The sequence below is a fragment of the Neoarius graeffei genome, chromosome 2 (assembly GCF_027579695.1).
Source record: "Neoarius graeffei isolate fNeoGra1 chromosome 2, fNeoGra1.pri, whole genome shotgun sequence".
Lineage (NCBI taxonomy): Eukaryota > Metazoa > Chordata > Actinopteri > Siluriformes > Ariidae > Neoarius > Neoarius graeffei.
The window spans coordinates 25,661,300-25,805,478 of NC_083570.1; the positions used below are offsets into that span (position 1 = coordinate 25,661,300).

At 41.6% G+C, this 144,179-nt stretch overlaps 4 protein-coding genes and 1 pseudogene across 14 annotated transcripts in view; 2 read left to right on the forward strand and 3 right to left on the reverse strand.

Annotated features, from left to right (window-relative positions):
- Positions 1-4,239: 4,239 nt before the first annotated feature.
- On the reverse strand, positions 4,240-22,583 carry LOC132881500 (carbohydrate sulfotransferase 12-like). The gene is made up of 2 exons (XM_060914016.1): positions 22,162-22,583; positions 4,240-5,817 (listed from the first exon to the last, which is right to left on the reverse strand). Exons 1-2 carry the CDS (start codon positions 22,170-22,172, stop codon positions 4,782-4,784), a joined length of 1,047 nt encoding a protein of 348 aa, XP_060769999.1. The 5' UTR covers positions 22,173-22,583; the 3' UTR covers positions 4,240-4,781.
- Positions 22,584-36,207: 13,624 nt separating this feature from the next.
- LOC132881499 (carbohydrate sulfotransferase 12-like) lies at positions 36,208-37,951 on the reverse strand. The gene has a single exon (XM_060914015.1). It carries the CDS (start codon positions 37,888-37,890, stop codon positions 36,784-36,786), a length of 1,107 nt encoding a protein of 368 aa, XP_060769998.1. The 5' UTR covers positions 37,891-37,951; the 3' UTR covers positions 36,208-36,783.
- An 18,063-nt stretch (positions 37,952-56,014) lies between these two features.
- LOC132869261 (carbohydrate sulfotransferase 12-like) lies at positions 56,015-56,957 on the reverse strand (annotated as a pseudogene).
- Positions 56,958-60,416: 3,459 nt separating this feature from the next.
- senp6a (SUMO specific peptidase 6a) lies at positions 60,417-118,534 on the forward strand. Of its 7 annotated transcripts, XM_060914019.1 has the most exons (24): positions 60,423-60,555; positions 64,749-64,842; positions 71,159-71,222; positions 86,304-86,410; positions 89,305-89,454; positions 89,685-89,705; positions 96,197-96,261; positions 98,954-99,030; positions 99,341-99,707; positions 99,865-100,103; positions 100,331-100,471; positions 101,807-101,840; positions 102,266-102,454; positions 102,747-102,937; positions 103,859-104,112; positions 104,319-104,435; positions 107,289-107,411; positions 107,648-107,740; positions 115,099-115,436; positions 115,562-115,638; positions 116,205-116,293; positions 116,776-116,844; positions 116,938-117,088; positions 117,698-118,534. In XM_060914019.1, the coding sequence occupies exons 1-24, from the start codon at positions 60,525-60,527 to the stop codon at positions 117,926-117,928; spliced, it is 3,312 nt and encodes a 1,103-aa protein (XP_060770002.1). In that variant the 5' UTR covers positions 60,423-60,524; the 3' UTR covers positions 117,929-118,534. The 7 variants fall into 7 exon arrangements, with proteins under 7 accessions (XP_060770008.1, XP_060770002.1, XP_060770007.1 ...); XM_060914025.1 differs by lacking the exon at positions 64,749-64,842 and having other exon boundaries at positions 60,417-60,555; XM_060914024.1 differs by lacking the exon at positions 102,747-102,937 and having other exon boundaries at positions 103,944-104,112.
- A 14,595-nt stretch (positions 118,535-133,129) lies between these two features.
- The window catches only part of myo6a (myosin VIa), a 249,236-nt gene continuing 238,186 nt past the window's right edge, over positions 133,130-144,179 (forward strand). For 3 of the 5 annotated variants that reach the window (XM_060914026.1, XM_060914029.1, XM_060914030.1), the window contains exon 1: positions 133,131-133,284. The gene's annotated coding sequence lies outside the window, so the exon portion shown is untranslated. Of the gene's footprint in view, positions 133,285-133,500; positions 133,568-144,179 lie in introns of all 5 variants that reach the window. The other 2 variants (XM_060914027.1, XM_060914031.1) reach the window with 2 other exon arrangements.

Consider the following 144,179-nt stretch of genomic DNA (forward strand, 5'->3'; position numbering starts at 1 on the left):
TGTTGTTGTTTAGTGTCTATTTGGAACATAGTAAAAAATGAATGGAAAATACAGGCTATGTAGGCCTATAAAAAAATAATAATAATAATTTAAAAAAAAACCTTTGAGCAAGTTCTGTTCTAAGTTCTGCCTGATTATATGCCAGAGGCCTTCTGTTTGTTTGCAATTTCGCCATGGCTAGGTCCAAAGGCTACGTTCTTAAAAACTGCTTTTTGTTAGATATAGCCTGAGTAGGCCTATATGCCGCAAGCCTTCTAATTTGTTTGTTTGCAATTTCACCATGTGGGGGCCCTGATTGGTGTTTTGCCCCGGGGCCTTGTGTGCAGTTGTTCCGCCACTGGGTAACGGCATTAGGTTTTGTAAGCGTTGTGGCAATAATACAACAACGCATTGACAGAAAATGTACTTCTAATACTTAAGTATTTTTAAAAGCAAGTACTTCAGTACTTTAACTTAAGTAAAAATTTGACTGGACAACTTTCACTTGTATCGGAGTAACATTTGACCAGCGGGATCTGTACTTTGGCTTAAGTAATGAAGTTGAGTACTCTGTCCACCTCTGCTCCAAGGTCAAGGTATATCAATGTGTTTGTACCATCCGTTACTTTTTGAGTGGCAATGGGCTCAATGGAAGAAAACCCAGGAGGACACCACTGTTGAAAGAAAAACTTTTTAAAAAATTGCCATGCTGGAATTTATTAAAAGGCATAATGATAAGCCACAATGATTCTGAGACCATTTCCTTTGGACAGATGAGACAAAACTCAAGCTTATTGGCAAGTCACATAAGCTTTGTGTCCACAGAAGAAAAAAATGAAGCTTTCAAAGAAAAGAACACCATACAGACTGTGAAACACAGAGGAGGCTTGGTAATGGTGCTTTGCTACATCTGGAACGGGATGCCTTGAATCTGTGCAGGGCACAATGAAGGCACTCTGGAGTGAAACCTACGACCCTGTATCAGAAAGCTCTGTCTCAATCACAGGTCATGGGTCCTCCAACAGGATAAAAACCCAAAATGCACAGATAAAAGCACCCAAGAAAGGCAAAGAACAAAACATTGGACTGTTCTGAAGTAGCCTTCTCTGAGTCCTGATCTGAATCCTATTGAACATCTCTGGAAACAGCTGAAACATGCAGTGTGGAGAAGACACCCTTCAAACCTGAGACAGCTAGAGCAGTTTGCTGAGGAAGTGTGGGCCAAACTACCCATGGCAGATGCAGAACTTACATCTGCACCTTCCATCTCTGAGAGTTACAGAGATCGCTTGTTAGCAGTCATTGCTGCTAAAGGTTGTGCAACAAAGTATTAAGTTCAGGGTACCATCATTTTTGTCCAAGACATTTTCCTTTCTTTTGTTAGGTAAAATATTCAGTTGAATCAAAAGCAAAGTCTGATTTGTGTTATACTTGGAATAAACAATGATGGATGCCATTAACTTTATTTTTTGTCAGTTTCAAATTATTTCAGAGATAGTTGTTGGTTCTTTTTTTTTCGTGGAAGGTTCCCAACAAATTTGTCCACATTTGTATATACTGAGTATATACTGTCACGCCCGGCTTTGCCTTGCTAAGAGTGCTCACTCCTTCCCCATATATTGAACTTGAACTTGTCCGGGTCTCCCTCCAGTCCAAAGGGGGAGCTGTCTGGTACCGCAACACCTGGTCTAGACAGCCGTGACAAGTTCAAATACATGGCTCTTCAGTGTTGGCTAGCTGGCTATCGGGGCTTTTGGTTTGGGTAACTCTTGCTTTGCGCCATGGAGGCCCTGCACAGGCCAACCAGAGCTTTATTATTTTCCTTTAAATGCTTATTATTTCTTATTTCTTAATTATGTTTAAATAAAATATTATTTAACCCGAACAATGGTGTGGACTCCCTTTATGTTGTGCTTATTTTGAGCCAAGTAGGCACAACAATACTCACCACTGGAATTACATCCTGACCCTCTTTTGATGGACTTTTTTTTTCTTTCCTTCCTTCCCTAATTGTAAATTGACCTTGGGTGTGAGAAATGTGCTATATCAGAAATAATAATAATATTATTATTATTATTATTTTACTGATGATGATGATGATTGATTCATTATCGACCCCTTCGTATCACAACCAAACAACTTAAGAGACTGTTTACTGCAGTTGCAAGGTGGGGCCTCCATAGATCAGACTGTTTTTTCCAGCACATCCCACAGATGTTCAATTGTATTGAGATCTGGGCTATTTGCAGGCCAAGTCCACACCTTGAACTCTCTATGTTCCTCAAACAATTCCTGAACAATTTATGCATTGTTGCATTGTATCCTGCTTAAAGGCCAGCTAAGATGACAATTACCCTACCCATTTTTCTTATTTTAAACAAACAAATAGTGATTTTCAACCACAAGAGCCCATTTTCTGACCATTAATGATAGTAAACGACTTTAGTTAGCCAATTACTTTCACATATTTTACACACTAACGCTGCTTGGTTGATGATCAGAAATGTTCGTAAGCTCCCAACAGGTGGCATCACTCACAGAACACACTGCCATAATTGAAAAAAGAGAGAACATTGAGGATCATTTGCATTCGTATTTTTGCAATTATTTGAGGTAATGGTTGGATCCAGGTGTTGTGTGGGAGAATGCAACAATGACAGAAGTGAAAAAACTAGCTTGCATCAGTTCCCAAAGGACAAAAATGTAAGAAGGCAATGGATAAATGCCATTTGCTGCACATCCTCTCTATTGAAGACTGTGATTTGTATAAAACCTAGACGTAGGTGACAGAATACCGGTATATAGTCTTCCGGTTACAAGTAAACGACTATGCTTATTTCAGTATGATATATATCTAATGTTTCCATTAATTTGTTGCTTTAAATACATCATAAATGTCTCATCATCTCATCATCTCTAGCCGCTTTATCCTTCTACAGGGTCGCAGGCAAGCTGGAGCCTATCCCAGCTGACTACGGGCGAAAGGCGGGGTACACCCTGGACAAGTCGCCAGGTCATCACAGGGCTGACACATAGACACAGACAACCATTCACAATAATAATAATAATAATAATAAGTTGAATTTGTATAGCGCCTTTCTCATACCCAAAGTTGCTTTACAATTAGAGAAGGAGAAAAAAGAGAGGAAAAAAAGTCCACCAAAAGAAGGTCAGGATGTAATTCCAATGGTGTAGCAACCACAGTCCAACCAAAAGGTGCACAAAAATAAGTCCCACACTGCCTGTGACACCGCTGGGCAACATTGCCCGGAACACCAGACCATGGATCCACAAAGCAAGCACAGAAGCACTGCCACACAGAGTGCTTGTATGTCCCAAACTACCTGCACAGCCGCCGCAACGCTACCGAGCAACATCGGTCGGAACACCATGCCAAGCACAAAAGCACCGTTGCACAGAGCGCTGGACAGCCCAGATCACAGCAGTTTTAGACATTTTGCCCATGATTCTAGTTGTGTATTCTTAAATTTTTGTGTTTTTCTATACCTTTTGCACTTTTCTGTGTGTGCTGGTTCTTATTAAGATTCTTATTCATGTTTGTAATCATTTAATCACCATTTGAAGTTATTTCTACTTGTGTATATACTGTAAATATTTAGTGTTGTGTTATTTGCACATTTTATATTACTTTGTCTTATTTTCATATTTGATATACGTGTGTGTGTGTGTGTGTGTGTGTATTTTGTCTATTCTTGTGTTTAATTGGGTTTGATAATTATTTATAATAATGTAAAGAGTTCATTTATTAAGTAAAAATCGTAAGAATGATTACAATATGTGTGATGTTTATTAAGTCTTCAGTGGGTAGGCGGCCATAAGGCCTTTCATCGAGGGGGGGTAATTATGGGCCCCAGATCCCCCTTTGCCTAGGGCCCCCAAATAGCTTGAAACGGGCCTGCCACCTTCAGTGCCTTGAGAGATGAAAGTCACTTACTTGTGCAGCCGAAAAACAATCCAACAGGCACTTATTATAAAATATAAAAAAGTAAGTTTGAATGAACATCAGGTGTGTCTTGGAAGCATATATTTGTGTGTGTGTGTGTGTGTGTGTCTGTGTCTGTGTGTGTGTGTGTTGTGAGACAGTCATGAGTAAATTGTGAAGACACTGATTTTTAATATATTGTGATATTTTAATATACTGTGTCTATCGATAAGGAGTAGTATTTACTTAGTGAGTATTTATCCATGAACAACTGAGTACACCATTAGAAAAGTGATGCATTTTATAAGTTTGGGGAAAAAAATCTGCAAATAACAAGATCTTTTCAGAAAGGAACATGAGAAAGAAAGAGGTCAGTGAATATTAAAGTTGTTCTCCTAATGAATATTCTGGTCAGGCATACTGTAAATATAGTCCACAAAAAAATTAGTCATACATCCCAGCTTGACAAAATAGTATCAGGTACAAAAGTTAAGGATAACAGGAAATTGTTTGTGGCAGCATTTCTGGACTTTACTGAACCAAACCCAGCAATAATAATTTTCTACCTGTTGGCTTATTATGAAGGTTAGATAATCCCTGTAATGAAGCAGCCAGTGTCATTTACAAATTAAAAATATCAAAATCTTCATTTGTATCCTGTAACTACGAGATCTTTAATTGTTACAACGTGCAAAAGTGGCACTGAACTCAAACAGGTCAATTGTCACGTAAGAACAAGGAATAATATTTTCTGTTACCAGAACACCCATGCCATTCAAATCAATCAAGGAGACTAAACTACCAATGTCAAGTCCTAATACGAGATTCCACTCCAATTTAACAGAACACAACAAACAATTCAGATGATGTTTTCAGGATCAAAATTGTCTAGATCATCATATTTATATCCAAAGAGTCTGAAGTCTGCCTCATAAACTTTGTAGAGTTTCCTCCTCCATTCCATGGGGATGTTGGCAAACCAGGTCTTTGTCCAGCTTTGCTCTGTTTTTGTGCTCTTCAGTGGTCGAAGGTCAACAATGTTATCAACATGGAATATTCGTAGCAGTTGAGCAGCATCTTCATCAATAGTTTCCATCTTCCCAATAAAGTCATAATCAATCAGGCAGGGATGACACAAGTGAATTACTTGTCGCCAGTGTTCGTCAAACTTTCTGTAACTGCTTTTTGCGAGGCTCAGTATATATTGGATGAAGTGGTAGAAAGAAGGAACAATGCCATCAGCGTGTGCTTTCTTGATTGATGCTGGTGGAATAGAGATATTTCCAAATTTCTTTACTATGTCCAGACTAATTCTTTTATAGAATATATTATCTGTTGTTTGCATCTTATCTCTGTAGGCTGAAATCAGCCTCACAAATGGATCTCTGACAAACATGAACTTTTTGTATGTCTCAAGTTTTTGTTTCATCACTGCCTTTGGGTATGCGTTAAGGTGCTGTACAGAGGATCCATGAACTTGTTCGATGGGGATGTCTGCAGGGTCCCTGTAAGGTACACCATGCACCTTCAGGCTCTCGCTCAGAACGATCATGATCCGTTTCCATGCAGTACAGCCAACTTTTGGAACATAGCAATAGATTATTCCATGCCGGTCATCGACAAGCAGGTTGTTCAACTCCGATTGGGGAATTTGGTCAAACGTCTGCCATTTGCGACCGATGTCCAAGGTATTGGCCACATCGTTATTGCTGCACATGTCATGAACAAGCTTCTTTCTTGCATCCTGTCTGATCTTCAGCTTCAGAGGCATTGGGCTTGTATGAATCTTTGCCTCACATCTACCGTGCTCCTCAGAATCCAGCTGTGGTCCAATTTCTGGCTTAGAAGAATGAATCTTGGGACTGACATATCCTTCATGTCCATCCTTTGTTTGTCTGCACATAAAAAACAGAAAAGACATTAAGCTCAGGGACAAAAGAAACACATAAATATACTTAGACTGGCTCATTTCATCAGATGGGTGAGAGAGAGTCTGAGTATTATGAGCAATTCTGAACTAAAGTAATTATGAGTGAGGGTGGAGTACATTTAACTGGTCAGGTGACTGCTTTTAAGTCATGTCAATTCAAGCCGAGTTTATTTTTACAGCGTTTTTAACAACAGACATTGTCTCAAAGCAGCTTTACAAAAGTTTAAATACTTTAAACATGAGCTCATTTTATCCTTAACCAATGAGCAAGCCTGTGGCAGCAGTGGCAAGGAAAAACTCCCTCAGACAACATGAGGAAGAAATCTCAGGAGGAACCAGACTCAAAAGGGACCCCCCTCCCCCTCATTTGGGTGATAACAGACAATGTGATTATAACTTGCTTCTATAACGGTGTTGTATATCGTCACAAAGTATAAATGTGAAGCCAGTAGATAGATAGAAAGAATGCCTTTACTGTCACTGCACAAATGTACAACAAAATTTAGTTTATCATAGGAGAGAAAAGCCACTGCACACATGCGCACCACTACTCTTGGGCACTTCAGCCCAAGGCTGTCCCATGTTAACCTAACTGCATATTTTTGAACTGCGGGGAAAACCAGAGCAAACCCACACAGTAAGAACATGCAAACTCCACACAGAAAGGCCCCCATTAGCCACTGGGCCCAAACCCAGAACCTTATTGTTATGAGATGACAGTGCTAACCACTGACACCACTGTGTTGCCCATGAGCATAAATAACTTGCTTCTATAACAGTGTCCTATATAGTCACAAAGTCTAAGTGTGAAACCAGGAAATTCATCATAGTTTTAACATGAAGTCTGTTTTTTTGACGTTATAAACTGTTCATTGATGGAAACTTGAGTGCAAAATTGTTCATGACAACTGCAATCCTAAAGTTAGCAAGTTAACTGTAGTCCTCAGCCATAAAAGCATTACTGTAAGTGTCCAGAGCCATCTTCCAAGTGCAACTTTTGACTGTCCCTATGGTGCCGTCCTCCACAGGAGCGACGTCATGAGACCCAGCCAGGCGCAGAAAAATTAGTTCATGCTTTTGTTACCTCAAGGTTGGATTATTGTAATACCTTACTGTCTGGATGTTCCAATAAGTGCATAAACAAACTCCAGTTAGTTCAAAATGCATCAGCAAGAGTCCTTACTAGAACTAGAAGATATGACCACATCACCCCTGTCTTATCCACACTGCATTGGCTCCCAATCAAATTTTGTTTTGATTATAAAATACTACTATTGAACTTTAAAGCACTGAATGGTCTCACGCCACAGTACCTAAGCAAACTTCTGGTCCTTTATGACCCACCACGCCTACTTAGATCAAAAGGTACAGGCTATCTACTGGTACTTCTTAGTGAAGGCTACATCAGGGGGCAGAGCCTTTTCTTACAAAGCCCCACAGTACAGCTTTCCATATAGTGTTTGGGACTTAGACACAGTCCCCGTGTTTAAGTCTAGGCTGAAAACATCTGTTTAGTCAAGCCTTTTGTTAATAGTTTTATTAGGTAAATGAGTAGACCTGGAGGGTCCTCAGGCATAGAGTGTTTGGTAAACTGGGATGTATCGATGCTGTCAGCCCCCCACTCACTTGCTTACTCACTTATTTACTCATTGCAGATTTTTTTTTTTGCTTATTTCAAGCATTTAGTTCTAGAAAGAAGCAAACATGACCTACCAATAGAATAAGAGTTTTAAGCTTTAATGTCTCGAAATAGGGGCGGCACGGTGGTGTAGTGGTTAGCGCTGTCGCCTCACAGCAAGAAGGTCCTGGGTTCGAGCCCCATGGCCGACGAGGGCCTTTCTGTGTGGAGTTTGCATGTTCTCCCCATGTCCGCGTGGGTTTCCTCCGGGTGCTCCGGTTTCCCCCACAGTCCAAAGACATGCAGATTAGGTTAACTGGTGACTCTAAATTGACCGTAGGTGTGAGTGTGAATGGTTGTCTGTGTCTATGTGTCAGCCCTGTGATGACCTGGCGACTTGTCCAGGGTGTACCCTGCCTTTCGCCCATAGTCAGCTGGGATAGGCTCCAGGTTGCCTGCGACCCTGTAGAACAGGATAAAGCGGCTAGAGATAATGAGATGAGATGTCTCGAAATAGGCTTAATGGGTTTATATTTATGATATAATGATTCATTCTGAAAAATATTAAATAGTGTTTTATTGGTTCAAGATATCTTCATTCACTCAGAAATCATTTTTGCAGTGCAATAAATAGTGATTGCTGCTTTACTTTTATGTCCACACATCACTCAGTGTCAATCTGGAGCGAGAATGCAGTCACAGAAAGCAAGCTTCTGGCATCCCCTTGTGGGGAAAATGGTTCTCTCTGCAGAGATCACACAGTATTTCCAGATTTTTAAATTCGAATCGTTGAGTTTGCCTGTGAGCTGCATGAGGGTGGAGAACATTTAGCTCGTCAGATGACTGCTTTTATTTTTCAGATAAACATTCCGTGAGTGTGAATGGTTGTTTCTCTCTGTGTCAGCCCTGCGATAACCTGGCGACTTGTCCAGGGTGTACCCCGCCTCTCACCCATAGTCAGCTGGGATAGGCTCCAGCTTGCCTACGACCCTGTAGAACAGGATAAGCGGCTACAGATAACTGATGGATGAATAGACATTCCATTTCGTCGCATCCCAGGCTTTGTTTTGTAACACAGGACACTTGACTAAGAAAAAAAGTACAGCCACTGATATGGTAAAATTTTCTGGGTTATACTTTAAATTCAGTTGTAGGGGAGCAGACTATTACTGTAGTCATAGTAACTGTTTTTGAACACACCAGTCTCTGTACTCGACGCCATGTTCTATCTCCTCCCCTTCCTCTGATTCCCTGTAACGGAGTAACTATGTATACAGAGGATACCAAGCATAGACATAAACATAGACGCCGCCTTCCGCGTAGAATCATACGTCATCCTCGCCGCCATATTGGATGTGGCAAAGTGGAGAATAAACATGCTTCATTCATGTGCTGCGTTTAACTGTACCAACAGGTTTACCGTCCAAACGAGATCACATGGCAACGGATTTATTTCACCTTTCACAGGTGAGACTGGAAAAATACTTTTCATTGTATTTAGTCATTATAACATAATTTTACGAACAGATTTTTCTGACTTTGTGGCTAATATGAAGTCTCGCGCATAATAGCCGCTCGGTGAAACCTGTCTCCAAACAATTTATAAATAAATTTATTTCATAGCCCACCCAACCAATTTCACCACCAGCTGTCAGATGGTGATGGCACACTCAAAAATAGAAGAGATTGGAAGCATGTCAGACTGTGAAGCAATCACATGGAGCAATCCCATTGTAATATGGTTTAATTGAATTTTTTTCCATATAGCACTGTATATTGCAAAAATTGTTTTTGGAGACATTTTATAGCCTATCTGCAATGAAAGTGATGCGGAGACGGCACGGCTTCAGCAGCGTAAGCACAGCACATTATTCTACACGATCCCCGCTGAGCTCCAAAACATGCCTTGATGTGTAGATATCGTTAGTAGCCTACGATAGTAGCAGCGGAATAAAAAAAAAAGTTTCCGATAGCTTGATTCCGGTATAGGCCTGCTGCCGGACCCGGCGCCGTGGGGGGGCAAAAGGGGGCGTCGCCCCCTCGTGGCTACAGCCCCGCCCCCTCAACGGAGACTCAGATCACTTAATTGTTTTCTTATGAAAATATAATGTATTATAGACGTATTAATAATTTGCATTTTCAAATACGAAATATTAAGTGGTTGCGCATTGCACAAAAATACATTTCACATAAATCACTACTAAAACTGGCACGGTAGAACAAATCTGATTGGTTGTCATGACACAAGTGCACTGTCTCTGCAATATCCTGTAATATGCAGTCAGTTTACGGGAGTAGTCTTTCCCCCACCGAATTAAACGAATTCAATCACAATATTGTGAATCCATTTTCTTTCTTTGTAGGCTAAGTTTATCTCCGTTTATGTTGGTGTATGTGTTCATATATGGTCCGCTTCGTGCTCAAATAGCATAAGAATATGTGTCGTTGACGTCACCCCCCATGCAGCGGGGGTGAAAATTCATCACTTCAAAGTGTTTTGTCCCCTACACGCCTAAACTGGGATCGCGGATTAAAGGATAAGGCAACTTTTGTACAAAATCACCACAAATAGATAGATAAATATATAAAGTAATCGATCATGGAATTTATAGAGAAAGAACAGGCCGCATAACAGTATCTTTTAACTTTTAATAATATGGGCTTGCGCTGAGCTCAGCGAAGATGTGTTCCGCCATATTGATCTACTGCGTGACGTCATGCGGCCCACCACTGAAAAGAACTCTTCAGTGCTTCATGGTAATAAGGTAAAAAAAACCAGTACAATCGCTTCTTCAAAGTTTCACCAAATGGTTTTATTTATGCAACTTAAAGCTCATAATAATGTATAACTTTGGTCGAGTAAAAACACGGAGCAAAAACATGGCTGAATCCTGAATGACTCCTATTTGGATTTGTCCTACCAAACCTACTGCGCATGCGCGAAGCGGCTCGACTCGGTTTTCCCTTTCGGGCGCTCTCGTTTTCTGTTAGAATTTGGTAAAGAAAAAAATAAATATTATTTACCAGCTTACCGGGTCCATGAACATAAATCTGACAGCTGACAAGGTCGGGATATAAACGAATCGAATACAAGCCACCCGCCGGGACTCCTTACTGTCATCACAGTGATCTGTCTGTAAACACTGTTTTCATGGGCCCAGTGACGTCACAGATCAGAGGGAGGCGCATTAACGAAAGATTCTGATTGGTTTATAGTTGCCCACAATCTCAAAATGGCTGAGTCCTCCAACTTCGGCTACTCTGTGTCAATTCATGATTTCAAAGTTAAAAATATTTTTTCATGTTCGATATATAATGGAAATAATTAACGGAATTGATTACGTATATGTTTTTCTCCTATTACACACACTGTACAAAAGTTGCCTTATCCTTTAAGTGGTTAGCGTTGACTCGGTGCGAGTCAGGAAGGCTATTACTGGTGCAGCCGCGGGGTCTGTTGATTTTTTTAAATTATGATTTTGGCCGCCGAGCCAAGTACCTTAGACTTGCATTGACGTTTTGTTTTCATGCCGCGGAGCTATTTGTATGTATTTTAAATGTAAAGCACTTGCCTGTAGGTTTGTGTGTGTTGTTTTATGTTTGGCATCTTTCCGGTTGTAACGCGTGTCTGTGAGAAAATTGGAGGGGAGGGGTAACAGGTGGGCACGGGTGCTGATAAAGCGCAACTGCCCTGGTAATATGTCACATGATTTTCCCGTACTAAAGCAACCTTCGGGGCCGTGGTTTTGTGGTTGGCGCAGTTAATTGTTTGAAACACGTTGTCAGACCACCATCACTACTACACATGAAAAATATTTGCCCCCTTGCGATTTCTAATTGCCCCCTTAAGCTCCATCTACACGATCATACATTTGTCCAAAACATTATCATACAAATGTATGATGATGTTCAAGTTTGTATGATCATGTTGTGGATTTCTGTCCACATGATCATACATTCTCTTCCTTGGGGGCTGCCATTTTGTATGTCACATGACAGGCAGTGTAGATCACATGACCCGAATTAACAATCTGATTGGTGGATGACCCGAAATGTTGTAAGATGTTGTGAACATTTGTTGGAAAGTAGAAACACGATTCTAAAAATTTGAACATCATACAACGTCATACAAGTATGACGTTGTTCAAGTTTGTTGGGAAAACCGTCCACACGATTATACATTTGTCCATGAACATCATCATACATTTGTATGACGATGTCCATGGACAAATGTATGATCGTGTAGACAGGGCTTTAGGTATTTCGCACACTATTTATAACCATCACATTAAAAGTTATACATGTTGTTTTGATGCCTGTTTGTTTCCCAAATATATACGTGTGTGTCTTAATGGGTGAATAAAAGGCATCGAGTTAAACATTATTATAGAAAGGGGCTTTATGAAGTTCAGTCCATTTACTTGCATTGGTTTACGGGGAAGATTTGCCACATCAAATATGGCGGACACTCTGACGTATCACAGCAACGGGCCACCAGCTCAATGCGGCGTCCATGTTTATATGTCTATGATACCAAGTACAGTGACGTCACGACTGCTTTAAATCAGCGGCGGAACCGAAATTCTGCCTCGGCGGAGATCAGTCGCTGGATGACGAGTTGAAGCAATGGAGGACTGAGGTGTGATTCGGGAGGTACAGGAAGTGAGGCGGAAGGAGGAAGTGAGATTGAGATGGACGAGTTGGACACCGATAAGGAGGGAAATACACACAACGAAGAATGGAGGACAGTAAAAATTATCTTTCTAAGATAATTAATGTGAGTAGCCGTATTATAGGTTCTAAGCAGAAAGGCCTAGAGAACCTTTATCAGAAGCAGATGCTAAAAAGGGTTGAATCTATTCTGTCAAATAATTATCATCCCTTACAGGTTGAATTCCAGATGTTGCCATCTGGATTACGCTTCAAACTTCCACAATTCAAAACCAACAGATATAAACAGTCTTTTGTGCCTATAGCCACTTTACTCTTAAATTCCACGAAGAACCATAGATAACACATGCCCCCCTCCCCACCACTCATGCTTTTGGATTCTTTTTGTTTTCATTATTACTGATTAGCCTGGCAAGCCAGACTAAATGTGAATATTTAGTCTGGTCTCTGTCATAGACATTTCTGAAGGGTGTGGGTAGGAACAACCCGTTGTCTTTCAAACTGTCTCTGTGCGTATGGAGCACTTGCATGTGACGTCAAATCCGCTCCAGACTGTAGACAAACGCCATCTTGGCGGTCAAGCGCCATATTTCCGACGCTGACTTTCTTTTTTTTTTTTGCCGAAATATTCAAAAATTACCGTGCCACAATGCCAGATACTTGCATGGCATATAAATGCCACAACAGGAGAGGTCAGAAAACAGGAAGAAAGTTTCATAGGCTGCCACGGGACCCTGACAGGCGCACAAAATGGATTGCTGCTATCGGCCGGGCTGATCCAAACAACAAGAACAAGGCATGGGTACCGACTGGAAGGAGCAATCACTGGCGCCTGTGCAGTGACCATTTCATCTCAGGTTCGTCATGTATTTATTTCAGTATATCCATGTGGTTATTTGCAGCATAAGTTTATGACTTGCTCTAATAAAAAAATTCCGGGAAGTGGGAGCCTGAGAAAAGAGGGTTGGGGCGGGGTGGATTGGGTCTTTAGCGGTGTGGTACGAAAAAAAACAGTAAAGAACTTATAAGAATTTACCACTGTCTTAGTAGTAAATCCTTATAAATATAAGGATCAATCCTTATAAGGACTTATAAATAAATATATATGCCATGTATGATTTACTCCTGAAAGTGGCGCTTTTTGCATTATCCTCATACAAATTTATGAAAATCTAGTATGTATGAAGTGAACATTGTGCATGGTTTTTACAGATAATGTGTATGATGAATTACACCGTCCTGAATTTCTGTAGAGATAACTCTCCAGAGATTTATAAGCACGCAGTGCTTCACCACTGAACAGCGAAGGAAAGTTGATTAGGTAATTATACACATCCGAGTATTCCACCTCCGGCAGTTCAAGATCCACTGACACGGTCGTGAAAACTCCGTCCGGAAAGCCATAAGGGTCACAAATCTGTAGACCGTTTATTTTAGACATATATCTAATTATCTGTGCATTAGAAAAATGAGCCGTGTAGTCCGTCGGTTGAAAGTGATCCATTCTGTACACGAGTGCAGCAGTATTCAGCTGTGTTGTTGCCCGACAAGATGGCGTCTGTGTACTTTTCGGTCACGTGACTGCAAGATCTCTATAGGCCAATGCTCTGACCAATCAGCGCAACAGTGACTGTGACGTAGTCAGAGCGACAGAAAGCAGTGGGGGAGGCCTTGAAATAAAAAATTTTTCAAAATGCGTATTAATTAATAAACAGGTTCTAGATATTAAGAAGTTTGGAGATAATGACCACAAGTTTGGAGTCTGTACCACATACTTAACATACACTCTTATTTTTTTTTTCAAGTGTTTTTCAAGGGTTTGCTTAAACTGTTTTTGAGAGTTTTTATTTAGTGGTGTTTGGTGAAATAATTTCCCTTAAATTTAAAATAATGGGAAAATAAGAAACAATCAAAAAGTAATGTTTCAAAGCTGTTTATTAATTCTTCATACTGCACAAACTAGCCCCATCCTTTTGGCTACCAGCGGAGCCAGCTGGTAGATCAGACTTTTGCCATAGCCGGTTGGCAAAACAGTGAAAACGTCCTTCTTGAAAAGGAATGAGCGGAGAGCCTCTTCCTGCTCATGTTTCAACGAAAACTCCAAGTCTAATTCTTCTAAAACTGATTCCAAAGCGGAGTCAAACTAGCGCTGTTCACTAGCCGTAGCCATCTTTCCTGTTGTGTTTTCTCCAGCGTCACGCAGCCTTGTCAGTCCTGCAAAAGCCCGCCCAAAGAATCCAAACAAAAGCCTTGCGTTGTGATTGGTGGGCACAATTTGATGCCCGGGGTGTTTTGTTGATATGGTGCGAGGCTAGACCCACTCGTAGGCAAAAATATTTTTGGCCGCTAGGCGGGTGGGTCTAGTTTACTAGGCTAATTACTGATTGTTTAGTGGGGTTTTTTTTGTGTGTGTGTGTGTGTGTGTGTGTGTGTGTGTGTGTGTGTGTGTGTGTGAGAGAGAGATTGTGTGTGAGCTGTATACTATCTACTGCACAACAAATTGCCCCATTAGGGGACAATAAAGTGATTTTGAACCTTTGAGTAAATTGGAAAAGCAAGAAAAGAAAGCAGAGAGAATCTGATGGAGAAAAGGCAGAGGAAGAACAAAGATATGAAATTAAAGTTATTTTGCGATTTCAATCTCCTTGTATATTAAATCCCTTGAAGGTTAGCGATGCTATTCACAAGCTGATAGGTGACGTACAGTTTGTTAAAACCTTACGAGATGGGAACCTACGGATTATATGTAGAGACAGGGACCAGCAGCATAGATTAATGAAATGTAAACCATTACTTGGGAAGGAGGTTAAGCCACAAATATGGGAAGAAAGACGGAAGGTTATGGGTGTAATATCTGGAGTCTCAACTGAGATAACCGAAGAGCAAATTAGGGTCAATGTCAGAGGAGTGCTAGTAACGAGAGTTAAACGTTTACTATTCACAAGAGAGGGTGTTAAGGGGCCTAGCCTGTCTGTATTGTTGACTCTAGAGGAGGACAAACTACCTGAAAGAATCAGATTTGGGTATGTCAGCTATATAGTAAGGCCATATATTCCTCCACCAATGAGATGCTTTAAGTGCCAGCGTTTTGGGCACATTGCAGTAGCCTGTAAGGGTAAACTTCGTTGTGCTAAATGTGGAGGAGAACATGAATACGGGAAATGTGAGAGAGGAGCTAAAATTAAATGCTGCAACTGCGGAGGAGAACATAGTGCTGCCTATTGAGGTATTTCACTCACGTGACCAAGTCATGTGACGCTGCCATTTTGGACGGCACGGCTCGAATCAGTTTGAATGCGAGGAAGGCGACAAATGAAAAACATAAAAGAAAAAGGAGCAAGATGCAGAAAACACCTTCACTATCCAGCGACATAGGGCATTTACAGGGTGAGCAGAGGGAGAGGTATTTGCAAAAATTGAGTTTAGCAGGCTTAGAGAACGACGTTTACCTGCTTCCACCAGGATTGTTCACTGACAGCTAAGATTTGTTCACATTTTCATTCGGTCCTCAGGATAAACAAAATGTTATTAAATGTCATTGAAATAACTTCTTAGTCTGTTGAGACATGGCCCATTATAAGTTTTTCCTTTACTGTATTTACTAGTTTACTGAGCGCGCTCCGGGGCTGGCTGGCTGGCGCTAGCTAGCTAGCTAGCGCTCCGGGGCTGGCTGGCTAGCTAGCGCTCCGGGGCTGGCTGGCTAGCTAGCGCTCCGGGGCTGGCTGGCTAGCGAACGCTCCGGGGCTGGCTGGCTAGCGAGCGCTCCGGGGCTGGCTGGCTAGCGAGCGCTCCGGGGCTGGCTGGCTGGCTAGCGAGCGCTCCGGGGCTGGCTGGCTGGCTAGCGAGCGCTCCGGGGCTGGCTGGCTGGCTAGCGAGCGCTCCGGGGCTGGCTGGCTGGCGCTAGCCAGCTAGCGCTCCGGGGCTGGCTGGCTAGCGAGTGCTCCGGGGCTGGCTGGCTGGCGCTAGCTGGCTAGCGCTCCGGGGCTGGCTGGCTGGCTAGCGCTCCGGGGCTGGCTGGCTGGTTGGCGCTAGCTGGCTAGCGCTCCAGGGCTGGCTGGCTGGCTAGCGCTCCGGGGCTGGCTGGCTGGCTAGCGCTCCGGGGCTGGCTGGCTGGCTAGCGCTCCGGGGCTGGCGCTAGCTAGCTAGCGCTCCGGCGCTGGCTGACTCAGTAAACTAGTAAATCCAGTAAAGGAAAAACTTGAGACTGAAAGGTTTTAACAGTCATCCAAATGACTGAACGTAAACATTGCTACAGTAACATACCAGCTACTGTTGTTGACATTAGCTAGCTTGCCGTCCAAAATGGCGGACACCGGGGCGTCACGTGACCCTGTGACGTCAGGTGAAATACCTCAATAAAGGCTGTGATGCACACAAAAGAGCGGTTCAAGCTCAGAACGTGAAAGAAAAGATAACTTACGCTGAGGCAATTAACAACAGTAGAACAGCACTTGTGACTCAACTCCCAGTTCAAAGTGTATGTAAATGCTGCAGTGTTACCAAGGATACACTTATAGTGGAAAAGAGAAAGTTTGGAGCATTTATGGTGGAAATTATTAACTGTTCTGCTCAAGCATGTAGCCGAACAGAGAGAACTAAGATAATTACAAAAGCGGCAGAAAAGTACCTGGAAATGGAAGAGCTGTCAGTAGAGCTCATTAATGCAACACTTATAACAGGGATAGGCCTAACAGATTCACAGTCTACATGTGGAGGTGGGATTTATTGATGCTAACCATTTTATAGTGGAATGCCAGGAGTCTAATTGCCAACGGACAAGAATTGAAACAGCACATTCAGGAGCAACCAGTCAAACCTAACATTATCTGCATTCAGGAATCTTGGCTAAAACCCTCACTTGACTTTAATATGTATGGCTGTACAGTAGTGCATAAGGATAGAACCCTTGCTATAGGGGGTGGAGTTGTCACCTTCATCCAATATGGTGTTATAGAGTTCTCAACAGTAATGAAGAGCTTGAAGTAGTTATAATTGAGGCAGAGGTCAACAAAACAAAAATTAGAATAATTAACTTTTATAATCCTTGTCAAAAAAAATAACTAGAGAAATGTTGGAGAGCATATGTGATGTGGAAAACTCCAAAGTTATAGTATGTGGAGATTTTAATGCACATAGTACCCTGTGGGGAAGTGCTAGAACAGATGGAAATGGGTATATTATTGAGGAGTTTATGGATGACAATCAGTTAGTGTGTCTAAATGATGGAAGAGGCACTAGGTATGATGCAGCTCGTGGTACAGAATCAGTATAGACCTTACTTTTGTTTCACAACAACTAGCAGGTACCTGCACATGGGATGTGAGCAGTGATAATGCATGGATTAAAGTTTTGCGTCGCTATGACGGATTTCCGTCAACTGGGAGCGCTAAAGGTCAATAATGAGATTGATGCAGATCTGAGGGAAAAAAAGGGGGGGAGGAGGCCCATAGGTCTGACACTGATGTGATTTAGAACTTCACCAAGCTGCTGTGATTGCCTGTTGTTGAACCCTTTCTTGTGCTATGTTTGAGTATATGTAAAGGAATAAGTTGTTGCGCTAGATAGGCCTAAATAAATAAATAAATACAGCCTATGCTACTGTCTAGTCCCGGGGAGGCTAGGTGTAGGCCACTGATGAAACAATTTGACTGTCCTACTACTAGGCAACTACTTGCCTACTACTAATACTAGGCCTATTGTTGTAGTAGTAGTAGTAGTAGTAATAATAATAATGATGATGATGATATTTGCCTATTGGAAGGTGATCAGGTGAAAAATCTAAACAGCCCTGTTGAAGCTGCAGCAAGACCTATGCTATTAAGCCTTTTGTAGGTTAAACAGGCTTCAGCAGACAACGTTCTGGAAAGGCTGTAGTTTTCTTTGGTTTGATTAGCCTACGATTTAATCTTTAAACATTATGGTTTCAGCAGTTCGCTTAAACATTGGAGGCTGCAGAGTCGGGCTGCAAGATTTCCCAACACATGTTTAAGATGCCAAACTTCATAGCAAGGAGAAAATAATTCCATGGTATTTAGTGCCTTGTCAGTCTCAAAAATTAATAGTGAAGGACCAACGCGAATTAAGTCCCAAAAAAACATCTCGTAGGCCTATATTTTACATTTTCAAAAAAGTCCGGAATTGGAAGTCGGTCAGTGGAGTGTAATGAAGTGTCTCATTCACTAAGCACAAAAGGTCGGAAAACAGTGGAGAAAACAGCTATTGCTTAAATAGGCTACTAATGTTTTACATTAGTAATTTAATGTATGTGACAAATAAATTCATTGATTAAATAGACAAAGAAGCCAATACTCCGAGGCTCAAAATTCAGGAAAGTGGCTCCGGTGTCGCAAGTGCACAAGAACAGTTATTTGAAAGTTAACCTAATGAATTTGCGCGTGCAATTTCATGAAGAACCAGGACATTCGGTGAAAATGAAGAACCGGGGCATTCGGTGAAAGATTCACACCTATGACTCATTATATTCACGCGCGCCCTCTCGCCCACTGTTGCTTCATTTTCCCTATTTACATGAGTGTCTGAAGATGGAGTTTTCAGAAATCTCCACTCTGCCCAGAGTTTGCGAAAGTAGCTGTTTTCAGTGAATGAAACCTCCATATAGGTGTGAATGAGAGGTGCAACCGAATAAATAAATATGCGTCTTTTTTTATCCGGCTATATGTAGGCTATCATTACGCAAAGCCTCTAATGTTGAAATGGTAGTAATATTTGTTAAAATAATAGTAGGCTAATTTCCACATTAATTGGTAAAACGGCACAAGGGATGTGATGGGGGGATGGCTCTTTTATAAGGGGGATGATTTGAGATTTTTATTTCAGAAGGGGGATGCCATCCCCCCACATCCCCCCCTCCATATTTCACCGGACATAGGCCCTTCGATTTCCATCACTAGAGCACGTCAAATTACTTTCGGTTTTGCCAGCATGGACACGCTTCTTTTAAATGAAGGCACAGATGTGTCAGACATCGACAAAACGGTAAAGAATAAGTGGAGATGGGCTTGGCTAAATGAAATGGGCGATAATGGCAAGCCATTTAGTTCATGGTGCAAAAAGATGAAAATGGCAGGTGTGTGCTTTTGTGTAGTTTGCCATAAAAAAATAGTCTATGGAAGCAATGGCAAAAAAGTGCTAGCACGCCACTTGCACTTTTCTCTTAACCACCGTTGTAAGTATTGTTGAAATAAATTTGCACTTTGCGCTGAAAACTTGGTTTCATCATTTATAGCCAGTAATGACAATGGTAAAGTTTTACCTTAGCTTTAGTCATTGTTAAAATTATGTAAATGTACTATAAGTAGGGGCCTAGGGGATAATGGACAACACGGCGTTTAAAATTTGACGTATCGCTGACATGGTAGGGGCCAACGACATGGAGCTTCTTTTTTTTTTTGCTTTAATCCATGGCTAATGCAATGGGCAGTGACCACTATCCTGTCTGGACAAAGATAAGGAATCAAAGTATAAGCTTTGAAGAAAACTGGATTCCAAGATGGAAAATGAGGGAGGCCAATTGGGGGTTGTACAATTTTAAAGCAAGCAACAAATTAATTGAAGTCATGCCAAATTTAAGTGATGACATTGAGGAATTGAATAATATGATCATAAGTATAATACATGAATCAGCAGAAGAAACAATAGGTAAAACATCTGGAGCAAAGAAAAAGAAAATGGTACCATGGTGGTCTGATGAGTGCAGAGAGGTTGTTAAAAATAGGAATAAAGCCCTTAAAATTGTTAAATATAATCATTCATTTGATAACTTAATGGAGTATAAAAGAGCACAGGTTAAGGCCAAAACAAATATAAGAGAAGCTAAAAGAAAATATTGGAGAGATTTCTGTAGTAACATTGGGACAGGAATAAAAGTTAAGGACATATGGGGAATGATCAGAAAGATGGGTGGCATAAGAAGGGACTTTTCCCTACCAATTTTAAGAGATAATGGCACAGAAGCAGTAACTAGTAGAGAAAAAGCTGAGATGCTTGCAAGATCTTTTGTAAGGATACATAGCTCACAAAATCTCTCCAGTGAGGAGTTATCTAAAAGAATGAGGACCATTGAAGAAAATAAAGATTTGCTAGGGATGAAAGTTGAGGGTGAGAGCTCACTAGATGCAAATTTTACACTGTTTGAACTAAAAAGAGCATTGATAGGCGTTAAAAATACCTCACCAGGGAGAGATGGGATATGCTATAAAATGATTGAAGAACTATCTGATGTGGCAAAAAATGTGATTCTGGTTTTATATAACAAAATTTGGGAACAAGGAAAGCTCCCCACTGGGTGGAAACATTCAGCAGTGGCGTAGCCAGGATTTTTTACATGGGGTGGCCAAAGGGGGGCCAAGGATATACAAGGGGTGGCCATGCTGTGACTAAATAAGGGGGGGGGGGGGTTCTGGGGGTCCTCCCCCAGGAAATTTTGAATTAGCTAGATTTGATTTCCTGTAGGCGGCACGGTGGTGTAGTGGTTAGCGCTGTCGCCTCACAGCAAGAAGGTCCGGGTTCGAGCCCCGGGGCCGGCGAGGGCCTTTCTGTGCGGAGTTTGCATGTTCTCCCCGTGTCCGCGTGGGTTTCCTCCGGGTGCTCCGGTTTCCCCCACAGTCCAAAGACATGCAGGTTAGGTTAACTGGTGACTCTAAATTGACCGTAGGTATGAATGTGAGTGTGAATGGTTGTCTGTGTCTATGTGTCAGCCCTGTGATGACCTGGCGACTTGTCCAGGGTGTACCCCGCTTTCGCCCGTAGTCAGCTGGGATAGGCTCCAGCTTGCCTGCGACCCTGTAGAAGGATAAAGCGGCAAGAGATAATGAGATGAGATGAGATGAGATGATTTCCTGTATTCTGATGTATCTGGTGGCATATCTGGTGCCTAACTCATGAACAAAACCCATGTGAGCCAAGAGGTCAGAAATTAATGTATTAATTTATTTATGTAACATAAAGCATCTGCAAAACAAAGAAACCATCCAACTTGTTTACTCTAGTTAAGCATCAGGATTTTAATGATCACTACTAAAATGCAAAAGTAAAAACTAAAAGATCACTTGTCCCAGGCACCTGGGAAGTAGTAAGGATATTAGTCAGGCTTGAATAAAGAGTGCTTTGCTCAGGAAAAGGAAAATACTTGTATACTTAACTCATACATACAACATATGTAAACACTTACATGTTGTGATATTGTCCATTGTAAGTACTGTACAAACTAAATGTGTTGAGTTACAAAATGTGTGTGTGTGTGTGTGTGTGTGTGTGTGTGTGTGTGTGTGTAAGTGTTACACTGATGTAACGCATGACCTAGATGAGGTGTAGTGCATGAGTGGTGTGTGTGTGAGAGAGAGGGGGAAAGTATGTGCACTGCATGTACCATAGATATAGATGAGCTGTAGTATACGAAGTGTGTGTGTGTGTGTGTGTGTAGATATGTTACCGGTACATGTAAATACAAAAATGAAGTGCATAAGTTGTGTGTGTGAGAGAGAGAGTGTATGTTCAGAGTGCATGAGTGTTGTGTGTTATATGTGAATATAGAAATGTAGTGCGTGGGTGGTGTGTGGGTGAGGTGTGTGTTCAGAGTGCATGAGTGTGTGTGTTGAGAGTGCACGAGTGTTGTGTATACCAGTGAGTGTGTTACATGTAAATATAGAAATGTAGTGCATCATGCATGAGAGTGGTGTGTGTGTGTAAGAGAGGGTGTGTGTTGAGAGTGCATGAGTTGTATCTTATAGTGCAGGAATCACCAAATGGCGGACCTCGGTCCGGATCCGGACCCAGTGATGGTTCTGTCCAGACCCGTGACCAATGGTAAATTCACGAGATTAAGTAATTTTCATGGAGCATTATTTTGGATGGTCGTGGCTATTGACAGCGGGCGCTGCTACTCCAGTTAATACGACAATAGCTTCACTCAGTTGAGCCAATAAAATCATTAGTTTACCCAGCGCGCCACAGCACAGCAACAAGCAGAGAGGAAGAGAGTTACGTTCAGAGACAACCGACCGAGACAACATGGCTTGCTCCAAAAGGCGGCGGAAAGTAGACAAGGAAAATCGTTGTTTTGAAGATGAATGGACGGATGTTCATTCTTCCGGCAAGCAGTTCAAAACCAGTGTGCCTCATATGCTCCGAAAACGTGGCATTAATTAAAAGCGGCAACGTGAAGCGCCACTACGAAACGAAGCACAGCTCTTTTGAGCAAAGTTATCCCCTGAAGTCCGAGCTGAGGGCACGCAAAATAACCCAACTGCAAGCACAGTACAGGGTAGACTCGCTACGCGTGAGGAGAGTTGATTACATACGGGCATTGCATAACTTGCATCCTGGTATTTTGCGCTTCCAAAATGGCGAATATCAACAACAACAGAACTGCGTGTCTTCCAGTGTTGCCAGATTTGGCAGTTTTAAGTGCATTTTGACGGATTTGAACATATTTTGGGATGGAAAACGTCAGCAATATCTGGCAACACTGGTGTCTTCATCCACGTTGTTTTCCCGGCGCTTGGTGATGCCATGACAACCGGGAAAAAGAAGTACATTTTCACGCATGCGCATATTTCATTTCCGCATTATTACTATCGGAAATGATAGTAATAATGATAGGAAATGATAGTAATAAAAGGAAATATCAAAACTTTATTACTATCAAAGGAAATGATAGTAATAAAGTTTTTGCTACTATAACACGGTCGCAGAAACTGCCGTGTGACCGCAAGTGGGGCTGCACCGGTGCTAACACGCTTCTCTCTAGTAAGCAGGGTTGTGACGTGTGAACGCTGCGCAAAATTTACACCGGTGTAAGATATATCGCAACAAAATACATCGGTGCAGCATCGATGCAAATATGTGCCGTGTGAACACCCTATATGACAGGTCTACCCGACTCATCACACATACATTTACAGCCCAGCAACGTGCAAACGAATGTTCCTTAAAAGTAGCGTGGATTTTGGGGCAACATAAAAAAACATTTAGTGATGGGACAGTTGTGAAGGAGTGCTTAAACGCCGTTGCTGAGACATTGATCTGCTCATTGATCTGCAAGGAAATGCTGCATTAAGAGATGTGCTTCGGCAGCGCATTGATACGAAGCTCAGATATCAATGCGCTGCCGAAGCGCGCAGAAGGTACGCCTGTCATTATAGTGCGGACTTTCCATAGCATAGAAAATCGCTACGTTTCAATTTGTGTAACTGAACTTGTTTCATATCACTGCTCATATAAACCTATGTAAACAGGAAAAACGCGGAAGAGTTTGGTCGCATCTAACTACAGCCCCAAAAAATACCGTTGGCCATACTGAGCCTAGCTACATTGCTAACAGGAATGACAGCGCGTCTGACTGTGTCTGACTGACTGGGAGGTCGCGCAAAGCTTGGATAGGTACGGAGCAGCTCGTCTCAATTCAGATAAGAGCATATTTCATTATGGAAGTACGGTGGACTGTTCCTTTAACAAATGAACTGTTGAGAAACATTATCAAAGGATCTCATAGAGAGATATGGTGAGGGGATTTTAATGCCCATAATAGCTTATGGGGAAGTAAACACACAGATCTAAATGGGGACACTGTTGAAGAAATGATAAATGAAAGAATGCTAGTATGTCTAAATAATGGCAGTGGTACACGGATGAATACACATAAGAATGAAACCTCATGTATTGACCTGACTTTAGTCGATAGGAAATTAGCCCGTAAATGTGAATGGGAGGTAGACCAGAAAACAAGCATTGGTAGTGATCATTTTCCTATCTTTTGTAAAATTGAAGTTGAAATGAAGACTGAAGAAAGTTACATTCATCATAAATGGCATTTTATGAAAGCAGACTGGGAGAAATTTTTAAAAAGTTGCAATGAAGAAATGAAAAATATTCCAAAAATTGATCAAACTATAGAGCAGATGAATGAAAATTTAAGCATCCTCATTCTTACTGCAGCTAGTCAGAGCATTCCTATTAGTAAGAGTCAGAAGAAGAGAGTGAATGTTCCATGGTGGAATGATAAATGTAAAGAAGTCATTAAGGACTGAAATAAAGCTTTTAAAAAACTGCGTAAAACATTAACTACAGATAACCTTGTGGAATACCAAAGGAAAACGGCTCTAGCGAGGAAAGTAATTAGAGGTAAAAAGGGAATCTTGGAGACAGTTTTGCTCTACAGTTGGAAGGGAAACAACCTTAGATAAGATGTGGATGATGGTCAAAAAGATGTCAGGTAGATATAAGCCTGCAAGTATTCCTGTACTAATTATGACAAGAATTTTAAAGCTGTATCAGATAAGGAAAAGGCTAATATGTTGGGTAAAATATTTGCAGATATTCATAAAGGTGATCATTTAGACCAGGGGTCACCAAACTTTTTTCTCTGGGGGCCACATTGTCGTTCCTGACTGTGATGGGGGCCGGGGTCGGGTCAGCTATATCACATAGAATTGTATAACCCAGACAAATATGACCACCAGCAGGCCTCATTGTGTAGTAGAGATTACTAGCCTGGCACGGCCATCCCCACTACTATATCCACACTACTATATCAACACTTGATTCCTGGCACATATTTGTTTATCTTTACTAGTGGTTTGCAAAAGTAGTAATCAAGTCTTCACACTTTGTTTTAATTTGAAATACCACTGATATTCCATTTATTTATTTTCTAATAAAAATAATATCAAAGCTGTCAAGGTAAGAAACATCTGCCTAGTTGAGGTGATTGACACTGGCAAAGGTGAGTGGAAAATTATAAATTGTAGGTAGGCCTGTTGATATTATTAATAATATTAATAATAATTGTATGCAGCACTTAATAAAGGTCAAATAAATAGGCCTATAAAATAAATACATTTAAAAAAACAGTGAAATTATAATAATATGAGCAATAGATCAATAGATCACAACAGTTGTGCTGTGTCCTGCACGTCATTGCTCTCATCCATGGCCAAAGCAAAAAACTCGAATTCTGACGCTCTCTCATTCAGCTGGTCATAGTAGGCGCGGAGAGACTCACCGCGTTGAGCGCATCCTTCTTGTCGGGACACACCTCCTCGGCCACAGCAAGCATGCATACTTTAACAAAGTCCCCATCAGTAAACGGCTTTCCATGGGTAGCTAGTAGGTGAGCTACCTTATAGCTAGCTCGGACAGCAGCCTGGTTGATCTGGGTTTGGCGAAGGAATACATTCTGTTGTGCAGCCAGTCCGCATTTCATCCTCCGAATCCTGTCTTCTCTTGTTTGCCCTCGCAAACTAGCATACTCTTTGTGGCATAGTTCGAATTACGTGGGAGCCAATGGGAGCTGAGCTCCCATTCCCTCAGGCTCCCATGAAAGAAGCAAACTTAATTTTCTGTGGAAGTCTCTCAAATACGTCATATATCACCATAATAAGCTTGAATAGCCTATATCACCATATAAATATAAATAAAACTCATTTCATTTCCGATCACCATGCAGCCATAACTTTGTATTGAACGTGTTATTAAACCGCAACATGTACAGCTGTACTTCACCACCACACCACTATGCGCGCAAACTGAAATTTGCAGCCTGCGAAATCGAATGTGAAGTTAAGTCCGAAGAAGACTTGTCCTCTATCTCACAACGATCTTCCTTTGTTTAACAATATATATATATATATATATATATATATATATATATATATAATTATATATACTATATATATATATAATTTGTTTAACTATATATATATATATATATATATATATATATATATATATATATGCAACACCGTGTGTGTGTGTGTGTGCGTGCGTGCGCCTGTGTGTGAAAGCTGTGCACTGCAGTGCGCAAAAGTGCGCTGGTCCAGGAGAGCGAGTATGCATTGCTTTTTAAAATAGAGACCCCCATAGGGTCAAATTTATAATTCGAACCCTGCTTTGTGGCGGGTTTCATAGTGACGACGCAGATTATATTCTTTGAAAACCGGCACACTTTCTTTACATACAAGACAAACTGCACGGTCCTTACACTGAACGAAAAAATAAATCGGTGGTCCACTGTTCTTTAAAAACTCTGCACTCTCTGCCAGCTTTTCGCTGACCGCTAGCCATTTTGCTGTCCTGAACACTGACAGTTCTCTGCGCGTGCGCTGCCTGTCACTGCTTGATCGCGAGCATATGACGAAAATTCGGAAAATATGAATAGTTCAGTTTATAACTAAATATCAATTTTAATTGATAAAATCAACAAAATACAAGATGCAGACATGTTATTATTTGCCAAAAAGCAATTTAAAAAAATAGGCCATGACCACTTTTGGGGATTGCCTCATAGGGCCGGTTCAAGTGATGGGGGGCAGAGGGGCTGGGGGGCCGGTCAAAGGGGGGTGGCGGGCCGGATCTGGCCCGCGGGCCGTAGTTTGGTGACCCCTGATTTAGACGATTGTTTTTAAAAAAAAAAAAAGGAAAGAGGATATATTAAAGGCGAATGAAGGTATCCTAAATGCTAAACCTGAAACAGGGTCTATACTTGATAATGAATTTAATATGTCAGAATTGAAAATGGCAGTAGCTAATACAGCAGACTCCTCACCCGGAAGTGATGATTTGTGTTATGCTACTGTTACGTGAGAGGTTATCCCAAAAAAGCCCAACACCGAATTCGGTTATAGAAAAGTTTTAACATTAATCAGAAGTGAAACATGTTCAAACAAAACCCCAACACGTTATACACAAAACCCTAGGCCTAGGTCACAAAACAAAAGGTTCCCTTTTCAAACCACATCAAAATACAGACATATTCGTAACATAAATTCTGTGTCCTTGATATTTTATCTCACGGTCCCTTTGTGCCTCGCGTTAGGCAAGCGCTGGTCAGCAGGTCCCATTGCCCCGACCGTCAAACTGTTCACAGTCTTTAAATGTCCTCCGAAGTAACAGTGGTGTTTCCAGAGGCATCCGTGAAGGGAAAAGTCCGAAAAGCATAATCCAACGCGAGGGGAAAAATATCCAAAAAAGAACAGAGTCTCTGAAGCGAGGGCACCGAGAGCTGTCCAGCTGTGTCGAGCGCATCCGAGAGTGTGTCGCCACAACGTCTCGGCCTGAAGTTGTTCACGTGAACTTTTAATTGACATCAGCCAGGCACCGCGTGGCACCTGCAGCTCGCTGGAATGTCTCCCTCATGAACTTTATCCAAGAGCCAAAATCGAGTGGGGTGTAACATAATGATTATCAGAAATGTCCATCTTGCACAAGTAATCATAGAATAACAGAAAATCACCCCAATAAAATATAGAAATGCTCTTAACATCCAAACACAGGATATTTACATATTGCAATGGAAATAAATAACTGAATAAATAATAAAAATGAAAAAAAAAAACCACTTGTACATCACACTACAGTGCCTTGCAAAAGTATTCATACTCCTTGAACTTTTTCACATTTTTCCACCTTACAACCACAAACTTAAAAGTTTTTTATTGAGATTTTATGTGATAGACCAACACAGAGTAGCACATAATTGTGACGTGAAACGAAAATGATAAATGGTCTTCAAAATTTTAAACAAATAAAAATCGGAAAAATGTGGTGTGCATTAATATTCAGCCCCCTGTACTCTGATACCTCTAAATACAATCCAGTGCAATCGACTGCCTTCAGAAGTCATCTAATTAGTTAATAGAGTCCTACTGTGTGTAATTTACTCTCAGCATAAATACACTTGTTCTGTGAAGGCCTCAGTGGTTTGTTAGAGAACACTGAAGAACAAACAGCATCATGAAGACCAAAGAACTCACCAGACAGGTCAGGGATAAAGTTCTGGAGAAGTTTAAAGCAGGGTTAGGTTATAAAAAAATATCCCAAGCTCTGAACATCTCAAGAAGCACTGTTCAATCCATCATTCAAAAATGGAAAAAGTATGGCACAACTGCAAACCTACCAAGACATGGCCGTCCACCTAAAGTGACAGAGCGAGCAAGGAGAGCACTGGTCAGAGAAGCAGCCAAGAGGCCCATGATCACTCTGGAGGAGCTGCAGAAATCCACAGCTCAGCTGGGAGAATCTGTGCACAGGGCAACTATAAGTCGTACACTTCACAAATCTGGCCTTTTTGGAAGAGTGGCAAGAAGAAAGCCATTGTTGAAAGACAGGCATAAGAAGTCCTGTTTGCCAGAAGCCATGTAGGGGACACAGCAAACATGTGGAAGAAGGTGCTTTGGTCAGATGAGACCAAAGTTGAACTTTTTGGCCTAAATGCAAAGCGCTATGTGTGGCGGAAAACTAACACTGCTCATCACCCTGCACACACCATCCCCACTGTGAAACATGGTGGTGGCATCATCATGCTATGGGGATGCTTTTCTTCAGCAGGGACAGGGAAGCTGGTCAGAGTTGATGGGAAGATGGATGGAGCTAAATACAGGGCAATCCTGGAAGAAAACCTGTTGGAGGCTGCAAAAGGCTTGAGACTGGGAAGGAGATTCACCTTCCAGCAAGACAATGACCCTAAACATACAGCCAGAGCTACAATGGAATGGTTTAGATCAAAGAATATTCATGTGTTAGAATGGCTCAGTCAAAATCCAGACCTAAATCCCATTGAGCATCTGTGGCAAGACTTGAAATTTGCTGTTCACAGATGCTCTCCATCCAATCCGGCTGAGCTTGAGCTATTTTGCAAAGAAGAATGGGCAAAAATTTCAGTGTCTAGATGTGCAAAGCTGGTAGAGACATACCACAAAAGACTTGCAGCTGTAATTGCAGCAAAAGGTGGCTCTACAAAGTATTGACACGGGGGCTGAATACTAATGCACATCACATTCTTCAGATTTTTATTTGTTTAAAATTTTGAAGACCATTTATCATTTTCGTTTCACTTCACAATTATGTGCTACTCTGTGTTGGTCTATCACATAAAATCTCAATTAAAAACTTTTAAGTTTGTGGTTGTAAGGTGGAAAAATGTGAAAAAGTTCAAGGGGTATGAATACCTTTTCAAAGCACTGTATGTTTAGAAAACTTCCTGTGGAAGTACTGGAAAAGATACTTGAGTTATTTAATCAAATTTGGAAAGAAGGAAAATTACCTAAAACATGGAAGAATTGTTGCCTTTTTCCATTTCCTAAGCCAGGGAAAGACCCTAGTAACCCAGGTAATTACAGGCCCATAGCTTTAACTTCACACCTAGGAAAGCTTATGGAAAAATTGGTAGTGGGTCGTCTGAATTATTTCTTAGAAAAGAAATGCTTGCTTAAAAGCTATCAAAAGGATTTAGGAGTAAATCATCCACTGATGCTCTTGTTAAACTTTGTAATGAGGTTGAAAAGTCTTTAGTTATGAAGGAGGTGATGGCAGCTGTTTTTCTGGATATTGAAAAAGCTTATGACACCATGTGGAGAGAGGGCCTATTAATTAAGTTGGAGAAAATTGGGATAAATGAGAGAATGTTCAGTTTCATTTTAGATTTTTGACACATCGTACAACCCCGATTCCAAAAAAGTTGGGACAAAGTACAAATTGTAAATAAAAACGGAATGCAATAATTTACAAATCTCAGAAACTGATATTATATTCACAGTAGAACATAGACAACATATCAAATGTTGAAAGTGAGATTTTGAAATTTCATGCCAAATATTGGCTCATTTGAAATTTCATGACAGCAACACATCTCAAAGTTGGGACAGGGGCAATAAGAGGCTGGAAAAGTTAAAGGTACAAAAAAGGAACAGCTGGAGGACCAAATTGCAACTCATTAGGTCAATTGGCAATAGGTCATTAACATGACTGGGTATAAAAAGAGCATCTTGGAGTGGCAGCGGCTCTCAGAAGTAAAGATGGGAAGAGGATCACCAATCCCCCTAATTCTGTGCCGACAAATAGTGGAGCAATATCAGAAAGGAGTTCGACAGTGTAAAATTGCAAAGAGTTTGAACATATCATCATCTACAGTGCATAATATCATCAAAAGATTCAGAGAATCTGGAAGAATCTCTGTGCGTAAGGGTCAAGGCCGGAAAACCATACTGGGTGCCTGTGATCTTCGGGCCTTTAGACGGCACTGCATCACATACAGGCATACTTCTGTATTGGAAATCACAAAATAGGCTCAGGAATATTTCCAAAGAACATTATCTGTGAACACAATTCACCGTGCCATCTGCCGTTGCCAGCTAAAACTCTATAGTTCAAAGAAGAAGCCATATCTAAACATGATCCAGAAGCGCAGACGTCTTCTCTGGGCCAAGGCTCATTTAAAATGGACTGTGGCAAAGTGGAAAACTGTTCTGTAGTCAGACGAATCAAAATTTGAAGTTCTTTATGGAAATCAGGGACGCCGTGTCATTCAGACTAAAGAGGAGAAGGACGACCCAAGTTGTTATCAGCGCTCAGTTCAGAAGCCTGCATCTCTGATGGTATGGGATTGCATTAGTGCGTATGGCATGGGCAACTTACACATCTGGAAAGACACCATCAATGCTGAAAGGTATATCCAGGTTCTAGAGCAACATATGCTCCCATCCAGACGACGTCTCTTTCAGGGAAGACCTTGCATTTTCCAACATGACAATGCCAAACCACCTACTGCATCAATTACAGCATCATGGCTGCGTAGAAGAAGGGTCCGGGTACTGAACTGGCCAGCTTGCAGTCCAGATCTTTCACCCGTAGAAAACATTTGGCGCATCACAAAACGGAAGATACGACAAAAAAGACCTAAGACATTTGAGCAACTAGAATCCTACATTAGACAAGAATGGGTTAACATTCCTATCCCTAAACTTGAGCAACTTGTTTTCTCAGTCCCCAGACGTTTACAGACTGTTGTAAAGAGAAAAGGGGATGTCTCACAGTGGTAAACATGGCCTTGTCCCAACTTTTTTGAGATGTGTTGTTGTCATGAAATTTAAAATCTCCTTTTTCTCTTTAAATGATACATTTTCTCAGTTTAAACATTTGATATGTCATCTATGTTCTATTCTGAATAAAATATGGAATTTTGAAACTTCCAGATCATTGCAATCCGTTTTTATTTACAATTTGTACTTTGTCCCAACTTTTTTGGAATCGGGGTTGTACTTTGAGGGTAAGAGTAGGCAATGGATTGTCAGAAGAATATATGGTAGAAAGTGGAATCCTCCAGGGAAGCGTTATAAGCCCTGTTCTATTTAATATAATGATTAATGACATATTTGAGAGAGGAGGTGAAGGACTATTGCATGCAGATGATGCTGTTGTATGGAAAAGGGGACGTAATGTCCCATATATAATAGATAGCATACAAAAAGAAATGCAAATATTAGAACAACGGGGAATAGATTGGGGATTTAAATTCTCTTTACCAAAACCTAAGGTAATGTTTTTTACCAGAAAGAAGATCCCAGAGAACTTCAAAATAACGTTGTACAACCAACCACTTGAAAGAGTAAATAATTTTAAACATCTTGGAATCTTTAAGGATAAAAGAATGACATGGAAACATCATATAGCACATGTAGAAACTAAGTGTAAAAAAGTATTGAATCTTATGAGGATGATTTCTGGGCAGTACTGGGGTGCAGACAAACAATCACTGATGAATACTTAAAGCATTAATCAGATCAACCATAGATTATGGTTGCATAGTGTATAGCTCTGCATGTGCAACATCTCTCAGGAAACTTGATAGAGTTCAGTTTAAAGGTTTAAGGATTGCTATAGGAGCTATCAAAACAACTCCTATCTGTGCACTGTTAGTAGAAGCTGAAGAAACCCCACTTAAACTAAGTTTTGATAAATTGTCCTTAACATACTGGGTGAGACTTAAAGGAACAGTCCACCGTACTTCCATAATGAAATATGCTCTTATCTGAATTGAGACGAGCTGCTCTGTACCTCTCCGAGCTTTGCGCGACCTCCCAGTCAGTCAGACGCAGTCAGACGCGCTGTCACTCCTGTTAGCAATGTAGCTAGGCTCAGTATGGCCAATGGTATTTTTTGGGGCTGTAGTTAGATGCGACCAAACTCTTCCGCGTTTTTCCTGTTTACATTGGTTTATATGACCAGTGATATGAAAAAAGTTCAGTTACACAAATTGAAACATAGCGATTTTCTATGCTATGGAAAGTCCGCACTATAATGACAGGCGTACTAACACCTTCTGCGCGCTTCGGCAGCACATTGATATCTGATCTCCGTATCAATGCGCTGCCGAAGCGCGCAGAAGGTGTTAGTACGCCTGTCATTATAGTGCGGACTTTCCATAGCATAGAAAATCGCTATGTTTCAATTTGTGTAACTGAACTTTTTTCATATCACTGGTCATATAAACCTATGTAAACAGGAAAAACGCGGAAGAGTTTGGTCGCATCTAACTACAGCCCCAAAAAATACCATTGGCCATACTGAGCCTAGCTACATTGCTAACAAGAGTGACAGCGCATCTGACTGCGTCTGACTGACTGGGAGGTCGCGCAAAGCTCGGAGAGGTACAGAGCAGCTCGTCTCAATTCAGATAAGAGCATATTTCATTATGGAAGTACGGTGGACTGTTCCTTTAAGTCTCACCCAGTATGTTAAGGACAATTTATCAAAACTTAGTTTAAGTGGGGTTTCTTCAGCTTCTACTAACAGTGCACAGATAGGAGTTGTTTTGATAGCTCCTATAGCAATCCTTAAACCTTTAAACTGAACTCTATCAAGTTTCCTGAGAGTAACCTGCCCGCGCTGATTCTTTGGGGGGGGGGGGGGGGGGGGTGAGTGAGTGAGTGAGTGAGTGTGTGTGTGTGTGAGTGAGAGAGAGAGAGTGAGAGTGTGTGAGTGTGTGTGAGTGAGAGAGAGAGTGAGAGAGTGTGTGTGTGTGAGTGAGAGAGTATGTGTGTGAGTGAGAGAGTGTGTGTGAGAGTGTGTGTGAGTGAGAGAGTGTGAGTGAGTGAGTGAGTGAGTGAGTGAGTGAGTGTGTGTGTGTGTGTGTGTGAGAGTGTGTGTGTGTGAGAGAGAGAGTGTGTGTGTGTGTGTGTGTGTGTGTGTGTGTATGTGTGTGTGTGTGTGTGTGTGTGTGTGTGAGAGAGAGTGTGTGTGTCAGAGTTGCATGTTGACCATTAAATTGGCTTGAATTTGTTAATCATGACAAGTTTTTTCTTGTGTGTTTGCTTGCCATTTTAGTACAATTTTTAAGTCAGAAAACCCCAGAACCCAGGAGCTTCAGGGGGCTTCGCCCCCCTTGTCCCCCCACCAGGGCGCTGCCCTGGACCAGCTGGGGGCCTGCGGCCCCCAGACCCCCGGCTAAAATTTTCAGATAATTTCACTAGCCCCAAATAACATCCCTGAACATTGTTGCTCGTCTGCAGTTTGCTAAAGATCACGTGGACAAGCCAGAAGGCTATTGGAAAAATGTTTTGTGGATGGGATGAGACCAAAATAGAACTTTTTGGTTTAAATGAGAAGCGTTCTGTTTGGAGAAAGGAAAACACTGCGTTCCAGCATAAGAACCTTATCTCATCTGTGAAACATGGTGGTGGTAGTATCATGGTTTAGGCCTGTTTTGCTGCATCTGGTCCAGGACGGCTTGCCATCATTGACAGAACAATGAATTCTGAATTATACCAGCGAATTCTAAAGGAAAATGTCAGGACATCTGTCCATGAACTGCATCTCAAGAGAAGATGGGTCATGCAGCAAGACAACGACCCTAAGCACACAAGTCATTCTACCAAAGAATGGTTAAAGAAGAATAAAGTTAATGTTTTGGAATGGCCAAGTCAAAGTCCTGACCTTAATCCAATCGAAATGTTGTGGAAGGACCTGAAGTGAGCAGTTCATGTGAGGAAACCCACCAACATCTCAGAGTTGAAGCTGTTCTGTATGGAGGAATGGGCTAAAATTCCTCCAAGCCAGTGTGCAGGACTGATCAACAGTTACCGGAAACGTTTAGTTGCAGTTATTGCTGCACAAGGGGGTCACACCAGATACTGAAAGCAAAGGTTCACATACTTTTGCCACTCACAGATATGTAATATTGGATCATTTTCCTCAATAAATAAATGACCAAGTATAATATTTTTGTCTCATTTGTTTAACTGGGTTCTCTTTATCTACTTTTAGGACTTGTGTGAAAATCTGATGATGTTTTAGGTCATATTTATGCAGAAATATAGAACATTCTAAAGGGTTCACAAACTTTCAAGCACCACTGTATGTATACATCCATGATAGCCTATAATACAGCATGTAATAATAATAATAATAGCTTATGTTGCAAAAATGGTCAGATCTCAAACTCACCACCAAAAATAACATGGTTGTGGAATTTCTTTATTTCCTCCTTTTAATTATATTTCAGATCAGTCAGATCCAGGCATCAGTAATGTTCAGCCTTCAGCTGGATATTGTAGTCTGGAACCACCCTGCAACCGTGAGCGATGAGAGTGAACTGATGTCCTCCACCCCACCATGCTAGCACACCACCACCTTCCAGACTCGTTGCAACAAGGTAGGCAGACTTGGCAATTGCCTAGGGCCCCAGCCCTCAAAGGGCCCCCGTTGCCGAACGACTGGTTATGTATTCAATAGCAATGACAACTTTTTGAGTGCGGCAGCACAGCGCCTAATGACACTTGTTGAAATACCCTAGTTCCAAGGGGGGGGGCCCCTAATGCACAACAGCGCCTCCCTACATGCTTTGGCCGAAAAGTGCAATGACAGTCTGTTGTCAACCCCTCAATGCCCATCTCTGTCCAGTCAAGTGGTTACAGAGCTCCGCAGCAAAAAAAATAAAATAAAATATGAAGCGAAATTACCCCTCAGGGAGCCAGAAGAGAAAGAAGAAAAGGGAAGAGGAAGACAGAAAAAAACAAGACACTGGTAAGTGAGAATGTACACACTCATTAATACCAAGCAGGTCAACAAGCAAATTTGGTAGCTAGCTTACGTTAATGGTAGTTATCTTGTAGACAGTGTTTATAACAGTGATGTAAACGTTGTCATGCACAACAGGCTTACAAACTTGCAAGGACTAAAAATTCTAATATGTGCTACACAAATAGGTGAAAGACTGTCAACTTCTCCCAGAATAACTAATTGTGTTTATCAAAATGTCATAGTCAGAGTTAGTTTCAGCGAGCTGCATGGCTTTCATCAGAAGTAGCTAGTGTGTCGTGAGCATGAATGGAGTAGGACAGGGGATGGCTCACAAGAAAGCTCTTTTTTACATAAATAGCCTATTTATGTAAAAAAGTGGCACTGATGTCAATTGAATGTGATGTCCGCAGGTCTTTGGACATGGAGGGTATTGTGGCTGCCTTTGCTGAAGCCAAAGCCCGCAAGCAGCAGTTTTAGACATTTTGCCCATGATTCTAGTTGTGTATTCTTAAATTTTTATGTGTTTTTCTATACCTTTTGCACTTTTCTGTGTGTGCTGGTTCTTATTAAGATTCTTATTCATGTTTGTAATCATTTAATCACCATTTGAAGTTATTTCTACTTGTGTATATACTGTAAATATTTAGTGTTGTGTTATTTGCACATTTTATATTACTTTGTCTTATTTTCATTTTTGATATACGTGTGTGTGTGTGTGTGTGTGTGTGTGTGTGTGTGTATGTGTGTGTATTTTGTCTATTCTTGTGTTTAATTGGGTTTGATAATTATTTATAATAATGTAAAGAGTTCATTTATTAAGTAAAAATCGTAAGAATGATTACAATATGTGTGATGTTTATTAAGTCTTCAGTGGGTAGGCGGCCATAAGGCCTTTCGTCGAGGGGGGGTAATTATGGGCCCCAGATCCCCCTTTGCCTAGGGCCCCCAAATAGCTTGAAACGGGCCTGCCACCTTCAGTGCCTTGAGAGATGAAAGTCACTTACTTGTGCAGCCGAAAAACAATCCAACAGGCACTTATTATAAAATATAAAAAAGTAAGTTTGAATGAACATCAGGTGTGTCTTGGAAGCGTATTATTTGTGTGTGTGTGTGTGTGTGTTGTGGGACAGTCATGAGTAAATTGTGAAGACACTGTGATTTTTAATATATTGTGATATTTTAATATACTGTGTCTATCGATAAGGAGTAGTATTTACTTAGTGACTATTTATCCATGAACAACTGAGTACACCATTAGAAAAGTGATGCATTTTATAAGTTTGGAAAAAAAAACATCTGCAAATAACAAGATCTTTTCAGAAAGGAATATGAGAAAGAAAGAGGTCAGTGAATATTAAAGTTGTTCTCCTAATGAATATTCTGGTCAGGCATACTGTAAATATAGTCCACAAAAAAATTAGTCATACATCCCAGCTTGACAAAATAGTATCAGGTACAAAAGGATAACAGGAAATTGTTTGTGGCAGCATTTCTGGACTTCACTGAACCAAACCCAGCAATAATAATTTTCTACCTGTTGGCTTATTATGAAGAAGGTTAGATAATCCCTGTAATGAAGCAGCCAGTGTCATTTACAAATTAAAAATATCAAAATCTTCATTTGTATCCTGTAACTACGAGATCTTTAATTGTTACAACGTGCAAAAGTGGCACTGAACTCAAACAGGTCAGTTGTCACATAAGAACAAGGAATAATATTTTCTGTTACCAGAACACCCATGCCATTCAAATCAATCAAGGAGACTAAACTACCAATGTCAAGTCCTAATACGAGATTCCACTCCAATTTAACAGAACACAACAAACAATTCAGATGTTGCTTTCAGGATCAAAATTGTCTAGATCATCATATTTATATCCAAAGAGTCTGAAGTCTGCCTCATAAACTTTGTAGAGTTTCCTCCTCCACTCCATGGGGATGTTGGCAAACCAGGTCTTTGTCCAGCTTTGCTCTGTTTTTGTTCTCTTCAGTGGTTGAAGGTCAACAATGTTATCAACATGGAGTATTCGTAGCAGTTGAGCAGCATCTTCCTCAATAGTTTCCATCTTCCCAATAAAGTCATAATCAATCAGACAGGGATGACACAAGTGAATTACTTGTCGCCAGTGTTCGTCAAACTTTGTGTAATTGCTTTCTGCGAGGCTCAGTATATATTGGATGAAGTGCTCGAAAGAAGGAACAATGCCATCAGTGTGTGCTTCCTTAATTGATGATGGTGGAATAGAGATATTTCCAAATTTCTTTACTATGTCCAGACTAATTCTTTTATAGAATATATTATTTGTTTGTATCTTATCTCTGTAGGCTGAAATCAGCCTCACAAATGGATCTCTGACAAACATGAACTTTTTGTATGTCTCAAGTTTTTGTTTCATCACTGCCTTTGGGTATGCATTAAGGTGCTGTACAGAGGATCCATGAACTTGTTCGATGGGGATGTCTGCAGGGTCCCTGTAAGGTACACCATGCACCTTCAGGCTCTCGCTCAGAACGATCATGATCCGTTTCCATGCAGTGCAGCCAACTTTTGGAACATAGCAATAGATTATTCCATGCCGGTCGTCGACAAGCAGGTTGTTCAACTCCGACTGGGGAATTTGGTCAAACGTCTGCCATTTGCGACCAATGTCCAAGGTATTGGCCACATCGTTATTGCTGCACATGTCATGAACAAGCTTCTTTCTTGCATCCTGTCTGATCTTCAGCTTCAGAGGCATTGGGCTTGTATGAATCTTTGCCTCACATCTACCGTGCTCCTCAGAATCCAGCTGTGGTCCAATTTCTGGCTTAGAAGAATGACTCTTGGGACTGACATATCCTTCATGTCCATCCTTTGTTTGTCTGCACACAAAAAACAGAAAAGACATTAAGCTCAGGGACAAAAGAAACACGTAAATAGACTTAGACCGGCTCATTTCATCAGATGGGTGAGAGAGAGTCTGAGTATTATGAGCAATTCTGAACTGAAGTAATTATTAGTGAGGGTGGAGTACATTTAACTGGTCAGGTGACTGCTTTTAAGTCATGTCAGTTCAAGCCGAGTTTATTTTTACAGTGTTTTTAACAGCAGACATTGTCCCAAAGCAGCTTTACAAAAGTTTAAAGACTTTAAACATGAGCTCATGTCCACACATCACTCAGTGTCAATCTGGAGCGAGAACACAGTTCCAGAAAGCAAGCTTCTGGCATCCTGTTGTGGGGAAAATGGTTCTCTCTGCAGATATCACACAGTATTTTCAGATTTTTAAATTCGAATCGTTGAGTTTGCCTGTGAGCTGCATGAGCATGAGGGTGGAGAACATTTAACTCGTCAGATGACTGCTTTTATTTTTCAGATAAACATTCCGTGAGTGTGAATGGTTGTTTCTCTCTGTGTCAGCCCTGCGATAACCTGGCGACTTGTCCAGGGTGCACCCTACCTCTGACCCATAGTCAGCTGGGATAGGCTCCAGCTGGGATAGGCTCCAGCTTGCCTGCTACCCTGTAGAACAGGATAAGCAGCTACAGAAGTTATCTGTAGCCGCTTATCCTGTTCTACAGGATGGATGAATAGACATTCCATTTCATCGCATCCCAGGCTTTGTTTTGTAACACAGGACAATGTCTTCTATTCATGGTCATGAATCAATGTGCCAACACCTGCAAAATGCTGAGGCAGGTCTGTGCTAAAAAGCATGACATCTGCCCCTAAATTTTGGCTAAACAGTTGTCGATTTTGGTTCAAAATGTACTTTTTTGTTGAATACAAAATGTAAGACTGAGATTAACATGTACTCCATTCACGGATCCTCTCAGGAAAGTTGTCTGAAATGCAACATAATGTACTGTATGTGGTCCATGATCTCCACCTTATTCTAAGTTTAATGTAATTTGATTTCAAATCATATTTCTGAATTCTGATTGTTGAATTCTGAAATCTGATTGGTCAGAATGTCTTGATTAATTTCCGATAACAGCAGATCTGACATTCCTGCTGACTACAGGACAAATCACAGGTTTATGTTAATGCGCTGGTTCGAAGATGTTATGTCTATGATTATTCACAAGGACTTGGATGACGGATGCTCCGCATAATCTAAGACAAAGAATGAACGATTAAAAACAAAAGTTACTTGACTAAGAAAAAAAGTACAGTCACTGATATGGTAAAGTTTTCTGGGTTATACTTTAAATTCAGTTGTAGGGGAGCGGCCAAGCTGTAGTCATAGTAACCATTTTTGAACACACCAGTCTCTGTACTCGACGCCATGTTCTATCTCCGCCCCTTCCTCTGACTCCCTGTAATGGTGTTGGATACAGAGGATACCAAGTACAGTGACGTCACGACTGCTTTAAACCAGTGGCGGAACTGAAATTCTGCCTCGGCAGAGATCAGTCGCTGGATGACGAGTCAAAGCAATGGAGGACTGAGGTGTGATCCGGGAGGTACAGGAAGTGAGGCAGAAGGAGGAAGTGAGATTGAGATAGACGAGTTGGACAAGATAGACGAGTTGGATAAGAAGGGAAATACACACAACAAAGAATGGAGGACAGTAAAAATTATCTTTCTAAGATAATTAATGTGAGTAGCCGTATTATAGGTTCTAAGCAGAAAGACCTAGAGGACATTTATCAGAAGCAGATGCTAAAAAGGGTTGAATCTATTCTGTCAAATAATTCTCATCCCTTACAGGTTGAATTCCAGATGTTGCCATCTGGATTACGCTTCAAACTTCCACAATTCAAAACCAACAGATATAAACAGTCTTTTGTACCTATAGCCACTTTACTCTTAAATTCCACGAAGAACCATAGATAACACATGTCCCCCTCCCCCTCCCCACTCATGCTTTTGGATTCTTTTTGTTTTTATTATTACTGATTGTTTAGTGTTTTTGTTTTTTTGTTTTTGTGTGTGTGTGTGAGAGAGAGATTGTGTGTGAGCTGTATACTATCTACTGCACAACAAATTGCCCCATTAGGGGACAATAAAGTGATTTTGAACCTTTGAGTAAATTGGAAAAGCAAGAAAAGAAAGCAGAGAGAGTCTGATGGAGAAAAGGGAGAGGAAGAACAAAGATCTGAAATTAAAGTTATTTTGCGATTTCAATCTCCTTGTATATTAAATCCCTTGAAGGTTAGTGATGTTAGGACTGGGACTGTTTTGGCCTCTAGAGGCCACTGTTATTTCCTTTTCTGGCCATGTTTGTTTTGGGCCTCTAGAGGTCACCACTGTGTCTGTGTTTTGTTTTTGTCTTATTGCCTGTTTCCTGCCCTGCCCTGTCCTTAATTAGTTTGTGTATTTATACCCCTGTGTTCAGTCCTCTTGTCACGGAGTCTTTGTGCTGTTATGTTTAGCTCCAGTAACCTCTGTTCCGATTTCCTCGCCCGTGTCTTTGTGGTTTTTGTACTTTGCTTTCTTTTGGACTTTTTGGACTTTGTGTTTACCATTTTGGATCCTCTGAGTGTTTGTATTTTTGCCTCTTCTTTTCTGGTTTTTTGGCTCTTTGTTTCTTTGAACTTTTGTTTTTTTTCCTGGTTATCTTCTGAGCGTTTGGATTATACTTTTGTTTTTGCCTTGGATTGTAAATAGTGTAAATATTGTAAATAAACCTTTTGATACTTTTTCTACTTCTGCCTCACGCCTCTGCATTTGAGTCATCCCCCTGGTGGCCTAGTGGGGGTTTGCTGGATTATCACACCAGCGAACCAGGTTCGAATCCCAGCAAAACCCTAACAGAAAGACTCCGTCATGACCGACTCAGCAGAGGCTTCTTCATCTGTCTACCCAGCCAACCTTCAGGGAATGATGGCTGCGTTAACACGCCTCGGATCCACCATGGACACTCATGGACGGACTCTCGCAAGCCAACGTGAGACCCTTGCTTGCCACGAGGTACTGCTTCAGCAGATTGGGAGAACCCTGGCACAGCTGACTTCTCTGCCCCCATCTCCTCCGCCTGCTCCTGCTCCACCATCCGCTCCTGCTCCAGTGCCTCCTGCCATGCTGCCTTCTTCACCTCGCGAACCCAGCCTTCCTGCACCACAGAGGTATGACGGCAAGCACAGTGAGTGTCGAGAGTTCCTATGGATCACCGCAAGATTGCCTTTGTGATAACCTTGTTAGCTGGTAAGGCACGAGCCTGGGCTACTGCTATCTGACAGAGACAGGGACCTGAGTGCTCTGATTTCCAGCTGTTTACTGAGGAGATGCTGCGTGTCTTCGATCAAGCAGACATCAGTAAAGACGCAGCCAGAAAGCTCATGTCCATCCGGCAAGGGGGAAGCGTCGCAGACTACGCCATCTTTTTCCGGACGCTCACAGCAGTAAGTGGATGGAACGAGACTGCCCTGGTGTCAGCCTTCCACCATGGTCTGTCTGACCCCATCAAAGATGGTCTGGCTTCTATCGGATGCCCAAGTGACCTCGAAACACTGATCTCACATTCTACTCATCTGGACAACAGGATGAGAGAACGCCGCCAAGTCCTGAGCCTCCCCAGCCTCACTGCCTCTACCTGGAGCCTGTCTACCTCCTCCAGTGACTGTCCAGAACCCATGCAAGTGGGCTGTACTCACCTCTCCGCATCTGAGAGGGAGCGCAGAAGGAGGGACAAGTGCTGCATCTACTGTGGCAAGCCTGGTCACTTCCGAGCATCATGTCCCGAACTCTTGGGAAAAGGACCGCCCCGTCCAGCCGAGGGAGGGTTGTGACGGGGCCTACCCTCTCTCCCGGACTCCCTGGCCAAGGAATCTACATCCCAGTCTCCATCTCCTGGGGTGAGTCCGTCCACTCTTGTCAAGCCTTGTTAGACTCAGGGGCGGCTGGAAACTTTATGGATATCCACTTCGCCCAAAGTATCAATGTCCCAACTGCGCCTCTTGAAGTCCCACTGTCTGTGTCTGCCTTCGATGGCCAAGCGTTAGGTGATGGAAGAGTCACTCAAGTTACTTCTCCAGTCTTCCTCCAGTCTCAAGGTCACAAGGAAGAAATATCCCTGCACCTGATTCCTTCACCTGAGTTCCCAGTTATTCTAGGTCTTCCTTGGCTTACCCGCCACAACCCTCGTATAGGCTGGGTTACAAGCCAGGTTGTGGAATGGGGCCCTGCATGCCATGCCTCTTGTCTGCTCTCTAGCTCTCCTGTGTCTCCTGCTGAGCCCCCTGATCTCACCGAGTTATCTCAAGTTCCCACAAAGTACTGGGATCTCAAGGAGGTCTTCAGCAAGAGCAGGGCCGCCATTCTTCCTCCGCACCGCACCTACGACTGTGCCATCGACTTGCTCCCTGGGACTACTCCTCCTCGGGGCCATCTGTTCTCCCTCTCTCAGCCAGAATGCAAGGCCATGGAGGAGTACATCAAGGAAGCCTTGGCCTCTGGCTTCATTCGACCCTCCACCTCACCCGCTGGTGCCGGCTTCTTCTTTGTTGGCAAGAAGGATGGGGGTCTCTGGCCATGTATTGATTATAGGGGCCTGAACAAGATCACCGTGCGCAACCGCTATCCCCTTCCGCTGATGTCCACAGCATTCGACCTGCTCCAAGGTGCCACCATCTTCACCAAGTTGGACTTACGGAACGCATACCACCTCGTCCGTATCCGACAGGTAGACGAGTGGAAGACCGCCTTTAACACCCCGTCAGGGCACTACGAGTACCAGGTGATGCCCTTCGGACTCACCAATGCACCAGCTGTTTTTCAGGCCCTTATCAACGACGTCTTGAGGGATATGATTAATCTATACGTTTTCATCTACCTCGACGACATTCTTATATTCTCCAAGACCTTACAGGAACACTGCCACCATGTCCGCCAAGTCCTCCAGAGACTCTTGCAGAATAATCTGTTTGCTAAAGCCCAGAAATGCGAGTTTCATGTCCCCGAGGTCTCCTTCCTGGGATTTATCGTACGAACGGGGCAACTCCAAATGGACCCAGCCAAGACCCTGGCCGTCTGGGACTGGCCTACTCCCAAGTCCGTTAAGGAGGTTCAGCGGTTCTTAGGATTCGCTAACTTCTACCGCAAGTTCATCAGGAACTTCAGTTCCGTAGCTGCACCTATGTCGGACCTCACCAAAAGGACTGGTGGCTCCTTTGTCTGGTCCCCTCAGGCGGAAGAGGCGTTTAATGACCTAAAATGCCGCTTTTGCACGGCACCCATTCTGGTTCTCCCGGACACCTCCCAACCATTCATCGTGGAAGTGGACGCCTCGGACAGTGGTTTCGGCGCGGTGCTCTCTCAATGCTCGGAAGGGAAGCTGCACCCCTGCGCTTACTTCTCCCACCGCCTGAGCCCTGCAGAGTCCCGCTATGATGTGGGGGATCGGGAACTGCTAGCGGTCAAACGAGCCCTTGAGGAGTGGAGGCACTGGCTGGAGGGAGCGCAACATCCATTCCTGGCGTGGACGGACCATAAGAACCTGGAGTACCTCCAGCAAGCCAAGAGGCTGAACCCACGACAGGCTAGGTGGGCTTTGTTTTTCAGCCGTTTCAGCTTCACCCTATCATACCGCCCGGGCTCTAAGAACACCAAACCGGCCGCGCTCTCCAGGCTGTTCTCGCCCAACAACAGGGAGAGTGAAGTTGGGCCTATCATCCCTATATCCCGGATTGTGGCTCCTGTCCGCTGGGGTATTGAGGAGACCGTTCGACAAGCTCAACGCCGGGACCCTGATCCTGGGACGGGGCCACCGGGCCTCCTGTACGTCCCTCGTCAAGCCCGGGCCAAGGTTCTCCAGTGGGGTCACTCTTCCCCTCTCACCGCCCACCCGGGAGCTCGGAGGACCCTGGACTTCCTGAAAAGACGCTTCTGGTGGTCTAACATGGAGAAGGAAGTGAGGTCATTCATCCTGTCCTGTGAGGTCTGCACCAGAACCAAGAACCCGCAACAGCGTCCCCAGGGTCTCCTGCATTCTCTGCCTATTCCCCGGCGTCCCTGGTCCCACGTGGCGGTCGACTTCATCACGGGTCTCCCTGAGTCTCAAGGTAACACTGTCATATTGGTCACAGTGGACAGATTCTCCAAGGCCTGCCGCTTTATTCCACTGTGCAAACTCCCCTCTGCCCTTGACACTGCTAAATTGTTGTTCACTCATGTCTTCCGAGTTTTTGGTCTCCCTCAGGACATCGTCTCTGACCGGGGGCCCCAGTTCTCCTCCCGAGTATGGCACGGCTTCTGCAAGAGCATCGGGGCCACTGCCAGCCTCTCCTCTGGGTTCCACCCCCAGTCCAACGGCCAGACGGAGAGGCTCAACCAGGACCTGGAAACCACCCTGCGAGGCCTGGCTATGGATAACCCGACATCGTGGAGCACCTGGCTGCCATGGGCAGAGTACGCCCACAACACCCTGCAGTCATTGGCCACCAAGCTGTCGCCGTTCCAGTGCCAATTCGGGTTCCAGCCACCTCTGTTCCCGGACCAGGAGGAGGATGCTGGGGTGCCCTCGGTCAACGATTATGTAAGACGGTGTTGCAAGACCTGGAGCAAGGTCAGGAGGACACTCGCCCAGACCTCCAGTACCAACCAGACTCAGGCCAACCGCCATAGGAGACCTGCCCACACTTTCCGCCCTGGGCAGCGGGTTTGGCTGTCCACCAAGGACCTTCCGCTGCGGATGGAGAACCGCAAGCTTGCTCCTCGCTACATTGGCCCCTTCAAGGTTGTACACAGAGTTAACCCTGTCTCCTACCGGCTCCAGTTACCACGTACGCTAAGGATCAACCCCACATTCCATGTTTCCCTGTTGCGGCCCGTACTGACGTCCACGTATGCCCCTGCCCCTAGGAACCCCCCGCATCTTCCAGGGTCAGACTGTGTTCACCGTGCGCCGCCTGCTGGACTCCCGCCGGGTTCGCGGGGGCCTCCAATATCTTGTGGACTGGGAGGGCTATGGCCCTGAGGAGCGCTGCTGGGTCCCAGCTCGGGACATACTCGATAAAGAACTTTGTCGGGACTTCCATTCGGCCCATCCTGATCGTCCTGGGAACGTCAGGAGACGCTCCTGGGGGGGGTCCTGTTAGGACTGGGACTGTTTTGGCCTCTAGAGGCCACTGTTATTTCCTTTTCTGGCCATGTTTGTTTTGGGCCTCTAGAGGTCACCACTGTGTCTGTGTTTTGTTTTTGTCTTATTGCCTGTTTCCTGCCCTGCCCTGTCCTTAATTAGTTTGTGTATTTATACCCCTGTGTTCAGTCCTCTTGTCACGGAGTCTTTGTGCTGTTATGTTTAGCTCCAGTAACCTCTGTTCCGATTTCCTCGCCCGTGTCTTTGTGGTTTTTGTACTTTGCTTTCTTTTGGACTTTTTGGACTTTGTGTTTACCATTTTGGATCCTCTGAGCATTTGTATTTTTGCCTCTTATTTTCTGGTTTTTTGGCTCTGTTTCTTTGAACTTTTGTTTTTTTTCCTGGTTATCTTCTGAGCGTTTGGATTATACTTTTGTTTTTGCCTTGGATTGTAAATAGTGTAAATATTGTAAATAAACCTTTTGATACTTTTTCTACTTCTGCCTCATGGCTCTGCATTTGCGTCATCCCCCTGGTGGCCTAGTGGGGGTTTGCTGGATTATCACACCAGCGAACCAGGTTCGAATCCCAGCAAAACCCTAACAAGCAATGCTATTCACAAACTGGTAGGTGACGTACAGTTTGTTAAAACCTTACGAGATGGGAACCTACTGATTATATGTAGGTTCCTATATATGTAGCCTCTCCTATGATAAACTAAATTTTGTTGATTCACATGAAGGTCGGTCTTAGACCGCGTGTTATTGATTTACTTTGTTTACTATCTGGATTTAGTTAGATTGTGCATGCATTTTTTTCTCTCTCTCTCTTTAACTCCCTTCGTCGTACTACGTTTCTCGTACTGGGATTTCCAGTTTGGGCTTAAGGCCTAGCCGAGACTAGTTTAAACCACAGATTCCTTTGTTCATTTTTCACGCGCTGTGCTGACCATCCCCCTTTTGGGCGCGGCAGCATTCCATTCGCATTCCATACACCATCATCATCGGCGATCACTCGTAACGAGTATGATTGTCCTCCTGATGGAGGGTCTGGTCACTTGTGGGTCATCAGGTGGTGGTTGAGGCCAATCCCCGATCCACAGTCTCTATTGCAGGGGGGCATATGTTGATTGTTGTCCTGGAGGTGGTGGTTTGGGTTTGGGGAGCTGCTTTGGTGGTGGTTCTCTCCTTCCTCAGTTGCCTTTTAGTTTCTGTGGCACGGTGGAGGTCCTCTTCTAGGTGTGCTGTACCCTCATGGACCATCCGTCTCCACTCATCTCTTTTGAGGGCAGCCTCCTCCAAGTTATTGAGATTGAAGTGACACTTTCTGAGGTGTACTTTGATCATGTCTTTGTACCGCTTCTTCTGCCCTCCTTGGGTATGCTTTCCTTCCTTTAGTTGGCCATACAGAATCTGTTTTGGAAGGCAGTAGTTGGGCATGTGTACTACATGACCTGTCTATCATAGCTGGTGCCTAGCGATAGTTGAAGTGATGCTGGCGATGTTGGCTTCCTTTAAAACACTGATATTAGTCCGTCTATCTTCCCAGCTGATCCTGAGAATCTTGCGTAGGCATCGCTGGTGATACTGCTCCAGGGCTTTCAGATGTCTACTGTAGTTAGTCCAGCTATCAGCTCCATAGAGCAGGGTGGGAAGAATGATGGCTTAATAGATCAGGAGTTTGGTTTTGGTCAGGATTTCGCGGTTGTCAAAGACCCTGTCTCTCAGCCTAGCAAAAGCTACACTGGCACACCCTATGCGGTGGTGGATTTCTGCATCAGTGTCAGCTCTTGTGGATAGAAGACTACCAAGATACATGAATCGGTCCACATTTTCCAGGGTGTTGTTGTCCACATGGATTGCTGGGGCCTTGGAAGGTGTGTCAGGGGCTGGTTGGTACAGTATCTGAGTTTTCCTGATGTTAATATCAAGTCCCAGGAGTTGGTAGGCTCTGGCAAAGGCATCCATGATGCTCTGGAGGTCTGCTTCAGAAAGGGCCACTAGGGCGTTATCATCAGCATATTGGAGCTCCGTGATGGAGGATGTGAGCACCTTGCTTTTTGCCCTGAACCTGTTGATGTTGAAGAGCCCGCTGTCTGTCCTGTATATGAACTTGAGACCCTCAGGTAGGTTTTGGCTGGTGAGGTGGAGGATGGTGGCGATGAAGATGGAGAAGAGGGTTGGTGCAATGATGCAGCCCTGCTTAATACCGGTGTGCACTTTGAAAGGGGCTGTTTCACAGCCACCACTTCCAACTACGGTTGCAGTCATGTCATCATGTAGTAGGCACAAGATCTTCAGATACTTGTCTGGGCATCTGATCTTGGATAGAGCGTACCAGAGGGCAGGTCTGTTCACGGAATCAAAGGCCTTTGTAAGATCGATGAATGCCATGTACAGGGGTAGGTGTTGCTCTCGACATTTCTCCTGCAGCTGGCGAGCTGTTAAAATCATGTCGGAGGTTCCTCTGGCGGGGCAGAAGCCACACTGTGACTCTCTGGGAGGATCACTTCTGACAGTGGCAGTAGTCGGTTGGCCAAAATACAGGCCAGTACTTTGCCTGTGGTGGATAGGAGGGAGATGCCCCTATAGTTGCCACAGTCCGCTTTATCTCCCTTCTTGAATATGGTGACAATCAGGGCGTCCCTGAGTTCGGCAGGGATTTTCTCCTCCTCCCAGATCTTAGAAAGGAGGCTGTGGATGTGACTGAGGAGTTTGGACCCGCCTTGCTTGAGGATTTCTGCTGGAATCCCATCTGGTCCAGAGGCCTTGTTGTTACTCAATCTCCTGATGGCACCCAAGACCTCACTTTCAGTGGGAGGGTCATCCAAATGCTCCATGATGGGCCGCTGAGGAATTTGGTTGATGGTTTCTGAGTCAACTGTGGTGTTTCGGTTTAGGAGCTCCCGGAAGTGTTCTTCCCATCTGGAGCTGATCCCTTCCTCGTCCTTCAGCAGGGTTTGCCCATCTTTGGAGTGGAGGGGATTGAGGCCTCGATAACTTGGGCCATACACAGCTTTGGTGGCATTGAAGAAGCCCCTGGTGTCACCCGAGTCAGCAAGCCTCTGGATCTCCAAGGCCTTCTCTGTCCACCACTGGTTCTTTAACTCTCGCACCCTGCACTGGACAAGTGCCTTTGCCTTGGAGTGGGCCTGTATTTTAGCCTTACAATTGATGTCATTCTGCCAAGAACAAAAGGCTTTCCTTTTGGCATCGATTAGCTGTTCTATTTCAGTGTCATTGTCGTCAAACCAGTCTTGATGTTTCCTGGTCTTGTAGCCAAGGGTGTCCATGCAGGTCTCGAGTAAGATGGTCTTAAGGCTCTTCCGGTGTTCTTCCATGTCCTCAGGATATTCTTCAGGTAGTCGTTCAAGTAGGGTCTTCTGAAGTTGTTGCACTCTTTCTGTATCCCCCAAGCTGTTGATGTTGAATTTAGGACGTGTTTGCTTCCTTTGGGTCCTCCTTTTCTGATGTAGCTGGATGTTCATTGTGGAGTGGATTAGGCGATGGTCTGTCCAACAATCATCTGCACAGGTCATGGCCCTGGTGATGTTAACATCCTTGCGATCTCTAGCCCTGACAATCACATAGTCAATGAGATGCCAGCACTTTGATCGAGGGTGCATCCAGGAGGTTTTGAACCTGTTTCTCTGGCGGAAAAGGGTGTTTGTTATGACCAGCTCATGTTCAGCACACTTTGACAGTAGGAGGGTTCCATTGGAGTTGATATTTCCAACACCCTCTTTGCCTAGGGTGCCTTTCCAGAGCTTGTGATCCTTGCCAACCCTGGCATTGAAATCCCCGAGTAGGAGGATCTTGTCTTCCTTCAGGATGTCCGATAGGACCTGGTCAAGGGATGCATAGAAGGCCTCCTTGTCTTTGTCCTGTGAGTCCAAGGTTGGTGCGTAGGCACTCACAGCAGTGGCCATCTGGTTGTTTGAGAGCCTCAGGCGCAGTGTCATGAGACGTTCATTGATGCCTACTGGAGATTCAGAGAGTTGGGAGATGAGGCGGTTCTTGATGGCGAATCCCACTCCGTGGATTCTGGCTTCATCAGCTGGCTTTCCCTTCCAGAAGAAGGTGTATCCACCTTTCTCCTCCTTCAGTTGCCCCTCATCGGCCAGGCGGGTTTCAGACAGGGCAGCAATGTCGATGTTAAACCTTTTCAGCTCCCTAGCAATTATTTCAGATCTTCTTTCGGGGCGATCGTTGGGGGCCCTGTCCATAAGAGTCCTCACATTCCAGGCTCCAATGTTTATTGTTTTTTGTTTTCGACCGCTATGAGGTGAACCCACTGGGTGCGGTATCCCAGCCAGGTTTGAGAGGCAGGCTATTTTTAGGGCACCTTTTCTAGCCCCTTCCCCATTGTGGGGTGAGCAGAGCGGATCCTTAATAGGGCTGCTCAGACGTGAGTGCTGCTACCGAGATGCTCTCTCTGCCTCAGTCCGAGAGCAAAACAACTGAATCAGACACCCACAGCCTATGTGCCAGTGCATGACTAGGAGCTCCCAGACTTCACTGTCCTGCTCCCGTTACCATTTCCTGATCGCCATAGGACTTGAAGAGGGGTTGGGTGTTGGGGGGGGCAGGTCAGGAGAACACCTGTGCGTGGAATCGTTTAGAGTGGGGAGACTGGTGCACTGGCAGCCACCACACTGTTCTTGGCAGAGAGAGAGCCAGACTCCAATGGCATGAAGATCAAGACGATTAGTGGCCTCTCTTTGCTGTAGCCTTCTTCCGCCTTTGTGACCATTGTGGTGCACTTCTGCCACCTTCCTCCGCCCACTCCACCGTTGAAGGACTTGTTTGGGTCGCTCTTCGTCTGGAACATCCCCTTCGACCTTACCGCCATGGGTGACCCTACCAGGGGCTTAGGCTCCAGACGGCTTTGCTCTCAGGTTCATCGGAACACATAAGGCTCTCCACCACGGCAAGGTGGCGACCCAGGGAGAACATTCCATACACACACACACACACACACACACACACACACACACGATTTCCCTATCACGTTTTAACATCCACTCGCCCTACATATTTTCTGGCTATAGTTTATTACTTCTGATCACCATTAGTGCCTTAATTATCATACACACCACTGATTCTTATTTGTATATATTGTATCACCATTTATACTGAATTATTCCTTGGCTGCTATTGTTATATTTGATCAGTATTAGTTTGCTAATTCCTGTCAGCTATTTCAATAAATGGTATCTTTGGAATAAACTGTGTCCTGTTTATTGTTACAATATTCACTAAAGTGCCAATCTCTGCCAAGAAAAGCATTCTAATTGCCTTCACCCATTTGGTTGTATGAATGTTATAGGTCTAGAATAAATGTACTACATTAGAGCTACAATACTCACTAAACTATAGCAATATAACTGCTAAGTTATTCCATTGATTTTAATAGTTTAGCTATAAACTATTAGATTCTTGAATTAATGAGACTGATTTGATAAGCCCATTGCACCTACACAGTTCAGTCTCTTCCCATGCCAGGACCTAATTGTCCCAGGCAGTCTTCTGTCCCAGTACTAACCAGGCCGTCCATGTGTATTGGGCAGTGCCAATCTCAGTTTCAGTAGCCCTCGGCCTCTCACATAGGTGGAGTGCCAGTGGTGGGCCAGTCCTCTGGTAACCACAAGAATTTGACTCCCTACTCGCATCTATCTTGCAGCATGCCTCAGCAGATGGCAGTAGGCATCATTTTGATAATGGTCCTTGGTATGACCTGACTTTGAACAGAACTCTCAACCTGCCAGTCGAGAGGTGGAAATGCTAACCACTAGGCCAGCTTGTAGTACACTTTAAATTACAGCCCACTAATTACAGGATGAGTACCTGTACAGTAAAGCATCAGTAAAAATAAAGTGGAAGTCAAGGATTGGAGAGTGGGCATGGTAGTGCAGTAGTTAACACTGTCGCCTCACAGCAAAAGTTTCTGGGCTGGAGCCCAGTGGCTGGCGGGGGCCTTTCTGTGTGGAGCTTGCATGTTCTCCCTGTGTCTGTGTGGGTTTCCTCTAGGTGCCCTGGTTTTCCCCCAGAGTTCAAAAACATGCAGTGAGGTTAACTGGCTACTCTAAATTGTGTGTGTGTGTGTGTGTGTGTGTGTGTGTGTGTGTGTGTGTGTGTGTGAGAGAGAGAGAGAGAGAGAGAGGAGAAAACCTCTATAATAATCCAGTAGAAGGCAATGGGAAACCACTACTGTAATTCTTCCCTAGAAACTTTTGATAACTGGAGCTGTGAGAGCGGCCATGTCACTGCAGTGATATGCAAAATAGAGAGATCTTACACAGTGACAATAAAGCAATCTGGACTGTCATTTATCTTTACTTAGTTGATTGGTTCTTGACATAATAGAGATTACTACAGTTGTGGAATTGGGCAATTAACTGTATTTTTATTATTTACTATTTAATGCCAGTAGTGTGCAAAGAAACATCAAGGTCAACACTGGATACTTTGAAGAATCTAAAATATGAAACATTTTTGGGGTTTTTTACACTTTATCACACAAATCCATACATGTTCCCTATGTTATTTCATGGTTTTGATGTCTTCATTACTGTTCTACAATGTAACCAAGACCAGAATGTATCAAGACCAAGACAAGGCCAAGCCTTTGATGCATTGAGATCACGTCAAGACCAAGAAGGGGTCAAACTGAGTCAAGACCAGGATCAGACCAATGTGTGTGAAGGGGGCCAGGGACGGGTGTCAACCATTAACAGTAACAAAAATGTCAAACTTGCAATGAGTCATGTTATTGGTTGCATTTGAAGCAGAACAGTTCACATCTAGTCACAGTAATGATGTTAACAATTAAATCCAACAATGTGCAGGCAATTTCGTGAAATTGTGAGCTGTGATCATGACTGGGCTTTAAATAAAATCCTAATTCCTCTATGTCCGAGACCGAAACAAGACCGAGTACAAATGTAGTCAATTCCAAGACTGGACCTTCACCAAGTGGTCTTGATATCAAGACCAAACTCAAGTACTACAAAACGAAAGAATGATCAATACAGTCAATGGGTCATGGGGTGAAGCAATGGCGTAATGGTTAGAGAGGCAAGTTTGGGACTAAAAGGTCACTGATTCAATTCTCTGGACCAGCAGGAATGGCTGAAGTGCCCTTAAGCAAGGCATCTAACCCCTTACTGTTCTCCAGGCTGCTCTGGATATATTGTGCGTTGCTCTACTAAATGCCATTCATGTAATGTAATAATTGGAAGAGATAAAAAACCAATTTAAAAAAATGGATCTCAAAAATTAGACAACACTGAGGGGAAGGATAATATGCGTATATCATCAGAGACAAACTTGATATTTAAAATTGGCTTGTTCCATGCTGATTCTCTGCAGTAACACCAAATATCATTTAAAACAAAAAGAATTTCATCATTCACAATAGATTACCCTTGCAGTATAAAAGGAAACAAGCCCCAATGTATGAATCTACTGTCGGTACTTGTGTGTTTATCAATATCCATGTACGTATAGACTATTACAAAAACACAGTAGACAGTCAACAATATAACACTGAAATATGTAACTTCAAACATCTGTAGGACTGGTTCATGTACAAAAAGAAAAAATCTACTTGCTCATTTTGTTAAAATACAAGTTGAAAATTGTGGTCAACTACAAGAAAATCATTTATCAACAGAAAACCAGTATAACCTAAACAACCATTGTAAACCCAAGTTTAATCCTACAGAATTAGACAATTTTTTGGTACCCTTACAGCTCATTGAGACAATGCTTTATTCCATCTGAAATTTAATGAAATTATAAACAATTTTCTCATGTATTCTTGCATGCCTTTAGTATATCATAGAGTAAATTTTAAAAAGTGTGAAAAAAATTATTTATTGCACCACATTGAACATGGACCAGAAGGAGAGAGGGCTTTTTTAGGAGACCAGAAAGAAAATTATTGACAAGCATGTTAAAGGAAAAGGCTATAAGACCATCTCCAAGCAGCTTGATGTTCCTGTGACGACAGTTGCAAATATTAAGTTGTTAAGGTCCATGGGACTGTAGTCAACCTTCCTGGTCATGACTGCAAGAGGAAAACGCGTCATAGATTGAACAGAAGGATAGTACCAATGGGAGAAAAAGAGCTAAGGACAACTTCCAAAGAGATAAAAGTTGAACTCCAAGGTCAAGCTACATCAACGTGTTTGTCCCATCTTTTACTTTTTGAGTGACAATGGGCTCGATGGAAGAAAACCCAGGGGGATGCCACTGTTGAAAGAAGCACTTTAAAAAAAATTTTTTTTGCCATGTTGGAATTTACTAAAATGCATAATGATAAGCCACAATGCTTCTGGGACCATGTCCTTTGGACAGATGAGACAAAACTCAAGCTTATTGGCAAGTCACATAAGCTCTGTGTCCACAGAAGAAAAAAATGAAGCTTTCAAAGATAAGAATAACATACCTACTGTGAAACATGGAGGATGCTTGGTAATGATTTGGTGGTGCTTTGCTACGTCTGGAATGGGGTGCCTTGAATCTGTGCAGGGCACAATGAAATCTCAAGACTATGAAGGCACTCTGGAGTGAAACTTACTACCCTGTGTCAGAAAGCTCTGTCTCAGCAGGTCATGGGTCCTCCAACAGGATAAAAACCCAAAACGCACAGCTAAAATCACCCAAAAATGGCAAAGAACAAAACATTGGACTGTTCTGAAGTGGCCTTCTCTGAGTCCTGATCTGAGTCCGATTGAACATCTCTGGAAACAGCTGAAACATGTAGTGTGGAGAAGACACCCTTCAAACCTGAGACAGCTAGAGCAGTTTGCCGAGGAAGCGTGGGCCAAACTACCTGTTGGCAGATGCAGAACTCTCATTGAGAGTTACAGAGTTTGCTTGTTAGCAGTCATTGTTGCTAAAGGTTGTGCAACAAAATATTAAGTTCAGGGTACCATCATTTTTGTCCATGACATTTTCATTTCTTTTGTTATGTAAAATATTCAATTGAATCAAAAACAAAATCTGATTTGTGTTAAACTTGGAATAAACAATGATGGATGCCATTAACTTTTTTTTGTCAGTTTCAAGTTATTTCAGAGATAGTTGTTGGTTCTTTTTTTTTTCGTGGAAGGTTCCCAACAAATTTGTCCACATCTGTATATTCTGAGTATATACTCGGCATTGGAATTACATCTTGACCCTCTTTTCCTTCCTTCCCTAATTGTAAAGCGACCCTGGGTGTGAGAAAGGTGCTATATAAATTATTATTATTATTATTATTATTATAATACTGATGATGACGGCAATTAATTCGTTATCCACTCCTTCGTCTCACAACTAAACAACTTAAGAGACTCTACAACCCCAATTCCAAAAAAGTTGGGACAAAGTACAAATTGTAGATAAAAATGGAATGCAATAATTTACAAATCTCAAAAACTAATATTGTATTCACAATAGAACATAGACAACATATCAAATGTCGAAAGTGAGACATTTTGAAATTTCATGCCAAATACTGGCTCATTTGAAATACTGTTCATTGAAATTTCATGACAGCAACACATCTCAAAAAAGTTGGGACATGGGCAATAAGAGGCTGGAAAAGTTAAAGGTACAAAAAAGGAACAGCTGGAGGACCAAATTGCAACTCATTAGGTCAATTGGCAATAGGTCATTAACATGACTGGGTATAAAAAGAGCATCTTGGAGTGGCAGCGGCTCTCAGAAGTAAAGATGGGAAGAGGATCACCAATCCCCCTAATTCTGCGCCGACAAATAGTGGAGCAATATCAGAAAGGAGTTCGACAGTGTAAAATTGCAAAGAGTTTGAACATATCATCATCTACAGTGCATAATATCATCAAAAGATTCAGAGAATCTGGAAGAATCTCTGTGCGTAAGGGTCAAGGCCGGAAAACCATACTGGGTGCCCGTGATCTTTGGGCCCTTAGACGGCACTGCATCATATACAGGCATGCTTCTGTATTGGAAATCACAAAGTGGGCTCAGGAATATTTCCAGAGAACATTATCTGTGAACACAATTCACCATGCCATCCGCCGTTGCCAGCTAAAACTCTATAGTTCAAAGAAGAATCTGTATGTAAACATGATCCAGAAGTGCAGACGTCTTCTCTGGGCCAAGGCTCATTTAAAATGGACTGTGGCAAAGTGGAAAACTGTTCTGTAGTCAGACGAATCAAAATTTGAAGTTCTTTTTGGAAATCAGGGACGCCATGTCAATCGGACTAAAGAGGAGAAGGACGACCCAAGTTGTTATCGGCACTCAGTTCAGAAGCCTGCATCTCTGATGCTATGGGGTTGCATTAGTGCGTGTGGCATGGGCAGCTTACACATCTGGAAAGACACCATCAATGCTGAAAGGTATATCCAGGTTCTAGAGCAACATATGCTCCCATCCAGACAATGTCTCTTTCAGGGAAGACCTTGCATTTTCCAACATGACAATGCCAAACCACCTACTGCATCAATTACAGCATCATGGCTGCGTAGAAGAAGGGTCCGGGTACTGAACTGGCCAGCCTGCAGTCCAGATCTTTCACCCGTAGAAAACATTTGGCACATCATAAAACGGAATATATGACAAAAAAGACTTAAGACAGTTGAGGAACTAGAACCCTACATTAGACAAGAATGGGTGAACATTCCTATCCCTAAACTTGAGCAACTTGTCTCCTCAGTCCCCAGACATTTACAGACTGTTGTAAAGAGAAAAGGGGATGTCTCACAGTGGTAAACATGGCCTTGTCTCAACTTTTTTGAGATGTGTTGTTGTCATGAAATTTAAAATCACCTAATTTTTCTCTTTAAATGATACATTTTCAGTTTAAACATTTGATATGTCATCTATGTTCTATTCTGAATAAAATATGGAATTTTGAAACTTCCACATCATTGCATTCCGTTTTTATTTACAATTTGTACTTTGTCCCAACTTTTTTGGAATTGGGGTTGTATAATTGGTAGTAATTTTAATACCACTGTGTATATGTAGAGTAGTTTGTTGACACATTAATGTACTTTACTTATGTACAGAACACAGCAAACAATTCAGGTGATGTTTACAGGATCAAAATTGTCTAGATCTTCATATTTATATCCAAAGAGTCTCAAGTCTGCCTCATAAACTTTGTAGTGTCCTCCTCCACTCCATAGGGATGTTGGCAAACCAGGGCTTTATCCAACTTTGCTCTGTTTTTGTGCTGTTCAGTGGTCAAAGGCCAACAATGTTATCAACATGGAGTATTCGTAGCAGTTGAGCAGCATCTTAATCAGTAGTTTCCATCTTCCCGATAAAGTCATAATCAGTCAGGTAGGGATGACACAAGTACAATTTTGTCTGTATATATAAAACAGAAAAGAAAAACTTGTCGCCAGTGTTCGTCAAACTTTGTGTAACTGCTTGCTGCGAGGCTCAGTATATATTGGATGAAGTGGTAGAAAGAAGGAGCAATCCCATCAGCATGTGCTTTTTTGACTGATGCTGGTGGATTAGAGATGTTTTCAAATCTCTTTAAGATGCCCCCCCAACTACTTCATAATATATCTGATTTGTTTTTTGTATCTTATCTCTGTAAGCTGAAATCAACCTCACAAATGGATCTCTGACAAACATGAACTTTTTGTATGTCTCAAGTTTTTGTTTCATCACTGCCTTTGGGTATGCGTTAAGGTGCTGTACAGAGGATCCATTAACTTGTTTGTAGGGGATGTCTGCAGGGTCCCTGTAAGGTACACCATGCACCTTCACACTCTTGCTCAGAACGATCATGATCCCTTTCCATGCAGTGCAGCCAACTTTTGGAACGTAGCAATAGATTATTCCATGCCGGTCGTCGACAAGCAGGTTGTTCAACTCCGACTGGGGAATTTGGTCAAACGTCTGCCATTTGCGACCATTGTCCAAGGTATTGGCCACATCGTTATTACTGCACATGTCATGAACAAGCTTCTTTCTGGGATCCTGTTTGAGCTTCAGCTTCAGAGGTCTCATCTCATCTCATTATCTGTAGCCGCTTTATCCTGTTCTACAGGGTCGCAGGCAAGCTGGAGCCTATCCCAGCTGACTACGGGCGAAAGGCGGGGTACACCCTGGACAAGTCGCCAGGTCATCACAGGGCTGACACATAGACACAGACAACCATTCACACCTACGGTCAATTTAGAGTCACCAGTTAACCTAACCTGCATGTCTTTGGACTGTGGGGGAAACCGGAGCACCCGGAGGAAACCCACGCGGACACGGGGAGAACATGCAAACTCCGCACAGAAAGGCCCTCGCCGGCCACGGGGCTCGAACCCAGAGCCTTCTTGCTGTGAGGCGACAGTGCTAACCACTACACCACCGTGCCGCCCCAGCTTCAGAGGTATTGGGCTTATATGGATTTTCCCCTCACATCTACCGTGCTCCTCAGAATCCAGCTGTGGTCCAGTTAGAAGAATGAGTCTTAGGATTGACATATTCTTCATGTCTGTCATTTTTTTTCTGTATATAAAAAACAGAAAAGACATTAAGCTCAAGGGTAAAAGAAACATATTAAATATACTTAGACTGGCTCATTTCATCAGATGAGTGAGAGTCTGAGTATTATAAGCAATTCTGAAATGAAGTAATTCTGAGTGAGGGTGGAGAACATTTAACTTGTCAGGTGACTGCTTTTATTTATTTCAGATAAACAGTGTGTTTCATCATATACCAGGCTTTGGTTTGTAAGACAGGACAATATCTATGATTCATGATCATAAATCAATGTGCCAGCACCTGCAAAATGACAGCATTATCAATTTCTGAATGATATCCAACCCCATACAACTGTTAATAAAGACTGGCACTTTTACTGTGACCAGAAATGTACAAAAGAAGTCTAATTTATAAGTTGCAGTATTTGTACTATTCCTTTTTTCTGAAGAAAAAAACTTTGCAAGAAAGAATATATTCAACTGAAAAAAAAATCAGCTCTTTTCTCTTTATTGAATTGTTCTTAACCATAAGACTATTAAACCAAATTATATACTTATTTACTCATTGCAGATAATTTTGCTTATTTGAAGCATTTATTTCTTGAAAGAACCAAAAATGATCTACCAATAGAATAAGATAATTTTAAGCTTTAATGTCTACAAATAGGCTTCATGGGTTTACATTTGTTATCGAATGATTCACTATGAGAAATATTAGTGTTTTATTGATTCAAGATCTCTTCGTTTGCTAAGAAATCATCTTTGCAGTGCAATAAATCGTGTTTGTTTTAATTTTGTCCACACATCACTTCAGTGTCAAGTTGGAGTGAGAATGCAGTTGCAGAAAGCAAGCTTCTGGCATCCCCTTGTGGGGAAAATGGTTCTCTCTGCAGAGATCACACAGTATTTCCAGATTTTAAATTCAAATTGTTGATTTTGCCTGTGAGCTGCATGAGCAAATGAGGCAGGTCTGTGCTGAAAAGCATGACATCTGCCCCTAAATGTTGGCCAAACAATTGTCGATTTGGTTCAAAATGTACTTTTTGTTGAATACAAAATGCAAGACTGAGTTAGACATGCACTTCATTCACCTATCCTCTCAGGAAAGTTGTCTGAGATGCAACATAATGTATGTGGTCCATGATCTTCTTCATCTTATTCTAAGTTTAAAGTAATTTGATTTCAGATTTTATTTCTACCATAGCACTTTTGAATTCTGATTGTTGAATTCTGAAATCTGATTGGTCAGAAGGTCTTGATTAATTTTCTAGAACAGCAGTTCTGATAATAGTGATGACTGCAGGACAAATCACAGGTTTATATTAATGCGCTGGTTCGAAGATGTTATCATGTCTATGAATATTCACAAGGACTTGGATGACAGATGCTCCACATAATCTAAGACAAAGAATGAATGATTTTTTAAAAAAGTTTCTTGACCAAGAAAAAAGTACTTTGATATGGTAAAGTTTTCAGGGTTACAATTTAAATTACAGTCTGCTGATTACAGGGTGAGTACCTATATAGTAAGGTATCAGTAAAAATAAATAAAGCGTAATATGATTGTAAACATACATAGTAACTACTGGGCAAATATTTGACAAATAAGAAACCCATAATATAATTATGATTTCAAATTTGTTGTCCTTCTAAACATTATAGGTTACTTAAAATTATTTAAAGGTCTGATTGTGGAAGCAAGTGGTCTGGAGTTTGAGGCTGGAGAGGAGAAGATGAGGAACTCAAGTGACCTGCACAGAGCACCTCAACCCGACTGAACACCTTTGGGATGAAACGGAAAACCGACTATGCCCCAGGCGGCACGGTGGCGTAGTGGTTAGCACTGTCGCCTCACAGCAAGAAGGTCCTGGGTTGAGCCCAGTGGCAGGCGAGGGTTTTCTGTGTGGAGTTTGCATGTTCTCCCCGTGTCTGTGTGGGTTTCCCCCACAGTCCAAAGACATGCAGGTTAGGTTAACTGGTGGGTCGAAATTGACTGTACAGTAGGTGTGAATGGTTGTTTGTCTCTATGTGTCAGCCCTGTGATGACCTGGTGACTTGTCCAGGGTGTACCCTGCCTCTCGCCCATAGTCAGCTGGGATAGTTTCCAACGACCCTGTAAAACAGGATAAGCGGCGACAGATAATGGATGGATGGATGGACTATGCCCCAGGCTTTGTGTTGATTGAACTGGAACTTCTTGTCCAACATCATTGCCTGACTTCACTATTGTTCTTGTCTCATCTCATTATCTCTAGCCGCTTTATCCTGTTCTACAGGGTCGCAGGCAAGCTGGAGCCTATCTCAGTTGACTACGGGCGAAAGGCAGGGTACAACCTGGACAAGTCGCCAGGTCATCACAGGGCTGACACATAGACACAGACAACCACTCACACCTACAGTCAATTTAGAGTCACCAGTTAACCTAACCTGCATGTCTTTGGACTGGGGGGGGAAACCGGAGCACCCGGAGGAAACCCACGCGGACACGGGAAGAACATGTAAACTCCGCACAGAAAGGCCCTCGCCAGCCACGGGGCTCGAACCCAGACCTTCTTGCTGTGAGGCGACAGCGCTAACCACTACACCACCGTGCCGCCCACTATTGTTCTTGTGGTTGACTGAATGAGCACAAATCCTCAACAGCCATACTTCAAAATCTAGTGAGAAGCCTTCCCAGAAGAGTGGAGGGTATTTTTACAAGCACATATGTCTGTGGTTTTCAGGTGTCCACAAACTTTTGGTTCTTAGGTTAAAAAAAATTTGCACACATTACCTCACCAAATAATAGAATCATAGGTTATACTGTATTGATGTTTCTCCTTCCACTACTAGTATTAGGTGTGTAAACAGCATTTCTGGAACTAGTTCATACAAGATTTTTAATTGTTCATTAAAGTGTATACTAAGTCATTGACCAAAGAGTGATGAAATGTAGTTTTCAGATTTTTTTTTTTTTAACTTTTATTCCCCCCTCCCCTTGAAATGTGACTTATTAACGCCGTGTCGCTGCTCGGCACTTGGTCAGCTTTCCCTCAGCAATATCGGTGTGGCTCAGAGAGACACAAACAGCCTCAATCGGCAACAACATGGAATAAACAACATGGCCCACAAGAAGAGCGGTTTTATCGAAGGTCAGTAGATACTGTGGCCAAATATTACTCCAGGCACATCTATTAAACCACACATAGTTTGTTGGTGTGTTTCAGGAGAAACGTATATGCATTTTTTTTTTAAATAAGCTCCGGTGTTGAGCTGTTTTGTCTGTAAGGCTGGCTGTGCGTGGAGCTAGCATTAGCGTCTATGCTAAGCTAACGTGTATGCTAGCTCGGCTAGTCAGCGGGGTCGCCATTGATTGTTTGCTTTCAGCTTTCTTATTAATTAAATCTGCATCCCTTCCGTCTCGTATAATTTTCGCGTACCCTTCGAATGCACAACTATTTCCCAGGTGAAGTATCGTTTGTTGTTTCGTTTCGTCTATTTATTTTTAAACGCCTGAGGTCCAGGCTATGACTGTTATCTAGCTAGCTTTTAGTGAGCTTGCTGGACGTGTTCGCTAAGATGAATAAATATGCACAAATAATAAATTGAAGAATGAAACCAGCGTATTCTCATCTCATTGCTCCTTTCAAAGAATAATGAAACAAAACGACTCCCTAACAAGTCGTTTAGCTAGGGACTGGAAAGCTAAAGCTAGTTCCTTATTAGCTGTGATAAAGGCCTAGTAACTAGAAATGTAGATAAACCGTTAGTCTCAGTACTAAGCTGATGTGTTGATTAAAATGTGTGGTGGCTTAACTTTAATTTAATGCATGTTGCGTTAATGTTTTAAAGATGCCAATGTTTCTGTGTGTAGACTTTTTAAAGTCCAGAGTAACTGACTTGGATGGACGGATGGATGGCTAACTAGCTGCAGCTTTGTCTGCACCCCACAAGCCGGTCATATGATATAAATTAAAATTAACTTTTCCCTTTCCCCCCCTCTAACTTTCTTTAAACATGCATTATATACATGCTCAAGTTTGCTCTAGTCATCACCACTCATGGTGCTTTCTTTCATACCCATCTTTGCTCTGCTCCTTTAGCAGACACTGATGTTGGTAGCTTAATATTTTTACTTGTGTATTTTTCTGATAAATGCACTGATCCTCAGATTGAGGCAAGTTAAGACACGAGTGGGATGTTGCGTTTCTGGACATGTGCCCTGATTCGGAAGAAATTGGTTTAAAAAAATGTTTTTGAATCCTGTACTTTCAATGGGATGTCATGCATGGGGCCTGGTACACTTGGAGTGAGAGTGCTCCATCACTCAGTAGTAGTAGTAATAATAATAATAATATGGTCTTGTGTCCAATCATGTATAGGAGGTGGAAAAAAAAAAAGCAGATGGGGACACATTTGAAGTCCTGGTGCTCTTGATAAGCAGATTTCTTGATAAGCCTGAAATTTGATCTTGACGTTCACACTTGTGTCAAAACGAAACATGGTCCAGTTTTTTTCTCGTAACTGTTCGTTCTCTGACATCGCTTTGTTTTAACTTGTGTATAGGTCAAGTTGTGGATACGGTAATCAATTGCGTGAGCATCAGTTAAAGGAGAACTGAAGTCATTTTTAAAGGAGTACGCCACCCCTAAGTGAAATTGAGTCAGTCCCTGCAGTCCCTAGAGTTGGATGAGTGAGCCAAAGTGTTTTGTAGCCGACCCAGCCATTGTCCTGATCTGGAAACGTCCCGGTTAGCTTTAGCTTAGCGTAGTCGCTGTAATCCGGCGTGTCCGGATAGCATTGTCGTTGCAAAAGTGAATCAAATAACTCAAGATTTTTTATAATTATTTCTCATGACTTGTACATTCACACCGAGTACACATCAATGCAAATTAACACAAAGGGATTTACTAGACCAATTTATATCTGGAACTATTTTTGGCCACAGCACAGGCAAAGCACCGCTGCAGGCGCAAAGACACCACGCAGCACCACAACTTCCGTCAATACACCAGTGTTACCAGGGAAACCAGGGTTTTCAGGTGCTGTGTGGTGTCTTTGCGCCTGCAGCGGTGCTTTGCCTGTGCTGTGGCCGAAAATGGTTCCAGATAGAAATTGGTCTAGTAAATCCCTTTGTGTTAATTTGCATTGATATGTGTACTCGGTGTGAATGTACAAGTCATGAGAAATAATTATAAAAAATCTTGAGTTATTTGATTCACTTTTGCAACGACAATGCTATCTGGACACGCCGGATTACAGTGACTATGCTAAGCTAAAGCTAACCGGGACGTTTCCAGATCAGGACAATGGCTGGATCGGCTACAAAACGCTTTGGCTCAGTCATCCAACTCTAGGGACTGCAGGGACTGACTCAATTTCACTTGGGGGTGGCGTATTCCTTTAAACTTGCTTTATTTCTTAATTAACATGTTATTCAATTCCGTTTTTGGCTTTAGTAACCTTATATCGTGACTCGTATTGGCAACTAATTGCAATGAAATATTATACTTATCGGCCTATTCGGTTTTTAGCCATGTTGCATTTAGTTTGTTTGGTTCACGGCAGGCGTCACTTATCCGCGCGATCTTCACGAGACTTGTGCAAGACTTCGAAACGTGACCTGTCGGCCAAGTGTCAGACCCGCCATTTTGAAAACTGCTTCCCAAACGAAATATTGTACACAAACGAGTTTAAATGATGATTACTGCCTACTTTTTTTTTCAAACTTTCCTGATTATCAAAACAAGCAACAAAAGTTCCGGCTTGATCACATCAGCATTCGAAAGACGGTGTGCGCATCTTTTGACGACGTCGGCAGATGTTCACTTTGATTTCCCCTGTACGTTTTACTTCCGTCCTACGGTGTCTCGCACAAGTCTCAAATAATCTCGTTTACAGCCATTGCTTTGACACATGGACTGATGTATTACATAGCACATTTCAAACAGTCATAACTTGCTATAGCAGTGACAAAATAGCTATCAAAAATGCATTCCTATATTTTAATAAAATGAGAGAAATAGAATTTTGATGATAAATTTGCATTCAGTTCTCCTTTAAAGGTACAATGGGTGTGGTTTTTTTTTTTTGTTTTTTTTTTTATAATTCCTTGCTGGTACGAATAACCTGCAAAAAATGGAGAAAGTGTTTTGGAAAACTAACTGACTTCCAGTCTGGAATGCTTATTTTGTGGTTGGATGGGCATCCCGGGATCATACCGCACAAATTCAGCCTGAATTTGACATGATTTCCAGCATTGGGACCGAATATGAATGTAGGGAATGACAAACTGGTCTTGTAGTGACATGAAAATCTCACGTCAGAATTTTTGTATTTTCTTCCCAAGTTTGACGACACTTCAACATGTACCTTCTGTAGTCAAGATTGACTGACTGTTTCTTGACCCTCCACCCTGAGGACATGAACGATGACTGGTCGTGGTCAAACTTGTAGTGTTTCCATTGTCCTGACGAAGACACAGCAGGAATTTTTGGCACCATGATTGCCTGGTCTGACCATCGTGAAAGACAAATATGTTGTCTGATCCTGGCGTTAGTGTTTTTATAGACATTCTACTCTACAAGCCGGTGTGGATCCTGGCAGCAGAGCTTTGTGGACATGGGTGGAAATTTTTCAAAAGTCTAAACCACGAACTAATTGTTAGCGCGAATCTGGGGGTGGAAAATGGACGAATCTTAGTTAGTGCAGCCTCTACCAAATGGAGAAGTTTAGCTAGCTGCACGTTAAAATTAAACATGTTGCGTATGGAATAAAACACTTGGGTGATGTGGGCTGAGACAAAACGAGGTTGCGTTATTTTGTTTTTTCATCCGTTAATAGTTGTGTTGAATGAAAAAGGTTTCACTTGCATCATTTCAGTTTTATTCTCTTTCTCTTGAAGTTAATAAGACAAAAAAAAACAGTGAAAGAAACTTGAAAGCTTTTCATCCTGAATGATTTTCTGTGCCAGAAATCTGAGTTACAGCTGACAGAAAAACTGACACTGATCGTTAAAATCATGAAATAAAAGCCTTTGTAGCAGTGAGCTATTAGGAGTGCATTATAATAAACGTGGTTTTCAATCGACAGCTTCTGACCAATCAGATTTGAGAATTTATCAGCACTGGTGTAAAACCTTGAAGTAGAAATTTTATAGATATTTAATACAAGATGATGTTTGTTGATGAAGTAATCAAACTGAGACACCATCTATGCTCATTTTCTACCGAAATCCCGCCGATTGAACATGTGGTTTGACCTATAAAGCGCACCTCAGTGTGTCTGGGGAGCTTTTCACCTTATTTTGCCGTTATGATATTCATTTTTTCTGTATGTGTCTCAGCTCTTGATAGATCAGAAGCCAGCAGAGATGGAGGGTTCAAACAGAGCTGGAGTTTTTCCCTCTCTGCTGACCATGAGGAGGAGAGGAGGAACGAGTAAGCACTTCAGTCCTGCTTGTTTCAGTGTTCAGGACTGCCGGAGCTTCACTTAATAACTGCACACGCAACAGAAAGAAGCTGCAGTGTCAGGACTGTTTTCACAAAAGATGTTGCCATATTACTGGGGTTTTTTTTGTTTTTTGTTTTCGAAGGGTTGTCAGAGTGATGTGTATATGTTGATCAGTTTGTAAATATGGCTGAATTTCACAGACCTCTTGTCCATACGGTACAGCTGTGTTAAATATTCAGCTCATAATTTAAATGTTAACAGTAAGACTTCAGATGTTGATTAGCACCTTGGAGTGTTTTTATTCTTGGACTGTTCAGAAGAAGAACAGATTCGGTCACAAGCTGTCATTGATAGTGAGATGGGATTTCCACTACTGCAACAAAATAAAGCAATCATGAGCCAGTGACTTAAATCATATAAAAGGGGAGGGGGGGAACCCCTTCCGAGTGCAGATTCCTGATGAACCTTGCATCTAGTCGAAATACAACTCTGACCCGTTTTTGCATGTACATTCCCTGCAATCAGACACAGGTTTTTGCATGCACGCACACAAGGCATCAGAACACGACAGACTGAAGTGTAGTTTTCAGATGCCTTATTTGTATTCTATATAATATAAAACGACTTTCCCCACCTTGTCCAACCTTGTATGTAATTATTTACAGCTGCAATCAGAAATATTTAACCCCCTCACCTCAAAAGACATTATCGTGATGTGGATGAAAGATAATGACAACTCCTTAAACAACAAATATTTATTGATACATATTTGAGTCATTTTGACAACAGAAGTTGACTTAACTTTGAAGTTCGAATGAAAATGTAAATCTTTTAACACGTGCACTATTATTCAACCCCCCCAGCTTCAGTACTTTGTGGAGCATCGTTTAGCTTTTATAACTTCTAGCAAACGTTTTCAGTAAGTGCTGACAAGCTTCTTCCACCTTTCAATTGGAATCTTTGCCCATTCTTCACATGCAAAAGCCTCTAGCTCAGTGATGTTTGATGGCTTCCGTGCTGCAACTGCCTTCTTTAAATCCCACCAAAGATTTTCAATCCGATTTAAATCTGGTGACTGAGAAGGCCACTCCAGGACGTTCCAGGATCTTTTTCTCAACCAAGCTTTGGTTGACTTGGAGGTGTGCTTGGAATCATTGTCTTGCTGGGAAGTCCATTAATCACCAAGGTTTAATTTGTCAACAGAAGGCATCACGTTCCTCTTTAAAATGACCTGGTATTTCTGGGAATCCATGATGCCAGGTACACGATCAAGATTGCCAGTTCCTGCTGCAGAAAAAGAGCCCCACATCATCAATGACCCACCTCCATGCTTGACTGTGGGGATGATATTCTTCTGGTCATAAGCCTGGCCTGTCACACGCCAGACATACTGCTGGTCCATATGTCCAAACAGTTCCAGTTTGGTTTCATCAGTCCATAGAACTGTCTCCCAAAACTCTGTAGTCTTATCCAAATTCCTCATGGCATATTCTAGTCGACTTTTGATGTTCCTTGTGGTCAAGAGTGGAGTGTGTCTTGGAGTCCGGCCATGAAATCCTTGTTTATTCGGTGCACGTCTTATAATTGCCACGGAAGCACTTGTACCAGCCTTCATCACGTCATCCTGTAGGTGTCTTGCACTCACATTGTTTTTTTTTTTTTTCTTCTTAGTTGTTCTGACTAAGTGGCTAAGGGCTCTTGATGAAATTTTGAGCTTTCTTCCACAGCCAGGCAGGTTTGCAGCTGTTCCATAAGTTTTGAACTTCCGTATAATGCTCCCAATGATATCTCTTGGAATGTTAAATTTTTTGGAAATCTTCTACCCAAGGCCCTTTAGGTGTGATGAAATAATCTCCCCTCTCAGCTTTTGTGGAAGCTCCTTTGTCTTTCCCATGGTTTGCAACTGATCTTGAATACTTTCATGGATGGGGTTTATATATGCATCACAGTGGAAGCAAATGAAGGATCATTGTAGAGTTCCCAAAGGCTTAATTATGTTTCAACTCCACTTTAGGCCATAAAAACTGTCAGAAAGCTTTAAAAACACTATATAGGGGTTGAATAATTGTGACATGGCTATCTTAACAAAATATACTGTTACACACACGTACATCATGCATTTTCTGTGTTGATTTTTATGCATCATTCAACTCCTAAAGAAGTCATCCAAAGCAGAATCTTGCTCTTTGGAAAAACTTTAATTGATAAATCTTTGGGGGGGAGGGGGGTTTGAATATTTCTGATTTCAACTGTATGTATTTATTTCATCTCTAAACTACACATTGTGTTGGTCAGTGTGTATGTCAATAGATATTGGAAAGATTTTTATTCAGCGATGAGTTACATAATTACCAGATTGAGGGTGCGTGTAAATGTAGTGACTGCTGGGTGAGGAGCATAAAACATTATGGATAGGAGTCACTCAACAGTTGTATATCAGAATATTGCTGAGAGTTTTAGAACAGGATTAGCCCATGTTTACATTAAACCGTATCAGCGGATCATCAGATTAACGTTTTTAAAACGATTAGTGTGCACACAGCAACACCAATACACGATTTGCGTGCACACAGCAACACCAATACACGGATACGCTCGGCTCCGCAGGCATCCTGCGCTCCAAATCACTCTGCCCTGAACAGCGAGTGCCCTCTGGAGGGTGCGCACTCCGGCCCTGCACAGCTCACAGAGCACGCGAGTGAAGTGCACAAGCTGTGATTCGGGACTGAGCCGCTGTGTGTGTGATCCCAGCGCATATCACTTACCACTTGCAAGTGGAAGGATGGCAAGCCCAAAGGCAATCATAACTACACAATGGGCAGTATTTGCATCAGTATTTGCAGTATTTTCATACTTTTATACTCTTTAATGAAAGGTGATACAAGGCGGAAGTCTGCCCCGTTTTTCAGCAGTCGCGTCACATGACCAACGCCAGCGAATCAGGAAGGTGGATGTCACAGTGACGTTGTCCAATGACGACGCCAGCTAGAGCTCAGCACAGCGTATCTGCGTATTCTCAATGTTTACACAGCACCGGAGCTGACGCAATCTAGATTGAATACGTGGACCCTGGCGGATTCCTGTTTCCCGGCGGTTTAATGTAAACGGACAGTGCATCCACAAAGAAAACGAGACCGATACGGTCTAATGTAAACTTGGCCTTAGATGTTTAAAGGTTCAAATCGAATGCACATGCAGTATATCACGTTGACCACGTGCATATGCGTCTCGTTTATTTTTGAGGACAATCACAAGCAATTCGCCAACCACAGGATACACGAGGCAGCTGCCGTTTTGCGTACACGTAGTTAATAGCAAGTATAAATCCATCTTAACCTCTGCTGTACTTCCTCACACTGACCTTCAGCAGACCAACATGAGGCAGAGAGATACAGTGCCTTGCAAAAGTATTCATCCCCCTTGGTCTTTGTCCTGTTTTGTTGCATTACAAGCTGGAATTAAAATGGATTTTGGGGGGGTTAGCACCATTTGATTTACACAACATGCCTACTATTTTAAAGGTGCATGGGGTGTTGTGTGTTGTTTTTTTTTTTTTTAATTGTGACGCAAAGAATATTTTAAGATGAAAAAACAGAAATCTGGAGTGTGCATAGGTATTCACCCCCCGAAGTCAATACTTTTTATAGAGCCACCTTTTACTACAATTACAGCTGCAAGTCTCTTGGGGTATGTCTCTATTAGCTTAGCACATCTAGCCACTGGGATTTTTGCCCATTTCTCAAGGCAAAACTGCTCCAACTCCTTCAAGTTAGATGGGTTGTGTTGGTGTAGAGCAATCTTCAAGTTATGCCACAGCTTCTCAATTGAATAGAGGACTGGGCTTTGATTAGGCCATTCCAAGACATTTAAATGTTTCCCTTTAAAGTGTAGCTTTAGCAGTTTCCCTACTCCAGTGTAGCTTTAGCAGTATGTTTAGGGTCATTGAACTGCTAGACGGTGAACCTTCATCCCAGTCTCAAACCTCTGGCTGACTCAAACAGGTTTTCCTCCAGAATTGCCGTGTATTTAGTGCCATCCATCTTTCCTTCAGTCCTGACCAGCTTTCCTGTCCCTGCAGATGAAAAACATCCCCACAGCATGATGCTGCCACCACCATGCTTCATTGTAAGGATGGTGTTCTCAGGGTGTTGGGTTTGCGCCACACATGGCATTTCTCATGATAGCCGAAAAGTGCAATTTTTGTCTCATTTGACCAGAGAATCTTCCATGTATTTGGGGAGTCTGCCACATGCTGTGGGGCAAACTCCAAATGTGTTTAAAGCAATTACCCTTTTTTTTTTTTTTTTTTCTGGCCACTCTCTTCTATAAAACCCCACTTTTGCCCCTTTTCCACCAAATCAGTTCCAGGGCTGGTTCGGGGCCAGTGCTTAGTTTGGAACCGGGTTTTCTGTTTCCACTGACAAAGAACTGGCTCTGGGGCCAGAAAAAGGAGTTGTTAAGACCAACAACAATAGCAAGACCGCGAAAGCTCGCCATTTTTAAATAAGCGACGAGATATCATGGATGCAGTAAAGCAGCAGTCATCCATCGTTGTTGTTGCTTCTTCTCCATGATGTTGTTGCTTCAATGTTCGCGCCAAGGTTTATGCAAACGCAGTGACGTAACTGACGTATACAGTGACGTAATGACGTGGCTCCCCTTAGCACCCCAAGCTATGGAAAAGCAAACTGGTTCTCAGCTGGCTCACAAGTTGAACGCGTTGTGCACCAGCACTGGTCCCGAACCAGCCCTGGAACTGATTTGGTGGAAAAGGGGTATCTGTGGTGTGTATGGCTTAAAGTGGCCCTATGGACAGATACTCCCATCTCCGCTGTGGATCTTTGCAGCTCCTTCAGTGTTATCTTTGGTGCCTTTGTTGCATCTCTGATCAATGCCCTCCTTGCCTGGTCTGTGAGTTTTGGTGGGTGGCCTTCTCTTGTTAGGTTTGTAGTGGTGCTATATCCTTTCCATTTTGCTATAATGGATTTTATGGTGCTCCCTGGGATATTCAAAGTTAGGGATTTTTTTTTTTTTTTTTTTTAAATGACCCAACCCTGATTTTATACTTCTCCACAACTTTGTCTCTGACCTGTTTGGAGTCTCTTTGGTTTTCATGTTGCTTGCTTAGGGCCCGTTTACACGAGGACGCTGTCGGGTAAAAACAACTATATAGCTTATCGGAAGTGTCTTTCATCTACACGGGGACGGCGTTTCCGAGGCTGAAAAACGGAAAAAATTGAAAACGCCTTCCAGAGTGGATAAGTTAAAAACAGCCCCCGTTGCATATCCATCTAAACTACCCAATACGTGAAACTCTGCTCGGATCTGCTCACGTCGGGTACGCGTTTACGTCATACATGTGTCATATACTGTACATGCCAGCCCGGGAAGTAAGAAAGTAAGTAAAAAAAAAGTAAGAGCATGTCTGATTACATCGATCCAACGGACCTTCAAGCTGCTCTGGCAGCTTTAATAAACGTCCAAGAGTCCTTCGAACATCTATACCGAATCTGCACATATACCGTTAATGAACAGAGGCGGGTATAGTATGCTCTTACTTTTTTACTTACTTTCTTACTTACCATAGCCAGAGTAGTCAAAGTTTTCGCAGTGCAGATCAGACAAGACAGAAGACGTTGCGCATGCGTGCAGACATAGCGGAGGTCTTTCACAGCACCGCCTGGCATGCACATCCAATTGAATTCCACACGTTTATGCGTCACCGTATATACGCAGATTTCCTCCTTGAAAACGGTCGTGTAGACGCAGAAAAAGGTGAGAACGAAAACGGACTTTTGCGTTTTTGTTTCAGACCGTCCCCGTGTAAAGTGGGCCTTAGTAGTGTCACAGAGTCAGGATCCTTCCAGAACAGGTTGATTGATTTATACAGACATCATGTGACACTTTAATTGCACACAGGTGGATCTTAAGTAACTAATTATGTGACTTATGAAGTGAATTGGTTGGACCAGCTCTTATTTGGGGTTTCATATGAAAGGGGGTGAATACTTATGCACACTCCAGATTTCTGTTTTTACATTAATTATTTGTGTCACAATAAAAAAAAAAAGCGCACCTTTAAAGTGGTAGGCATGTTGTGTAAATCAAATGGTGCTAACCCCCCAAAAATCAATTTTAATTCCAGCTTGTAATGCAACAAAACAGGACAAACACCAAGGGGGATGAATACTTTTGCAAGGCACTGTATGGGCCAATGTTTCCTCATTTGCAGATTCTTCAGTAAATTAAGCACAATCTCTGTGGTTTACTTCACTCATATCTGTCTGTCTGTTTGTTCCTCAGTCCTTCCCTGGTGACCATGGATCAAGTGGGCGGGGGGCAGGAACTTTCCTCTGATGGGGTGAAGGTATTCACATGCACTTAATATTGCATGCTCTCTGTTTCTCTCCTTGACCTTCCTGTCCTTTTTACTTTGTCCCAACTTCTATCACTTTGGTCCTCCCAACCGTACTCTTACTCCTACTTTTATTGTTTTTTTTTGTACCGCCATGAGGAGGGCAGTTATTTTACTGATGATAAATAGATGTTTTATCCACCTCTAAGCTGTTAAGTTAGGGAATATCTTCTCATGGAAACATGCCAAAAGTTTATGGCTTCGGTTTATAAATACATTTTTATATAAACTAATTAGCAGTATTTATTTCAGTGGTCTGCTTGGAATTCTTTTCCTGCTGTCCTTCATGGTATGATGGCCATGATATTTTATTTTGTTACAGAATAAATATGACAGCAACTCAAATCCTTAGACAAAAGTTTGCATGCTTATAGATGTGTGTAACTAAAACAATTCTCCAATTGTTCTGGACATACAGCTTTAGAAAAAAATTAAGAGATCAATTATTTTTTTCCTTAAATCAGTATTTGTATGGCAGCCATTTCATTCCAGTGTCTGTGATGGAATTCCAACACAAGCACACTTCATTTTACTTAATGAGGTACTGATTAAGTGATCACCTGACCCTAATCTTATTTAACGAGGAAAATTTTTAAAACCACTGTTGTGGTCATCACTGTCCTCTTGCAATAGGACCCGTTTGGATGGTAAAAATTAATTAGTCGTATCTTAATTTTATTTGGAATACAAAAATATCTATTCATCATGCCAAAAGAGTCAAAAAAGATTTTTGAATGATAAAAAGGTTTGAGTTCTGGTTTTACTGGCAGAGGGGATACAGTGAGTGTCAGGTTGCTTCCATCCTTAAAATTTCAAAGATGGCAGTTCATAAGAACAAAGTTAAGCAGTAGACATTGGGGACAACAGAGTTGCCAACTGGTAGAGGGTGAAAACTGCTCTCCGCTGACTGGGATTATTGTCAACCCTTTTGAATGTCACTCAACACCTGTAGGATGACATCAACTGACCTACAAAAAGAATGGCAAATGGCAGTTGTGGTCAAGTGCATGGCAAAGACAGTTCGAAACAGGCTCCTCTTGGTGGGTTTGAAGTCCTGCGAAGCTAGAAAAAAAAGCCCTTCATCAATGAGAAGCAAAGAAGAGCCAGGCTGAAGTTTGCTAAAGACCATAAGGATTGGACCGTAGAGGACTGGAATAAGGTAATTATCTCTGAGTCCAATTTTCTGCTCTTCCCATCACCTGGTCATCTAATGGTTAGACGGCGACCTGGAAAGGCCTACAAGCCAGTGTCTCGCACCCATTGTGAAATTTGGTGGAGGATCAGTGGTGATCTGGGGGTGCTTCAGCCAGGCTGGAATGGGGCAGATTTTGGTTTGTGAAGGACCCAATCAACCATATACAAGGTTATCCTGGAAGAAAACTTGGTTCCTTCTGCTCTGACAAGGTTTCCTAACTCTGAGGATTGGGTTTTCCAACAGGACAGTGCTCCAGGCCACACAACCAAGTCAGTCAAGGTGTGGATGGAGGACCACAATAGCAAGACGGCCAGCCCAATCTCCAAACCTGAACCCCACTGAAAACCTCAGGAATGTGATCAAGAGGAAGATGGATGGTCAAAAGCCATCAAACAAAGCTGAGCTGATTGAATGTTTGTGCCAGGAGTGGCGTAAAGTCACTCGACCTACATGAAAGACTGGTTGAAGGGTTAGGCCTCTTTCTATAGGGCTGCACAATGAGTAGATTTGGAGCAGTGTACCATCACCATATTAATTTGTACTATGTGTGATCATGAATACAGACCCAAAAATTATCTGTTGCAAGATTAATCTTAACACTTTTTTTTTAAATTATTAAAAACTTTTGAAAATGAAATTAAAAAGGAACACACTATTTGGCAATTTACGCTCATGATTAACTATAGTAGACACTGATTCTAAAACAGTATTTAGATCTAATACTACTTCAATTACACTACTTTTATGTATGACTGGCTTGTACATCTGCTGAAATGGTGATGGGTTACCACCTAAACCAGACTATGTTACAGACAAGACTGAAACGTTCACAAGTCCAAACTAAACAATATCCTATAAGCCTACCTGCAGGTGCATGTCGGGTTTTGCATGTTTTTATAACTGATCCATTTTGAGACTGCATCCAAAGATCCCATCAATGAATGACCTGTTAAAGTTTCTCAGAGCCCCAGGACTCGACATTAACTTTTTAATCCACTGGTCCAGTCGGACAAGCAGCAAGATTTTTCATTTGTCCTGACCATGTATTAACTTGTCCTGACCATAACTTTTTTTTTTATTACTATGTATTTACTAATTCAATGAAAGTGGTCGTCACACCCATGTGCAATGGACTTTCACCCGCGCGCGCTCTGAATAATGCACGCCTCTAACGACAAGCGCCTGTCCTGGATTAAGTGCAGTCAGCGCATGCATGAAAGGACGCTGCCAACACCTACTGCGAAGTATTGCGTTTTATTACCACCATTGAGCCATTGTTATTGCATTGTCTTTCTGGTTTTTGGCTCTCGTTTCTGTGTTTTTGGTTTCCGATCTTGTCCTGCCCAGTTTAGTACGTTTGTGCCTTGCTGGACCCGTTTGCCTGTTTATCATTATTGATTCAGCCTGCCATTTTGGACTATATGCCTGTTTCTCTTATAATAAAGACACTCTTCCTGGACATGCATCCGTCTCCTCTCTAACCATCCTGCGCTTACTGATGGTGGTTAAAGTTTATCAAAAAGCAGGTATAGTTATGATCATTTATGCTTTAATGATTTATAATATTTCAATAAAACTTAGATTTTAACTGTAACAATAAAAAGAAATGATCCAAAGCCCCATTATGATGCGTGTGTTGTGTTAACCCATTGCCTGATCTGCAGTTTTAAGAGTTAGACTCACCCAAATTCAGAGGTTCTAGAGGAAATAAAAAATCTTGATTAATCCAGTAAAACTTGAAGTATAAATTAATTTCAAGAAATTAAACTGAAAGAAAATAAGCTGAACATGAAAAGGGGGACAGAATCGCGTTGTGAATGAAAACGAACCATAAGTGAGTTTGGTACTGTCATAAAATTCCCACAAAATATTTTACATTTGTGATGGTTAATGTGAACCATACAAAATAACACCATTAAAAAGTCCGGATTAAATGAAGATTCACCACAGGTATTTGATCGCAATTTCTTCAATTTCAGTGAATTCAGAGTCTAATGATCTATATTTAGATATTACTACATGGTAATTTATATATATATATATATATATATATATATATATATATATATATATATATCAGTAGCGGCTGGCTTTTGTAAAAGTGAGGGAGGAAGGAATGCTTGGTTGAAGGTCACGGGCCCCAATGCGACCGCACCTGCTGGACCGGCTATAGTTACACGCACGGGTTGAGTTGATAATAGTTGAAAAACCTATCATTTTAACGGGGTGTGTACACTTTTTATAGCTGCTGTACACATTACTTTCAGGTGTTCAACACATCTTTCTCTTTCAAAATTCTCTCAAAATCTTCCGTATTTAATGAAGCAAACCTGGCGGCCATGTTTGTAGCTCAGCCCATGGAAGGGTTTTGCAAGCAAAACATTCACCACGTCCTCTGTTTCCATTACTTTATTCGTAGAATATCTATAACATAGTCAATCCACTTCCACCTCGCCGTTCTCACTCTGACTGCCGAAGTGCCCGAGTCACCGGATCTAGAAGTTAAGTTTGATAAGATAACCCCTCCCCCCAGGCAGCTAAGGCCTCTACTTATTGGTTCATTGCGCAACGAGGGCTGCAGCCTATTGGTTGATATTTTGTAGCACTTGTCAGATCTCTTAGCTAGTCCCACCCTCTTAGAGGAGGATTTTCCTCCTCTCTCTCATTGAAGTCTATGTTAACCACGAGCCGCCAGTGCCGGAGACTGTTTGAATCGGAGTGAATGGGAGCCGAAGGGAGGAAGATCCTCCGTGCAGTAATTTCTAATAGCGAGCGATAGGGGGTGCTAATGTAATTTCACCCAGAGAAACGAATATAATGTACATGTCGTATTTGGCAGTAAAATAGTAATATTCAAGGACAGCAATTCATTAAATTGGTCAAGACAATTTCAACTTTTTATTCTTAGAATTTTTAAGGAGGATCTTCCTCCCTCTCCTCACTGGAGAAGCCACCTGTGATATATATATATATATATATATATATATATATATATATATATATATATATATATACACACACACACACTGTACTTGGCTTACCCGGAATTTCATGAACAATAACACAGACGGGGGCGTCGTGGCTCAGGTGGCTAAGGCGCCATACCATAAATCCGGGGACCCGGGTTCGATTCCGACCCGAGGTCATTTCCCGATCCCTCCCTGTCTCTCTCTCTCCCGCTCATTTCCTGTCCTGTCTCTACACTGTCCTATCCAATAAAGGTGAAAAAAGCCCAAAAAAAATATCTTTAACACAGATGATCACTTAGGGGACTAAACTAGTTTTGTTGGAACTTTGTTGATATAACTTGAATAATTACTATAAAAATGGTGATTTTCAGCAATCTGTAAAATCTATAAAAGTATAATGTATCATTATATTGTCTGGGGTGGTTATATGTAATACTTTTGAGTAATTTTCTCTAGTCTGTAAACCAAATTAGTTAGGCCTATATGTAGAAAATGTGACACAATATTTTGACTACTTTATACTAATTATGTCAACCACTAATTACTATTATTTAACTTTTTGAATTCGATTGCAACTTTAAGCAAGTCTTCAAGGAGCTTGCCCTTATCATGTAGCCTTAGCAGCGAGTGTAAATAACAATGACTCCTCTCAACATGTCTTTTGCAGTTGTTTACCCTGCTATGGGTAATGCTAAAGTCACTGTTACAAACGGTACAGCGCAAAACACTCATTATTTTGGGTGATTCTCATGAAGACCTTCACATTAACAAAGTTTTTCACCTCATTTAAGTATTTTTTCAAGTTGAGAGCCTAAAATAGAGTGTGAACTTTACTATGTTGATCTTTTTTTTTAATGGAAAAATATTTTAATAGAATTTTATTCTTATTTGAGGCTTACATGATCCAGAATAATTCTCATCACCGTTACAGTAAATGATGACGCTAGATCATGAGTTAAAAACATTTTTTGACAATTTATTTCATATTTCCACAAAATATCCCATTAAATGAACAGCACAGTCCATGACAATTACTTTATATTTTTTTTTACATTTACTTATTGCCCTCACAGTGCATGGTAATGAGAATCTTGGCTAATTTCACAAATAACCTGAAATGCTAGCAACCTATAACTTTGCCACATGTTAAAGCCTTATATTGTGATAATAATCATAAAATATATATATTTTTTATTTTTAAAAAGTAATGAGTATTAAACCATAACTGTAATGATAATACAGTGTAACTGAGGACAGATTTAGCAACATTAACATAAATATCACAAAGTAAGAGTGAGCAACTGACCTTGTCTCCATTTTGAATCTTGTATCTGAAGTGATGCATCATGGGATAGCTGATCAATTTAAAGGCACGGTGTACTTTTTATAGGGGGGTGAAATCATGAAACGGTAATGAGAAACATTTGGTGCGGACACAGTTATTTTGTTTAAAATCAAGTACCTTTTTTTGTTCAACACATTAATATTATGCATAAATATAAATGTTTTAAAATAACTTTACACTATTTTTTTATATAATTAGGAATTTTTATATGATTTAAACATTAAAAAAAGGGATGCGGACACATAACGGTAATGAGAATTTCCATAGATTTTTTTTTTTTGTTTGATATAAAAATTAGTTTATATGATGATAAACCATTTGTCCATACAGTGCTCCCTATTTTCTTTACACAAAATATCAGAGTTTATGTGAATTAAGTATTGATTTTGGAAAATGCGTCCTGGACATGTTCACTGCAGCTTCATGAGAATCACCTTTTTACTCCTATTAGGCAAAGGGACACTCTCACGTAGCCTGAGGTGAAGTGGGTTATGTATTTTGGGGCACTCTGCCATGATGTTCCTGGATACACTGAACTGATGGACTCTTGGTCCAGGAGAAAAGATGTAAAGCCCGCCTACACAGAACATTGGTCTATTGAACTAGACCGAGCAATCAGTATGCATGTGCACATGCGTGCTTTCTCTCTGGGAGAAAAGACTTAAAGTCCGCCCACACAGAACACTGATTGGTCTACTTAACCTTCTGGGGTCTGCGGGTATTTTCTGGTGCTTTGATTTTGTCCGTTTCAACAAATCTAAGCAGTATTTTCAAAGTCATATGACCCTCTTTTTGTATTCAGCACAAGTTCAGCTACAATAATATCTATGTAGTATGCATGTCATGATTGTACTTTTAAAAAAAATAAATGATGTAAAAAGCAGTTTTAGAACTGTGTTGGAATGTGTGGAAAAAAATATGACCCATTGTGATGAACTATTATGGTCACTTGAGGTGATTCTGTTCAGTCTTAGGAATGTATCAAGCACAAAAACTTTAAATCTGTTCCATTGATTTGGACAATTAACTGGTCATCAAAAAATTTACATCCTATTGTTTTGGGATAAAGGGTTGGCAGTGGGGAGGGGTATTCAGTGAGAAGTGTAAAAAAAAATTTCCATTCAATGAGAAGAGTGAAAACCTTCCCACTGCCATTTCTTAATTCCGTCAGCTCAAGTCACAATGGGTAAGGTAATGTTTGTTTTTTGCCCCCCCCCCCCCCCCCCCCCCCACACACACATTCCAACACAGGTCTAAAACTGCTTTTTACAATAGCTTCATTGAGCTGGTATTTGACTCTCTTCAGTGTGTCTTGAAATTAACTCTTGTACTGTTTTACTCAGTTTAGAGCCACAGCCTACTCTGTTACACAATTACTCTGTCATTTTGGTCCAACTCCAAATTTTACTGTCTCAACTCAAAATCGAGCAAAATTAACTATTTTTGAGGAAAATAATTTTCACTCTGGAAAAATTGCTCATACCCCTTTTCCACCAAATCAGCTCCAGGGCTGGTTCGGGGCCAGTGCTGGTTTACAACTCGTTCAACTTGCGAGCCAGCTGAGAACCAGTTTGCTTTTCCATAGCTCGCGGTGCTAAGGGAAGCCACATCATTACGTCGCTGTATACGTCAGTTACGTCGCTACGTTTGCATAAACCTTGGCGTGAATATCGAAGCAAGAACAACAATAATAATAATAATAATAATAATAATGGATGACTTCGCGTTTGTACAGCTGCTGCTTCTCGTCGCTTAAAAATGGCGATCTTTCGCGGTCTTATTGTTGTTGGTCTTAACAACTCCGCCCCCCGCTGACGTAAGTGGTTCTTTCCTCTGGCCCAGCAGAGAGTTGGTGCTAGCCTGGAACCGGTTTTTCTGGCCCCAGAGCCAGTTCTTTGTCAGTGGAAGCAGAAAACCCGGTTCCAAACTAAGCACTGGCCCCGAACCAGCCCTGGAACTGATTTGGTGGAAAAGGGGTATCGGTCATTTTTCCTGTACATGCACTACAGTGCATGCTGTCCATAATAAATGGAAGAAATATTAACACTTAATCCAGTCTCAGATCAACGAGTGAGATGAAGTTAAAAAAAAAAAAAGGCACTGCTCATCAGTGTCGTAGTTCTCAAGATTGAATTAAATTGCTGTCCTGAATCATGAACTGGTTCGTTGTCCTGAATCATCTGAAGCACACAAAATCCACATGCCATCTTGCAACAAGTTTTACCTTCAAATAGCCTGAACTATTACCCTGTCCACACTAGGGATTTTGTACCGATACGAAACTTTCGTACCGCAACACCTGTCCACACTAGCAACTATACCGGTACTGTATCGGTACGAAACCCACAAATGTATGGGTTTCGTACCGGTACAGTATCGGTACTGTAGCGCTTCGCGTAGTGTGGACAGATGAAGCGGCTCTGTATCGATATAAATATAATGCGCATGCGCAAAGTCACACACCTCAATTGATGTCTTCGCTGAATAAAATGGTAAAGAACGGAGATTCGTTTGTTTTGTTTCTTTCTCAACTGCCTCGCGCGTTTTATACGATTCGACTGAGGCCCTGTCCATGCGGCAACGGATTCAGGTGAATCTGATAAAATTGTTTATCGTTTCAGCCTGGCGTCCACACAGCGCTGGTGTTTTGGGTGCCCCACAACGATATCTTTTGAGAACGGGTTCCAGAGTGGAAAAATCTGGCAACGGCGCCGTTGCAAAGTCGTCTGGATGAGTAGAACGGATTTGTTTACGATGACGTCACAACCACATGACTAGAACAAGCAGCACTCTCGCTGTTTTCTATGAGCCACTGCATTGCATTCACTTTTGTATACAGCTTTTCTTTTAAATAAACAAGTAACAACCATTTCTTGAATTTTTTTTTTTTTTATTGGATAAGACTGCTTTTCAAAACATTAACACAATATAAAAAGTTATATAAATTATATAAAAATGCTTTTCAAAATGTTCACACACAATAAGAAAATTAAGTTGTATAAAACTATGCACACTAATAAAACTAATTTGTACACACAGAAGACACGATTTCCTCGCGTAGTCGCAGCCATCTTCTTGTTGTGTGTTTGTTCCTGACAGTGCTTCACACTGGGTAGAAGAAGGGGTTTATGCGCATGCGTCTACTTCTACTATTGTTCTGGTGTCTCCAATGGGACCGTCTTACAGCACACGTAGACGTGTGGCATGTGTATTGCATCGTTTTCAGCAAGCGTTGTGTTGCCATATGTACCTGATATTTTACTGATCCATTGCCCATGTGGACGCGATTTTTTTTTTTTTTTTTTTTTTTTTTAAATAAAATCTCGTTGCCGTTGTCGTGTGGATGTAGCCTGAATAAATGACCACCAGAAATATAGACTGTACACTGACAACAAAAAGCGCACACACGTTGTTTCATCCGCCATATATTCTCGGAAGGAAGTTACTCGGTAACCACGGAAACATTTCGCGCATGCGCATTTCGACTACCGTGAAAGAAAACCGCAAACATTTCTCGCTAGTGTGGACAGATGCACTAAACTGTACCGGTATACTTTGTATCGATACGGTTATACCACTTTCGTACCGGTATAAGTGTGAACACAGCATAAGTCTGACAAATTTTATCCTGTTTACAGTGGGCGTTCCCATCACGAAAGCGAAACCGAAAGTGTGAAAGTGATTTGTTGTTCCGTTACCATGTGAATAGTCTTTTATGAATATGTAAGTGGGTGCTCAGAGCTCCAACTCTGGTGTGACTGAATAAGGTGACAAGTTTTATGTTTCATCCAATTTAAGTAATTTAAAAACTATATTATTATTTGGCAGTGGGCACATGGGAAAGTATAAAGTTTGTCAATATGTTTATCACATTTGTATGATGAAAAACTCGCAAAGTTATTTATCTAAATACATGACCTACTCATTCTAAACCTGTCGAGCTTCACTGAAAAAGCTCTCGACCCCAGAGGGCTAATAAGAGGCTGTCCACACAGCAACGGATTCAGGTGAATCTGATAAAATTGTTTATCGTTTCGGCCTGGGTTTTGGGTGCCCCAAAACGAGAACGGGTTCCAGAGTGGAAAAATCTGGTAACGGCGCCGTTGCAAAGTCGTCTGGATGAGTAGAACGGATTTGTTTACGATGATGTCACAACCACATGACTAGAACAAGCAGCACTCTCGCTATTTTGTATGAACCACTTCATTGCATTCACTTTTGTATACAGCTTTTCTTTTAAATAAACAAGTAACTGAACCATTTCTTGAATTTCTTTTTTTTTAATTGGATAAGACTGCTTTTCAAAATGTTCACACACAATATAAAATTATATAAATTATATAAAAATGCTTTTCAAAATGTTCACACACAATAAGAAAATTAAGTTATGTAAAACTATGCACACTAATAAAACTAATTTGTACACACAGAAGGCACGATTTCCTCGTGTAGTCGCAGCCATCTTCTTGTTGTGTGCTTGTTCCTGTGAGTGCTTCACGCCGGGTAGAAGGGGTTTATGCGCATGCGTCCTACTTCTATTGTTCTGGTGTCTCCAATGGGACCGTCTTACAGCGCATGTAGAGGTGTGGCATGTGTATTGCATCATTTTCAGCAAGTGTTGCGTTGCCATATGTACCTGATATTTTACTGATCCATTGCCCATGTGGACGCGATATTTTTTTTTTAATAAAATCTCGTTGCCGTTGTCGTGTGGATGTAGCCGAAGACCGACCAGTCAGGATGCGCTCACTCTCTCTTGGTCTGGGAGAGAAGCCGTAAAGCCCGCCCACACAGAAAACTGATTGGTCTACTTAGCAAGACGGAGCAATCAGCAGTCAGTCAGTATGATAGCTTGTCCAAATTGTGGTTTACAAGGGACAAGGGTGCCAGAAATTTGCATCGCAGTTTTGTGCTATGCATTGTTTTTTTGTTTTGCATTGCAGTTGAGGTAATTTGGGTAGCAAATTGCGATGTGATACCGAACAAATTATTCCCTGCTTAATAAGTGGTACAGTGTTCTGATAGCGCTCTGGTCATTGTCACCAAACAACTCCATCTTTGTCTTGTGACCATAAAATGTTCCCCCAGAAAGCTTTTCCTTTGTCCATGTGGTCATATGCAAACTTTAATTGAGCTTTCGAATTTTGGAGCAGCCCCCCCCATCCAAACTGGATTCCTCTCAGCTAAGGGTGATAGTTTTGGTCGTCTTCCAGCAAAGATACAACATACACCCCAGTGACTTGGACTTGTGTACAGTTGTTTGAACTGATGATCTTAGAATCTGCAGTTGTTTAGAAATGGCTCCAAGAGACTAGCCTGGGCCCGCCCATCCTAAGTGTGATGCAACACGAGGGCCTGTTGCGAGCTTAGTCTGGCAAGGCAAGCTATCTTCAGCTCTTCCAAGCTCCCGAAAAATCGGGAGCCAATCAACTTTGAGCATCTCCAACGGCCCTGGGTAGAGGCGTGTTCAAGGCAGTGACGTAGTAGAACTGCGACCGGAAGCCATAGATTGTTTACAGAATCTATGCCGGAAGCGCTTCATTCACTTGAAACATTACGAACATGGAGCAGCGGCAAGCCTTTGACACAGCGGTAGATGCTGTATTGGAAGCATTCAACGGGAAGTTCTCATTGAAAACGGAGCAAAGAGCAGCCCTGGAGGTATTTATCTTCTTCCTGTTACTCAAGCAGTTTCCGTCGCGTCACATACGTCAGAGGAAAGAGTGATGTGATTGGTTTAAGCTTCGTCACAGCCTTTTCTGGCTTCGACCAGTAGCAAACTGAGGCATTTCAGGGAGGCGGGTCAACCACGCCTTTGGGAAACGGTTGGGCTTAATATCTTTGCCAGACCAAATGCTCACAGAGCTTTGAAGTCGCGTTAGCAAGACTACCAAGAGACGTTCCTCAGTTGTGTAAATCAGTGATCCTCTTTCTCAGACCTGCACTGAGCTCCTTGGACTTTCCCATTGTACTGTTGGTCAGTCCAATGAGTGCTGTCAAACCAACCCTTTTATCCCCCACTGGCCGAAAGGCCCAAAGGGGGATTATATCGTGGCGATATCCGTCTGTCCCGGGAAGGGTGCTCACCTTCTGAAATCAACTCCCCTCACAATTTTTGGAGGACTTTGATGAAACTTGGCAGGATTCTTTGTTATATGTCGGTAATACGCATATTGTGATTTCATTAAATTTGGTCAAATTTTACCAGAGATACAGCCCTTGATTTAACAAAATTATTATGCCAATTTCATGAGTGCGTGTGTGTTTTCCTTCTGAAATCAACTCTCTCAATTTTTGAAGGAGTTTCACAAAACTTGATGAGGCATTGTTGTATGTCGGTAGTAAGCATATTGTAATTTCATTAAATTTGGTCACATTTTACCAGAGTTACAGCCCCTGATTAACAAAATTATAATTTGACTTTTAAGAGTGGTGGTGTTTTGTTTTTCCCCTTCTAAAATCAACTCCTCTCTCAATTTTTGGAGGAATTTCACAAAACCTGGTAAAAGGCATTATGTCGGTAGTACGCATGTTATTTTGTCCAATTCGGTCGCATTTTACCCGAGTTGTGGCCCTTGAATAACAACCTTATACTTTCACAATTTCATGAAGGTGTGCTTGCCTTCTGAAATCAAGTCCTCTCTCAATTTTTGGATGAATTTCTCGAAGCTTGGCAGAAGGCCTTGTTGTATGATGGTAATACGCATATTGCAATTTTAATTTTATGAAAATTTTACCAGAGTTTTGACCCTTGATTAAATAACTTGTACTGTGACAATTTCATGAGGGTGTATGTTCTTCTGAAATCAACTCCTCTCTCAATTTGTGGAGCAATTTCACCAAACTTGGCAAAAGTCTTTTGTTATATGACCGTTATATGCATATTGAAATTTCGTTTGATTTGGGAAAATTTTACCAGAGCTATGCCCTCGATTATTAACAAACTTGTACTTTGGCAATTTCATCAAGGTGTGTTTGCTTTCTGAAATTGACTTCCCTCTCAATTTTTGGAGGAATTTCATGTAATTTGGCAAAGTTTTTAATCCCCTGCTGGCCTGAAGGGGGATTATGTCGTGGCGATGTCCGTCTGTCCTGGGAAGGGTACTCACCTTCTGAAATCAACTCCTCTCACGATTTTTGGAGGAATTTCACAAAACTTGTTAGGATTCTTTGTTATATGTCACTAATACACGTATTGCAATTTCGTTCAGTTCAGTCGCATTTTACCGGAGTTATGACATAGTTGCCAGCGGGGGATATTGTGCTCTCGGAGCACTCTTGTTTATGTTGGCACAAAGAAGTTACCAGCTGTAGTTAATCATCACTCTCAGGAAGTTTAAAAGGCTTTAGCAAGTTAAGACATTAAGTACAACCCCAATTCCAAAAAAGTTGGGACAAGGTACAAATTGTAAATAAAAACGGAATGCAATGATGTGGAAGTTTCAAAATTCCATATTTTATTCAGAATAGAACATAGATCACATTATCAAATGTTTAAACTGAGAAAATGCATCATTTAAAGAGAAAAATTAGGTGATTTTTAAATTTCATGACAACAACACATCTCAAAGTTAGGACAAGGCCATGTTTACCACCGTGAGACATCCCCTTTTCTCTTTACAACAGTCTGTAAACGTCTGGGGACTGAGGAGACAAGTTGCTCAAGTTTAGGGATAGGAATGTTAACCCATTCTTGTCTAATGTAGGATTCTAGTTGCTCAACTGTCTTAGGTCTTTTTTTGTTGTATCTTCCGTTTTATGATGTGCCAAATGTTTACTATGGGTGAAAGATCTGGACTGCAGGCTGGCCAGTTCAGTACCCGGACCCTTCTTCTATGCAGCCATGATGCTGTAATTGATGCAGTATGTGGTTTAGCATTGTCATGTTGGAAAATGCAAGGTCTTCCCTGAAAGAGACGTCGTCTGGATGGGAGCATATGTTGCTCTAGAACCTGGATATACCTTTCAGCATTGATGGTGTCTTTCCAGATGTGTAAGCTGCCCATGCCACACGCACTAATGCAACCCCATAGCATCAGAGATGCAGGCTTCTAAACTGAGCGCTGATAACAACTTGGGTTGTCCTTCTCCTCTTTAGTCCGAATGACACGGCGTCCCTGATTTCCATAAAGAACTTCAAATTTTGATTCGTCTGACCACAGAACAGTTTTCCACTTTGCCACAGTCCATTTTAAATGAGCCTTGGCCCAGAGAAGACGTCTGCGCTTCTGGATCATGTTTAGATACGGCTTCTTCTTTGAACTATAGAGTTTTAGCTGGCAACGGCGGATGGCACGGTGAATTGGGTTCACAGATAATGTTCTCTGGAAATATTCCTGAGTCAATTTTGTGATTTCCAATACAGAAGCATGCCTGTATGTGATGCAGTGCCGTCTAAGGGCCCGAAGATCACAGGCACCCAGTATGGTTTTCCGGCCTTGACCCTTACGCACAGAGATTCTTCCAGATTCTCTGAATCTTTTGATGATATTATGCACTGTAGATGATATGTTCAAACTCTTTGCAATTTTACACTGCCGAACTCCTTTCTGATATTGCTCCACTATTTGTCGGCGCAGAATTAGGGGGATTGGTGATCCTCTTCCCATCTTTACTTCTGAGAGCCGCTGCCACTCCAAGATGCTCTTTTTATACCCAGTCATGTTAATGACCTATTACCAATTGACCTAATGAGTTGCAATTTGGTCCTCCAGCTGTTCCTTTTTTGTACCTTTAACTTTTCCAGCCTCTTATTGCCCCTGTCCCAACTTTTTTGAGATGTGTTGCTGTCATGAAATTTCAAATGAGCCAATATTTGGCATGAAATTTCAAAATGTCTCACTTTCGACATTTGATATGTTGTCTATGTTCTATTGTGAATACAATATCAGTTTTTGAGATTTGTAAATTATTGCATTCCGTTTTTATCTACAATTTGTACTTTGTCCCAACTTTTTTGGAATCGGGGTTGTATATGTATGTATAATCTTGATCCTGTGTTGGTTGATTTCAAAAAACCCAAAATAACTCAAGTTTGTGCACAAAATTCTTAGTTGTTTCTATCAAAGATGTATGTTGTACAATCTCCTGTTTTTAAACCCAGCCAGTTTTAATGTTTTTGTTTCTGTGGCAGGCAATGTGGGGGGGGAAGAAGCGCTTCGTCTTTAAACCGAACAAAAAGCATGAAAAGTGTTTTCCCCCACAAGACAGACAGACACACACACACACACACACACACCTTTCCTGAAAGATATTTTTGAGAACTGCATTTCCATAAAATCTCTTGCATCACCAGAATTTGGTCATTATAAACTGAAATGGAGAGCAGCTGTGAGGGGGGGGGGGGGGGAGTGCTGTGCTATAAACAGAAATGTATTTAAGCCAGTTTTATAACACTCTGCAATAAGGTAGTTGTGAGACTGTTATTCTGTAACATCTCTACTGTCAGTGATGTAGTGCATCCTTCCGTCTCACTTACACATGCTAATGTTCTTTCTCTTTTTTTTTTTTTTTTTTTCTTTCAGCAGGCACCCCCTCTAAGGCACTTTGACCTCATGGAGCCTATGAAGACGTACGAACGGCGGCCAAATCATTACAAGTCCTTGAACAGAACAGGATCAGGCAAGCCCAGGTATCAGCGCCATGTGCAGTGTGATCAGAGGGTTAATGCTGTTTAAGTGGTTTGTCAGTGCAGACCTTTAATTTAAAAGATGGCCAAGTCCTGAAAGTGTTCCATTTAGGTTTACAAATGAATATCATTTAATGAATGTACTATATATTTTATTATTTAATGAATTCCAACTTAAATGAATTATTGGTTTTGTCTGTTGAAGTAATAGCACAGTCTTGTCCCATAGCTGCATCAAATGATAGGATTAAGCACTGAACAGAGTACCTGCGTCAGGTCAGTTCTACCCTCTAATGCTGGATTGGCCTCGGCTCAGATTTGATACGTTTCCGTCCAATCCAGTATGTCATGCAGAATGTAAATCCATGTGATGTTTATTGACATGACCAAGAACTTCCTCTTGAACACAGGACACAACTTGTCTTGATGGCCGAAACTTTGCCTCATATAATTCGGCAGCTGAAGTCAGCCCCAATCACCAAGATGATGTCAGTGCAATACTGCAAATGGGCAACGTGGAATTTTAGTGCCATCTGTCTCTGATTAAGTTAAAAATATTACAAATTACACAAGCAAGCGTTCTCCTGGGAGAGCATTTTACACGGGTTGACATTTCCTGCTCTCTTTAGAGCTGGTTTATTTTACTCGGTTATTTTAAAATTTTGGAACTTCCTCTGTTGTGTGGAGTGCACTCTTTACTGATGTCATGGTGCAGGAGCACAGCCGTGTCTCATCACAACACAGTTGTGAAGAGAAGATGCACTTGGCTGCGTCTTGCAGGAAGCATGCGTTAGCCTTCACCCTCCCTGGTTTGCAGCTGATGGGAGAGACTTGGCAGATGGAGGGGAACTGGCCAAGGCTATGTATTCTGGAGACGATTAAAAAAAAAAAAATTATTCAACAATGAGCTTGGATTTTACCGTTATTAACCTGGAAGGAGTTTTCCATGCCAGAATGTACTCTCTAATTCAGAATTAAACGAATTCATTTGTTTCAGCTGAGCTGCCAGAGTTTATTTTATGAACCGGTACGTCATTTGAAAAGTGTAACATGATAAACAGATTTGTTATCTCACGCATTTATTGCACTGAATTATTTATTAGCAGTGTAGTGTAAACAAGCATTGATGTTGCAGCCTGTATACATCTAGTAAGTGTAATCCAGTTTGGCAAATAAAAAAAGCCAATCGGTAGTATTTGTCCTGAGCACTTTTTACTTTAATGACAAAAAAAGAAAAGACAACTAGTTAACTAGTCAATTACTTTTTTGGATTACTGGTAGAGTAATAAAAATTATGCTGCATTCAACTGCGTGGTAATTCACAGATCGGCGTGTGAGACATCTTCAATCACTTTACATTCAGGATATGAAGTGGAACAAAAAATGGGTGCCTCCATGTTCTCTCTCTTGTTCGTAACGTTAACTAGCTAACTGATTTAATGATGGGTGTATCTCCTCGAACCGCGAACTGAATATTCAGTGTTTATAGATTTATCATGCAAATATGTCTGCATGTTGATTTGATCTAAAACAAATACTTGTATATCCAGTGTAAATTATTTAAAGATGAGAAGTAGGCGTGTAGCAAGTCACCCAATTCATGATTGGATTCAGGATATTGGATTCATGATTCGATTTTCCCATGATATTTTTTTGAGAAGAATTTTATTACAAAAAATTGCAACATCTCATCTCATTATCTCTAGCCGCTTTATCCTTCTACAGGGTCGCAGGCAAGCTGGAGCCTATCCCAGCTGACTACGGGCGAGAGGCGGGGTACACCCTGGACAAGTCGCCAGCTCATCACAGGGCTGACATATAGACACAGACAACCATTCACACTCACATTCACACCTACGGTCAATTTAGAGTCACCAGTTAACCTAACCTGCATGTCTTTGGACTGTGGGGGAAACCGGAGCACCCGGAGGAAACCCACGCGGACACGGGGAGAACATGCAAACTCCGCACAGAAAGGCCCTCGCCGGCCCCGGGGCTCGAACCCAGGACCTTCTTGCTGTGAGGCGACAGCGCTAACCACTACACCACCGTGCCGCCCTAAATTGCAACATTTATTTTCCTATTCTTTATCAACTTAAATATTCCTGTTAAATTCATTAACAAAAACCCTTCGATTTCATTTTCTTATTTCAACAATAATGAGCAGCAACATTTGGAAAGGTCGGATTAAAATATAATGCCCTATTAACTAAAATATTCCTTTGATTAGAAGTGTTGTAAAGTTAATAACACAGGGCTTGTTTTTTGAGCGTTTGTACTACCTCCATTTGCTTCTCTTTTTCTTTAGCGTTCAGCAGTCTGTAAAAAGAGAGCTCCGATTTCTTGTGAAATCTGTTTGTACAATCAACAGCTCTTTCCCATTTTAGATCTGTTTTTGTGTGTTCACAGCATTACAGCTGTGTTACTTCCACCTAGGGTGAAGTCATGTTCATTCCTGCGATTGTAAGTTATTACTTATAATAGCAGGAATTAATCCCCCTCTGCTGTAAACAACGCAGTTATAGCTCAGGAAAACGAGATTGTCACCTGATAATTGCAATTCATTTTTAATTTCATTGACACACATTCGTATCGTGATGTGTCATTGCGCGATATTGTTACATGCCTAGTAAGATGTGCTGCTTTGTTTACTTCTTGTCTACGTTGATTGGCTGCCACAAAAAATGGGGAAGGAACTTTTGAGACTATCCCAGTAGGAATTTCTTGTTGAAGGGGCATTTTCCTGGTTGGACATTGGGAATTGCATGTTACAAGAGGTATTTTCGTTGAAGACAGCATTAGTAGTCGTGCAACCGTTAATGTACTGGAATTAAAATTAATACTTCAGCTGTTGTTGGACTCAACCCTGTTATGTGCCTCACTCATCTCATTCCCAGTGAAGCCCCACACGCGATGGCCATTTCCCCACTACCCAACAGAACCAATTATATAATTATGAGTCCAGCGCCATCTCAAGGAGTGGTAGTTCAAGGAAGGCTGTTTCAACACACTCATCTCCCCTCTCCAGTTAGAAAGCCAGTCCAAAGGTACAGCACAGCAGATTGTATCCTGTCTTTCTCTTCAATACTGTTTTTCTGTTCAGTACTGCCGTTGTTAAAAGGCAGTGACTTGATTCACTCGTCTGATCTGAATGATTGATGGTCACACATCAGATGGTCACAATTCAGCAAAGTCAGCAAAAAAACAACTACTTAATTCTTTTAGGGCTCAGTTTTGTCCTGCTTTTAATTGTGAATGTACTTTCTCCATTTTAAAGCAACCTTGACTTGAAAGAAAGGTAAGGTTCAGATGAAGGGTGTGGGTTTTTTTTTTTTTTTTAAAAGCCTGCCTCTGTTGCCCCTTTTCCACCAAATCAGTTCCAGGGCTGGTTCGGGGCCAGTGCTTTAGTTTGGAACCGGGTTTTCTGTTTCCACTGACAAAGAACTGGCTCTGGGGCCAGAAAAACCGGTTCCAGGCTAGCACCAGCTCTCTGCTGGGCCAGAGGAAAGAACCGCTTATGTCGGGGGGGGCGGAGTTGTTAAGACCAACAACAATAGCAAGACCGCGAAAGGTCACCATTTTTAAGCGACGAGAAGCAGCAGCTGTACAAACGCGAAGTCATCCATTATTATTGTTGCTGCTGCTGCTTCTTCTCCGTGCTGTTGTTGCTTCGATGTTCGCGCCAAGATTTTTGCAAACGCAGGGATGTAACTGACGTATACAGCGACGTAATGACGTGGCTCCCCTTAGCACCCCGAGCTATGGAAAAGCAAACTGGTTCTCAGCTGGCTCGCAAGTTGAACGAGTTGTGAACCAGCACTGGCCCTGAACCAGCCCTGGAGCTGATTTGGTGGAAAAGGGTGTTGTGTGGTCTTTTCCTTGTAATTCAGCAGCAGAATTGGCTCTTTTGGCTGTCTTGGCTATCACTCAGGCTTTAAATGATTCCTTTCATCCATATCTCTCACATGCTAAATATAATGATGTGTTTGGAGATGCACACCATAATAGTTTGCATGCTGTATGCAGCATTTCATGCAACCTTTTTTGTAAGCACACATTATGCATGGTAATTAGCAAATGTCCTGAATTCAGACAGCATGCTCTCGTATCATATTGCATCAAATTAGAACTTACATCTTGGTATGTTTTATCTTCATGCTTTTAAAATAGTGTGTGTATGTACATACATTGTGTGTGTAGAGATATATAAATATAAAATATAACACGGTGCCCTCCATGATTATTGGCACTACTTGTAAAGAGTAGCTTCATCTCACACTGGAAAAAAAAATGAGAAAAATCCAACCTTCAATTGGAATAAATTTATTCATCGGAGAAAGATAATTTTCAACAAAAATATGACACCATTATTGGCACCTTGCATTTAATTCTTTGTACAAGCTCCTTTTCCCAATAAAACAGCACCAAGTCTCCTCTAACATTTTATAAGGTTGATGACCTAATCATTAAGACATAATTATTAAAACAAAAAAAAAATGCTACTATTATTTGCACCCCTGCTTTTAATATTTTTTATAACCTCAGAGCCTAATCTAGTGCATGTAATACGCTTTTTTTTATCTGTCTGTCGCACATCCACTTTTTGGGCACGAGAGTGATATCGCGTATCTATTCATTTTGTCACGCATTTATAAGTAGAGCGCGTGTAGTCGTGTTTTACTGAATCTTGTGCGTATCAATTTGTCAGCACCAGCTAGCAAGCACTGCGGTAAATATAGCATTGTTTACACACCAATTGGAAAGGACCGAAGTATTCCGAATGGTTTATTTAGCGGGTAAAACAGTTTTGTGAACTATTATATCATTGGTCACTGAACCGGAAGACAGTGTATCTCAACCAATCGTGTGAAGTGTTTTAAAAATACCCCAAAGCACATGGCATATCGTTCTGTCTCATCCAGACATGACAATGTCAAAACGCGTGGTCACGTTGAAAGACCTTTGGACCGAAAAAGGAAACAAAACGAAGACACAGAAGTGACAGATACTAATCCAGCTGACATTACACAACCCGATACAAGATATTATGAAATAGATTTAATCTGTTCTTGTATAATGGTAGGTACTGTAACATTACTGTAAATAATAAGAGATTATCATGATAATATACTGTTTAGGAAGTCTGAATTTTGGGATCATCTCTAGCAGGGTTTTTTCTAGAAAAATTTAGTATGAGGGCGCTCACCATGGCGAGGGAGCGAAGCCGGGGGGGGATGGTGCCGATTGTCCGTGTCCCCCCCGCCGTGCAAAGCCTTTGAAAAATTGAGGCTACAATGGGGCATTCTGAGGCTATCTGAGAGGGAAATTGTAACAAATTGTCAGTCAACATTGAAAAAGAAAAGTAATCTTCTCCCCCAGACAGTCTTTGGCTTTCTTCCGTTTCGTGCCGCGGGATGACATCTTTAAATGCCCAAGTGTCAACAAAAACAACTCGCGAACTACTTCTGTCAAAAGCTCCCGCGCCGGTGGGTGAAAGGTCATTCAGTCTCGAGAAATCTCGCTCTACAAGTCAGCCGACCTTGTATGTAACCCATGTCAAATCTCGCGAGAGCAGCCACAACAAGTAAACAAACAACATGGCGCCTCAGTCTGGAAAACGCCAATTCGGATTGTTTTTGCACCGTCTGGCAATGTATCTACTATGATTGGAATATTTTTGGAGTAATTATAACGTATTTGATGATCAGACACATTGTCACATGGTGTTGCTGGGATGTTTTCACGGAGAAAAGATCGTTTTGAGAAAGATTGCATGTTGTGCAGTAGCATATAAGTGCACGGCCTAAGTGTGACTTGGGATTCAATCGGCATTTCGGTAAGAGGGCGCAGCGCCCCTGTTCCCGGTTTAGACGAAAGCCTGATCTCTAGTCATCTATGTCAAAAACTAGTTTAAAGATGAGTTCTACATGAATGCTAGGTTTTTTTGTTTGTTTGTTTGGGAGTAATTTGTTTAATTCAGTTTAGTATTGTTATTAATCATATTCAAATAGTAAAGGTGCTTAGTTGATATATAAGACATATATGTTTGTGTACAAATATGATCTTAGAGTAATTATATGACCGTGTGAAGACATACCAAGTCATTTGATTCTGATTGATAATGGTTTTTGAAGTTTGAATGATATTATTTTCCTAATGCCAATATACAATTAGTTTGATAATGTTTGGTATTATGTAAGTTTTATTTAAAAATCTTATGAAATATACTTAATCTGTTCTTGTGTAATTGTAGGTACTGTAAGATTGTAAATGATAGAGATTATATACTTTTTAGGAAGTCTGAATTTTGAGATTATCTCCAGTCATTTATGTCAAAATCTAGTTTAAACATAGGTAGATTGTTTAATGTTTTTCACTTTCATGAAAGGTGGTCTGAACAAAACAAATATGATAGCATTTTTAAATATTTGATAGTGATTTTATTTTATTCAGAAAGTCAGTTTTTTCATCTTATTATTAATTAATAGTGGCAAGACTACATGGATTTTAGACTTTATCAAATGATGTAATATTAACCTAGTCATATTTGATATGCAATATTAACCTAGTCATATTTGAAATGCAACATTATACTACTGGTGGTCAAATTGGTAAAAATAGGCTAGTCACATGATTTATAGTAAAACAGTAACCTAGTCGTATAACAGAAAACTAGTCATATTTGTAAGGTTTTGCAGTATATAATTCTTCATATAGTTTTTGATCTAAAATCTTTACATTTTTAAAGTTCAGATCTGATCATAATGTTTGTGCAATACTATAAACTGTGGATAAGTGTTTGCTGATATGGTTTTCATATCACTGTATTAAAGGATATGTATAGTGCCATAATTATGATATTATATAGATTAACATCTGATATGAATGTTTGTTACATGTATTTAGTTTTATTAATAAAACTGTTCTGTTTATAGATGTACTCTTGAAAATATCTACCAATGTATTACTTATTTTTCTGTCCCCACTAACTGGAACAAATGAGGGATATTTTTACCCATGTTAATATTTTCTGTCCCCTGTTTCTACAACTAGTGAGGGATCTGTCCCCTATTTTCAAATTCCTACTGTAGATTAGGCTCTGAACCTCCCTTTCCCAATAAAACAATGTCATAGGAGAAGGCTCGGTGTTATGTGGCTGGAGATGCAGAGCAGGACATCTGAGACCACTCCTCTTTACACAGTCTCTCCAGATCATCCAGGGTCCTCGGCCCTCTCTTGTGCACTCTCCTCTTCAGCTCAACCTGTGGGTTTTCAATGGGAGTCAAGTCAGGCAACTGAGATGGCCATGGCAGAAGCTTGATTCTGTGCTCAGCTAACCATTTTTGAGTTGATTTGGACATGTGCTTCGAATCATGTCAGAAGAGCCAATGACAACCCAGTTTTAGATTCCTGGCAGAAGCAGCCAGATTTGGATTTAAAATGTCCTGGTATTTCATGGAGTCCATGATGCCATGTACCTTAAAAAGGTTTCCAGGGCCTTTGGAGGAAAAACAGCCCCAAAACATCACAGAACTTCCACCATATATTACAGTTGCGAAAGGGTTCTTTTCATTATAGCCATCCTTCTTTTTACGCCAAACCCACATTGAGTGTTTATTGCCAAAAGCTCCATTTTTGTTACATCAGACCATAGAACACAGTTCCAGTCAAAGTTGTAGTAGCGTTTCACAACCTTCAGGTGCTTACAGTATGTTTGTGGTTAACTGACAGAAAAGGCTTTCTTTTTTTCTGGCAAACCTTCCAAATAATATGTTGAAGTGAAAGTGGCGTCTGATGGTGATTTTGGAGACTTGGAAACCCCAAGATTTTACTTTTTCTTGTCCTTCACCAACAGTGGCCCTTGGTTCCCCCCCCCCTCTCTTACCATCCTCCTCACTGTACATGTGGGCAAAATAAACTTGGGTCCTCTTCCAGGCAAGTTTGTAGCAGTTTCAGTTGGTGTCCATTTTCTTCTTAGTAGTAGTACCCTAACACTACGTTCAGACTGCAACCTGAAACGATCCATATCCGATTTGTTGTGAAATCCGATTTTTTTGTTAGGCCGTTCACATTACCAATTATATGAGACTTGTATGCGATCTCCAATATGAACGGAAAACGACCCAAAAGTGTCCCGCATGCGCAAATTGACACGTAATAAGCACATCTACGTAATACGTAAACAAAAAAAAAAAGCGCACTCATGTTTAATGATTTCTTGTTTGTTTGTTTGTTTGTTTGTTTGTTTGTTTGTTTGTTTGTTTGTTTGTTTAATTATTTGGTTAGTGTGAGGTCTCGTGTGTGTTTTTGTTTCTGAACTGAAATGAAAATGTGTAGCCTGGTAACAAGGGTTGACTCCTAAATGTCTCTCTAATTTCTATATAAGTGCACTACATGTTACTAGGAAGTAATGGATTTTTAAACTCTATATACTGTAGTGCACTCGAGCTTCAGTAGGCAGTCATTTGGGATACGGCCGCTGTATTACCAAACTCTTAATTCAGGCTTAATAATTTGCACATATTTATTTCGTCATATTAATAAACTTTTCTACATTTTTATAAATATTTATTTAGATTGTTTATAGCCAGCTGAATTCTGCAGCTTCTCTCAGCGCTGGCTCAAGGTGCATAAACACCAGTGCAGTTTGCTATGGAGATGAGGCGAGACCTGGCGATGTGGTTTGTGGCGGCGGCAGAACTCACACAATCTGATTAACAGCAGACTAATGAGACCAAAGGTGTCAAATTACTGGAAATTTCCAGAACAATCTTATCTTGTAATACAGGATGGTTTAAGTTATAAATCAGTTATAGAAACTGTTTTATTTAATCAGGCTAACAGATCAACATCCAGGTCCCTACCAAATCCACCATTAGCTTGATCAATTCTATAAAAGTCTATTTAAATTCTGAAAACTGTACAAATGTTGTTGTTTTCCACCAAAGAGGCGGGATTAGCCAACGCAGAATAGTGACGTTTGTCTCTTGTTGGTGACGTGTAGGTCGCATGAATGCGACCTGTCTGGTCAGAGTGCAGTCGCATGTGAAAATATCGGATATGCATCGGATTTAGGACCACATATCCAAGCGGCCTGGGTCACATGTGAAAAAATCGGATGTGTGTCGTTCAGATTGTCAATAACAAATCGGATACAGGTCGCATATGGGCAAAAAAATCGGATATGGGTCGTTTCAGGGTGCAGTCTGAACATAGTCTAAGAGTAGAAATAGACATTTTCAGGGAAGTGGGTGGGCTTTTTTTTTTAACAATTAAAAAAATGAAGGTCAACACATTTTGACTTATGAAGGTCAACACATTTTATTCCTCATTTGGTTTGTGTGTTCTCTGATCTTTCTCATGTTGATGGATGACTAAGGGAATTTGGCCTCTGTGTCACCTCATGTTTGTACCCCAGTTAATCAGGAAGTCATGGATTACAGTTTGAAAATTCCGACATACTCCAACTCAAAAATGCACAATTTAATGGGAAAAATGCTTGTTATATATTATGTTCACTGTAATTTCCGGGTGTGCTGATAATAGCGGCTCATGTGGTTTTTGTTGAAAAATAATTATTTCTCGATGAGGGACTTGTTTTTCTGTGAATAAATTTATTTCAATTATTTGTTGGATTTTTCTCATTTTTTCAGTGTGAGATGAAGCGACTTCACCAAAAAGTGGATGTTTTTGGGGGATCCCTTTTTACTAAGGGCAAGGGGTGCCAATTATCATGGAGGGCAGTGCGTGTGTGTGTGTAATGTAATGCTTTTCTCCTTACCCTCACAGATCCAACTTCAACACCCAAACAGCAGAGCTAGACAAAATCATTCTCACCTGTTCAGAAATTTCAGGTAAGCTGTAATGCTCATCTGAGCTGTTATTAATTGTACTTAAATGAAGAATAGAAAAGAGAAAATGGATAAATAAATGTAGACCAATGTATTTTTTTTAAATGGGAATTTAAAAAGAAATTTAAGTTGATCTCATTTCCACATAGTCCTGCAGAAAGAAATCTGTAATTTTCACACATCCATCCATCCATCCATCCATCCATCCATCCACTTGTACCCAGTTGTGAAGTTCATTTTAATTATATTGATTAATATATTTGAAATGGGTAGGTTTCAACTAAATTTTTTTTTTTTTTTTTTTTTTTTATTTCTGTCAGGGGTCGAAATTAAGCATGTACCGACGGACATGGGCAAGTCATACTCGGGCAACAATAAAATTATCACTAGTTGTCCGTCGGACAGCTGTGTTTTGAATGTCTATTTTACCAAGAAAAATTAAGTTGTTGTGATTCCTAACAGAATGAAAACTTTATTTTTCCCGTCTTCTCTTTCGTTTGTCCTTGACTTTGGTTCATTGCGGTAGTTGACGCTTCCATTTGCGAGATGGCGCTACATGATCTTATGATTGTTCACACGAGGCGCCACTGTCACGTAGGCTAGAACGAACGAAGCGTCTTTTTGGACTGATTTTTAATTCTGATTTGATCAGTTACACTTGACCATGATGACATGATGTTTTCTGACTGTTTTAACATGTTGAATAGAAGATACTAGTAGTTATACCTAGTTGTTTTACTGTTCATCATGATGAAATAAACACCAAACACATGAGTGTTAACTTTATTTCTATCAATCAGTAATCAAACAATGGCAAAACAAGTTGAAATATTTTACTGCATACTCTATAATATACATCCAGATTGCTTTTTATGCAAATTACTTACCCAGTCAACCTGCAAAAAAGTAGGGCAACTGATACATGCATGCGGGCAAGTAAATTTTTGGGGTTGGTTGCCCTGAAGGCAAGTACATTTCAAAAGTTAATTTCAACCCCTGTCTGTGCACATCAGTGGAGTCATGTTGACACAGAGTTGTAAATGAGCTTTAAAAAAATCATTGTGGTTTACGGATTTTTAAAATGTCTCTTCAGACAAGGCAGAAATCTACAGCTAAACATGAGATACTGGAACAGTAAAGTAAATGGGTGGACTAGTGTTTGCCTTCAGGTGTGTCTTAGAAATTACACATGCAAAGCCATCCATCAGCTGCAAAGCCCTCTGGATTTGCATACAAGCCAGAATGTCAAATTATGCCTTCAAAACAAGTTAATTGGTTTATTTAACGTGGTTTTATTTACTCTTCCAACTGGTTGTACCAACGGTAGTCTGCTGGAGATAAATCCTGCCTCATCTCTGTAGCGATTTGATTCGCCCTTTTGGATGGGAGGAGTGTCTCCATTTTAACTCTGTTTTCCAGGGAATAATGTTTCCTGGCAGTAAAAGCTATGTGCTCAGTCAGTGCTCAAGGATGTTGTGATGGCGGTGCTGCTTTTATTTCCTCCAGAGTGGCCAGGTTTTGTAATTCTTATCAAAATACGTACTTCTGTTCTTATTAAGGAGTACTGATAACCTGAAACATTTACTGTTATAGGAAAATTAGCATTAGCTCTTCCCAGTACAGCACTACCCCCAAATTTTTTTTTTTCCCCCCTCTCCGGCCTTGCTTTGCCTTAAGGTGCTCGTGGACTTTTGTTCATGTCCTCTCCATTTGAGGAGAATGTCTTGTGCATGGCAGGCTGAAAGATGTGCTGGTGCATGACTGAGGAAAGGAGCAGAGTGTTTCATGATTGTATGCTGTTTAAGACGGCACAGCCTCTGGGGGGGGTGCCAAATGAGGCTGTGTGTGTCAGCATACGCCAGAGTGGATTGCTGGCCTCTGATTAATCTGTGTCTCCTGTGAGTGGAAGGAATGAGAGAAGTGAAGCTTGAAAAAGAAAAAGGAGATGGACGGTATCTCTGTCCTCGGTGCATTTAAAAAGATGCAGCCTGTTCCCTTGGCAGTGTCTGAATAGAGTACACAAATGGTCTAGACATGGGCAGTTGGATAACCTTTTGAAGCAGTGAGTCACAGTGGATGGTTCCAGACTTGTTTGCCTCCTACCGTGTCTTGTTTTCAGTGTGCTGGATGCATAAGACTTCACTGAATTACGTGTCCTGCACGCACTGTTGATTTAAGAATTCAAATGCTTAAATTGACTTTTTAATCCTATTTGCTGATTTATTAAAGATATTAGTATAGTATTTATTCTTTATAGAATGATGTAGAGGAAAACATGATTACCGAGTGTTGCAGGAAGGGTTAACCTTGAACTAGGGAAATGTCTTTCTTTCCTACAGTGCTCTGGAAGACAGTGGAGCCTGCTTAATATTCTGATACCATGACAGCTTTGTCACTAGGAGCAAGCCAGCAATATGCCCCTTATGGGAGGGGGGGCAAAAAGAAATCTAACATATTTCCTTTGTTGAACTGAGTCAAGCACAGGATGCATTCTCATTATCATGTGTTCCGGATTTATGAATGTTTTAGCTGCTTGTTTGTTATACAGTTGTGTATATGGGAGGGGGAAAATATGATTTGCCATCTGATTAGATGGTAGGTAAATGTACCTAATAATAAACTGTAATAAATGTCACTTTGTATTTATAGAAACAGGCTCATGGCATTCTGTTCGTTCTTGTACTCTGTCCTCCAGACTCGGAGACGCTGAACGTAAAGAGGTGTGTCCAGCCAAAGAGGCGGCCCATGTTTGAAAGCATTGGCACAGCAGAGGTGAGGATCAATACTAAAGAGAACTGTCAATAAACCAGGAGTTCAATAACTGTGTTTGATTCCAATCAGATTTTATTCAGCCTAAAACTTTATACTGAGACCGGTCAGACAAATCCCATGTGACTACCTGTTCACAATGTATACTTACTACATACAGGATAACATAATGGCAGTGCACACTATATGCCTGGAAAAAGTCCATTTGACATTCATACTTATCAAAAAATCCCAACCTGCATAAGCATAGATGACATACTGCCTTCACTGCTCAGCCTCTTCAATATTCCTTCCCTCTCCAACTCTCCATTAGTCATTGCAGCCGGATGAGTACTTCACTGTGTGTGGAAAGTGTGGCCAGCAAAGTGAAGACCACACGAAGTGTGAAAGCTGCGGCAACCCACTGCCTGCTGACATATCCCTTCTGCCTGCTGTCCCCTCCTCACCTGCCCCTCGAGTGCCTGTACGCTCCCTTCCCTCTCCCGGCTCTCCCAGCATCACTCAGCTCAGCAAGACCTTCTATGGCGTGACGTCTGGGGGGCGCACTACCCATGCTGAAACGGCTATGAACCCACCAGCACGCATTAACCGCGGCGGTCTGCTGCTCCCACACAATGGTGCCAAGCTGACCATGGGGAAGAGGCAGCCTCTGGCCAAGCAGCATGAACTCAATGACCCCAGTGAGTGCAGTTTAATGGACATCAGTGTTATCTGGTTATTCAGTACATTGAGAACACTGCAACCAAATGTAAACAGTATCTTCAAAATGACCTGTTAGTCTAGGTCTATATAAAATCCATGGTGCACTCAACCGCTCATGCTTTTGTTTATTTGCAGTTGTACTGTCCAGCGACGAAGATGACGAAGCTGACAGTTCTAGCACGGGTAGCGTGAACCGGTTGGACAGCGTCTCTCCGAGGCCTGCCGACTCCGCCCACTCCTCCCCAGCGCCATCCAGTGGCAGAGTGGAAGCGGCTGTTAAAGAAGTCGCAGAACACGAAGAGCATGTTTGTGAATTTTTCAATGACGTGGACCACAGGAGCATGGTACCCAGAAGGAACCGTTTAAAAGAGCCAGTAAGGACCTGTTCACTGAATGCTGTTTTTTGCACGTTTTTTGTTCTTTCACAATCATGCAAGCTTGAGCTCATGAGCTAATTAATTGTGTGGCGTATCAGAGCAAATACACAACATTGTAACCCTACAGGAAAAGGAGAATGAATACTGTAGTTTCTTTACGGAGGTTGTTTCCCTTTGTTTGAGTAAGCAGTACAGTATTAACAGCTTTCATAATATCCCAACAGTTTCGAAACGCTTTGTGTGAGGACCCGTCTCCATCTAAGAAGCGGAAATTGGGACAGATGCCGAAGTTGGAGAGCATTATTCTGGAGTGCAGGAGCGTACGGATAGGAACTCTGCGCAGGATGGTCACCAAACCCGTCATTGTAAGATCAGTTCTTTGTTCCTTTGTCAAATGCCTGCAAATGTATGCGTTTTAAAGTATATAACAATCCTTCTGAATCCACCAACCTCATCAATGATTACTAGGGCTGTAACGATACACCCAACTCACGATTCGATTCGTATCGTGATTTTTTTGACCCACGATTCGATACAGCCACGATTTTTTTAAATGTATTTTTAAAGTAGTAAATTTGACTTAACATTTACTTACTTACATTAACTATTTAATAACAAATAATTCAGACCACTGCAGAGAATGAGTAATATGTATGCAAAAATGAATAAATGTATATCCAAAGATTGTTTTATTTCTCAAAATAATACTGTTGAGCCGGAAGCTCTGTTTTTTCGGTTCTGAAAAAGTCATTTTTCCAAATCGTGTAAATCCGTTAAGATTTTTTTTGGGGGGGTGGCTCTCTCACTGTCTCACTCTCATAGGGCCAATGATTTTCTGTGATCGTGGAAAACAGATGGAAATTACGGAATTTTTATAGTGAAACATTGCTCGCGTGTCAAAATGTAACTGCCGCAGAAGGCTTCCGCCCAAGCAGACATGCCTTCAGTGTTGCCAGATATTGCTAACGTTTTCCACCCCAAAATATGTTCAAAACCAGCCAAAAAGCACCTTAACCCGCCCAATCTGGCAACACTGCATGCCTTTCCGGTCAAGTGATTGTGATTGACTTGTGGCACACCTAGCCAGCCAATGAGCTGCTTGTTTACAGATTCGCTCCCCGTGTCGCAACCAGAATGGCGACCGGTTAAAAGAAATGAATGCTCTGCCAGTGGCGAGTGTGGATGTTGCGTGACTCGCAGAAGATTGTCGCAGGTCGGCGAAAAAACGACTTGCTAATAGATATAAAAAATAAAAGTAATTTAAGTTTAAAATGTAATTTAAATAAAAAGTAAAGTATTCATAAATTGAAGTTTGGAAGCACCTCTGTTTTTGGGCTGAGGAGAAGTTTGAAAGGGTGTACCGCGATTCTGCCTTCTTGTATCGCGACACGGATCGTGGCTCTGCGTATCGGGATTTCGATTTCGATACGCATATTGTTACAGCCCTAATGATTACACAAATTAACCCTTAATGTTTATAATTTCCGTGTATTTGTACAATGACTTTCACTAGTTATTTATTCCTGGCTTATGTATCCTGTATATATCTCTATCCAGGCTATGTTCGTTTGCCTGATGCAGTGTATGAACGAACCTGCCACTTTATTTCACCTTACACTGTGTAACATGCCGAACTTGTAGAAATAACTGTGGATGTTATTTGTCATTTTTATGTCTCATCCTGTACTTTTTTTTTTAAGTTCACAGTAGAGTACATCCAGCTTGAGACAGAAGGTGAGTGGTGGCATATGTCGACATTTCTTTCAAAAGATAGATTGCTTTGGAGTTGCATGGCTCTTTATTTAATTGCAACATTAATATTAGATGCATTGTCAAAAAGATTTGATTTATAACATTGTGTGTTAAATGAGAGTGAGACAGTCTCCGTTAACACATCTCTGCAGGCTTTTCCTTCATAAGTTAATGGGTCTCTGGCCACTAATTTAAGTCACAGTCTTACTGTACCTTGGGTCTTTTTAATTTAAAAAAAAAAAAAGTAATCAGGTGTGTTCTAATAGTATCTAAGGCAGGGGTGTCCAATTTTATACACATAGCAGGTGTGGGGTTTAATCTGAGCCAAATCTGTGGAGTATATTCTAGACCTCTGCTCTCTCTGAGGAGTCAGCACTTTAACCATCTTGAGAAATGGCTGTGTCCAGGTCAGAAGATCGACATGCTGGAGAAGGTGCGCCTCAGGTCATCAGAGCTGACGAGCTGCGAATGGTGCAGTGTCAGGAAGCTGCCGGTCCTCTTTTTCCAAACGAGTGACAGCGAGTGCCAGCGCCTGCGCACCCAGCTCCAGATGTCCCAGGAGAGTGGCGGCCTGTGGTACGACTGCAGCGGTGAAAGTGAGTGTCTCATTTCAGCTGTATGAAATTGCTTCCTGGGTTCAGTGCATTGCTTCAGAAGCTGGAAGAAATTGTTCTCGGATTTCACCAAGTCCAGGATGGAACACACAATCCATTTGATTTAAATTTAGGAAAGTATGCTGATAGCTACCCACGATTAATTTAATAGCTCCTAAAAGAAATTCAAAAGAAAGTCATCAAGGGAGTTGCATAGATCTGAAGTTTTGACACGAACATGTTACTTACGATATGCACGATTTTTTTTTCTTTTTTTTTTTCTTCTTTTCTCCAGACTTGGATGAGAAGTACATAGTGTTGATTTTCGAGAACGGCCTCTCCATGCAAGAACAGATGATTTTAGAAGACATCCTGGTTGAGATTGGCCGAAACAACAAGCTTGCACGCTTTCCTTCTAGACTGACCTTTGATGAAGCCAATGTTAGACTGGTTCAGTATAATAAGGCGTCAAAAGAGAAGGAAAAGGTGTGACCTTTTATAAATATTATGTAAAAAGCTTTTTATTCAGTATTTGTATTTAGGCATTTTATGTACCGTAATAGTTTATTAGAAACAGCTAGACACTTGCTCATTTCCTGCAGTTATCCAATCAGTCCATCATGTGGCAGCAGAGCAGTACATAAAATCATGCAGATACAGGTCAAGAGCTTCAGGTGATGTTCACATCAAACATCAGGGTGTGAAGAAAAAAAAAATGTATCAGTGACCTTGGCATGGTTGATGATTTCCAGAAGATCATCAGTTTGTGAAATGCACAAACCAGCCCATCCAGCACCAACAACCATGCCATGGTCAATATCTTAGACCTGTTATGATTTTATGCGTTGTGCTGCTGTGTGTGCGCACACACCCCAACATTCACCTATACACCTGCACATTCATGCAATTAACCAATCATGGAGCTCCTTTTGTTTGATTCAGAGACGGTGACTGAATAAGCTTGATTTCACAGTGACTACAGTAGCCTGTATGTATATGATTTTTAGACGTAATGGAGTAGGCTGAATAAATCTCACAGACTTGCTGAATGGGCTTTAGGACACGTTATATTTATAATGAACCGAAATTTAATTTCCCTTTGTAGCTGAATACTGTAACATTATGGAAGCAGACCTGTACATAAGATTATAATTCATTGCAACACCAAAAATTTGTAATTACAGACTCTTCTAGCTGTTTTATAGAATTGAATGTTTAATAAAAAAAGAAATTTCATAGCTTAACAGTCTTGTTTAATAAGATTTCCGTATACATAATGGAGAAGATTTTGAGTGAGATAATTACCAGCCTTGTAGCTCCAGGGCTATTAGGCTGTTTTGGGTTGATGAAGTCCATTGGAGATAAGGGAAAACTTTTTTTTTTTTGGCATCTGTATATTGTCCCCAGGTAAAGGCACAGAAAGTCAAATTGGTTTCAACCCCTCCAACGCCTGCCACAACTGTGACGACAGTAAATGTTTCTGTCACCACAGCAACTGTAACCACAGCAACAGCAGGCACAGCAACGGCGACCCCAGCTGCATCGACAGAGACGACCGTCCAGAGCCGATTTTCCACTCCTCTTCATGGGATCTATGATGATGATGATGAGGAGGAGGATATGGCAGAGCTGCAGCCTACTTTCACAGGCCCCATCATCAAGTAAGATCAAATGTTACACGTGACTAATTTCAGTAAATTTAGAAGTAGAATTTGAGCTTGCTTTCTACATAATGTGTGGTTGAAGAAGCAGGTGCATGGTACACAGACTGGTGATTTGAAATGGTATTTTAGTCAACTTTATGTCCTGGTCACAAAGCTGCTGGGATGATGGATATCTACTCTACTCTTCTCCTCACCTTTACTAGGTTGATTGTGTATCCCCCTCCTCCAGCGAAAGGTGGAATCTCCGTGACCAATGAAGACCTTCACTGTCTAAATAACGGAGAGTTTCTGAACGATGTCATCATAGACTTTTATTTAAAGTGAGTGTTTTATTCTAATAAACACCAACCTTTAGTTTATTAACAGGAGATACTGTAGGATGCTAGTAAACCATCATGATGGGCTGTGCTCTAATTTGGGGCTTCTCAGCTGTGGTGTGTGGGGTTTTTTTTGTTTTTTTTTTTGGCCAGTGAACCCATTTTCAGGGTTCAAAATTCTTGGGACCTTACTTTGACCCATTTTATACAGCCTGTTCAGGGCGGAATTCTTGTGCCTTTATTCCGTCTAGCGTTCTGTAGAGAATGTCAGAACGTGGAAGGAGCTCTGCACTGTTCCTCCTCTGAGCCAGAGCGATTGGCAGTAACAAAGGCGGAATCGACATCTGTGTAAAGGGGACAGGCGGGACAGAGGTGTGACATTTTTGACATTCTTTCTGAGAGCAGCATGGATTCAAACGTCTCTGTCTAGAGCGTCTAAGGTCCATGCGCCTTTCTGCCTCAAATCGCTTCCAGCTTCACTTTCTCCTAGACATATTTCTGATCCATAAACATCTCTCCACTCCTCTCTTCCTTGTCTCTCCCCCCCCCCCCCCCCCCTCTCTGTGGGTGGGTGTGTGGTTACTGGCTTCTTCTGAAAAATACAAGACACCCACAAATGGATTGCCAGTAAACAAACAGGAGAAACTCGTGACGTCTTACCTATCAGTTTTACCCAACTCCTCGCTGCCCACAGCTGACGCTCGACCACATCCCCGCTGCCACACATTTGTATTTCCGACATGTGGATACGTCACCTTAGACACTGGAGCTCTGTTGTGACACATCATACCTCTGGTTGTGGAACACTGGCTCGCAATCTAAAAACACATACTGACGCAGCTTCCTGCCAGCTTTATTTGGTTCAGTGTATAGTTCAACCATATTTTGTGTGCATGCGTGGATATATATGCTTAACAAATTTATTAGACCACCACCTGATTTAAGGTTTATGCCACAGCAACCATAAATATACAGTAATGATCACCAAGATAGTTTGTTTCTGAAATGGTTAATCCACCAGTATGTGCATATTCTTGAACTGAAATGACATTTTTAATGGTAAAATAAAATTAGTGTTATCTGAATTTTTTTAATTTACTGTTTTGTTTTGTTTTTAAATAGAAAAGTACAGTGTTATTTTTTATTAAAATGCCAAATTATAGTTATTTACTTGCATTCCTAAGTAGAAAAATTAGTTTCAATTTTCAATTATTATGCTTGATTAATTTCTGACTTGTCAAAGACGTCCTGGTTGTCAGCTCACGTTTGGGTATAAAAACTGTGAATTCAGTTTGAAATTCCTCACTTCTGTTCAAAATGGCAAAACGCAGAGAACTGACTGAAAAGGAAAGAGTGTGCATTAAAGCACTCCGTGATGCTGGATGGTCTTTGAGACAAATAGGGCAAAACATTAAGTGTTCTCACTGTGTGGTCAAGTATGCATTGGATTCCATTGGCAAGACTGGTACCTACAAAATGCGCAAAGGAAGAGGCAGAAAACGAAAGCTGACTGAAGCAGATGTCAGGCACATCAAGATTTTAAGTACTAGAGACAGAAGGAAGACCTCTGCTGATCTTCAGGCGGAGATGAATAGGTCTAGATCAGAGTCCGAAAAAGTCTCCAGAATGACCATAAGCAGACGACTGCGGGAACAAGGCTTACAGGAAAGAATAGCTGCTAAGAAGCCGTTATTGAGGACTGCAAATGTCCAGAAATGTCTCAGATTTGCCAGAGAGCATAAACACTGGACTGCAAATGACTGGAAGAAGGTACTCTGGACGGATGAGTCCAAGTTTGAACTCTTTGGTCAGCATCGTCGTGTTTATGTCCGTAGAAAAGCTGGAGAACGTTTTGATGCTAGATGTATTGCACCCACAGTGAAACACAGTGGAGGTTCCGTTATGGTATGGGGTTCAATTTCTGGAAATGGCATGGGCAAATTAGTGAAAATCGATGGTATCATGAACAAGAAGGTCTACCACAACATCTTGGTGCATCATGGAATCCCTTCTGGACTGAAACTGATTGGTCGTGGGTTCATATACCAAGAAGATAATGACCCTAAGCACACTGCAAAGCTGTGCAGAGACTATTTGACCAAGAAAAGGGAATCTGGAGTACTGGAACTGATGGATTGGCCAAGTCAAAGTCCCGACTTGAATCCTATTGAACAGATTTGGGATTTAGTGGATTCAAAAATAGATCGAACAAAAGTTTCATCCAAAGCAAGTATTTGGGAACAGTTACAAACTATTTGGAACACGATAGCAAAAGAGACTGTTGAAAAGTACGTAAAAACAATGCCAGCAAGAATGCAAGCCGTTATCAAGGCCAAAGGAGGCCATGCAAAATATTACGTTTTTTGGTTATTATATATAAACAAAAACAATTTGGTTGTTTCATTTTGTTATTTTCCTAATAAATAAGCATTAACTTTAGTTTTAAACAAATTTTTGAGAGATTTCTAAAATTGTGTTTTCTTGACAGGTTTTCTTGACAGGTGGTCTAATAAATTTAAGCTGTGTGTGTGTTTATATATATATATATATATATATATATATATATATATATATATATATATATATATATAAAATAACTTGATAGTCATGATTGGTTGTCAAAAATGGGAAAAAAAAAAACTGCTTGGCCCCATGTTCGTTAATTGTATATAGTCCTATAGGTATACTTTATTTAGAAAATCCAAATTGCACGGAATCATACAGGCTTGTGCATCAAAATGAGGAATATCAAGACCAAGAACTTTATTATGTGCGCACACTACTTTTTCTCTGCAATTTTTTGATGGAATAAAGCCTACTTGTGTGACACAAATGAAACTTTGTGGCTTTCTACAGGTATCTCTTTATGGAGAAATTGAAAAAGGAGGATGCAGGCAGAAGTCATGTTTTCAGCTCATTCTTCTACAAGAGACTCAACCAGAGAGAAAGGAGGAGTGCACCGGACACAACTAACCTACCGTAGGTTCTTTTCAATCATGCACAACAGACCTTATTGAAACATGATCAATTTGCTGCAAATGTAATTAATTCACACAGGACCAACCTGCTGCAAGTTTGCATTTCCTTATTCATGCATGATGACATTCTGTTTTAATGCATTTGATTTAAATCTGTTTTTCTGAAAGCGTCAAGGCTTAATTTGAAGTCGTACATCACTGACCTGATCTGATTTTGTCTTTTGTAACTCTTCCTAGAATACAGAAGAGGAAGCACAATCGGGTAAAAACATGGACGCGACACGTGGACCTTTTTCAGAAAGACTTCATCTTTGTTCCCATCAATGAGTCGTAAGCCATCGTTTGCTAATTAAAGTCCAACAGAAGTTCATCTTTGGAGTATGAACTCTTTGTTACGGTACAACATGCTGGGGCATGCAGGGCTTGACAAACTTTTAAACCCACTTGCCCTGGGGGGCAAGTCGGGGTTAATTTCCACTTTTCCCTTATTTTGAGAGTACTACTTTCTTTTTTTAGGAAAACCATAGAATAGTTGTGAATTGCAATATAAAATTAGCCTGGCAAGCCAGACTAAATGTGAATATTTAGTCTGGCCTCGCTCATAGATATTTCCGAAGGGTGGGGGTGGAACAACCTGTTGTCTTTCAAACTGTCTCTGTGCGTATAGGCCAACGCTCTGACCAGTCAGCGCAACAGTGACTGTGACGTAGTCAGAGTGACAGAAAGCAGTGGCGGAGGCCTTGAAATAAATAATTTTTCAAAATGCGTATTAATTAATAAACAGGTTCTAGATATTAAGAAGTTTGGAGATAATGACCACAAGTTTGGAGTCTGTACCACATACTTAACATACACTCTTATTTTTTTCAAGTGTTTTTCAAGGGTTTGCTTAAACTGTTTTTGAGAGTTTTTATTTTTATTTAGTGGTGTTTGGTGAAATAATTTCCCTTAAATTTAAAATAACGGGAAAATAAGAAACAATCAAAAAGTAATGTTTCAAAGCTGTTTATTAATTCTTCGTACTGCACAAACTAGCCCCATCCTTTTGGCTACGAGCGGAGCCAGCTGGTAGATCAGACTTTTGCCATAGCCGGTCGGCAAAACAGCGAAAACGTCCTTCTTGAAAAGGAATGAGCGGAGAGCCTCTTCCTGCTCATGTTTCAACGAAAACTCCAAGTCTAATTCTTCTAAAACTGATTCCAAAGCGGAGTCAAACGTGCGCTGTTCACTAGCCATAGCCATCTTTCCTGTTGTGCTTTCTCCAGCGTTGTGATTGGCGGGCACGATTTGATGCCCGGGGTGTTTTGTTGATATGGTGCGAGGCTAGACCCACTCGCAGGCAAAAAATATTTTTGGCCGCTAGGCGGGTGGGTCTAGTTTACTAGGCTAATATAAAATGATCACACATTGAGTTGAAGTTTGATTAGTAATTAAGTTTATCAAGTTTGGTTATTTGGTTACTTTTTACAACCCCGATTCCAAAAAAGTTGGGACAAAGTACAAATTGTAAATAAAAATGGAATGCAATAATTTACAAATCTCAAAAACATATTGTATTCACAGTAGAACATAGACAACATATCAAATGTCGAAAGTGAGACATTTTGAAATTTCATGCCAAATATTGGCTCATTTGAAATTTCATGACAGCAACACATCTCAAAAAAGTTGGGACGGGGCAATAAGAGGCTAGAAAAGTTAAAGGTACAAAAAAGGAACAGCTGGAGGACCAAATTGCAACTCATTAGGTCAATTGGCAATAGGTCATTAACATGACTGGGTATAAAAAGAGCATCTTGGAGTGGCAGCGGCTCTCAGAAGTAAAGATGGGAAGAGGATCACCAATCCCCCTAATTCTGCGCGAACATTATCTGTGAACACAATTCACCGTGCCATCTGTCGTTGCCAGATAAAACTCTATAGTTCAAAGAAGAAGCCGTATCTAAACATGATCTAGAAGCGCAGACGTCTTCTCTGGGCTAAGGCTCATTTAAAATGGACTGTGGCAAAGTGGAAAACTGTTCTGTGGTCAGACGAATCAAAATTTGAAGTTCTTTATGGAAATCAGGGACGCCGTGTCATTCGGACTAAAGAGGAGAAGGACGACCCAAGTTGTTATTGGCGCTCAGTTCAGAAGCCTGCATCTCTGATGGTATGGGGTTGCATTAGTGCGTGTGGCATGGGCAGCTTACACATCTGGAAAGACACCATCAATGCTGAAAGGTATATCCAGGTTCTAGAGCAACATATGCTCCCATCCAGACGATGTCTCTTTCAGGGAAGACCTTGCATTTTCCAACATGACAATGCCAAACCACATACTGCATCAATTACAGCATCATGGCTGCGTAGAAGAAGGGTCCGGGTACTGAACTGGCCAGCCTTCAGTCCAGATCTTTCACCCATAGAAAGCATTTGGCGCATCATAAAACGGAAGATACGACAAAAAAAGACCTAAGACAGTTGAGCAACTAGAATCCTACGTTAGACAAGAATGGGTTAACATTCCTATCCCTAAACTTGAGCAACTTGTCTCCTCAGTCATAGATATACATAGAAGACTAGATGCCTTGTCCCCGTTGCCCGTCAACGAAGTTGAACGTCCGTACGTGGCGGCCATCTTACCTCAGACAGCTGGCTTACCCATTACATTGTGTTGGTAGCGATATGTACTTTTCAGATGACCGTAACGTCCTCAAATTTCAGTCGATATTCAAACGGTTTGGTTTGTTATATTAAAAAAAAACAAACGGAAGTATGTATTTATGATATTAATGATGAATAATCATTTTATGTTTTAAAAAAACTACATGCTGAAATTCCTATGCTGTGAGAAGCCTAACACTGCATACTTATGGATAACTGTGGCCTTAGGACAAATAACCATACAATTTATTTCCAATTTTTAGTGAAAATATTTTTACATGTGATAGGGCCGTAGGGGAAGCTAAAGTTAAATAAACAGCTTACTCACTTCTGAAACTTCAGAAATACTTCATCCACCTCAAAAACCTAATGCTCTCACAGCATAGTATAATAACAAATGTAAACTCACATCATAGCATAATAACAAATGCACTGTCCAAGTAAGTAATAGTATAAAACAGTGACAGCGACTCACGGTAGTTTGTGACAAAAAAGCCCGGCTGCTCATATCAGGAACTGTATTGGACATTATTTCACTAAGTAAATAACGCTACCGATTATCCTTAAAAAATGATGTATTATTTTACTGGTGAAAAGTGATCCCGCGTGCCCTACTTTCCAGACATCGCCGGTTCGAGCAACCGAAAGCCGCGCAGAAGTCTGGCATCTCGTCAGAGTCAGTAATTTAATTTCCTCTAGAAATCATAATGTAAGCTGTTTTAAATTAACCAACCCGAAAATGAAAACCATGTGCAAGTGCAACTTCAGTTATTGAAAATATTATCTCATGACCTTCCATGTAAAATTACTTGGTGCTATGAGCTAGCCTAGCATGAAACACAACTTTGACAAAGCTGCAGTAAGTCGTTTTTGAAGAGAAAAGGTACGATTTTAGCATGTTCAAGCACCCAGAATTACAACCACATTTAATAATGTTTTAAGAAATCAAACCATTTGTATATACGTCAAAATTTCAGCGAGATAAGAGTATAAACATTTAAGCATCTCAATGGTCTTACCTCAGTGTACCGCAAATTCTGTGGAAAAGCTTGCCTGTGGTAAGATGGCCGCCCTGTGCGGACGTTCTGGAATACGCGGTGAGGCATCTAGTCTTCTATGTATATCTATGTCCTCAGTCCCCAGATGTTTACAGACTGTTGTAAAGAGAAAAGGGGATGTCTCACAGTGGTAAACATGGCCTTGTCCCAACTTTTTTGAGATGTGTTGTTGTCATGAAATTTAAAATCGCCTAATTTTTCTCTTTAAATGATACATTTTCTCAGTTTAAACATTTGATATGCCGTCTATGTTCTATTCTGAATAAATATGGAATTTTGAAACTTCCACACCATTGCATTCCGTTTTTATTTACAATTTGTACTTTGTCCCAACTTTTTTGGAATCGGGGTTGTACTTATAACGGACGATAAGTTTATCCAAAATAGTTTTTCCTGCCTTAGTCAATTTATTTCCATTTCACATGCATGCAGCTGTTGTAAAGTTCAGTGTGTTTGTGTAGAACACTCTCGGATTCATTACTCAATGTAGAAATCATAAAATAGAAATCTATAACAAAGTTTGTATGAAGAAAACAATAGGGTACTATTGGTACAATATGGGTACAATAGGGTACTTTTGAACAGTACTGTGTTTGAGAATATTGTGGGGGGTTTTGTTTTTTTTAATCATCGACGTCTAGGTTAAAAAAAAAAAGTGAGGGGCGTCGTGGCTCGGGTGGATGAGGCGCCGTGCCGTGGGTCCGGGGACCCGGGTTTGGTTCCAACCCGGGGTCATTTCCCGATCCCTCCCCGTCTCTCTCCCGCTCGTTTCCTGTCTCTGCACTGTCCTATCCAGTGGAGGTGGGAAAGCCCAAGGGAAATCTTTAAAAAAAAAAAAAAGTGCTGCGTCATCACAGACAGGATGTTTGAGTTTAAAATGATTGTGTATTGGTTGTGGATGTTTTATGCAGACCTGGCAACCTGTAACTGAATCAGTGCAGCCGGACTGTCATGACACAGCATTGGGGGGGGGGAGGTTTTTTTTTTTTAATAAACCTAGAGGTGGATGATGTAACAAAAAAATATATATATAAATATTTTGCACAGGACTGTGTTCCTCTGATCACAGAAACAAAGCTCCAGCTCTCTGCTCTTAATCTGTTCTGTTCTTTCAGGATTTATTGCGCATGTCACTCCTTGTTGAGGTTTTGTGGTTTTTTTTTTTTTTTTAAGTTTTTTTTAAATGCCCGAGTTGTTGAAACCAATCTGGGTTTTCTGTGTTGAAGTTACAGGTGAAGGAAGAGGCTTCACCTGTAAGAAAATCAAACGCTTTCATGAAGGCGTTAACTCGAATGCGAGCATAAAAAAATATAAAACAAGATTCTTAAGCAAACTCTTCCAAATTTGCTTCCAACTTTTGTTTTTGTAAAATACATTTTAAATACAATCATGAATTTCTATGGAGTTTTCAGGCTGAGCTCCTCTCCTTGTATTCTTTAACCACTCATTTCCCCATTGTTCTTGAAGCATTTGCTTCTATTTGTTAACATTTTTCTTGATAGCGGGGAGAGGGTAATACCGTTTATCTATTTCTCTGTTTGAACAAGCAAAAACGGCGCAAAAATTAACCATATTGAAGACAGATTAAGCCTCGCTTGCATGAAAGACTGTGTCTGTCTGACCCCAGCTGTAATTATCACGTGATGTGCAAGGGGGTCTATAAACAGTACGCGTACCATACTACAACAGCAGGGGTATATAAAATAATTTGCAAAGCAGTAAATGAAACCGAGACTAAGAAAACAGCCAAGACATAATGGCGGATACGTAGTGATGGATGCTTTTAGGAACTGAAATAAAAGATCAAAAAGCTTAATTTTTGTGGTGCTAGTTTGTAATATATGCTCATTCCAACTTGCTCGGTCTGGTCGGGCATGTCGGGGACATATCCCACTTGCCCCGGCCAATCGGGCAGTCCTTAACGTTGAGCCCTGGCATGCTGTTGCAGGAAAATAATCTACTGTGGGGTGGTGTGATCTTTCCTGACAGAAAGAGGAGTTACTGTGATCACCTCAAAGTTGATTATTTTTCCCATAACTGCACATGACCAAGTGTGTTATTCCTCTTGTACCACAGTAATTTATCTCCAGTCAAATTTATAGTAGCATTTATAATAGTTATCTTGTTCTCACTTGCATTATAACACACAAGTGTTGTGTGTTTTTTTTTTGTTTTTTTTTTTTAAACACCTCCGCAGTCCCCCCCCCCCCCCCCCCCCTTCCTTTTGCTGCTAATGATATAAATAAATAAAAAAATTACTGACCGTTACAACGCGATGATACCTGGAAACTCCTTCCTTTTAATATACCCCCACTCCAAAGGAGGGAGGGTATACTGGTTTACCTCTGTCCGTATCTCCATTCGCCCAAAACACCTTTTTTTTTTTTTTCCTTTCTCGGCAACCACAAATCATAGCCACTTGGTACCAAACTTCAGCTTGGGGTTCTGTAGTATGTATACTGTTTTCAAGCCTGTCGCACATTGACTTCCTGTTTCCCAACTGAATGTATTTACAAAACACACAGGGTGGATTTTGACGCTATTTCAAGAAGCAAAATGCTATTTCAAAATGACAGTTTAGCAGGATGCTATTTGAAATCCCTGGGGAGAGATGCTGCTCTTTACTTACTGGTTTCAGGGTTCATTATTTGTTGAGGTCAACATTCATAATAAGTATCCTATTCCTTCGATTGCTTGCATTCTGGTATAAGTGAGAGCAGGGGCATATGTAAGTGAGCAGTAGCTCACAGTTGATTTTGTTATATCAGTGATTACTTACCAAAAGCATCACCAGAGCAAAGATTATATAAACTACAGAAATCCATTAATTTTTATCCCCCGCTGGCCGAAAGGCCCAAAGAGGGATTGTGTCATGGTGATGTCCATCCATTCGTCCCAGGAAGAGTACTCACCTTCTGAAATCCACTCCTGTCACAATTTTTGGAGGAATTTCACGAAACTTGGCAGGATTCTGTTACATGTCAGTAATACGCATATTGCAATTTCATTCAATTCTGTTGCATTTTACCAGAGTTACAGCCCTTGATTACCAGACTTGTACTTTTGACAATTTCATGAGGGTGTATTAAGCACTTATAGCATAGATATAGTCGCCAGTGGGGGATATTGTGCTCTCAGAGCACTCTTGTTCTATTTAGATTGTGACATGTCCAGCATTCAAGTCTCTGTGAAGTAGCTGTTACTATGGAAACAAGGGCATTAAAAGAAACCTGTGATTTGCCTTATCAGTACACCTATCAGAGATGCTGTTATAGAAAATGAATCAACACCACAAAAAGAACTGAGAGTACAAGAGAACTGTGGTATAAATCTCATTCCTATACAAGTGTTAATTAACAGTTATTCGCTGAAGGCAAAGTGAATATCGGTGGATAATAAGGTCATTATTCATCAATATTCACTGAGCTTGAGGTGGATAATTGTTTTAGCATAAATACACAGCTGATTTTATGTTTAAAAAAATCAGTATTAAAAAATTATTTCAAACTTCAAAAGCAGCATGGAAATGTAATAATGGCGTGGCACAGGGTTGTCACTTATATCCGGCGAGTGACGTACTTTGTTTTGAAATGGATAAAATAAATCACAATTCCACCTTACTTTTGAATAGTTTTAGATGAAACTTTGTAGCATCTTTTGTGCTTTTAGGAACAGCATTTTCTTTCATAATTTGTAATTCACTTACAGTAATGAAGCGATTGGCCTCCATTTTGCTATGTCACTCAAGGTGATATTGAGAAATAGTCCGAGCTTCTCGACCAATCAGTGTGTGCAATTTTCTGTAATCATCAGTGTATTTATACTAATTTATTGTGGTCTCTCATGTTCACAGTGCTTGTATTTCAACTTTCACACATTATTAGTTATTTCAGGGTAGATTATCTACATGCTATAGACTCCAATGATTACTGACTATTCTCCTTCTCCATTTCTCTCTTCATTTCTCAATTTTCCTCTGAGTAGAGCACACTGGTATCTTGCAGTGATCTGCTTCCCAGGCCTAAAGAGACCCTGTATAGAGCCCAATCCTCTGTATCAGCCCCAGACGCAGTCCCAGGCACAGGCTTCGTCCCCATCTGAGTTAGGGAGCTCTGTGCTAAGTGAAGGAGGCATTGAGGAGCCCTCGCCTCACACGGAACCCCTTTCCTTTAATCCAGAGGAGGTTAATACGGAAGCTGAGGGACAGGACATAAGCCACTCAAGTATGCCTTCCTGTCCACACCGACCCCCAGAGCACAGCTGCGAGCACAGCTGTGCACTCAACCAAAGGGTTAATGGACAGGTTCAGTCACATTACACAGGTGAGCGTTACAGAAGAAACGAAACATGATGAGGTGGGGGGGCTGGTCATTGGATGATGAGGATTATGAAAATTGCTGTTTAAAAAAAAAAAACATGAACTTTTGGTTTCTTCTTGGTTTTTAAGATGCTTTGCAAAGAATCAGTGTGTGTTACAGCAGTGAAGATCCTGGCTCCTTCTCTGATGACCAAAGCTCCTCGCACGTAAGTGGTTTTTTTTAATTTAAAATTTGAATAAAAACTCTTCCTGTGCTGGGAAACTTTGCAAAGCACCATGACTGTGGTAAAAAGCGCTTACGAGGAAGACTCATTCCATAAATGTTAAATAAATGTCTCTTCACAAAAACATCACTTTTTTTTATTTTTAGCCTTCGATGATGTGGCACATCCCCCGTATAAATCCCCTGTGTGTGAGCTGTTGCTATAGAAACAATAATGCATTAGAATGAGCACATAAATATGATGCTATCATTCATGTTATGGGCGGAACTACTGTCTGAGTCGTGCTGTTGTACAGAAACGGTGCGCACCTTCTGACCAATCAGATTCAAGCAATCAACTGTGCTGTGGTAGAAATATAAATTAACACTGAAATGATTTGAGGGGTAATTAAATTGACTTTTTTTTTTTTTTTTTTTTTGTCAAATCTGTAATTGATGCGTGCTTTGCAATACAGTGTCACAGGATGGATGTTCTATTCTGTTGGTTGATAGAACAACCAGGTCCTCCTGGCTCCATGTCTAACTGTTCGTACTGCGATTCTGTTTTAGGATGAGTGCAGTGAGGATGGAGCGCTGGCAGATGACACTGCTGCGTCAGAGAGCATGGAGTGGGCATCCAGGCCTACCAACTGCAAACAGTGAGTACGCACACCAAACACAGGAACTACACAATGTAAATGTCCCGAGGGAAGTCAGCTATTCAATATACAGTGACCTGTAAAATATCCAAGCCAAGTTCTCTGGTTTTGGATAGCTAGCTTCATCAGTCTGTCTGGCAAGCTACTTAAACTCTTCTGTATAAAGTTATGCAGCTTCAGGTAGCTACATGCTATAAAGTGCAAGTGATTTTTTTGTGACTTGTACAAAGCATTTTTATTGCCACTAGGGGGCAGCATAACTGCAGTTCTCTATGCACTGTTCATACAGTACAGAGGATCAAAAGTTAGACATCATGGCAGTTCAAGTGCACGTCATTATTAAAGCAAAAATTTGAAATTTATTTATGTAAAGGTTTCTAAAATTCTGCTTTCCATTCAAGTTGCTTTCTAGATAGAGATAAAACACTTTTGTATCAACTTGTTATCCGGCTGTTAATCATTGTGATTTGCGCTTCTCTCAGACCTTGTATCCTCATCATGGACTCGTTGCGAGGTCCTGCCAGATCTACAGTGGTGAAGACATTGCGAGAGTATGTTACTTCACTTATGTTCATTTACTGATATTTGAATGCATCTTTTGTTCATTCTCACTTTTTTTTTGTGTGTGTGTTTTTTTTGCCCAGGTATCTGGAGGTAGAGTGGGAAGTGAGGAAGGGCTCTCAGAGGAGTTTCGGGAAGGACGTGATGAAGGGCTCGAGCCCGCGGGTGCCACAACAGGACAACTTCAGCGACTGTGGCGTCTACGTGTTGCAATACGTCGAGAGCTTCTTTGAGGTAAAGCTAGAAATAACACTTGCTGAGGAAAGTCAAGAAAGCATGTCAGGTGGGACAGTAATCGTGTGACGGATCAGCATGGCGAATTATTGATTAGTGTTAGGGCTTGATATAAATCCATACACTAAGCTGAAGCTTGACTGGTATGGACATATAACATGCAAGTAAGGGAGGGGCTTCATTTTGTTAAGATAAGATTATAAATTCTGTATGTCTATTACTCTATGGAATATGCTATTGGAGAAACATCATAATAGAGCACATTTATATAACTTGTAGCAAAATTAATCATCCTCTGACCAATCAGAATGGAGCAGTCAGTAGCATAGTGATTTTATTTATTTATTTTTGGAAACCAGGTTACAAAAGGTCCCCCCCCCCCCCCCCAAGCTGTTTCTAAGGTCAGCAGACGCATTTCTTGAGTTGTGCGATTTGTCATTTGTAAATATTGTTCTCAGGCATTACAGAGCTCTGTTTACTGTAAACAAATGTCAAGAAATAAAACTTTTATAAAAGGAAAATCTCCGAGCTAGGGTTTTGGAGTTCTGTTATTGACTTTGTCTTAGAGAGAGTTGTTTTTAATTTTTTTTTTTTCTACTTTTTCATAAGAACCCTGTGCCAAGCTTCCATCTCCCTATGAATTTATTGGACTGGTTCCCCCAGCAGCGGATGAAGACTAAACGTGAGGAGATCAAGGAACTCATTCTGAAGATTCAGTCCCAACAACAGTTGGACCGGGAGAACTCTGGGCAGGACCTGGATGTCGGAGAGGCCTGCGAGGACCTGGACATTGGAGACGCCTTAGAGTCAGCTGACCTCATCCCACCAATCAGTTCATGAACTCCAGCCTCATGCTGCTATAGCTCTTCTTATGAAACGGTCCTGTTGGCGCCGCCCCTCACTCGTGGCATCGATGGCGAGTCGGGGCCTCTTCATGATCGTACGCTGCTGGACAACTTCGCCGTGACAACAATTGTTTCCGTTCCCCCCCCCCTTCGTTAACTAAAAAGCAAGAAGACTTCATTTGTATTAAAGAAAACGTGTATATATGCTGAACAGTTTTGTTGTTGGTTTTTTTTTTTTTGTTTGTTTTTTCCGACTTGTGAATTTGACCTCTCATTATTTCGTCTCAGAGTTAAGTATTCGTTCATCTGTTGACTTCATGAAGGGCACAACACAGCCCTGACCTCTCCACAAGTCTGAACAGTAACTGTTCAATGTCCCATTCTGTCTGTACTTCAACTCACGCTTTTCACCACTGAAAACAATTTGCTGTTTGTAGGCTAAGTATCCAAAAAGATCTGGAATTTTTTTTTTTTTAAACATACAAATTTAGCTTCTCTCATGGCATAACACCGTTGCTAGTCAGTGCCTGTCAGAGCTTTATACAATGTTACCACCTGTAAATGGACCTCATTTTCAATATTAAAACTATTTGAGATGCAAGCGTGCACATCTGCCTTAGTTCATACAGATATAAGCATTTGAAACAGAGGGTCATGAGTGCTCTTTTCTATTCTTTACTGGCCTGCAATAAATATAATATAATTACATAATAAAGTGAGTAAAATTGATAGCAATTGAAGACGGGCACCTCTGTTTATTTTTCTGTAAACTCTTCACACTGGATCTTAGTTACTCGTACATTAATGACTATTGCGTCATACTTGTGTCCATATGTGGTTTATTATTAAATTACTTGGTATTCAATTAACGATCTTCTGGAACTTGCTGTCACAATTATGACTATACACAGTATACTTACAGGTCCAGTCACTAAATTGTTCTGGTGAGATACAGATGTGCGACAAAGGAAACAAAACTGTATTGGTTGCCATTGGGGTGGGTGGTGTTATTTTTGTTAGCATGCTTTGATTCCACTAGAAGCTTTCTCTCCCATCCTGATGGGAGTGGTATCTTTCAGGATGACCCCACCCACACCTACAGGACATGTCACTGAATACATTCATGAGGATGAAAATCATATGCGATGGCCTTCACCATTGCCAGATTTCAACGGCATGGAACACCTGTGTTCGATTTGCAGGTGAGGTGTCAGCACTCTCCACCACTAGTATGCGTATTAGGTGAAAATTCAAATTCGATCCAAATTGCTTGAAACTGCTCTCACCTGAATGAAGACTTGAATGCAGAACATACTTTTTTACAGAATTAAAATGTTTATCCGTTTTTGAGATATTGCAAATCAAAGATAAAGGTTTAATTTTTTAGAAAACTGCCATAATGTTGCATAGGATACAGTGCCTTGCAAAAGTATTCACCCCTCTTGGTGTTTGTCCTGTTTTGTTGCATTACAAGATGGAATTAAAATGGATTTTTGGAGGGTTAGCACCATTTGATTTACACAATGTGCCTATAACTTTAAAGGTGCACTTTTTTATTTTTTATTGTGACACAAGATGAAAAAACAGAAATCTGGAGTGTGCATAAGTATTCACCCCCTAAAGTCAATACTTTGTAGAGCCACCTTTTGCTACAATTACAGCTGCAAGTCTTTTGGGGTATGTCTCTATTAGCTTAGCACATCTAGCCACTGGGATTTTTGCCCATTCCTCAAGGCAAAACTGCTCCAACTCCAAGTTAGATGAGTTGTGTTGGTGTACAGCAATCAAGTTATGCCAGAGATTCTCAATTGGATTGAGGTCTGTGCTTTGACTAGGCCATTCCAAAACATTCACATGTTTTCCCTTTAAACCACTCCAGTGTAGCTTTTAGCAGTATGTTGAGGGTCATTGTCCTGCTGTACCGTGAACCTTCGTCCCAGTCTCAAACCTCTGGCTGACTCAGGTTTTTCTCCAGAATTGCCCTGTATTTAGTGCCATCCATCTTTCCTTCAGTCCTGACCAGCTTTCCTGTCCCTGCAGATGAAAAATATCCCCGTAGCATGATGCTGTCACCACCATGCTTCATTGTAGGAATGGTGTTCTCAGGGTGTTGGGTTTGCGCCACACATGGCATTTCCCATGATGGCCAAAAAGTTTAATTTTTGTCTCATTTGATCAGAGAATGTTCGATGTGTTTGGGGAGTCTGCTACATGCTGTTGGGCAAACTCCAAACATGTTTTCTTCAGCAATGGCTTTTTTCTGGCCACTCTTCCATCAAGCCCCACTCTGTGGAGTGTACAGCTTAAAGTGGCCCTATGGACAGATACTCCCATCTCCGCTGTGGATCTTTGCAGCTCCTTCAGTGTTATCGTTAGTCTTTGTTGCATCTCTGATTAATGCGCTCCTTGCCTAGTCTGTGAGTTTTGGTGGGCGGCCTTCTCTTCTCAGGTTTGTAGTGGTGCCATGTTCTTTCCATTTTGATATAATGGATTTAATGGAGCTCTCTGGGATATTCAAAGTTTGGGATATTTTCTTATAGCCCAACCCTGATCTATACTTCTCCACAACTTTGTCTCTGACCTGTTTGGAATGCTCCTTGGTTTTCATGTTGCTTGCTTAGTAGTGTAGCAGAGTCAGGGTCCTTCCAGAACAGGTTGATTTATATAGACATCATGTGACGGATCATGTGACACTGTTTGCACACAGGTGGATCTTAATCAAATAATTATGTGACTTATGAAGTGAATTGGTTGGACCAGCTCTGATTAAGGGGTTTCATACGAAAGGGGGTGAATACCTATGCATACTCCAGATTTCTGTTTTTTCATCTTATTGTTTGTCACAATAAAAAAACAATGTGCACCTTTAAAGTGGTAGGCATGTTCGGTAAATCAAATGGTGCTCACCCCCCAAAAATCCATTTTAATTCCAGCTTGTAATGTGACAAAACAGGACAAACACCAAGGGCGATGAATACTTTTTCAAGGCACTGTAACATGGGCCAAATGAGATCAAATGTTTTTTTTCTTAACTTTTTTTCCCAAGATATTGACATGGAAATTGGCAGGCACATAAATGGTTGTATACTGAATACAAAGTTAGAAAAATTACTATAAACAAATTATGCAAATTGGCATTAATTATGCTAATTACAACCCTGATTCCAAAAAAGTTGGGACAAAGTACAAATTGTAAATAAAAACGGAATGCAATAATTTACAAATCTCAAAAACTGATATTGTATTCACAATAGAACATAGACAACATATCAAATGTCGAAAGTGAGACATTTTGAAATTTCATGCCAAATATTGGCTCATTTGAAATTTCATGACAGCAACACATCTCAAAAAAGTTGGGACAGGAGCAATAAGAGGCTGGAAAAGTTAAAGGTACAAAAAAGGAACAGCTGGAGGACCAAATTGCAACTCATTAGGTCAATTGGCAATAGGTCATTAACATGACTGGGTATAAAAAGAGCATCTTGGAGTGGCAGCGGCTCTCAGAAGTAAAGATGGGAAGAGGATCACCAATCCCCCTAATTCTGCGCTGACAAATAGTGGAGCAATATCAGAAAGGAGTTCGGCAGTGTAAAATTGCAAAGAGTTTGAACATATCATCTACAGTGCATAATATCAAAAGATTCAGAGAATCTGGAAGAATCTCAGTGCGTAAGGGTCAAGGCCGGAAAACCATACTGGGTGCCCGTGATCTTTGGGCCCTTAGACGGCACTGCATCACATAAAGGCGTGCTTCTGTATTGGAAATCACAAAATGGGCTCAGGAATATTTCCAGAGAACATTATCTGTAAACGCAATTCACCGTGCCATCCGCCATTGCCAGCTAAAACCCTATAGTTCAAAGAAGAAGCCGTATCTAAACATGATCCATAAGCGCAGACGTCTTCTCTGGGCCAAGGCTCATTTAAAATGGACTGTGGCAAAGTGGAAAACTGTTCTGTGGTCAGACGAATCAAAATTTGAAGTTCTTTATGGAAATCAGGGACGCCGTGTCATTCGGACTAAAGAGGAGACAGATGACCCAAGTTGTTATTGGCGCTCAGTTCAGAAGCCTGCATCTCTGATGGTATGGGGTTGCATTAGTGCATGTGGCATGGGCAGCTTACACATCTGGAAAGACACCATCAATGCTGAAAGGTATATCCAGGTTCTAGAGCAACATATGCTCCCATCCAGACGACGTCTCTTTCAGGGAAGACCTTGCATTTTCCAACATGACAATGCCAAACCACATACTGCATCAATTACAGCATCATGGCTGCATAGAAGAAGGGTCCGGGTACTGAACTGGCCAGCTTGCAGTCCAGATCTTTCACCCATAGAAAACATTTGGCGCATCATAAAACAGAAGATATGACAAAAAAGACCTAAGACAGTTGAGCAACTAGAATCCTACATTAGACAAGAATGGGTTAACATTCCTGTCCCTAAACTTGAGCAACTTGTCTCCTCAGTCCCCAGACGTTTACAGACTGTTGTAAAGAGAAAAAGGGATGTCTCACAGTGGTAAACATGGCCTTGTCCCAACTTTTTTTGAGATGTGTTGTCATGAAATTTAAAATCACCTAATTTTTCTCTTTAAATGATATATTTTCTCAGTTTAAATATTTGATATGTCATCTATGTTCTATTCTGAATAAAATATGGAATTTTGAAACTTCCACATCACTGCATTCCGTTTTTATTTACAATTTGTACTTTGTCCCAACTATTTTGGAATCGGGGTTGTAGGTAAAAATATTAAATTGGTACACTCAATAAAAAAGTAATGATTATTTCTAATACGCTCTTTGTGCCCTGTAGGCCTTTGTATTTCTTAAAAGTAGGGTGTACTAGTGTTTTATATTAAAGAATATAAATGATAATATTCATAGCATTCAAGGCTAACCTTGAAAAAACTGAGCCACATCCAATAAAAACAATTCCAGTTAATTGAACTGAAATTGACACTCGCGTTTCTGATTTGTTTTTTTTTAAATATCATTCCAACCACTAAGATCTCAATATTTTTCATCAAAACAACTATATTTTCTAAAATAGTTATTTATTTTCATGAATCAGTTTTATTTGAAAAAAGTAAGTAGGTAAAGCTATGAAAACTCACTTCAAAATGTCCCGTGAAGCATAACATCAAAACTAGCAGACGGAAAATTTTGCTGAATGCTTCATCAGAAACAGTGAAAACTGGAGAACATCCCTATAAAAGTTATCTGATTTATATTCATGAGTAATCCAGTCAGAAACTGGTCAGAAGAGAGAGAGCCTGACCACTTTCCTGTGACTCAAAAAGCACCGACAGTTTCCCCGACGTCATGCGAGTAGAGAGTGCACGCTGTTGTACCAACTTCAGCCTGCTGTTACTCCCAAAGTATTGAACAGATCTTAATGAGAAATTTCTTTGGAAAGCAGATATTATAAGCTTTTTGATGATAGTATTTACAATCAAAAATATTCAGGAGTTAAGCAATGATAGATTTGGAAACTTTGATGAGCGTCTGCATGCACAATTTTCATAGCACAGTCAGTGAGTGTCTGATATACCTACCACTAGCATCAAAGCACCAGTTGAGGGTATCATTTGGAAGAAATATATCCAGGATTGTTTTAGAGACTTGTGTGCAAAGTTGAATTAAAGCTGTTCTGGGGCACAGAAGCCTGTTGTTGTTGGGGTTTTTTTAAGTATAAAGAGAATGGGTATCCTTGTCCTTGAAAATGAGATCAGATTTGGTATTCAGTGTTAATTCCAAGACTGTCTTTTCATTTTGATCATCGACTTGCCAGTGGACTAGCTTGCAAACTACACAAATGTGACTCCGAACTATAGCATTGGGTGATGTTCAATGATCGGAGGCCATTCTTATTGGTGACAATTTTTCATTACTTCCTATAAGGGGTTTAGCGGAGTTACACGAAACATCCTTACTACATCTGGCCCTTTATTTGTCTTCTATGGACAATAATTAAAGCGATAAAACAGCTTATCTAAGAAGAAAAAATCTCAATGTCTGTTTTTATTGATTTTTTTGTGTACTTTTTTTTTGTAATTTCCAATCTGTGCACCAAGTCCTGCCATGAGTACAGGACAGAGTTTATGATTTCAGCAGGCGTTCACAGGTATAAAAAGACAATATCGAGCTGAGACTTGGAGATTATAACTGTTTTTGGGGAAATGCAAAACTTTGCAGTATCTATGTAAGGTCAACTACAACAGTACAGAGTGAGGTAGATATTATCAGGCTGCTCTGATGTACTTGGAAAATACAGGGAAGCTGCTGATGTGCCCAGCTTTCAAGCTGAATAATGGACAGTGTCTACAGTGTAAACATATTAAAAGCTTTAACTGGATCAATGGGATCCATGAACCTGTGGCTAAATGTCAAGTGCACTCACTTTTATGTCTGCTTCGTGGTCCCGTTAGTCAGAGTTTCCATCAGAGGTTATAAATGCTGTTTGTGCAGCTTGTGCCCCTGCCCTGTGATGGCTGGTTAAGATGACACAAATTATCTTTGTAGCATCAGCCAAACAATGGATCTCTCTTCTCCCTCTTTTCTTCTCTCTTTTGTTTACAAATGGCTAAAGAGAAATTGGCTTGGAGGATGGGAATGCGGATTTAACAGCAGGACAAAGGCCCCTATATTTTTCAAAAATTAAAAGACTGCAATAGAAGGTTTCATTTCTGGAATCCGCATCAGATTATTCACTGCTAATGAAAGTATGAAAGCTGATGATTTGGGATTTTTGTGCAATGAAACTGCACCACAACTAGTCATAGGAAAAATACACTTAATGGAAAAGCCCAGAAGTGAGGCTGGACCTGATTTCGTTCTAGCCCAGAGTGTAGATTCATGCAGCCTATCATATCAGTAACTGTTGTGTCAGGTGGTTACACAGAGTGAAGATTTGGTCTCCATTTGTCCTGATGTTTTCAGACACATCTGTAACATGTGAAATATAGACACAGGTGTAATGAATGCCAACAAGGTGTATTATTTTATTTGATAATTCTTTCCCCCAAATATGCCTTTAGAGGAGGTAATAAAAGATTAGCAGCATAAGCACATACAGTGATGCTTGAAAGTTTGTGAACCCTTTAGAATTTTCTATATTTCTGCCTAAAACATCATCAGATTTTCACACAAGTCCTAAAAGTAGATAAAGAGAACCCAGTTAAACAAATGAGACAAAAGTATTATACTTGGTTCTTTATTTATTGAGGAAAATGATCCAATATTATATATCTGTGAGTGGTAAAAGTATGTGAACCTCTAGGATTAGCATTTAATTTGAAGGTGTAATTAGAGTCAGGTGTTTTCAATCAATGGAATGACAATCAGGTGCGAGTGGGCACCCTGTTTTATTTAAAGAACAGGGATCGATCAAAGTCTGATCTTCACAACACGTTTGTGGAAGTGCATCATGGCACGAACAAAGGAGATTTCTGAGGACCTCAGAAAAAGGGTTGTTGATGCTCATCAGGCTGGAAAAGGTTACAAAACCATCTCTAAAGAGTTTGGACTCCACCACTCCACAGTCAGACAGATTGTGTACAAATGGAGGAAATTCAAGACCATTCCCTCCCCAGGAGTGGTCGACCAACAAAGATCACTTCAAGAGCAAGGTGTGTAATAGTTGGCGAGGTCACAAAGGACCCCAGGGTAACTTCTAAGCAACTGTAGGCCTCTCTCACATTGGCTAATGTTAATGTTCATGAGTCCACCATCAGGAGAACACTGAACAACATTGGTGTGCATGGCAGGGTTGCAAGGAGAAAGCCACTGCTCTCTAAAAAGAGCATTGCTGCTCATCTGCAGTTTGCTAAAGATCACATGCAGTGGCGATTCTAGGGTCTAGTGGGGCCCCAATCAGAAATTCATTGGGGGGCCCCACCACCGCCCGCCCACAACAATAAAAAACAACATAAATAAAGTATGGTCATGCTAGCGCGAGTGAAACAAGACTAGCACCATTTGCACTACATCATTCATTATCAACGGTAGGGAAAAATACTATTGTCTCTGTTCATTATTATTGCTACTGACTTACCACCATCTTGCTTTCTTCTCCCCTCGTCTTCTTTTTTCTTCTTTCTTTTTTCACTCCCGGATGGATAGTTTCTCTTCATAATAATTTAGCCATGGAGGTCTACCAACACGCAATATGTGCACGTTAATAGCCTACAGGGTTTCCGATTTGTGCAAACATGTGGTTGCACGCGCAGGAAGGGATCCCTCTGCAGACTGCAAGCGTTGATTGCTTGAAGACTTTTGTCACTCAAAAATGTGGTCACACAATTGGCTGCTTAGCATTTTGTTCCTCCCAACAGCTTATTGTAAACGGGAAACCCGTGAGAGTCAGACTCAGCGAATGACTTTTCAAAACGCAAATTTCGATTCTTCTTCACTCTCGACTCGCAAATTTCTCTATCAACTGCTGTGCAAATTTTGACTCTCTGTCGCCACCTGGTGGGGGCCCCAAGCAGCTGATTGGCTTGCCTGGTGAGAAAAATCGCCTCTGATCACATGGACAAGCCAGAAGGTTATTGGAAAAATGTTTTGTGGACAGATGAGACCAAAATAGAACTTTTTGGTTTAAATGAGAAGCATTATGTTTGGAGAAAGGAAAACACTGCATTCCAGCACAAGAACCTTATCCCAGCTGTGAAACATGGTGGTGGTAGTATCATGGTTTGGGCCTGTTTTGCTGCATCTGGGCCAGGACGGATTGCCATCTTTGATGGAACAATGAATTCTGAATTATGCCAGCGAATTCTAAAGGAAAATGTCAGGACATTGGTCCATGAACTGAATCTCAAGAGAAGGTGGGTCATGCAGCAAGACAATGACCCTAAGCACACAAGTCGTTCTACCAAAGAATGGTTAAAGAAGAATAAAGTTAATGTTTTGGAATGGCCAAGTCAATGTCCTGACCTTAATCCAATCGAAATGTTGTGGAAGGACCTGAAGCAAGCAGTTGATGTGAGGAAACCCACCAACATCCCAGAGTTGAAGCTGTTCTGTACGGAGGAATGGGCTAAAATTCCTCCAAGCCGGCATCCAGGACTGATCAACAGTTACCAGAAATGTTTAGTTGCAGTTATTGCTGCACAACGGGGTCACACCAGATACTGAAAGCAAAAGTTCATATACTTTTGCCTCTCACAGATATGTAATATTGGATCATTTTCCTTAAAAAATAAATCCATCCATCTTCTACCGCTTATCCGGATCCAGGTCTAGGGGGTAGCAGCCTAAGCAGAGCAGCCCAGACTTCCCTCTCCCTGGCCACCTCCACCAGCTCTTCCAGGGGAATACCGAGGTGTTCCCAGGCCAGCCGAGAGATGCAATCTCTCCAGCGTGTCCTGGGTCTGGCCAAGGGTCTCCTCCCGGTGGGGTATGCCCAGAGAACCTCTCTTAGGAGGCGTCCAGGGGGCATCCTAACAATGTGCCTGAACCACCTCAACTGACTCCTTTCGATGTGGAGGAGCAGCGATTCTACTCCGAGTCTCTCCCGAATGACCAAGTTTCTCACCCTGTCTCTAAGGAAGAGCCCAGCCACCCTGCAGAGAAAACTCATTTCTACCGCTTGTATCAGCGATCTCATTCTTTCAGTTACTACCCATAGCTCATGACCATAGGTGAGAGTGGGAATGTAGATGGACCAGTAAATTGAGAGCTTTGCTTTTTGGCTCAGCTCTCTCTTTACAACAACAGACTGGTTTAGCGTCCGCATCACTGCTGATGCTGCCCCAATCCATCTGTCCAACTCCCGCTCCCCCTTACCCTCACTCATGAACAAAACCCTGAGATACTTAAACTCCTCCACTTTAGATAGCAACTCCCCCCTGACCCGGAGTAGGCACTCCACCCATTTCCGGCTGAGTTCCATGGCCACGGACTTGGAGGTGCTGATCCTCATCCCAGCCACTTCACACTCGGCTACGAACTGCCCTCACGCATGCTATAAGTCACAGATTCATGAAGCCAACAGGACCACATCATCCACAAAAAGCAGAGACGTGATCCTGATGCCACCAAACTGGACACCCTCCGCCCCTTGGCTGCGCTTTGAAATTCTGTCCATAAAAGTTACAGAACCAGTGACAAAGGGCAGCCCTGGTGGATTCCCATATGCACTAGGAACAAGTCCGACTTACTGCCGGCAATGCGGATCAAACTCCTGCTTCAGTCATACAGGGTCCGAATGGCCCGCAGTAGTGGGCCCTGAACCCCATATTCCCAAAGCATCCCCCACAGGGCACCACGAGGGACATGGTCGTAAGCCTTCTCCAGGTCCACAAAACACATGTAGACCGGTTGGGCAAACTCCCATGCACCCACCAGTACCCTTGCAAGGGTAAAGAGCTGGTCCAGTGTTCCACGACCAGGACAAAAAACGCATTGTTCCTCCTGAATCTGAGGTTCGACTATCGACTAGACTCTCCTCTCCAGCACCCCAGCATAGGCTTTCCCAGGGAGGCTGAGAAATGTGATCCCCTTATAGTTGGGGCACATTCTCCGGTCCCCCTTTTTTGAAAAGGGGTACCACCACCCCAGTCTGTCAATCCAGAGGCACTGTCCCCGATCTCCACACAATGTTGAAGAGGCATGTCAGCCAAGACAGCCCAACAACATCCAGTGTCTTCAGGAACTCAGGACGAATCTCATCCACCCCCGGCCACTGAGGAGCTTTTTAACCACCTTGGCAACCTCAGCCCCTGTGATGGGTGACTCCTCCCAAGCACCCTCAGACTCTGCATCCTCCTCGGACAACATGAAGGTGGGATTGAGGAGATCCTCAAAGTATTCCTTCCACCATCGGATGATGTCCTCAGTTGTGGTCAACAGCACTCCATCCTCACTGTAAACAGTAGGGACAGAGCACTGCTTCCCCTTCCTGAGGCACCGGATGGTTTGCCAGAATCTCTTCGAGGTCAACCAAAAGTCACTTTCCACGGCCTCACTGGACTCCTCTCACACCCGAGTTTTTGCTTCAGTGACCACCAGAGCCGCGTTCCACTTGGCCCGTCGGTATCTGTCAGCTGCCTCTGGAGACCTACAGGCTAACCAAGCCCGATAGGACTCCTCCTTCAGCTTAATGGCTCCCCTCACCACAGGTGTCCACCACCAGGTTTGGGGATTACCACCACAACAGGCACCAATAACCTTGCAGCCGCAGCTCTGCACAGCTCTGCAGTTGAAGAGCCGACGGACGGGAGCCTCTGCCAAACGTTCCCAGCATACCCTCACTACACGTTTGGGCCTGCCAGGTCCTGTCCAGCCTCCTCCCCCACCATCTGATCCAGCTCGCCATCAGGTAGTGATCAGTTGACAGCTCTGCTCCTCTCTTCACTGGAGTGTCCAAGACACACGGTCGTAGATCAGATGAAAAGACCACAAAGTCAATCATCGATCTACAGCCTAGGGTGTTCTTGTGCCACGTGCACTTATGGACACCCTTATGCTTGAACATGGTGTTTGTTATGGCCAAAATATGCATGGCACAGAAGTCCAACAACTGAAAACCACTTGGGTTCAGATCGGGCAAGCCATTCCTCCCAATCACACCCCTCCAGGTCTCATACTCATTGCCCACATGAGCATTGAAATCCCCCAGTAAAATAATGGAGTCCCCTCGTGGTGCACTGTCTAGCACCCCACTCAAGGACTCCAGGAAGGCCAGGTACTCTGAACTACCCGAAGGTGCAGGGAAACGACCCTCTCATTCACTGGGGAGAACGCCAGTGTTAGTGCTCCGAACTGGGGGGCTACCAATAACCCCACCCCTGCCCGGCGCCGCTCACCTTTGGCAACTCCAGCATAGAAGAGAGTCCAACCCCTCTCCAGGAAATTGGTTCCAGATCCCAAGCTGTGCATTGAGGTGAGCCCAACTACAGGTATATCTAGTCAGTACTGCTCAACCTCACACACAAGCTCAAGCTCCTTTCCCACCAGAGAGGTGACATTCCATGTCCCAAAAGCCAGTTTTGTCAGCCAGGGATCAATACGCCAGCGCTTCTGCCTTTGGCCGCCACCCAATCCACAGTGCACCAGACCCTTATGGCACCTCCTGCAGGTGGTGGGTCCACAAGAGATCAATAAATAAATGACTAAGTATAAATGAGACACAAATATTATACTTGGTCATCAATAAATAAATGACCAAGTATAATATTTTTGTCTCATTTGTTTAACTGGGGTCTCTTTATCTGCTTTTACGGTAGGACTTGTGTGAAAATCTGATGATGTTTTAGGTCATTTATGCAGAAATATAGAAAATTCTAAAGGCTTCACAAACTTTCAAGCACCACTGTATTAGCCAAAATGCCCAAAGTATTTAAGAACTGTAAGTTTAATAAGTTTAGTGGGTTGTATTGAGTGTTAGAACATTTCTGTTTCAGTGTTTGTGTGCGTAAATGTTTATACCACATCATTCTAATTTTTAAAATAAATTACTTACCTTGTAATCAGAACTAATACTGTAGTTTTATTGTCAAGTTATTGATAGACATTAGATTTTAGTGACATGATCATCTGGAGTGAAAGCAACACTGATAGGTCGCGAAGTATTAAAAGGCCGATTATCCTACTTCAAAATATAGTCCCTTAAGAAATACTGTTAGTTTTGTGCCAAATGCTGTAAAAAAAAAAATCAATATGGATCCTACACACTCGCAATCTATTTACAAATTGCTAAGCAGTTCTAAACTGTGGTTTCTCCTATTGTGGAATATAAGTTGACGTGTAAGTACATGGAGCTTATCTGGGTTCTTGAGTTTGGAAGATTGTAAATTCAAATTCCTGGTCTGTCATTAATCCATTCCTGGGCCCTCGAGCAAAGCCCTTAATCCTCATCTGCTCAGCTGGATACTGTATGTGGATTTTTCCTTCCTCACTTGCAAGTTGCTTTGAAGAAATTTAACTACCCAGTAAATAAATAAAGAAGTAATTAAGTTATTCCATGAAATCGAGTCATACGTGAGCTGATAGCCGATGAGGTGCATAGCGCTGAGTTGGTTATAAGCCATGTACGATGAGATTGAGTGGGATGACTGTTTTATTCTATCCACATTCACTGGATTTTGAGAAACAGCATTTTTATTTTTGGCAAATTCAATAAATAAAAACTTCATACAAAATGTCCGACAAAATCATTTCCGCTTAGAATGTAAACAAACCGGGGAAATGACAGTAGCAATTTGTGAAAAATGCTATAATAATGAACCTTGAAAAATAAAAAAAAGATATGTTCTTACCATCAAACACTTTTATTCCATATTTTGTTGCCCTTTTTTATTTTTTGGAGTTTTGTTTTCAAGTAGAGGTCTTATTTTGTCCTGGGTTGGTTCAGCAACATGCTCCGCCATTTTGTTTTTCTCTACTCATGGTATATGAGTTGATAAACTCGTAGTAGAGTAGCCAACCAGAGCGTGTGATTGCTCATATCCAGTGAATGTGGATAGAGAGGTCATTGGTTAAGTTTCTGAGGTAGTAATCAGAATGTTGTGGGTTCATATTTCAGGACCACATTAGAACCAATGTTGGGCTTTTGAGCAAGGTCTACTCGACTCTGTTGAAGGTAAGACATTACAGGTAGAAACCACAATTTTTTGTTCATGTATGAGTAAGCTCTGTCCACCTGGCATCCATCCATCATCCATAACTGCTTATCCTGTGCAGGGTTGTGGGCAAGCTGGAGCCTATCCCATCTGACTATGGGCGAGAGGTTGGGTACACCCTGAACAAGTCACCAGGTCATCGCAGGGCTGACACATAGAGACAAAGAACCATTCACACACACATTCACACCTAAGGCTGCTGGGCCATAGAAGGTTCACGCTGCACGCTGCACGCTACACGCGTGTAAAGAAAAGTGGACAAACGTAGCATGACTTGCTCTGGGCCATAGAACGGCATTCACATTGCACGCTGCATGCTGCACACTTCACGCGTGAAGCGAGAAATGAACATGCACACTTTTTTCTAGGCGTGAAGACGGAAATTCCAGTCAATGCATGCGGTCACCGCCGCGCCAGCCAATCAGAACGGGTCTAGGGAGATAACTCTATGCTTTCAGGGGAAAACTTCAGAAAAAATATAATTGAATGGTATAATTGAAAAATAGTTCTTCATCGGGATTGTCAAGCAGATTATAGAATGTTCGGTGAAATTCACCACGGGTTTCTCTCAGAAGGAAGTGTTCTCGGCTCCAAATTCTGTTCCTTTTTCTCTTCCTCTGTCTCAGTAAAAGCAGAATGAGGCAATCGTCGTCATCCGAAGAGTCCATATTGTTGGTTACTCGGTCAAAGTAGAACAGACGCAACACGTGAACATCCAAGCATGAAGTTTAATGGCCCAGGGTCCGGTTCTTCACGTGAACGTGTAGCGTGCAGCGTGCAGCATGCAGCGTGCAGCGTGAACCTTCTATGGCCCAGCAGCCTAAGGTCAATTTAGAGCCACCAATTAGCCTAACCTGCATGTCTTTGGACTGTGGGGGAAACCGGAGCACCTGGAGGAAACCCACGCAGACACATGCAGAACACGCAAACTCCACACAGAAAGGCCCCTATCGGCTGCTGGGCTCGAACCCAGAACCTTCTTGCTGTGAGGAGACAATGCTAACCACTACACCACCTGGCATGTTAAACATATACATATGGGAAACATTTATAAACATGGAAATATTTTCATATTCAATTAGATAATCCTCATTTGTATAATAACTCTACATTTTAAAATTTCCAATCAACAAAACTACTGTGTGTTAAAGATTGACTGTGATATCTATAGCTTTAAAAAAAATGTACCCTGTTCACCTGTAGAGGCTTGGGTTAAGGAGGAAAAAAAAAAAGTCCAAACTCCAACCAATACACCTGCTGAGACAGGTCCAGTCCTGTGCATTCAATGACGTCACAGCCGCGCTGAAGCACTCTGATTGGCTAATGGTAATCTGCGACTTCACCCCGCCCCCTTCGTGTTTATTGAGTTGCCAGATTTGGTTTAATTTCCGTTTCATTTGAGTATTCTTGTTCACATTCTTTCGGATAATGTATTATATTTTTATTCAAGTAGTTATACGTGAAAATTAAAATATACGAGGGGGTCTGGTTTGTTGCAGAACCACGAGTGTTGTGAACAGTGCGAGATTATTTTTGCATTATCTGGCAACCAGGCAATCGAGTTCATTGTGGGAGTCGGATGGAGGCTGGTGGAAAGAGAAAGAGAGATCATAATAGAGGGATCTGCGGGTTAGGACATCTGTGTGCGCACTTTAACTTGAATGTATCTTGACACACAGCTATTAGGGTGTATAGGAACCCAAAGAGGAACCAGGTTAGTAACCTACACTCTGATTGATTATTTCATGATTGTTTCTGTTTTGGGGAAAGTGCTTTAGATGTTAATGGAGGCTGCCAAAACGTAGGAAACGACTGGCACTGTTTCCGTTCTCAGTTTGCACCCTGCAGGGAGTCTGTTTTGTCTACTGTGTGTTCAGTTGTGATATTTGTTAATTTGACAGGTATTATTATTATAATTATTATTATGCAGAAATCCCTGTTGCTACCCTCCTGATCTGAACAGCTGATGGTTTCTAGATCCAGCACAAATATTACATGTATGTATGTATGTATGTATGTATTATTTACATATACTCATGAATACATAAGCATGTATGTACTTTTTAAACGTTCACTGAGACACTCATTGAGACATCCTGCTCTGTCCAAGCAACACACCCAGTCCAACTTACCTAGCTTGCTACCTGGTCAGGTGTGTTAATAGTGGAGGAAAAAACACCATGCAGATACCACTAAGGGTAGGATGTCACTAGGAGTACACCTACTTAGCCAGGTCACAAATCAGAGGTTGTTTGTGCTGGATAACTTTCAATGAAACGTTGTTACATGGTGGTGCGGTGGTTAGCACTGTCGCCTTACAGCAAGCAGGTTCCAGGTTCAAACCTGCTGATCGCTTAGGGCTTTTCCATTTTGCGCTTGCATGTTCTTGTGCCTACATAGGGGTGCTTCAGTTTCCTCCCACAATCCAAAGACATTTGGTCAACTGGCTACTCTGAATTGCCCATTGGTGTGAGCGTGAGTTCTTGCCCAATGTCAACTTGGCGATCTGGTGGATAAGCCGACTGGACAGAAGAACATCAGTATATGGAAGAAACCAGTGCAAAGTGTTATTTTCATACTGTACACTCAGTCACATCTTGCAGTTAAGTTAAAAAAAATCACCACAAGACCAGTGGTTAAAATTTGTCTCATGGGTGAATTATAAAGTGCTGTAATAGTTGTTCTAGTGTCAAACTCCAAACAGAACTAGCCTCTACGAATGTTCTTCAAGCTCTAGTCTATTTCTGTGTGATTCAGGATATTGTGAGATTTTATGGATGCTATTGGGAAATTCACATCCGCATTCCTCTTTGTTCCTTTCAATCTTGTTACATCCTTCATGGTAGACTGCCCCTCCCAACATATATTGATCAAATGGTATCTCCAGATCTGTGAAGCATGACCAGTGTGTCCACAATTTTAAAAACGTTGTGTTAGTGTTGGAAATCACTACAATGGACTGGCGACAGGATCAGACCATCCATGGTCTGATCCTGCCTTTTGGTTCAGATAGCGTTCCTGAGATTGGATTCCTGATCATGGCTATGGATTTGCCATCATCCTGACCAGGATAAAGATAATGATCAAAGAATGACAAGGTTTTAAATGGCTTCCTGCCTGTAAAACATGTGAGAACCCCTGATTTAAAGAATACCTGGTTACGGCGATGGGCCTGGGATCATGACCGTGTTGCCATAAACTTTAATGATTGAGACAATCTAATGGAATCAAAAATTCTGTCAAACTTCAGTGGTGCTGGAATCACCAAAGTGGTCCATTTATTCACCTGTCCTGGACATTGAATCTAATATCATCATCATGAACATGTTGAGTCATCAGCATGAACGCAGTATTATTGTAAATATATTTGGTTCAATCTTGGTCTGTTTCCAATCATAACTTCTTCTAAAGTAGCTGACTCTCTTTCTCAGATATAGTAATTGGTGGTGAACAATGGTAGTTGTTTCCTGTGAAATGGAAAGAAGTGATCATTAACTATTCAGCTCCTAGTGATGTGCTTCATTCAGAGGCTTAGCCTTTGCCCTGGCTGTATACATGACTGTTTTTTATGGGTGCACTGACGTTCAGTGGAGGTCATTATGATAGAATTGCACTTCCCGTGTCTCCAGCATGTTGTTAACAGTGGAGTAAAGGGCACAGAAGGGCTGTGCATCTATCTCAGCAGCATCATTCAGATAAATGCTAGATTGCTGTAACATTTGCTTGAATACCAAGGAGGTGTAGATCTCATCATATATTAGTAAGCAAAATTTACAAGGTAGCTGAGGTGTTCAAGTCAAACATAATTCTAACATAAATTGTGGCTTCTGTGTCTTTTTAAAGTATAGAACTATGGCCAACTTTTCATATAGTGCTCCAGGCCGCCATGTTGGATATAGAGATGGTGTTCAAGCCTGCGCTTTAGCTTCCAGAGTACTGGGTGTGTCCCCTTACCAAGTCTGAATGTCGTGACACACCTAGATATGCTGTCTCTAGCTTTTGTGACTCACCTGTTAAACTTGGTTTAAAAGCTGGTTATGGTTCTTGAGGAAGTCTAACACTCCCAAGATTGAGTGTTGAATAATTTTTTTTTCTTTGGGTAAAGAAATGTTCTAACAGGTTAATGTTCTATGACTTTGGAGGCAGTGTTGTCATTGTGGATGTTCTGTGTTTGATACCCACAAATCCTATTGTTTTACCATCACTACATGACATGAGGGTTGAATCCAGAAGCTCTGTTCACGGTCGCTCCCTTTTTTTTTTTTTTTTTGACATTCACAGCACAGACTAATGACGATCAGCAAAAGTAATTCCTATTTTATGTATTAAAATTGACAGTCCAGCAGTTGATTTTTCTCAGAACGTTGGTCCAACATCTTATTATATAACAGCAGTCCTATAAATAACTTGGTTGAGTTGTGCTGAAAACAAAATGCATAAGAGCCCCTCCAATTTCTTAGATCATTAGTTCTTGGTTGCAGACCAACAACCTTTTGGTGCTGAATGCAGTCAATTTCTGGAACCATGTCTATGGAAAAGGGCTAAAAGCCTCCATGTTGGTATTGGGATTTAAAGAGTTGAACGTATAGTTTGCCATATTTTTGAGTAGATGCTAATTTGACTACAAGATTTCATGGAGTTGAACACTTAAGACTTCATCTATTGGACTTGTCTTAAACTCTGTTTGACCTACTGACCAATCAGTTATCCTTCAACCATTTAACTATTTTTATTTCTCTTCATCAATGCAATCCTTGAGCATTCATTGACGCAAACAAGCATGGAAGAGTCTCATTAGGCTTGTCATAAGTCTGAGCATTACATTTACTGTGAGAATGTTGTTGAGTGTGTGCGAAGTGGGAAAAAAAAATTGTATTTCATTTGTCGACTGCTTGACTGTTGGTACAGATCAGATATCTGTATCTGTCTGTAGCTATGTGAACAGGGCGGTGCTCCGACCACATCCAAATGAAGCCAGCCTCTGGTGTGTTCTCTCTTTAGCACCTTGCTCGAAATCACTGACTCAATAAAGTGTACGCTGGAGTCGATGATTGATTGTAACTTGTATTCCGCCATTAAATGTAGAGGAGGAATGTGACAATGGCTTGTTCATCTTAATTTACCCACAAATGTATTTATTCCACTTAGTGTTCGGAAAACCAGCTACCGAATTTGGGATACAATGACATCCTGAACTATTTAGTATTTGGCTTCAAACTTGAAAAAAAATTCGCAGCCCATTAGATGGTGCTTCTTGGGCTGTGGCCCAGTGATTGAGAAACACTGCCCTAGAAGACCAAGATGACTTTATTTGACTCATTTGGTCAAATTATTGATGATTGTAACTCGTATTCCGCGTCTATTATATGTGTTCTGACAAAAAAAAAAAAGCCTCAGTGGTCAGCAAATGAAAAGCTAGGTGGATGGAAAAACCTAAGTATTTACCTCCTCTGTTTTCTAGAAATTTCAATTTATTTTCCTTTCTCTAAATAAACCCTGTAACAGGTGTTCTCAACCTTTACTGCTTTGGGGTCCACCTATGCAGACTTGTACCGAGCTGGAGCCGATTAAAAAAGATCCCCAATTATTTTGGCTTATCTATTCTATTAGAATCTAATAATCTATTGTAAACTGTATTAACAGGATGCAACATCATTCCCTGTTACAGATTAGAATTAAATAAATGCAATAAAAACATGTTTGTAGGTATTGTATTTAAAACTGTATGGATGTGCCAGAAGCCAACATGAAACCCTTGCAGGGCATTCTCAGTCAAAAGAGATTAATGATCCAAAAGTGGAATCTGATCGATTAACACGAACTTATTGCCATGTTTGTGTTCAGAAAACAAGCAAGTTATTAAAACAAAGAAGTGGATATAGAAACCATTCAGTGGAATTAGATCCTTACACATTAACACAAAAGGTTTTCTCCTATGAAAGAAAAACGTACTAGCTAAATTTGACATTAGTAGAATAAAATTTAATCATGTAGCAGTAACTAAATACAAAGACAATAGTTATGCATACTATTAATTAACTTAATGTTAAGGCAATTAACAGATAATCAACAGATTTTAAATTTGTTTATTTTTAGTCTTTTGTATTCGTAATTATTTGTATCTGTACATGCACGACCCCACCAGCTCTGCTGATCAACTTATGTTTTAAATTAATTCATTCATTCATTACGAGCTGGAAAATTACCCATCTGTTGAGTTCCCCGACGTCTTAAACTGCCTGATGCTGCAGACATTGTTCCACACAGACGCACACATGAAAACCTGGATGAGCATGGAGGCATACAACTTTTTATATGTGGCTGTGTTAAAGAGCTGGGGATCAGAACACTACAAGATGAATCCTATATTGTTTTTGCCCGAGTAAGGAGGAATTTCTGGGCTTTGTGTCCGCATCTTTGTGATGGTTGGTAGGATGCTACAAGTTTTGGTATTGGGTGTAAACAAACAGCCGCTTGATTCTCAATCCTCCCTGCTCTTCTCTTCCAGCAGGCATCACGGATCCATGTAATTTACCCACAAACGTATTTATTTATCTCTCTCTCTGTTGGTGTGCTCTGTGTGTGTGCATGTGTGCTCTGTTAAATCCTAGTTAAATGTAGAGGAGGAATGTGGCAAAATAAAGGCTTATTTGTCTTAATTTACCCATAAATGTATTTATTCCACTTGAAAAGTGTTCGGTAAACCAGCTACCGAATTTGGGACACAACGACATCCTGAACTATTTAGCATTTGGCTTCAAGCTTGGGGGGGCTTCGCAGCCCATTAGGTGGCACTTCTTGGGCCATGGCCCAGTGCTTGAGAAACACTGCTCTATAAGACCAAGATGACTTTATTTGACTCATTTGGTCATAAGGCAACTTTCCTTTGACAAAATTTATGGAATAAAACACAAGGTGTAGTATCCTAGGAAAATTCTTTTTATGCCTCCACCATTGTAAGGTGCAGGAGGCATTATGTTTTTGGGTTGTGTGTGCGTCCGTCCCAAAACCTTGTGAACGTGATATCTGAAAGGCTAATGAAAGGAATTTCACCACACTTTCACCATTTGTGCGTTTGGGACAAACATGAACTGATTAGATTGAGATCAAAAGGTCTAAGGTCAAGGTCACTGGGAGGTCAGGTGTCTGTCCGAAAACCTTGTGAACACAATATCGCCAAGGCTGATACAAGTAATTTCACCAGGTCAAGATTACTGTGAGGTCAAATGTCCATCCCCAAATCACAACTTAAGGTGTGTAGTCTACCAGGCGGAGGCATCCCCATCGACACCGTTGGCGTCGAGTTCTGTCTAGTTTTGTCCCCCCCCCCCCCCCCCCCCATGTAGAGTTGCATTCACATTGTGGAACATCTGCAAACCAGGTTTGCTCTTTTTATAGGTTATGCTGTATCATTTTGCTCACATTTGAAATCAGTACACAAACTTGCAGCTTGTTCATGCTACCATGAAACCAGAACATGCTCCATTCTCTCTATTTTTATGCCTCTGCCACCGTAAGGTGCAGGAGGCATTATGTTTTCGGATTGTCCGTGTGTCCGTGCGTGCGTCCGTCCCGAAACCTTGTGAACGCGATATCTCAAAGGCTAATGAAAGGAATTTCACCAAACTTTCACCATTTGTGCGCTTTGGGACAAACATGAACTGATTAGATTTTGAGATCAAAAGGTCTAAGGTCACTGTGAGGTCAAATGTCTGTCCTAAAACCTTGTGAACACAATATCTCCAAGGCAGATCAAAGGAATTTCACCAAACTTTCACCATTTGTGCATTTGGGGACAAAGATAAACTGATTAGACCTTTTGATCTCAAAATCTAAGGTCAGGGTCACTGTGAGGTCAAATGTCTGTTCGAAAACCTTGTGAACACTATCTCCAAGACTGATACAAGTAATTTCACCAGGTCAAGATTACTGTGAGGTCAAATGTCCATCCTCAAATCACTACTTAATTGAGGTTTTTCACCCACGTGACCAAGTCATGTGAGGCTGCCATTTTGGACGTCACTGCTCGAATCAGTTTGAATGCGAGGAAGGCGACAAACGAAAAACATAAAAGAAAAAGGAGCGAGATGCAGAAAACACGTTCACTATCGAGCGACGTAGGGCATTTACAGGGCGAGCAGAGGGAGAGGTATTTGCAAAAAATTGAGGTTAGCAGGCTTAGAGAACGACGTTTACCTGCTTCCACCAGGATTGTTCACTGACGTACGGAAGTACACGAAGCCCTCGTCTTTACCTGACTTCGGCCTACATGATCTGTATACTTATGTCGTTAAAAACCCATCGCCATACACAGATATTGATCTGAAAGCGTATGAGTTTGGATGCCTACAAATATTTTGTGTCAGGCTGCGTAACATGCCTACATCAGTGGGTCGTCCCTGGAGCTGGTGGTCGCCATCTTATTACAGCTAAGGTTTGTTCACATTTTCATTTACTTTCGGTCCTCAGGATAAACAAAATGTTATTAAATGTCATTGAAATAACTTCTTAGTCTGTTGAGACATGGCCCGTTATAAATTTGCTGTTACCAGGCAATGACCAAGAACTGTATTATTAGGGTTGGTGTCTGTGTTGTAGCAGTGTACTAGCAGCTAGCTGTTAGCACTAGCTAATGTCAACAACATAGCTAGTATGTTACTGTAGCAATGTTTACGTTCAGTCATTTGGATGACTGTTAAAACCTTTCAGTCTCAAGTTTTTCCTTTACTGTATTTACTAGTTTACTGTAATTATGATCCGGCAGCTATTTACACCGGATCCAGTGTAAATAGCTGCCGGAGCGCGCTCCGGCTTGCTCCCCCTCAAATTAAGCAGCGCGCTCCGGCTTGCTCCCGGAGTGCGCTGCTTAATTTGAGGGGGAGCAAGCCGGAGCGCGCTCCGGAACCTCGGCCGGAGCACTCCGGGAGCAAGCTGGAGCGTGCTGCTTAATTTGAGGGGGAGCAAGCCGGAGCGCGCTCTGGCAGCTATTTACACTGGATCCTGTGTCTGTAACATGTTTGGTTTTTTTTCAAGCTGGTTCTCCCTCTCTGTCTGCAGCGTTAGTATGTAGCTTGACCTTCAAAATGGCGGACACTGGGGCGTCACGTGACCCTGTGACGTCAGGTGAAAAACCTCAATAAGGCGTCTAGTCTACCAGGCGGAGGCATCCCCATCGACGCCGTTGGCATCAAGTTCTATCTAGTTATTTTTTAAAAGCCCATGGCAGAAAACCTAGTTGTAGCTTTACTTCTGGCTTTTTCAAAGCATGAACACTGAAGACTCCTTCCAAAAATGGCAAACTAAACATCTTCTTGAAGATCAACAGTTACACTTTTTTTTTTTTTTTTAAAGCTTTTTATATGAATTGTCCACCAGTGCAATTCCTTGTGTAAGTTGTCACTATATAATGTGATGATAATGTGTATAAATATAAATTTGTGATTTGCCTTGCCACCATTTTCACAGCTGCTGTTCTAGAATATGAATAATCACCATCACCCATCAGAATGGAGAATTCAGCAGAGCTTTGGTGCAGTTGTTGCTGTGCCTCAATCCACAACTTTGGTGTATAATTTGGAAAATAAATTGTTGGTAATTTGATAGCTAATGCATCATTTCTGGTTAATGCATACTTATTTCCTGTCTAGAATTATTTAAATGGCCACATGACGTTGGTTAATAATGAATGGCAAATGCTTCACTAGTGTCTGCCTGCCTTTGCACTGTGTACGTTGCATTCCTGTAATCTTTCTGTAACCCAAACCTTTTATTGGTGACATTTCAGCGCACAGAGATAACTCATGCAAGAAATGAATAATTAAGTGTGTGTGTGTGTGTGTGTGTGTAAAATGCAGTCAGTGTGTAAATGATGGTATTTAATTCGAGGATTGGAGTTATGGAGTTTTGTCCAGTTTCATTAAGAGGCCTTAGCTAAAGGAGACCTTGACCTATTTTATTAAGGCACAGTTTTGTTCATGCTGTTATGGGCCTGAATGGAGGAAACCTTGTCCAGCATTTTCTATGGACATGAAATCACTGACGCTGGACTCCTTCCACTTACTTAGGAAAAACAAGAAATTTATTTCAGATAGATGGCAAGTCAAGCTTGTATGATGTGTTGTCTCTTCTTAATTTTGCAATGAAATTATGCATATATCATGTTTCATCCCTGGTGAAAATCTTTCAAGCTGTAAAATTCTTTGTGAGGGTCTTTGAGGATCTTTGTTGAGGATCTCAACAAAGATCCTCAAAATATCTTCAAGGATCTTCAATTTTCTTGCCAAGATCTTCAAGGATTTTAAACAAAAATCATATTCAATTCCAAACAAAATTCTTTATTGATGCCATCATAATGTATGACATTTCTGGTAGAAGTCAATCGATTGACCAAGAGATCCTTTCAGGATCTTTGAAACCTTGAAAAGTCATGAAAGATTCTTTCAAAGACCCTTTTAAGATGTTGGCTATTCAGGATTCCTTGGTATATCCTTATCCAATTCTTATATAATTATGTAAATTATAATGGAAGATGATGCCGCGGACAGTTGCTTCAGTACTTCGCTCTCTCGTACTTTCTATGTTTTTGTGCATTTGTTGTGTTTTTTGCGCTTCTTCTCTGGTCACATACTCCAGAGAAGAACTCAAACATTGGAATAACCACCAGTAAAGTTTTTTTTTTTTTTTTTCCCCAATCGATCTGGAAAGTTTTCCAGAGCTACCTGTTGGAGCAGCAACTCTCTGTGGTCTCCGCCAAGGACGCCGGAGACACCAGGGGAAGTGAGCCAGCACGCTCGTCAGGCTGAGGCAGCAGGGGTTTCACACTGTGCTCTCGTCTAGTCACCTGGCTAATGTCCGCTCTCTGGCCAACAAGATGGACGATCTACTGCTCCTCAACACAGTCAACACGGATTTTAACAGATCTGCTGCCTTGTGCTTCACCGAAACCTGGCTTGGTGAGCACATCCCGGACACTTCTCTCCACCTGCCTGGATTTCACCTGCACTGAGCGGACCGCGAAATGGAGCTCATGGGGAAAATGAGGGGAGGCGGAGTCTGCTTTTACATTAACAAAGGTTGGTGTACTGATGTCACGGTTCTAAATAAATCATGCAATCCTCATCTGGAGACATTATTCATAACTGCAAACCATTTAATGCTCCGCGAGAGTTTTCCTCGTTTATTCTGGTTGGAGTCTACGTCCCTCCTCAGGCTTGTGTTACTGAGGCATTACAACACCTGGCTGACCAGATAAACAACATGGAGAAAAAACACCTGGACTCTTTGCTCATTGTTTTTGGGGACTTTAACAGAGCAAACCTCAGCCACGAACTGCCGAAATATAAACCGCACATTAAGTGTCCCACCAGGGACACAAACACTCTGGACCATTGTTACACTGTTTTAAAGGACTCCTACCACTCTGTCCCCCGTGCAGCCTTGGGACTGTCTGATCACTGCATTGTTCAGCTTATCCTGACCTCCAGGCAAAAGCTGAAATCTGCTAAGCCTGTGGTAAAGATGGTGAGGAGATGGTCCGATGAGGCCATAGTGGAACTACAAGCCTGCTTTGACTGCACTGATTGGAGTGTTTGAGGCTGCACCTTCAGACCTGCATGAATTGACTGATACCGTGACATCTTGCATCAGTTTTTGTGTGCGCGCGCGCCTACCAAGACCTTCCGCACATCAACTACAAAACTCAGGCAGCTTTGCCAGGCCAAGGAGGAGGCCTACAGAAGTGGGGACAGAGTCTTGTACAAACAGGCCAGAAACACACTGACGAAAGAGGTGAAAGCAGCTAAGAGGAGCTATGCTGAAAGGATCAAAAACAGCTTTTCAGCCAACGATCTGGCGTCAGTGTGGAGAGGCCTGAAGAACATCAACTACAGGAGACCATCCCCCAACACCGCAATGAACCATCAACTGGCTGACGAGTTGAATGTGTCAAATCTGCAGTAAAACACATTCACACCTCCCCCCCCCCCCCCCCCCCGACATTAAAGACTCATTTACACCCCCTGCTATTCTGCCTCCTCTTGCCTCTGACCCCACACCAGCACTCAAGATCTGTGAAGAGGATGTTTGTCAGCTTTTTCGCAGACAAAAGATCAGGAAGGCACCCAGCCCAGACGGTATGTCACCCTCCTGTCTGAAGGTCTGTGCTGATCAGCTGGCCCCCATCTTCACCCAGTTCCTCAATAGATCCCTGGAGCTGTGTGAAGTCCCCTCATGCTTCAAACGCTCCACAATAATCCCAGTTCCCAAGAAAACCACCATCACAGGACTGAATGACTACAGGCCTGTAGCCCCCACATCTGTAGTCATGAAGTCCTTTGAGAGACTGGTGTTGTCACACCTGAAGGTAATCACAGATCCCCTGCTGGACCCCCCCCTGCAGTTTGCCTACCAGGCAAACAGGTCAGTGGATGATGCAGTCAATATGAGACTGCACGACATCCTGCAACACCTTGACTCTGCAGGGACATATGCCAGGATCCTGTTCGTGGACTTCAGTTCGGCGTTCAACACCATCGTTCCAGATATCCTGCTCACCCAGCTCACTGTGCCCTCCTCCACCTGTCAGTGGATTATAAACTTCCTGACTGACAG

Coding starts and splice junctions, on each gene's coding strand:
- LOC132881499 (XM_060914015.1), bottom strand. CDS start 37,890: ATGAGCCGGTCTAAGTCTATTTACGTGTTTCTTTTGTCCCTGAGCTTA.
- senp6a (XM_060914019.1), top strand. CDS start 60,525: ATGGCCCACAAGAAGAGCGGTTTTATCGAAG. Junction 104,113..104,318: donor TTCACAGGCCCCATCATCAA/GTAAGATCAAAT, acceptor CACCTTTACTAG/GTTGATTGTGTATCCCCCTC. Junction 104,436..107,288: donor ATCATAGACTTTTATTTAAA/GTGAGTGTTTTA, acceptor GGCTTTCTACAG/GTATCTCTTTATGGAGAAAT.